We start from the raw sequence: 103,158 nt of genomic DNA, 5'->3' as shown, positions 1-103,158 counted from the left end.
GATACTAGGCCACTCTTGTGTAGGGTTCTCGTGAACCCCTAGCTTGCGGAACTGAGAATCCCAAACACAAGGATCCCACCCAAGATCATGCACATGATTGACTAAATGCGAAGTAGATGAATACAACTATAAATCGAGTGCGAGAAATAAAGCAAACATAAAAACCAGACCTCAACAACACACGATTTATGTGGTTTATCTCGTAGGGCTACGTCCACAGCCTCGGCAACTAGAAATCCAAAATCACAATGAAAATTACAGTTTTAGGTTACAAGAAATAATACCTATCTCTAAACATTGGTAGAAGACCATCACTGATCTTCCCTTCTAAACCCGCTCTCCAGATCAAGCCACACCGTCGATCAGTATCTTCTTTCCTACCTCAATATCATACCGCTACCTGAAAGATAACCTCGAGAGCAACCGAGAGGCTTTCTCTATCTAAAAGTGAAAGTTAATCAACCCAAAACTCATGGGAATGCCGCCTCTCTTTCGGAGGCCATGTCTCTCTTTTGGAGAGCCATCTCCATGCATATGCACCTTCGAAAACGTTCACACAAAAAACGCAACAGGTTGGAACAGGAAAAATTCAACGATTTAGTTTTTGTGCATTGCAATCGAGCCATGAATCATTATAGGGATGGAAAATGTAAACCTAATGTTTACGATGAAATCGATGTGAGTTCAGAGTGGCCGACTTCTTTTTTCCTCGTGCATGATTCTTGGTTAGACAATTTGCCTTTTGGGTAGTCCATCAACTTATGAATAATTTACAGCCAAAGAATATCTATCTGTGCTTGAGGAAGATATGTACGATATAGAAATTTTGAGAGTTGATAATTTTATCATTTGAAGCTTCGTAGTGTACCAATTTTGGGTTACTGCATCCGGTCTTGTCTAGTGGACCCTTGTTTGTGCTTATGTTTTTTGATGGACGAAGTTGCCAGTTCGATTTAGAAACATATACCACCATGTCCAAAATGGAACAAACATGGTATTTTATCGTTAAGTGGACTCCACACCATATGGATTTTTCCCAACCCAAGGGTATACCACTATTTTGTATGTAACAAGTCATCCCACCTCTCCAGTCTCATAGGTTGATGGTGGAGATGAGAAGTTTCTCCTCTTGAGCCAGTAATGGCTGCGGAAGCGTCATCTCCACTGTTTGTCACTGAGAATAGATGGAGTGGTCACACAAGTAATATAGCAATCGCATACACATATACCAGCATATGCATGTTTAAGAGTTTTTTCCAATTCATCGATCGAGAAAAAAAGGAGAGTTCTTTTCAATTTTTTGCCTACACCTTTTTCACATTTAGGAGTTCTTAACTTGCAAACTGGAAAAGAAGAAAAGGAAGAAGATTTCTTTCCCCGTAGACTTAGAAAGCCATGATTAACCTGTGCTTCAGGTCGACATGCACTTTGGGCGACCTGCCCAAGAGCAACTCTGTTGTGGTTTAACCTCAATATACCCCAACGAACGCATTTAGGGTCATATGCGCCACCCTTGCAAAATGAAATTTGCTCTAGCAGTACTTTTTTGAAGAAATTGTAAGTTGGAACCCTAGTTTTAGGGGGAGAGAGAAAAAGCGGACGTCCAAGAGAGAGAAAGGTTTTAGAGAAAAGAGGGTTTTCAGAGAGAGAGTTTCAAGTAACTTTCCATTACTTCCCCTTTCAACCTGTGGGCTTAGGACGTGTGAATGAAGGTGCTAAAATCCAAGGTGCTCTTATATTTAGTTTAATGTTCGTGGGTTTGAGGCCTGCCTTCTGTGACAAATGCCAAGATGTAAGGCCTCGTACAAATTTCATTTCCCTCAATAACATGACACCAGTCCTTCGCATCATAAGCCAAGCCTGCTATCAGCTTCTTCGTTAAACCGTCTACCAAAAATTCAAAATTCGCCTACGCTTGTAGTAAATACTATCATTTCAGCCCCGTTGCCCATGTGCCCTAACCTCTGAATGTGCCCTAACCTCTAAATTACATCAAGAGGCCCAATACCTAAATATCAAAGAAAGAAATCTTCCAAAATGAAGCCTCAATTTTCCTCTCACCTCAAAACCTATCAGCCGTATGAATTGATTCCTCTCTCTCTCTCTCTCTCTCTCTCTCTCTCTCTCTCTCACAAAAACACATTTATACCCCGTAGCTTGGATCACATCTCTTAAGACAGGCCTGCCTTTGATACAATAAATGTACATATAAAAGAAAAAAGTACCATCAAGAATCATGATTCAATCTTGCTCAGCCGATGTTATAATAATGAGTAGAAATTAGCAAGCTGATGGCCCCAACTATGAGTAAGACAATGCCTAATGGGTGGTGTGAAGTTTCCATGGTGCACAAACAGCATCATCTGTCACCACCTCCAAACATACTGCTCAAGTTCAAGTCTTTTGAGTTGCCCATTCAATTTTTTTAGATTGCAACTGATGTAGAGTAAAAATGCGCAAGTCGATGGGCAACCAATGCCCAATCGGTTGTGTGAAGTTTCCATGGTCCACAGACTGCATCATCTGTCACCACCTCCAAACATGCTGCTCAAGTCTTTTGAGCCGCCCATCTGCTTCATTAAATTTTGAAGGCCACCCATTCCCCCAATTTGCTTCAACATCTGGGGAGGAAGGACTTTACTCATGTGCTGTGCATTCATGTTTCGTGAAAGAGCACTCATCTCCCCCTTCTTCGGAATCTTGAGGCCCTTCATCTTGCTCCATAACTTGGCAAGCCGCTTGTATTCCTCCACCATCTCCATCACTTCCCCGACGCTTCGGCCAGAGCCCCGGGCTATCCTCATGATTCGAGACTCATTAAAGAGCTTTGGATTTGAACTATCAAGCTCTGGACCAGGAGACCAATTGGATGCAAAATTAGGTCAATGCTTGTCAAATTTACTAATTCAATCAAAGCACAGTGGTTCAATTTCCACCAAGATACAAGTGCAGAAGCATGAAGATTATGATTTCTGGGTTTTAAGTGCAATAACTGCAATAAATAAACTACTACAATGAGATTGTGAAGAGAATAATATATCATGCAATATAGAGAAAACCATGATCTTTTGTAATGCCAAAATAGGGGATATTCAAGTCATTAATGCATATGCTTTTTTATCGGCACCCTACAGAACTGTTGGTTGTTCAATGTAGAGCAACTTGAAATATTCTGTATTGGCCCACGAGACCTTCAAGAACATATCGAGGTATTTTGAAAGGTCTGTTCTAGAACATGCAAAACTTGGGGATCTCTTGAATCAAAAAGTCTCAATTGCTATAGAGCGCATAACAACTTCAACAGTAAAGAGGCACACAGAGAAAAACAGCATGCACATATGCACATGTCAAAAAGATATAGATAATTAAATCTGATGCATGAGCTTAGATTAGCAAGGAGAAAATATATGACCTTGAAGCACAATAGATCTCTGCATGAAATACAAGTAATAAAAGGAGAATGGAAAACAAGAATCTGGTTAAATGCAAGTAAGATTGTGTAATTGGCACAATTGGAATCAATAACCATAGACTGTCAACAACTACACGTAAGAGACTTACCTTACGAGAAGAAATGCAGCTCTTCTAACCACATATGGTCGTGCTAGATCTATATTACACAATGAGCCTCAACAAAAAGAACATAGAGGATTGCAAATATAATGCATGACCAAGAAAGAAGCATAAATACAATGAAACAAAATGGAATCCTTAATGTTATAATCCATGGGAAACCTAGTTCATCAGTGAAAATTTGTAGCGGCATGAACACTGTCTTCAGGGTCTTTTGTCTAGCAATAAACAGAGTGATTTCACTAGAAACCAAAAGAACAGACAAAATTTCACTAGAAACCAAAAGAACAGACAAAAACTCCCTATATTTTAAAAATATGCTTGAATGAAAACCAATGGCAATTACTCATTTTCATTATCTATTTAAATTTCATTGTATGTAAAAGATGTGAATATGCAAGGGCATTACTACCCATAAATCAATTAACTTCTCACTCCATACAATTTCAGAAGCAGCATTAGTGGTAGAATTAGCCCTTAAAAACTAAAATTCACAGAGAATGCGAACATAAGTAGGTGAGGGAGCAGAAGAGCATTTTTTTTTTTAATTTATAATTTGCTAGGAATGACCAAGAGAACATGAATTCTTTATGGGAAACCACTATCTATAGACAAGTCCCTGGAAAAAGAAATGGGAAACGAACTTGCCAATCAAAAGAGACTGCTCAAGAAAGTTTTGGAGAAGTAAGATACTAATTGCTTTGTATAGACATATCAGAAGGAAACAAAACATGCTGCTCCAAGACCTAAACTACAGAAACCTCAGTGGGAACTGGTGTGGAAGATGCACTTACGCATGCATGCACACACAGACCAAAGTTTAGCAAGAGAAGAAGACTTACAAGTGCATATGCATAAATCCATACGCAGGATCATTACAAAAATGCAAAATTATATTATGCTTTATATTTATCATGCATGTTTACTTATATGTATCAAAATATTTTATTTTATTGCATATATTATCATGCACTGTGGTCTCAAGCTTGAGTCCATGTGTTTGCAATTGTGTTTGTGTTCATGTGGGGATCCATGCCTGTTTGAGTGTCTGTGCACAAGTATCGAGCATGCATGTGGAGACACAATGTGCATCTGTCTTCATGAGAAGGCATGCATGTTGGATATCATGTGTGTGGGTGTGCAAGCATGTGCACTTTGTACTTGTGCCTCGGCTGCATGTCTAGTTTTGCTCACATGTGAGTGTACTCGTGTTTAAAGGGAAAGACAGCGACAATTATTTTTGAAATGGAAAGACAGTGACATATAATTGTACACATTTTTTTTATATACTGTTAACATTGCATTGAAAGTTAGAAAAGTTACATAGTCCTCCAAGGAGAAAATCGCTGCAGTAGACATTTTAAACGATTCTTTCATTTGATGGTAAACGAGCAAAGCACTGCAAAAATACTGAAATAAAAACCAAAATATCCTACTGACCTTCATTAGTCATGGAATCCATCATGGTCATAAATCGTTTGATCCGTGCTTGGCTTTCCTTCTCATGGCCTTTTGGCATGAACTCTGCATTAAATCCAGGCATCATAGAGAAAACCTGGCAAGTTTCTAAAGGTTTAGTTCTCTTTAACAAAAAGGTATTATAGACGCAAGTAATGAAACACCAAACAGGCACTTACAGAGTTAAAGGTTCCAAAAGGAAAACAACACAGTGGAATTAGCGACAGCCTTGGAAAGTTTACATTTAAATGTATCATTTTTCCTTAGTCGCTTCTAGATTTCATTCCATGCAGATGGTTACATATGTCCTGCATGATGCAAACAAAATGCATGAAACAGTGTGCCCACTTAAGGTGTTCTAAAATGGTGCTGAACCCAAAAATCCTTTTAGAATACCTCATCATTGATTAAAAGAAAAACCAAAAAATAAAATAACTCACAATAAAGTAATATAATTAAAATAAAAAACTGAATGTCAGTTCTCTAAAACCTGGATGGGGTGTTAACTGTTGGGGCTGGTCTTTTGTGGCACTTCTACGGTGCATATTAAAACCACTTTGGGGGGCTTGAGTGCTAGGACGAGTAGGGCTTTCCAAAAATTTTGGGTCCAAAGGCTCCACCAAGCTAGGTTTTGATCTAAGTAGGACACTATAAAGGTCCTTTCCAGGTGGACCAAATCACTCTCTCTCTCTCTCTCTCTCTCTCTCTCTCTCTATATATATATATATATATATATATATATATATATATATATATATATATATATATATATATATATATATATACACATATATATATGTGTGTGTGTGTGGGGGGGGGGGGGGGGGGGGGGGAGATCTTGTTAGCCCAATAGCTAATGGAATAGTGTACGCCCAACAACCCAGATTGGATTTAGGCCGATCTGATGGTCACGATTGCATTTCGCATTTGAATTTAAATCTTTTTTCTACAAATCTAAATCACTTGAAATTTGAAGCGTCCACTCTTCTAATCAAGGCACACCTAATAAAAGTATTTTAAAAAATTATTAGCAAAATAATTTGACCAAAATAGCCTCGTAATTTTCAGGGGGATTTTGAGTTGAAATTAAAGTAGAAAAGAAAACAGTTTGGTAGGATCTAGAGAGATGAAGAAGAAGGAGAGAGAGGACGTGTGAGAGATAGAGAGCGCAAGTGAGTGGCATAGGGGTCACTTGTGACCTCTACCCCTCTTATAACATTAAGTAATAACCCTAATTACAACCTATGGGCAATACTGTTCTTATTTAGAGGCATAAGACAAATAAGGACTAAAACACAAGGTAAGTGACGTGAAGATATCTGCAAGTTGATCTTTAGACTTCACATGAGGAGTCTGAATGATCTTGATAGAAGCCTTCTCTCTGATAAAGTGATAATCTACTTCAATGTGTTTAGTGTCCTTTCATGAAAAACAAGATTTTCCATGATATGAATTGCTGCTTCATTGTCACAATATAGTTATTGGAAGCTTAACTCTAACACCACCTTACTTCGCACGTACCATGGGTAACCACGCTAACTGCATAAGAAATGTCTAGTCGAGTGATTGTAAGATATATAAGTTTGCCCACTATTCGTTGAAACTGATTAGAATCTTTGAGTAGCTCTCCCCTTTCTCCATGAAGTTTATCATTGACTTCTATAGGAGTATCTACAGGTCTAGATCCCAGCATCCCCATTTGTTGTATCAAGTCCAATACATATTTTCTCTAAGAGATGACTATCCCTTTCTTTGATCTCACCACATCAATTCCCAAAAAATACTTAAGGGATCATAAATCTTTGATATCAAACACATTGCTTAAATAAGATTTAAGATCCTCAATGCCCTTCACATTATCCCCTGTACAACAATATCACCAACATACACAATAAGGGCAGTAATTCCAACCATCTTCACAAAGAGTATATAATCAGCTTGACACCTTTTGAACCCAGATTTCATCGGTGCCTCTTTGAATTTTTAAACCATGCTCAAGGAGACTGTTTCAGTCCATATATTGCCTTCTTTAACTTGCAAACCTTTCTCTGTCTTTCCCTTAATCTGAAAACTAGGTGGCATGGCCATAAACCTTTCTCTGTCTCATGGCCATATAGATTTCTTCTTGGATGTTTCCATGTAAGAATGGATTCTTAACATCTCACTGATGGAGTGGCCACAATTTATTCGGAGCTAGTGAAAGAATGATCCTAACAATGTTCAACTTGGCCACAGGCGTGAAAGTGTCTTGGTAGTCTATACCAATCTGAGTGAAAACTTTTGCAACCAATCTTCCTTTGTATCTTTCAATGGTACCATCAACTTTGTATTTTATAGGGAATATCCATTGACATCCCACAACCTTTTTCCATACAGGAAGGTTAGTTATCTCCCATGTTTTATTCCGCTCAAGTGCTCACATCTCGTCACCCATGGCAGCTTGTCATTGAGGTTGTGAAAGTGTTTCTATTGGATTTATGGACTTTCAAGGCCTTAAGCTAAGATTCTCTCGCTCAGTAAGAGTGAGTCAGAATGAATGTGGGTGCTTGGCGCATTGAGGCCCAGATTCATATGCCTTGAGTACATGAGGCAATGAATGTTTTACAATTTAAGCGAGAGAAATCTCTCAGAAAGTGTGAGGATCACCTCCGAGTCAGGGTTATGTTGATGAGTATACCTCATGGTTGGAGCAATTAGCAAGGGCTAAGAGAACCAAAAGAGTACAAAAGAACCCGAGTATTTTTTGAGTATCGGCCCTGTGCGGGGTGTTCGTGACCTATGGGACATGAGTCCATACCTTGACACGAGACCACCCTATGGCATGTGCACTTACAGTCGCATGGGAGGCCACTCTTCTGATGTATGATCCGACTAAGAAGAGGCAGTGCACATGTGTGTTGAGAGGACTCTTGTGCGAGAGCACTTTTGTGTATCATATGGGTGCACCAGTAATCCATTGAGAATCCGATGATGGAAAGCTTGATTGGGGTGACTATGATGAGGCCGGATTATGTGTCCCTACCATAGACTTTCGAGCATAGGCTTGTTGGGTCATCTCGAAATAAAGTAGACCACTCCCATGCCTAGATCTAAGCCTAAACATCTCATTGACCAATTGTCCCATTTTATTATGATGAGAAAATGTATATTTATGGCGGAAAATCATTCATTCCCTTGGAAGGAGCTAGCTTCACTTGGTCAAACCATCCCCCCAACCCCACTTTATCCAAACTCGATCGCTTCCTGATCTACCCTTCCTGGGATTTTATTTTCCTAGGAGCCCACTCCTCTGTCTTACCCAAGCCCACCTCAGATCACAAACCCGTTCTCCTCGACACCAAAGCTATCTTTTGAGGCCCCAAGCCTTTTTGCTTCAAACTCACGTGGTTGGAAGAAGTTGAGCTGCATGGATTGCTTTCTCTATGGTGGGCATTCTACGCCCCCTCAGCCATCGGTTGGGCTGGCTTTAAGCTGCAACGCAAATTTCAATTGCTGTGCTGTTCCCTCAAAAAATGGAGCCAAAACCTTGCTGGAAATATTTTGTCCCAAACGTCTAATTCTCTCCAAGCAATCAAGGAATGGGACCCTCTTGGAAGTATCCAGAAATCCTTCCCCCTTTGAGGTCACCGAGAGAACTAATCTCAAGATTCTTTATTAATCCATCCTCAACAAGGAACCAATCTATTGGTTTCAACGCTCTAGGGTCAAATGATTGAAACTTGGGGACCAAAACACAGCCTTTTTTCCACAGAATTGCAAATTGTAGAAGAAGAGATAATGCCATATCTCAAATCAAATCAGGTACCCACACCTTTGTGGAATCTCTCCAAGTTAAAGCCTCTGTCATCGAGTATTTCAAAAACCTTTTTCAAGTCAGCAATGTTCCCAAACCTAGAATGTTGGACCTCTCCTTCAACATCATTCCCAATGAAAAAGCTGCTTAGTAAGAACGACCTTTCTCTGAAGAGGAAATTGTGAGGGCCATCTCACAGCTAGGCCTAGCCAAAGCCCCGGGCCCCGACGGCTTCCCAATAGCCTTGTTTAAACATTTCTGGGTAACTCTTCACCTTGATCTCATTGCTTTCTTCCGCGAATTTCGTGAACGGGGCATTGTCCACAAAGCAATGAATGCAAGTCTTATTGCACTCAAACCCAAAGTCGAAGGTGCCAATGAAATGAAAGATTTCAGGCCTAGCTCTTACAAGATTCCATCCAAGGTGCTAGCCTCGCGGTTAAAGGAGGTGATGGGTTGTGTTATTTCTCAAAACCAAGGTGCTTTTGTTAACGAGCGGCAAATTCTAGATGTGGCTCTTATCGGCCACAAATGCATTCACTCCCGCCATGTGGCAAGATTGCCGAGTCTCATTGACAAAGCTTACGATCATGTGGATTGGGACAAGTTGGAGGAAACTCGTAGGAGAATGGGTTTTGGCCAAAAATGGAGGTGTTGGATAAGGAGCTGTATTTCCAATGTCCATTTCTCAATTGATCAACAGGTCCCCAAAAGGTTTTTTCCCATCCTCTAGAGATCTTTGGTAAAGAGATCCCCTTTCACCCTTCCTCTTTGCCATATCTGCCGAAGTATTCAATGAATCTTTGGCAAGAATGTACAGCCAAAGTCTTTTGGATGGCTTCAAAGTAGGTAGTGGAGGCCCCATTAGCTCCCACCTGCAATACACCGAAGACACCCTTGTGTTTTGTGAAGCATCCGAGCATCAAGACCACTCCCTTCTCCTTTTTCTTAAAGCCTTTCAGTTAGTGAATTTGAGCAAAACAAAAATGATGGACGTGGCCTTAGATGCCCATCTCATTGCCTTGGGGTTGAGGGGTAGCTTCCTTGCCCACCTCACATCTTAGCCTACCTCTATGCCTGGGGAAACCTAAAAAGAACCTATGGGGTCACATTATAGATAAGTTTGATCGCAAATTCACAAGTTGGAAGGGCCATTATCTCTCCTCAGCCGGGGAGGGTAACACTTGTCAAGGCAACCCTCTTGAATGTCCCCATATGCCAAATGTTTCTGCTCATATCCTGACATCGATTGCAGCTCGCCTAGAACAGCTTATGAGGAATTTTTTGTGGTCAGAAGATGGTACATCCAATAAATGTCATCTTGTCACTTGGGACAAGGTGTGTAGGCCGAAAGGATCAGGTGGTTTGGGCATCTGAACTTTAAGAGACACAAATACTGCTCTCCTTTCCCAATGGTGGTAGCGTCTTGTCACCCAAGGGGGACACTTGCGGCAAGAGGTTCTTCACAACAAATATCGCATTAATTATTCCCGATGGCTGCCCCAATGCCTGGCCCACAGCGTATCCTCTGGCTTCTGGCGCTCTATTCTGCGATGCTATGACCACTTCAAATCTCACTCTAGAATCCTCCCAAGAAGTGGCATCAGTAATTCTTTTTGACTGACATTTGGGTCGGTCACTCTCCCTTGAGGGTCTCTTTTCCTGAACTATTCTTACCTGCTATTGATAGAGATGCTTCAATCCTTGATGACTTTCCCCTATCCATTTTCCGTCGATCATGGACACCCACTCTTAGACACCTTGCGTGACCAAGAAGTGGGCTCTTTGCTGCAACTTCAGGCCTTAATGCATTCCATCTACCTCCCTCTCTCAGGTGCAGACAGACTTATTTGGTCCCCCAATTCCTTCGGAACTTTCACAGTTTCCTCGTGTTACTTGAGAACGGCTTCTTTTCGCACTTCCCCTCAGGCCTTCCCATCTTCGGCCAAAGCCTGGTTAGCTTTTATTCCTCCAAAACTTCAAATTTTCAATTGGTTGTCTTTTTACCAAAGGGTGCTCACTGTGGATCAGATACAAAAGCGAGGAATTCCCCTACCAAACTGTTGCCCTATGTGCCATAATGCCGAAGAGACAAATGCTCACTTGTGTCTCCATTGTCCGATTGGATTGGTTTGGGTTATCCCTCAGTCTGTCCCTGCCCTTTTCAACCTTTCACAATCCCTCCCTTGGCCTAAATCAGGAGCCATCTTTGGAAGGCCACGGTCGCTGCCATTTTGTGGTCCATTTGGATCGAAAGAAACCACAGAATTTTCAGAGGCGAAAGTACTTCAGCAGCAAGGCTCAAAGGGGAAAGTTTTATCCTTAGTCATTTGGATCGACAGCCCTGCTTTTTCTTTCTAGAGATCACTGTCCACTGGTCTCGTCTCTTCGGAAGAGGTTGAGCCAGCTTCTGAAGTTTGGGCTCCCAAATCTGCTTCAGCCCAGCCGCCAAGACGAAGTAAGGGGATGGAGGAGAAGAGATGGACCAGGACAGAAACACCTGTAAGCTCCCCAATCTTCTGACCATCTAGAGAGCAAAAGTAAGGCACCCCGAAAGTGAGGAGGGGAGGAATTTAGAGCACTAAGAGCACCATCGACTGAGGGGAAAGAGAACAATGTTGATCCGTCCAAGAGTTTTCTGTAGAGCAAGGAAGGCTCAGCCCAGACTGCTTTGCCCCATTTTTCTATTCCACGGAAGTTGTCTCATTGAGGAGAGAAAACCCAACGAGAGAGGCCCTAAACTTGTCTGCAAGAAGAAGAGAGGGCTCTTGGGCTATGGAAATCAGCCTCGAAGCCGAGGAAAGGAAGGGGAAGGAGGGTTCAGGGGATGGAAGAGAACTGAGGATGGTAGCCATTACGTCTCGGTCTTGGATTGGTCAAGATTCTGTATTCCGCCTCAGGCCCTTTTGGCGAGCCAAAAAGGGCTTTTAGTAGTTTTCCCCCCTTGAAAAGGGGGGAAATAGGTTATAGGGGGTATTTTTGCCCCTCAAACCCTAGTGAGAAAGATTTTCCTCCCAAAAAATACATTTTTTCCCTTGAAATTTTTTTTAAAAATCGATTTCGAACTTCAAGTTTTCAATTTCTTGTGAAATCGAAAGGCATTCAACGCAGGCCTTTTTGGAAACTAAAGAGGTTGCAAAAGAGAGGTTTTGGCATCTTAATGTAAGCGATTGAAGCCTACTTCAATTGGGTTTGGAAAGGTTATCAGATTAAAATGTTTATTTTTAGGGTTTCATTTTTTTATGAGTATTGGATTATGTTATTTTTTTTAGGTAGTTTTAAGGTCATGAACATTTATTTCTGTGTAATGTCATCTTTGTATGTTGGAAATTTGGATTTTGGAACTCTACAATGAGTTGGAATTTTTTGGGTTAGTGGAATGTGTTGAAGTAGAACTTCTAAACTTTTAAGTTTGAAGTAATGTTTGAATTGCTTATGGATGTACATTTATGCTATGTGACTTTCTATTTGCACTTAAATAGCTAATGGATGTCAAATTTTGGGCAATTTTACAGTTTTATATTTTAAACATGTAATTTTAGTTTGTAAGTAATTAGATCCATAATTGAAAACATATTTTAAACATGTAATTTTGGTTTGTAAGTAATTAGATCCATTATTGAAAACATATTTTAAACGTGTAATTTTGGTTTGTAGGTAATTAGATCCATAATTGAAAACCCCACACCCCCACTTTTCTCACCCCACCTTCACACCCCCCCCCCTCCCAACCCACTTCCCACAGTCCCTACATGATGGCCGCCCAGGCAGTTGGGCACCCCAACCGTCTAAGCGATAGTTTCCCTCTTCTGGAACATAGGTCATACATGTGTGTGTGTCTCCAACATTTTATTATTATATTTTTTCCTCTTTTTTTAATGCCATGGTACTGAAAATTTTAGAACGCCATGTATATCACTGAGTACCTAAGGCAACACTTGATGCAGACCGCTTTCATAAGCATAACTTTTCACTTGAATATCCATTCACAATGATCCAGAGCTCTCTTCAAGATCTACGATCCTTATTTCTATTGGTTTTCCTTAATTCAGATATGATCCAAATCGTGGTCATAAGTCTGGTCACAAATTTAATGATGGATGTAGGTTTAATAGGGTCTTAATATTAGTTTGTAATTCTTTTCCATATATTAAGAAGGGATTCAATTGCCCATGTTTCTTTTTTGCAATCCGACTCTTAAATTTACCAATTTTTTGTTGATAGGAATTAGTTTTCTTTATATGAAACATTCAGGTTGGTCTTTAAATATAAAGATTATCTAATTTCCTAATCGTTGAAAGTTGGTTTTGGGCAAGTCTAGAATTGCTTGGAGTGCAAGCCAAGCTGGAGTAGAGGATCCAAGACTATTTTAAATAGAGGTGTAGGCCCAATGTTTTAAAATGTGGGATGCGGCCAAAAGCATTGGGGGGCCCGATGCAGCTTGATGTAGTCTGGATGAGGGTGCATCGCGGCGAAGTGGTCAATAAATATAAAAAAAAATTTAAAAAATCTAAAAAAATAGGTTAATGCATAAAAAAAAATATGGAGGTGATATATGTGATAGTAGATATTTAGATTAGCGTGTGGTTTCTATAAGGTTGCAACCTTAAACAATGCAATTAAGGCGCAGCCTAAAATTTTATTATAACATGTAATTTTGTTGTAAAAAATTCTTAGTATTATCTTAAAATCTATTTTCATACCTAATTATAAAATTTTAAATTCCAAAATTGGTTAAAATCAAGTAGATCTATAAATATATGAAAATCTTGAAAATGGACGGTCTAGATAATGTGTTGCAAGATGCACTATTTCTGAGATTCAAAAACTTTTTTTTTTCATATTTATAGATCTCAATGTCGAGATGGTTGATTAGAGGGCTGTTTCTACATTAAAACAACATTTTCGATAGATTTTTGAGGTGCATCTGTGATTCTACATTTTAAGGTTGCAACCTTATATAAACTTTTCCCTTTAGATTATTCATTAACTCCAAGAGTATTAGCTGTCGGAAATTCTGTATCCATTATCCCCTAATAGAAACTAGAAACTTGAAACTAGCTTTATAAAACATTCAACAATCAATAACCATAAGCACAAATCTACAACTAAAAACTTTAAAGTTAGAAATTTTATAGACTCTTTAATCTTGAAAAGGGTCCATGACGTTCTTCGACTTGATTTGTATATTTTTTATAAACTTTATAAATTTATAAAAATGTTGTAACTTTACGATATCAGAGCATGTTGAAGATCAATAAATTTTATAAACTCATTAATTTGTAACTTTATTGTATTAGTCCATGAAGATCTTTAGAGTTACAAATTTTATTTGAAAAGTACTGGGAAAAGTTCTTCGATTTGTAAGTTTTAATCTTCATGGACTTTTAGTTTGTAGTATCTTGTATTACAAATTGAAGAACTTCAACAAATAAAATTTCTGTGCAAATTTTTTTTTTTATTCAATCGATCTAATAAAAGCCACGGATGTGGCTGAAATATGTTGTTTGGGTGGTTTAATACCCCCCAAACCCTTTCCCCCAATTTCAACCGTCAAAATGACCTTATTGCCCCTGCCCAAGGAGTATAGTTTTGAAAAAAATGGCAGACAGATAATGAGGCCTGATGCGGTCGATGCAGCTCTGATGTGGGCGCAACTTTCTAAACCGCATATGTGAGAAGTGCGATGCGCTGGGTGGCGCATAGCACCTAATGCGACCGCATTTTAAAACACTGTGTAGGCCAACGGCCCAAACAAGTTATATTGGAGCAAAGTTTATTTATCTTTAGGAAAATTCATCAAATCACAACTAAGTGTTGAACTATTTAGCATCCCATCCATGTCTTTTAATCTATTTTCAAATAGCCTATCGTTCTTTTACAAATTTCAAATACCATATCAAATGTGTTTTGAAAGTTATCAAATCACACCTATGGTGCAATGTTAAATAGTTCAATTTTTTAGGTATATTAAATAATTTTTTCCCTTTTTTTAACCAGTGGCATCTTGAGAGGAGTGATTCATCCATTTCTAAAGGAATGCTTCTTTTATAGCAGTGAATACCATGGAACTTAACTTTGACATGGAGATATTCATCGTCAAAAGTTATGACCCCTGCCCCCTCTTGCACACCCTTGTCTCTCTCCTCCTCAACAACTTCAGCCAATTGCCATCCCCTTCAACCTAAGCTTCTAAACCTAGCCGTGTCATATTCCCATCCACCAACAACTACAAAATCAGCATCCCTATTCACTCCCATAAACCCTAATCATTCCAAATAGCCCATATTTGAACCCTGAAACCCTTATCATAACTTATGCTGCCCATCGAACCAAAATCATGTTCCCAAACCCTATCACTAGTTTCTTTTTTTTTGGGTAAGTAAAAGAAGTGGTAAGTCAGTGGGGATTTGGGCCTCTACCCTTTGGTGAGAATGGAGTTGGAGTTAGAGACCTGATCATGGGGCTGGGCAATAAACTAGCCCTAGTTATTCCCTCAACCATAGTTCACAACCTCATAATCTAAACCCATCAAACATTAATGCCACTTGTGTAGGATAAACCCCATTTGTCCTACATCAACACGTGAACACTTGCATGGTAATAAAGGCCACCCAAGATGCAACGGCTGATCAAAACTAACTAGTATTCATAGATGCCTCATGATTATTTCTCACTTTTTGCAATGTAATTTACTATAAGCAAGTTTTCTAGGGACTTGGGAAATGAATGCATATAAACAAACATCATTACAGTTCAAATCATTTACTTAAGAAATGCAACGCGTTTTTTCTTGATGCTGACAAAAGGAGAGAGCACCCATCAAGTTGTTCTGTAAGACTGTATCTATAGACAAACAATGATGCATTCAAAGAATGGTAAACAATTTGGGCTCAGATAACTGTCAATGTCTCTCTTTACCCTAGAGCGAGCCAAGGAACCAGCAAGACCATTAGTGCTCAAAGGATTGCAACCTAGATAATGGACTAAACTGACGAGCATGGGAAAACCCATCAAACAATAATCAGGGTAAGAATGAAGGAAAAGATAGAGCCCGCAAACAGACTGGACAAAGAGCTAGTCAGCCATCACCCTGGTAGCTCTATGTATGAGGCATGTTTAGGGAACTGGAACCACCTGTATTAGAGGTGACCTGTGACCTCTAGGGTCTGTATCTAAGACAGCCAAGCCAACTGAAGCATAACACCCACAGAGGAGGAGATGTCCCAGACCATGAGTTTTATCCAAGACAGCAAGCCAACTGAAGCATAGCACCCTCGGTGGAGAGCATGTCCCAGACCATGCAAGCAATTAGGGGGGGTGAAACAACACATTCGGGGGGAGAATTTCGGTGAAACCTTCAGGGAGATAAACAGTATTTCATCAAATCACATGGCATACATGTACTGATTTCCGACCCTTTTCATTATAGAAAATCAGTATGCAGATTGAAATGCGACGAAAAACAAAGATGAAATAATGAGATGTGGGGAAGTTGAAATAATTGGACGTGAAGAACCCAATACAAAGTATAATTTCCAATTTCCTAATAATTTTCATCTCCTTAAGTGCAAAATTTTATGAAGTATTTTACTTTCATTTTCTGCCTACTTCATTAGTACTTTTCATTTTCTACTTACCAGTAGTTTCCAGTTTTATCCATTTTTGTAGTTTGTATAAGATTTTTGGGAGGGTTTGTTCTCTAATTCCATTTTGTGCACCCAATGCTAACCATCCATTATCCTTCTCTCAAAGTAAACATCAAACTTCAAAACACTACTATATAATTTTCAATGCAAAAGATAATATAGCACAATAATATAGCATATGACAATCAGGAGAAGAAGCTCAAGCCAATCCATACAGAGATATCGGCATGGGAAAATGACTATAGGCATGCATTTCCAGAGCAAAATATGCTCATGGTAATGACGAATCAGAATACAGAAGGGGCGAGAATCTACAATGACTTTATCATTCCTTTAATGAACCGATAAGACCCTGATTCAATCAAATGTACAACTTCATCAAACGAGGCAAAAGCTGAAAGAAAGATTTCTCTTTAGGATTATAGTCGAGTATAGGGCTAGGCAGTGTTCAAAAAAGCAAACCGCCCAGCGCCTAGGCAGTCCAGAAGGCCTGGGCGCATTGCCCAGGCCTAGGCGGCCAAACTGGGCTGCAATCCCTGGGCGGTGTATTGATTTTTTTTTAAAACATAAAGGGTTTAAGGATGGGTTTTAGGTTCATTTGAAACTTAAACCCACAAGAACCCATTTTAGAGAGAAAGAAACCTCAAGAAAACTAAATTTTGTGACTTTTATTGGATCGAAGTATTTCTTAAAGTTACGGAAAACGGATCCAAACATCACGCAGGTAGATTTGATTTAGTTTTGGAGTTTTACAATACTATTAGAGGGCATTTAGCAGCAGAAAACATCTCAAAGGTAGGAGTTTGGAATTCGAGAAATCAAGGTAAGTACAAAAATTTAATTTTTAGATTGCTTATTTTATTTTAAGATGTCTTCTTTAGTATCTAGTCGAAGTGGAGATCTGGGTTGGAAATATGGATATAACCCGAATCCAAATGACAAAAATTAGATGCAATTTTTGTGAAAAAGATACGACATGGGGCATAAACCGGTTTAAGAAACATCTTGGTGGTATTAAGGGGGATGTTGTTCGTTGTAAAAATGTTCCAGAAGCTATCAGAGAGGAGATTAAGTAATATATGAGTTCTAGCAAACAAAAACAGGAACAAAATTCTTGTCATTTGAATAGGTCTACTTCTAGAAGAAGTGATCTGGGTTGGAAGTACGGTTATAACCCAAAACCAAACGATAAAAATTTTATAAGGTGTAATTTTTTTGAAAAAGATACTAATAGGGGTATTAACTGATTTAAGAAACATCTTGCCGGTATTAAAAGGAATGTTGCTTCTTGTAAAAAAGTTCATGAAGCTATTCGGGATGAGATTAGACAACTTCTAAATTTAAAAGAACCAGAAAATAATGAAAATGAGTTTTGTTCTATGGAAATATCTTCTCCAGGGTTCTTCTAGAAGTGGTGATCCGGGTTGGAAGTATGGTTATAACCTGAATCCGAATGACAAAAATTGTATTAAATGTAACTATTGTGGAAAGAATACTAATGAAGGCATTTACCGGTTTAAAAAAACAGATGTTGCCCAGTGTAAAAATATTCCTGAGGCTACCAAGGAGGAAATTATAAAATATTTAAGTTCAGGGAAGCACAAAAAGATAGAAAAATGTAGAGCAGCCAAGACGCCTAAGGCCTCATCTGCACATACTAGTAAGAGGGAGGTAGAAGAAGAGGCAGATTCAAAAGAAACAGAGGAGGATGAGTGTTATATTGAAGAGGGAGATGACTATGATGATGATGGCCTCGATTCTTATGCATACAATGAAGCTTACCCTATTCTTTCTGATGATGATGATTGAAGAGACTCTTGTTGTTGAGTGTTGACTGTTGTATTGACTATTGAGTGTTGACTATTATGTCCTAGATGACTATTGAGTGTTTTACTATTTTAGCATTGTATAAAAATATAGATTATGGTCTTATGGATTATCAAAATTCTCTTCTCGACTTCTATCTTTTTTTTTTAATAGGGCTTATGGTCTTATGGATTATCAAAATTCTTATGGATTATGGTCATATGGATTATCAAAATTCTTATAGATTAATCATTATCAATCATCACTCATCAGTTTTGTTTTTTTCAACCGGGCTGCCAAGGTTCTGGGCGCCCGCCTGGGAGCTGGGGGGTCTGGACCCCATGGCCGCCTGGGTGCCGCCTAGCACTTTTTGAAACACTGAGGCTAGGATGTTTCACCGCTTAATTCCCAGACGTGACTATAAAGCAACAATAAAGGAATCAGGAATATGCCAGGTTCAATTTCCACTTAAGGGGTGCAGCAAGCCAAGGAAATGGAAAGTCAAAATGGGGAAGGTTGCCATGACAAAGGGGGCAGTGACCAACTTTTAGAGCAGGGAGAACTCAATTCTTACAGATATTAAGCTATATCCTTTTATCGACTTCATTATCCGAAATGTGGAAGCAAATATCATTGAACCACATCAAATCCTATATGATTTCAATTTATGCTTGCACATGCATTCCCCGTTAACTCTACACGATTTCAGTTAATGCCTGTGCATGTATAAAACAACCCCACTAAACATCAGGCTTAAAAAATATTAGTGCAAAAAAATTACAGGTTTCAAAGTAATTGTATATTTATTTTGCTAGACACATAATAAAACAGTATCAAGTAAATGGGCAGTCACTATAAGCAAGTGGATGAATAAGAAGTGGAAATGAAGCGACTCTAACAGGCTTCTGAGAATCATGTCCATCCAAACTCATCCACTTCAACAGATTGCAATCCCTAGGCCAAGTCTATGGGGCAGCTTCCGGTTTACAACTTTTATTCAAATGTAAAGACAAATTACTAACCTGGCCAAGTGACCCCATATTTAGTATATTCTGAAACTGCTCATACATGATTCTTAAAGTGAAGGTCCCCTCAGAGAGCTTCTGTAAAAGTTCAGGTTGCTGATCCGTAGGCACAACTTCATGAATTTTCTCCATAAATCCTGACCAATCCCCCATGCCTGGCAGAAAGGAGATCAGATGTGAAATATAGCTGCAAATGTACTAAGTTTGCAAATTAAAAACAATTCTGGTGGAAAATAGAAATAAGCATATGAAAGCAGCAAAACTACAAAAATAATCATACCCAAAAGGCGACTAACAAAGGGTTTAACATCAAAAACTTCAAACTCATCCATGTGTTCACCAGTTCCGATGAATGTAATTGGACTCTTTGTGGCTGCCACTCTGTACAAAGAAATGCAATTAGCATTATGACTGAGAGCATCATCTGGGACAGCAAAATTCTCCACATGTTGAAAAACAAACTGACTAAACCAGAACAATTTGAATGATGATGCCCCAGTTGTGTGCACATCCACTGCATAAATCATGTATGCCAGAGAGAACAGGGAAGTATGAAAGTACCATCACACGACATCAAAATATAAAACGGAAGCATGAAATCTGTGTATCTGATTAGATCGTGTAGGACGAATGGAAATGCCAACTAAATGGGGCAATTACTGTTGATTCGAGATTTAACATCCCCCAAAAAAAAAAAGAATACTTCAAGTGAAAAAGAAAACATCTCTACACATAAAAAGAAGATCATAAAAATTTCTATGCAAAAGAAGTACCTGCAGTTATTTCTTTTGATGGCTAAGATGAATACAAAGAGCCCAACCCCAATGTGGTTCAGATGAAAAGAACTCGAAACACATATTACACGAATATAAATCGTAATCAAGAATCTGTATTGGCGTGTGCGTGCATGTGTGAACTTGTGTCAAACCAAAATGAATGACGAACCATTTCGCATAATGAATTTGACATGTAGCTCATCTGCATATGAGGAAGGAAGCCTTCATCCACAATGTCATAAAACTGGCTTAATAGAACATTACTAGAATTCAATTTAAGAACCAGGATTGAATTATCTAGAACAAGTTGCATCCTTCAATGTTATAAATTCATTCCTGCATGACATAGGTGATTGCACACAATGAACAATGGCCTGTACTAGGAAAGGAAAGGATGCAAGCACACTCTTTCTTGGTCCATGGAAATTTTCCATCTGAATCCAGTTTCGAAATAGCCTAATTCATTTTAAGACACAGTAGAAGTATTTAAACAGTGCATGATTTGATACTGAATTTTTCCATATCACAAAATGCAACTGGGAAGATGCAGCTGACTATAATCTTGTAAAAACTAGTACAAAAAGGCCAACTCTGATCAAAGACATATTATGATAAATTAAGCTGATATCCTGATTAGCATAAGAAAGGAAGCATAGAGGCACACAAAGGTCACAACACTTACGCACTAAGAGCTCCACCTCCTTTAGCATGACCATCCATTTTGGTAACAATTACAGCCCCAACTGGAACATTCTGCCTAAAGGCTTGGGCTTGATCAAATGCAGCTTGACCTATACTGCTGTCCATCACAAATATCACAAGATCTGGTTTCTGGCATGCCAAATGTAGTAGTTAAAAGGGACATATTAAAAATTATTCTGCAAACACACGTACAACTCATAAGACTCGAGAGAATAAAAGACATACCGTAGCTTCTGACACTTGGCGCATTTCTTCAAACAGCGCGGCTTCCTGCTTATGGCGTCCACTGGTGTCTATGATAAGAAGATCACAGTTCTCTTTCTTAAACGTGTCTACACCTTCTACTGCAATTTTTACAGGATCGGACTCCATATAGCTGTACAAAATCACACAATAATATCAGAATATGCAAGTGAAGAAAATAGAAAAACATAATGTAAGAATTTGATTTAACAAAATAGTTCAAACGACAAGCATTTTATACTCTAGACAATATCAGACTACTCATCAAAATTAGAATATCAGAGTACTACATGAGGCACCATCATGCTAATGAAGCCCAATAACAAAAGTACTGACTAATTCTTAGTCCTAATGCAAAGGGACCCCCAATGGCCTCCCTCTTTTGACTACCACAGACCAAAGGAACACCATATAGAGCTTTTTCTTCACACTTTGTGGCCATAAAGCTTATTGTTGACTTTCTTCCTTCATCGAAATAATATGTAAGAGGTTCTTGATATTTCAGATTTCATGACCTAAGGAATATTATGCAGCCTGCCAATTTTCAGATGCTCACTCCTTAATGGCAGTTATTATGTTAATCGAAGAAATTTTGGGAAACACCAAGACTCAGCCTATCTCGCTAGGAGAACTTACTACAATGAGACAAAATGCCAACAAATTGTTCTCTGATTTCGTCGATGTTTTAGAAACAACGCTTCACGGGTTACTGAGTGTTCTCTCTCTGATCCTGCGAAGATCAACATCATTCATGAAACCACTACCCCTATGTATAAACTATTTTTCAGCCGTGGTGGCGTGCCTGCTCTTTCAACTCTACACAAGCGAGGGACTCACTTTATGAAAGGGCAAAGGGGCATGCGGCTAGTTTTAGACATGTGGACAATCAAGTATTAGCCACACCCCCACAAAAATACAATAAAGGTGAAGCCTCACCCAAAATTGGAAAAAAAAAAAGGAAAAAAAAAAGAAAAACGAAGCCCAATATTCACAAATGCCTCTAACTTCCAAACGAAAAATTGAAATAGACTAACCTTTCAAAACCAAATCGAACATCACTCAAATCGGTAACCTTTAGATGCAAAAAACCTTGTTTGAAACCATGTCAAGTCACAAAAAATATCAGTTTCAATACTTTTCAATTGTGCAAGAGATAAAAAAGTTTGCAACATTTTTATCTTCAAAATCATCCCAAAAAAGCCAACTTTGGACCTTCAAGGTTTAACGTAAGATTACGAGTAAAAAAAAAAAATTTAATTGTGCTTCGAGGTCCAAAGTAAGGGCAATCTAAGAATAACTTTAAAAAAAAAAAAACGAAGAAGAAGAACGAAATAAATTGGTATGAATGTAAAATCAATCTTTTTTTTTGGGGGGGGGGGGGGGGGGGGGGGTGGGGAGGGAGGGGTATAGCGTAAAAGAGCTGTTTCAGCAACCATAGCTCACTGATTCGAGCCAACTTCAATTTTGGTTTAGGGTTTGTGATATGTTTCAATATTGGGTTTTGGATTTTCTTTTTCCTTTTTTTTTTATAATGGTTGGTTTTTTTTTTTTTGTAAGTTCAGGTTTGGATCTATTGCCTTTTTTCAAGATTGGGTTTAGGTTTTGTCATTGTCCTAATTTATTGCCCCTTTTCAATTTTGTGATCACTTCTTGGTGACTTTTTCCAATATTTTGGCTTTTTTGTCTTGCGAGTGTCATCTAGTTTTGGTGTTGTAAATTTTTCTGTATAAGTTCTAAATGGAGTCATTTTGGATAGATATTGCAATAAGGTAAAGAACTAAAATCCATCCATGTAATCTTTCTATTTACTTTTTCATTACGGATTAGTGATTTGAGCACTTGATTTATAATACTATGCATACATCACATAACATTACTAGTTTGTTAAGTAGATTGATATACTTTTTCTTGTTTTCATTAATGTAGCTTTATGGTGGGCCACACATGGGGGAAAAGCCAAGCACTTGCAGAATATGGTAACTCTCATATTATGGTTGCGAACGCAACTTTAGCTTGTTTGAGTCAGTAATTTTTTAACTCATTGTCCTATTACTCCTAAGTCCTTTGTGTCTTCCTATGCCCTATTGGGGCAGCCCATATTTTTTTCTAAATCATGCCTTCATGGAAAAACAAACTCGAGCATAGGTGACTGAACAGATCTTATTTACATTCAATACAATCAAAGGTTGCAAAATTGCTATCAGGAGGGCTGCAACATCGACCTCATTACTCTGAGACATGGTTGATTTCAATGAGTGGTTGGTCGATGCTACAGATGATGAAGTGTTCCTTGGAGAGAGTTCGCGCTGGGGCCCAGTTCGTGAGGCCACAAGAAGCTCATTAAGCCCTGTGTAGGCCACTAGATCTCAATTTCAAGGAGGAACAAGCAGCCAATAGGGAAGGAGGAGGAGGAAGAGGAAACTGTCTGAGAGGAACAGAGAAAGAAGAGCTATATCTCAAAGAGGGGGATGACTCTAACGATGATCGCTTGGCATCATCAAATTCAGATGTAGTTGGTGGGGATGATGGAGATGGTGGTGGACCAGGTGGTGATGATGACAATGAAACTCAGTTCAGAATTGTTCTATAGTTTTGCTGTTTTAAGTTTTGTGGCTTTTGTGACCATGGCATGTAATGTTACTGTTAAATAGATAACACCCATGCAGCCCATGGAAGTTATCCCTCTATGCATATTCACAATTTTCTATGACCAATGTGATTGTTTTAACTTTCAATCTTCTAAACTTTCAGTCATTCAAGTTGCAAATATCACACACGTTTTCACAACATAACCATGCACACAAAACATGTTATCATTCATTGTTTGATAAATAAGTATAATTACAGTATCCAACCCAATTCACCCTACCCTTCCCCCCAAACAATGTTTTGGGGCACCTGAATCATGAGGTGCCTGCCTAGTTAAGCACCTTCCACAGTTTTCTAGCATTTATGTGAACACACCTAATCTTTTAATAAGAGATACCAAGCTATTACGAAGCCTTGACGAGCGCATTTGGGACCCCCAAAGAAAGAAATGGATCCTTGCACTGCAGCAACCTCAATTGATTCTTCCAACTGTATGATTCCACAACACCTCATTGCGGTTCTCGATACACAGTGAGATACTAGAATAGCTTCGTAGCATAGAGCCCATCATGAAAGTATGTGAGTCCTAATAGCACCACTGTCAGATCGCCCTTATGAGAAAATTATAGCTCCCAAAGAAAGAAACATTTCCTAAAAAAACACTAACCTCCCTTCATTTTATCCACATTGGATCCCACGATGTCTTGTTCGACTTCTGATACAAATGGTTGTCTCTAATAGTTGCTTAGAAAAGAGACCTGCATGCAGTTGAGCGGAATCCCACAACCCAAACTTGTTAAGTTACCAACATTGGTCCAAGTCCCCATTATTGAGCACTTCCACAAGATGATTGTCTAGAGAACATCCCAAAATACTTTAGCACAGAAAATGTTCCTTGCATTCATTGGAGATGCATTACAGTACAAAAACTCTCATGCCATTTGCAACTAACAACCAAATGACCCAGTCAACCCATATGCTGCTGGAGAACAATCCTCCACCAAACCTCTTGCAAACAACTCAATAGCCAAGTAAGCCTCCAACCAAATTGTGCTAAGAACAGAGACAACGGATCCCCATATTGCAACCATAAAAATTCCACAAAATATAGTCCATGTGTGTCACTCATAAAGAGGTTTTGGAGCAAACAAAAAATCACAAATCCACAATCTCCACCTCTATGGAGAAAGGGAAATGTTCTCCACCTCTTTTGGAACCTCTATACTTCTCATCGTGTAGCCCAAGAGAACCTAATCATAATGACCATGAGACTTCCCCATATCCACCTCACGACAACTCTAATTGCTGCTCAAAACCTAATCATAATGACTACCAGACTTCTCCATGTCCCCCTTACAACTTTAGGTCTTGCACCCATATATCTAAACTCTTAACATTTCATGGGCCCCCATTGTAACATGTAAGTAGTGGTTGTGTAGAATTCAATAGTAAAAATTCAAAAAAAATTCTTATACTTTTTTTTTTGCCTCTATATATTAATTGCTGGAAAGTGTACTTACAATTGCCACAATACAGTGCAAAAATAAAACCTCCTACAATCAAGGATCTCTAAATCTTACTGCCAAGTAAAAACCTAAGAATACACTCAACTTGCAATCGTTGAGAAAACAAATAAGTGCCAAAACAGCAAAATAAAATACATAACTAAGGGAAGACTTTCCTAGGGTTACCCCCTAAGGACTTGGCCCACCCCACACCCGATCACTTAACCAATGGTGCACTTGATTCCTAGATCTGATAGAATCTACCAATCTGACTGGGAAGCCCTGTGGAACGCCTGAAATTTATGGGGCTGAGAGCATAGGACATAATTAAGGTTTCTAACCCTTTTTAAACCTTGGGGCATGCCACAAAGCAGCACCTCCCCTAGCCTAAGTCTAGGGCTGAGCATGCCCCCCACTCTCTCTCCTATTGAGAGGTGTGCCACCCCAAATCCTTATGAAAGATGGCATGCCACCTTGGGGAGAAAGAGAGAGAGTTAAAGAGAGAATGAGAGAGAAGAGAGAGAGAGGGTAGCATGGAGAGGAGAGAGGATATGATGTAGAGAATGTTTTTGTTTCCCCCCGGGGGTTGGGGGTTGGGGGTTGGGGGGGGGGGGGTGTTGTCCCCCTCTTATATAGGCTCAAGGGCCCTAGGGTGATCCAATCATACTAGGATTCAGCATTATCTAGAGGTTAGAGAGAAATAATCTATGAGGTGAGAGAAAAATAATCTAAGGCATCCATTTCTAAGATCAACCATGACAATTTAAAGAGGATATTAGGAATCTTATCCCCTGAGATTTGACCCATTCTCCACATCTAACTAAAATGGACTTTTGACCAGTCAAAAAATATCGCTAGATTTATTTCAAATTCCTTTTATCTCACTAAGGGATATTCGGGAACTTTAAATAAAACAAACTTTGGTCAAAATAATCTAGATCTCCTTTTATCTCACTAAGGGATATTTAGGAACTCTAAATAAAACAAACTTCAGTCAAAATAATCTAGATCTAATAATTATTTAACATAATAATTTTAAAGAAAATTATTTCAGGAAAATATATTCCAATTAATGGGATTAATTGGGTCGTCCCATTATGTGGAGACCATGTGGCCCAACGTCCCACCCTTGTTAGTCCAAGACGTACATGGGCTGGGCTCACAAAAAAAAAGAGTGGGTCCTACGCATATAAAAAAATTTCCTAAAACACCCCCCATGTTTGGAAAACATTATTTAAACAGTAACTGTCTCACAACTCATAAAATCATTTCGTGACTTATGAGATCAGTATTCCAACATTATCCGCACATCATATATTCCCAATGGACTTTTTGTCGACACATTCCTCATCTCAAACAAACTCTTTCAGTGCCATTTCAATTGTTTGTCTGGATATAGCCAGAAAAGTGGCAAAACTATTTATCTGCTTTCTGGCTATATGAATCGACCATGCGAAGCAGCAATAGAACATCTATAACACCACATGACGAGACTCCTCAAATTATTCAATGGGCTTATAAGTAAGGACCATTATAGAGTCAAGAAGCATTGTGAGAAAAGAAAAATAAAGAGCAATGCACATAGAATGGCTAATTAAACACCTTCCATAAAAGGGAATCTTAGCCTTAGTAGCATTCTGCTTCAATTGATCAAAGGCGCCAGCTCTAAATGTATCTGCGCAAACCAAAGCTGGTTTCCAACCCTTTTTCTGGTGATAGTAGGCATATTTTGTACAAGTGGTAGTTTTCCCTGAGCCTGCATATATTATCTCATATATTAAGAGATAAGAGAATAATTTTCTTGAAGAAGTCACATGATGTAACAATTAAACAAGAAGAGGACAGGAAAAAAAGCAATTCAAATTATACTTCAAAACAAAATAACTCAATCTTGTTCATGATAAAATGAGAGGTTGTGACAGATAATGGTCATAAAGGCATTTGCGTTTCGACTCAAGGGATGCCAAGATGAATCCAAGATAAATTCCACAAGATTAATAGTCAAAACATACCACATGAAATCCAAACGAAGTCCAAAACCATGTAAAAGAGCAATAGCAATGCCAACTTACCTTGCAAACCAACAAACATGACAACACTTGTTTTTCCTTTCTTTGGAGTATATGATGGCTTTCCAGGATCCAACATATTACACAGCTCATCAAAAATAGCCTGAAACACAACAATGTATGATGTCTACAAGAACAGAGATTAAATATCAAAAAAGGAGTCTTTAATCTCGACCAAAATGGACAACCATTAAGGGAATAAAAGTAGAAAGAGAAAAATATGGAAATAAGAGTCACCATCTTTATAATTATTGAGCAAGTATGCCTCATTCAAGTCAACAAGCTACTATTGAATACAAATATGTGTGTATCGCAAAAGGATTGGTGCACCCTAAAGCACCTCCACAACAGTGTACACCCTACATCATTTTTTAGCACCTTAGACACATATATTGGGGCCAACATTTTAAAAACAAACATTCTTTGATCTCACGAACAAGGTCTTGAAAAAGATTTCAAAGAAAAGGACTCAAGAAAATGGTTTTCTTCGAGGAGATAGAAAATACAGTGAACAGAACGTTGTTAGAATGAAGCGTTGGGGGGCTTTGTTTGACCTCAAATTTTGTAACCTCCCTCAATATCACCAGGAGAACAAAAAAATTTAATTTGAATTCTCGAAGACCTAAATTTAAATGTCCCAATAATAGGCAGTCTGTATTCACTAGTGGGGCAAGTTTAGGCACTTCTAGGGTGCGTTTTTCGCCCCTTTTTTGGGCTGAGGTGCTAGAATGAGCAGGGCTTATCCCCAAATCTCAAAGCCCAAAGGGGTTAACTTGATTTGATTTTAAGCTAGGGCAGACACTATAAGGGTAGGGTCCACCCTTGGGCAGACCAAATCCGTTTCCCCACATACATAGATCTATAGATGGATAGGTAGATAGATGATATAATATATATATATATATATATATGAAAAAAGCTGGGATTAGCCCACTAGCTCATATGAACATATGAACCCAACGGCCCAAATTGAATCTGGGCCAATCTGAAGATCGCGGATGTCCGGTAGTATTTGAATTTTAATTTTTTTTTCTACAAATCCAAATCACTTGAAATTTTAAGAGTGTGTTCATCAAAAATTGTTGAATCTCTGAAAAAATATCAAAAAAAATATTTTACATGAAATAAATTGACCAAAATAACCCCAAAACGTTTTGGGGGTATTTTGGTCTCTTTTTTATGAATAATCTTTTTTATATTTTTATTAGGTGCGCCTTGATGAGAAGAACGCACGCCTAAAATTTCAAGTGATTTCGATTTGTAGAAAAAAAAAATTAAAATTCAAACACGAAATGAGGTCATGACCGTCAGAACGGCCCAGATTCAATCTGGGCCGTCGGGCTCATATGCTCATATAAGCTAGTGGGCTAATCCCAGCTTTTTCCTCTATATATATATATATATATAACTATAGATAAAGAGAGAGAGAGAGAGAGAGAGAGAGAGAGAGAGAGAGAGAGAGAGAGAGAGAGAGAGAGAGAGAGAGATTTAAATGTATACTAAAGGTAGAAGAAACAATATCAGCCCAAATCTTATGGCACCTTCGCCACAACATAATTTGCTTATATGAATACAAGCCAATGTAGATAACAAAGGCTATAAGCATAAGTAAAACAGGGTGGCACAGATAGGCTTCATATACGTCCCAAGAAAGAACAGCAATGTGAACTAGGTGAGCAAAACAAAAAAAGAATTATAGTACAGAATGGTGCATCAATAAGTCAAGTATCATATGCGCTGCTTCAATCAATCGCACAAAATAGAATGGGAAACTCATTGAGAGGAAAAGTAGGAACAACTTTTTACAATCATAAAAAGTAGTTTTGCATGAGGAATTCCATGAATAAAATGTTGCTAGAAAAGAAAATGATGCAAAGAAAAATGAATACAATAGTTCTCAGCTAATTAGATGGAATGGCAAAGCGTTTTAGGTAACAGACTCGAAGAAGTATTTAACAGACTTCTTTTTTTTTGAGGAAAGTATTTAACAGACTTCTTGCCCCATATTTTTGTTGTTCCTCCAACTTCCTTACAAAGTCAAACAAATCTCTGCATTTCTATCAAGTTGGATTTTTGGGCATGATTTTACGTTATCATCACATGAATTGAAGTTTTTCTCCAGCAAACATTATTTTTCAAGCCCATTATCTATAATCTTTTGATCACAAGCATGATAGTGCTAACAATCCTCATCAAGTTTTTCCGGTTAATTGCCACATACATTCACATGAATTTTGCTCCTAACTAATCCACCCTTCCAGCCAGCATATCATTCAAAGTTTACAACTGACCATTCTAGCCAGCATTTGTGGCAAAAGATGAGGATCGTAACAATTAGAAATCATTAATTACAGTCAATATTTTCGTCAGTACATCCATTCACAATGTTTCTTCCCAGATATAGTGTCACAAGTTATCGAGGATGAGTGATTTAAATAAAACACATTTCCAGGAATAAATGACAACATAATATTCATTCCTATTTCTGTAATGCTGGATTTGATTTCACTATTAGTTACACACTAATTTTCCATATGAACAGGAAAGTGACAGCCAAGTAATGCTTTGGCTTGTGCATCATTCCAGTCCCACATCATCCCCAGTGATATCATAATACACAACATTAGGAATTCGGAATAATATTAAAAAATTAAGCATATGCCATCATCTTGAAGAAGTTCCGCTAGTTTTGCTTCTCCCAATATTATGCTATCAACTTGAACAAGTTCTGCTCATTTTGCTTCAAGGAGAGAACTCATGACTGGATTATGATTAGTATCCATAACACTGAAAAGATAATTTAGCGGTAGTAGAATCTACCACTTCATAATCAACTGAAACAGTATCATCATCATCATCAAAGCCTTTTCCCAATTAATTAGGGTCGGCTACATGAATCCTGGTCTGCCATTCTGCTCTACTGAGGGTATGGCCCTCAGTGAGGCCATAAGTCCGCATATCTTTCCTCAGTACTCTCAACCATGTCTTTTTGGGCCTTCTACTTGAACTAACTCGTACCTCCTAACAGGTGTTGTACTGGGTCTGTGCCACAGTGGTCAACCCACCTAAGTCTACTTTCTCTCATCTTATCGCCTATTGGTGCGACACACACCTAAATTCTCCTGAAGGTATTCATTTCGAATTCTATCCCTTCTTGTCTTGCCACTCATCCACCTCAACATCCTCATCTCAACTCCACTCATTCTATAGGTATGTTGTTTTTTGACCGCCCAACTTTACGCCCCATAAATTAAAGTTGGTCTCACAACAGCCCTATAGAACTTGCCCTTTAACTTTATTGGTATACGGCGATCACATAAAACTCTAGGTGCACATCTCCGCTTCACCCACTCAACTCTAATTCTATATGCGACATCTTCCTTAATCTCTCCATTTTTCTGGATTATCGACCCAAGATATCGAAAGTGTGTTTTGTGTTATGACAGTAAGCTTACAAAATTCCTAGTACACATAGAGGGAAACGAAATTCTTACTGCCATTGGATCAGTTTAAATTTTGGACCAGCAATTATGATAGGGCACCTTAGCTTAAGTTGGAAAATCCATAGCTGATGAGGGCCAAGGGGACTTGCCAATTGATGTTGATATCACATTAAACAACTAAACCCTATTCTGAGTCTATAGATCTTTAAACAGGTCTCGTTTTACCACTTTTCCCTCTAAATTATTATATGAGATTAGTTTATATAAGACAGAAACAATGTTTAGAAGAAAAGGATAGTATGACAAACGATAAAGTTCCTTAATTACTTTTACGAATCATTTCTCACTCGAGTAAATATAGTAAACAAAACAAGTACTGGCATTACTTTTAGTGCAATGTATTTTCTCACTCAAGTAAATATAATAAAGAAAACAAGTACTGGAATTACTTTTAGTGCAATGTATCAACCCACATTATTATAGAATCACATATATCTTTAGCATTAAGCACGAGCATCCCTCCCTCCCTCGCTCTCTCCCTCCAAGAGCTTGAACTATATGCGAGAAAGATTGAGTAACATGAATACCCAAATATGAAGAATGAATAAATGCACATAAAGGCAGTGTGGATCCTAATAGAGGCAGAATGAGTCATAACATGTGAAGTTAGGGAATATCGAGGTGGATAGGGACATGTAAGAAACCACATTGGCAAGGAAACTCTGAACTCCTATTCCTAGTAATGAGTATCTTTGCGTACAATACCATTAGTTGTTTCAATTGTTGTGAGGTATTTTTCAAAGTCTCACCTAAAATGACAATGGTTTAATAGCAATTAAGCAAAAAAGGCATGTTGAACCATTAGGAGAAGAGCTCCATGGAACCATCACCATGTCCTTAATAAAAGAACTTTAGAATTTGTTTGAAGTTTGAATCATATAAACAAAACTCCCATCTTTTGTTCTATAGAAAAAGCTACCAGCTTTTGATGTAATTGTTTCTCCTATGCATTTTCAAGCTTGATGACCTTTATTTTTTGGGTGAATACTCGATGAGCATGTTCAAAACAAGAAAATTGACACGAGGACAAGCTAAGTATACTAGCTACAAGTTACAGCTGTATGTTTAAACTCACTCTCTTTTTTCTTTTTCTTTTTTTCCTTAGCATTTCTTTTTGGGGCGGCAGGGAAGGGGGTTCAATTGCTTTTGTCTCGCAAATTCAGATCACTCACAATGAACTTCAATTCACTGATGCAGAATTTATTACAATTTAAGGTTCCATAGGCCTTCCCCATTGTTTAAGAATTTATCATATAAATCCTTGCAAATAATGTTCAATTTCTCAGTACAAATTATGTCTTATTTCTGTAAAATATTCCCGAGGCAAAAAAAAATCAGATTACATCGCAATTCAATCAAGATATCCCCAGACAAAAAGAAAATAAAAAAAAGTACAAGATATCCCTAGCTAATTTTTATGAGTAATTCAAAAAATAAGAAAGACAATAGCATAAAAAAAAAGAAGAAGAAAAATAAAATTGCTGTTGGGATTAGGTAAAAATAACCTTCTGAATTATACGACGCTTGTTGTGGCCAGCAGCTAGTTCATCGAAGCTGACAATACGCTTGATATTGAGCTGCATCTCCCTCACCATCTTGAACTGGACATCGGCCTGGAGGAGAGCCCTGGAGATCTCGTTCAGGCAATCACTAAGCACCTTCTCGTCAATAATCGTCGCATTGCTCATCTGTTGAAGAGCACGCGCGATGCTCCCCCCTAACTGTGCTAACACCATCTTTGTATCTTTTTTTAAATCCTAAACCCGTTTTCTTCTTCCTGTGATCTCTCTCTGCAATGGAGGGAAAAAAAAAAAAGCCTGTTCGCTCTTTGTAACTCAAAGAAAGGCTGATTTTGCCTGTTCGCTCTTTGTAAGTCGAAGAAAGGGTGCAGAAAACCCTCGCCCTCTTGCTTTGCTCATGGGACTCTGCGCATGTATTCTCTTTCCCTCGATTTTGCTTTGCTCTTGGGAATGCTACTTGACGACCCTGCGCGTGTATTATATGGGATTATAATAAGGAAAAAGTTTATATAAGGTTAGAACCTTATACTGTTGAAGTAAAGTGCATCCCAAAAATTCTATAATGGAGAGTATTCCACCATTGGATAACCCTCCAACTGATCATCTCGACTTTTAGATGAATGAATATAAATAAAACAAAAAATTTTAAAGTCTAAAAAATAGTACGTCTTGGAACAAGTTATTTATAAAGTCTACTTTTAAATATTTATTAATATGCTCTATATTATTTTTAAAATTTTAAATTTTATAATTGAGAGTAGAAAGAGATTTTAAAACATCATAAGGTTTTTAACGACAAAACGATCTCTCTAAATAAATTTTATAGGTCTGCCTTATACAAACCTCACTCTTTATAATAAGGGTCACAATTACCTACAACCATATGATGTGAAATCTACTGTTTGGGATTGTTACGAAGTTTGAAAAAATAATTTTTAATATTCGAACTTGATCAATAGGAAAAAATACAGCCATCTAAGATTAAATGGTCACATTTTATACTTTTTTGTCCTATTTTATGTGCATTTATTCATTGTTCCTATTTGGGTGTTCATGTTACACAATCTTTCTCGCATTTAGTTCAAGCTCTTGGAGGGAAAGAGTTAGGGAGGGATGCTTGTGCTTAATGCTAAAGATAAATGTGATTCCATAATAATGTGGGTTCATACATTGCACTAAAAGTAAATAAACAATATACTCAGACCAGAGCATGATTTTCAAAGTAATCTTTCTCCTACTTTTACCAAAACTAGCTAAGAAAACGTTAATTGCAATGAGAATCTTAAGTTCACCAAGAAACAACAAGAAATATAAAAGAAAGGCTGCATTCCATGATTGAATTAAAGATGAAAAGAAAATCCATACTCCAAATTATGTAAAGAAAAGAAAAAAATGACTGAAGTAGAAAACAAGATGAATAAAAAAAAAAAAAGAGTGATATTCATTAATCATAAATACAAAACAAACAAAAGTAAAACAGCATGGGTTTTAAAAATTGAATTGATCTTTAAAATTTTAGAGAATGGTATGATTCTAAAACAAGAAGTATAATGTAAGTCCGTAACTATAAAAAATAAAACAATTTTTTTTAAAAAAAAAGGGGTCCAATGAAAAGAAACTTAACAAACAAAGCAAAACTGAAACTGAAATTATGAGAAACTTATCAGCCTTTTAACTCTTGAATTTTATAGTATTAATAATAAAAAATAAAATCAAAATACTCATAACACATGAATTATTTAATATTTTACCCATTTGGAACAATTCCAAGTCATGATTATTTGTCTTTTGATGGGCGCATAGTGGGCCCCTACAAAGTATCAGGCAATAGAAGATTCGTTCGTCCTGATAAAGTCAACTTAAAAGTATCGACACCAAGTACATCGTAGTAGGTGTCATTCCCCATATAAAACCGCCGGTTACCAACCACGATCTCCTTCAACTCCGTGAATCCGTCATTAGTCCTCGAGACATGACGAGTGGAAGTTTATTAGACCCACCAATTCCTCAGGTCATGGTCGGAAACTATTGAATCTAGGACTATGCAAATCAAGTCCTTTTTTTTATTTTTTACTATTATTACTTCGAGCATTGTTGTTATTCTAGTTCTTATTTTTGTTTTTAAGCTTGGGACAATTAAACTTGATATGCACAACTTTCTTACAATAAAAAAAAACAAGTCTTTTTAGCCTAATTCTTTCGATTTTTAAAATTTGTTCTCTTTTTCTTATACCTATTATTGTTCTGATTATGGTAAAGTTTATTGGGAATCTGAGAAGACGAACTTTGGGGAAAGTGAAACTCATTTGATTTCTCCATCATTCTTCTCTCAGCTTCAATACCGAGGTGCATGTGAAGATTCAACATAGTTATCCCATATGTCGAGTGGTTCAACGCAATTATAACAATCTCCTAATATGGAAGGAGACTGTTAAGAATACTAGACACTTGCATACGGTCAAGGACAAGATTCTCAGCTGCAGCAAAGTCTTTTGCGAGCACTGTCATTTTATTGACATGTTTGGTCACTGAGTATGATTCTTTCATTCTGCAAGAATTATATTTTTCTAATAACAATTGCACATGGGTCTCAAAAGTAGTCTCATACTTTTCAGATAGGGCACCCATCATACTTTGAGCTGTGGTGTGATCCCCAAATACTCTAATTAAACTCAACATAATAGTCCTAGCTACTTTGTCATCTTCTAACCATTTTTCAAGTCGGCTACTGTCTTGTCCATTGGCATTAGGCTCTAACATTGGTGGTTCTGTATCTAGAACATAGTCCACCCTATCTTGGATTAGAATATATCCAATTTTTCTTTTCCACATAAAAAAATTAGTTCCATTGAGTTTTTCAAGTTTGGATAGTTCTGACATGACTAGCCTAAATGCCATTTTAAATTTTAGATAATGCCGAAAGATTCAAAAAATTCAATTGTGTTTAAGAATAGGGTTATCAGCTAATCAAATCAATAGGTTGTCGACTCTCAGTGGGCTGCAACCTCAAAGGATGTTTGCACTGCTATGATGCAGTAAACTAAAAAGTAAAGGGGTGTCTCAAATCTCACTAAATATTGTACTTCTGACCCTAAAAAATCTTCAAATTGATCATCTTAACCTTGAGTATTATGGATCTGAAAAAATGAGTATCTCAAACCCTAAAATATTGCATATTGTGACACTAGAACATTTATTTTCAAGTGTTCACATTATCTACGAAACGCAAACTATATTTTGAGATACAAATCTCATTATTAGTAATAGAAATATAGTTGACCCAGTGATTGAAAAATCGATGAATCGCATCGGATTCGCCTGAGTTGATATGGGAATCGGTCCCTTGTGTCGATTCTACTAAAACACGCTCAAACGGTCGATTCTACATAACAAATCGCCGTATGATGTCATGAATCTCCCGGTTCTTCGCTTCATGATGCCATGTGCATGCTGATTCTTCTACTGTGTATGGAGATTCTTCTACAGTATATTATGTGGGCATTTTTGTAAATTTCAAAGTAAAATAGGTCAAGGTACTAAATATCTGATGCTCAGACACCTCCCACGTGTCCCTAGTCGTTTCGCACGCATTACCAACATTGAGTACAAAGAAGCATTTATCCGCTTGGTTCTTCTTCCACCTTTTCGATGTATGATATTGTAAAAAGGTGATAGCTTGAAATGTTTATATATTATAGAATTTTAATTGCACTATTGAAATCACCATGTTGCATGTGGTATACCTGTTATCATGTCCATGCATTGTGTGGATGTTCTTGGTTCAAATCCTCATATAGATGTGGAGGTTGTTGATTCAAATCCTCATATGGATGGGGTTTTGGAAACGTTGTTTTTTTACCTTTTTTTTGCCAAAATTTATTTTTTATCAAAAATATAAATGTTTTTTTACCTTTTGTTTGTTTTTCTGTATCAAAAATATAAAAGGTTTCTTGTAAAAAATATAAATGTTTTTTTACTTTTTTTTTGTCAAATTTTTTTTTTATCAAAAATATAAAATATAAATGTTTTTTTACCTTTTTTTGTCAATTTTTTTTTTATCAAAAATATAAAAGGTGTCTTGTAAAAAATATAAATTTTTTTTTACCTTTTTTTTGTCAAATTTTTTTTTTATCAAAAATATAAAAGGCTTCTTGTAAAAAGTTGGAAAGGTTTCTTGTAAAAAGTTGGAAACGTTGTTTTTTTATCTTTTTTTTCAAATGTTTTTTTTTATCAAAAATATAAAAGGTTTCTTGTAAAAAGAAAAAATGAAACGTTCTTATCAATTTTGTTTTTTGTCAAAAAAGTTACGCCCGAATTCGAGGACTTTGAAAAGTATCTATCAACTTAAGAGAGGAAATGATTGAATCATTTATTCTTAGTATGGTAAAGAACATGATTTAGTGACTCGAAAGTTTTGTGTTGCAGTTGGTGAATGGTGGCTAACCTTGTCGATCAAAGTATGTTGGTGAAGGATAGATGCATGTTAGTGTTGAAAAACATAGCAAGCATGAAATTAGGGGATAGATTCAACATGAAATGACTTGTACGTGTAAATGTTTTTTTCTCGAAGATTAAGGGAAATTTATGAAATTTCATCCCAGGGATCAACTATTTAACATTTCATCCGACCCGTGATTTAATGAATGTGGATTTCATCCCAGGGATCAACTATGTGGATTTTGATAGGGGTATATAAAATTTGAATAACAGACTGGATGTTCACGGCCATGGTTACAGTTTAGGGTCAAGCCAAAATTGTCGATGTCAGTTGGCAAGGTCGGGTCTGAGACTTGGTTGGAGTTTGGGTTTAGGTAGTCTTTCAGTTGGCCGTCAAGATTGACCCAAAAACTTGCTTTTTGCTGGTAAAACCAGTTGACTTTACCTTTCAAATTAGTTAGATCCTAAACCTCTTTTTAAGAAAAAATATATGAAGAGACCATTTATTTTTAACGACCAACTTTTTTTAAAAAAAAGTATATAAAGACCATTTATTTTTAACCACCTAACTTTTAAATAGGTAGTTATAAGTGCATCATTGACTAAACTCAAAATTTAAAAATAAATAAATAAATAAAATCTCGAACTTCATAATATATCCAATTTGACATCTAATTGCTAGGAATGATTGTGATCTCCTTGTAACAATGGTAAATGGTCTCATTGTTTACAATCGGATGAGGTTTTATCAGTTGCCCACTTTATACAATATAAGTAAGGTGCACCTCTAAATTTTGTCAGAACATATAGTTCTAATATTAGGAACCATACGATAGCTTGAACATCATCTACCTTAATTATGAAATTTAAAATTTTAAAAAAAGGAGACTATTAAGCAAATTTATAAATACTTCGAAATCTTAAAAATAAACGGTCCCAATAATTTGTTACAAGATGAACTATTTTTAAAACTTGAAATTCTTTTTTTGCTTTATACCAAATATTTCAAGATCAAGATGATTAATTGGAAAGTTTTCCAACCATTCTTTTCTACTAGATCTTTGAGATGCACCTTACTTCTACAATATAAAGTTGCAACTTCATGTAAACTTTTTTCTTCTTTATAACTCAATTTTCAACTGTGGTTAGATAAAAGAGATGGATTGCATTAGATAGGCAACCCACATAAAACTTTACCTCATCTTGTCATCTTGTCATGAATCTTAATAAAGCTTAGATGATGATTCTCGTCTCGACCAAATTGTAAAATATCTAAGTAGGGAGTATTTAGTCCTTCACAAACAGCGAGCCCCTCTAGGTCTGATTATTGAAACAAAGGTTCAATCAAATTTTTGGTGAAGTTCAAGTTTTTTAGCGTTTTCATAACACTTTCTAAATTGAAGTATTAAGCTCGAGATCAACCTTATATTTTACTCTTAGAGGCGTAGGTTTCGCTCCACCTGCCTTCTCTCTATTTATAAGGGATTCCATTATAGTCATAATTAACTGCAATTAAGAAAAATTGAAAGTTTATCAATGATAAAGCATACATAGGCGATAGAGGTATTCCAAAAACAAGTTTTTGAAACATGGCAACCAATTTTTGATAAATCAGGTAAATCATATACAAAAAAGAAAATCACAATTAGTGCTACAAAATGCTTGCTTCCCAATCGCCTGCCCTCCTCTCGCCACCACCTCTAACACTCATCACTTCCTCGCTGCCAATGTCCGACCTCAGAGTAGCATAGACTACTTTGGCACATCTTCAACAAAAGCAAACATGTTCTGCCCCCTACGGCAAAATTTTGCCACATCTTGTATTACCACCAGTCATGTCTTCAAACTCATTTCATTATCAACCACCCTTTTGGCAAGCAGGCTCACACTACTATTCTTTAGTTGGGCGTCTCTCATTTCAGGTTAAATTGGGTCACTCTCTTTGCCCGCGTCACCCTCTCATTTAGGTGCTACTGGGTCTCTCTCTCTCTCTCTGACCAACATTTAACATTGCATCCCTTACATCCAAAACCCATTACCAGATGAATCTCACTCATTGTCATCATCACCATATGTTGAAAAATCAGGCTCTAATGGCTTCCACAACATTGGCATCTGCATGCTATCCCCTATGGGATCCTCTGCTTTAATCTTCTGATTCATCCCTCTCCTCGTATTTGCAGCAAACCTCGACGCCAATATCGTAGCACCAAGGTGTGGCCCATTTTGAAATCCATCTGTCACATACACTTCACCCACATTATAACTTGGAGACAAGCCCTCTTGCTTGGACTTATAAAAGAGGCTCTCTTGCCTCAATAACTCCTTTGCAAACTTCCTCTTCTTATACCTGAGCCATGCTGCCTGTATAAAGCAAGCAGACCATGTTCTCCATTGATGAGAGTAGAACCTGAATGTGTGTTGAAGCTTCTTGCTATGGAGTCTCTTAAACTGGTTGGCCACAAACTTGAGGTCTTCAGCCCTTAGAGCAAAGGCTTCAACCTCACCTAGGGCTCGAACCGTCCTGGTTGAGGAAGGGAGGTTCGTGCCTGGGCTTTGAAGTAAAGCCCATGTGAGAAGCTCTTCTCCACAAAAGTCTGCAGGACCTAGTGTTATGGAGTTAAAGAAACCACTCCTTCCGCCATTGGTTGTTGAGCTCTCAAGCCTACCTCGAATGACAAAGAGCATTTCGGTTACAGGATCACCCTCACGCACAATGTAGGTGTCTTGAGTGCTCAGGGATGAGACCAGGCGCTCACATATGGCGTCCAGAAGTTGGCCATCCATTTGGGAGAAGAAAGGGACCTGAGAGAGAGAGAGGTCCATTGTAAATAAGTAAGAGGCTGCTCAGCAGAGAATAGCCCGCTGTATATCAATAATAAACAGTTCGAGCCCAAGGTAAAAGAGCTCATTGACATACAGGAAAAGAAAGAAACAAAAAAGACAAATCATATATGTTCTCAGGGACTTAAGAGTTCCCTTTTTTTTCTTCTTAGGGTTATATTAGTCATTTTAATTATTTGTATAGAACTCAAGGGCAAAAATGGCAGTAATTAGGGCTTAGGTTTATAGGGAGTCAAGTTTGCTATCAGAGTTTATATATTTCTTTTGTAAGGAAGAGGAACCGAGTTTTTTGGGTCTTGCGTAAAGAACCCTTGGGGTAAATTCCCTTGCAAGCCTAGAAACAGTCAAATACTTGATTTCCTTGCAAAAGCTAGATAGAGGGTATATATTATCTTTAAATTTATGTTATTGTTTTAATTTGATCTCTCTACACTAAGTCAATAACGTGCAGATATACTGTTAAGAGCAATGTTGTTTAGACTGAACAGACTACAATACTGGACCAGTGAACCGGCACTAGACCGGTGGACCGACTGGTCTGAGAATATGATTTAAAAGACATAAATTGCGCCTTGGCCACCTTTTTTTTGTCCTTTATAGTGTTTTGGGGTTTTTTGCTCCTTTCCAAATTACAGAAAAGAAAGGTGCTGGGTTTAACATTATTTTTAGAGAGAGAGAGATCATTTGGGGATTTTTGCTCCCTAGCCAAAATCCACTGTCTCTAGGGCCTTTTCTGGGGACATTTTTTAAGATTGAATTCAGACATCAATCTGCATTTTTCTGAAGCCCACGTAAGTATATTCAACCATTTTTTATTGTTTGATTTCTTGTTGGAAAATAGTAAACTTCAAAAAATTTCTGGGTTTTTGCAAGAAATCATGCAACAGGTCTTGAAACTCTTGATTAGTGGTCATTAAGAAGACAATAAACAACATAAACAAAACAATGAAAGACATTCAAATACAGTGAAAGATATCATGAATCATAATTTAAGGGCGAGTTTTTTCACATGAAATTTTTTTTTTCATGTCAAAAAAAATTAAAATGTGGAGATTGATTCATTGTTTTCAGTATTTTTGGAAATTTTTCAGTATTTTCCGGTTTTTTAATTATTTTATGTAAAAAAACACCACATAACATAAACACCCATATCTAGGGCTTTCCATTAGGGTGATTTTCAAAGGTGAATCCAGCCACTAATCTGCCATTTTTTGAAGTCCAAGTATATTGAATTTCTGTTTTGTCTCTTCAATAGTTAATTGACGTGACTGTTCAAAAATGGTGCCCTCCTCTTCTCCTTTGTCTCCCCCTCCCTTGCTCCTCTTCGCCTCATCTCCATCCCTCCAGCACCTTCTTCCATTCTCGCTCAACAGTTTCGGTCCTCTCTTGTGGAGGAATTTCACCCTCAAAGAGATGACTCCTTCGGCATTGAAAGATGGGCAAAGAGTCGCTGGCAGGAACCTGGTTTGGTTTGCAGGAAACTTTCCTGTGGCTCTTATCTTTTCTCGTTCCCATCGGTAGAGAGCGCCTCTAGAACCCTCAAGTCTTCTTCCAACTTTTATTTCGGGCTTCTCTCCACCTCTCCAGATGGTCCAAGGACTTGGGTGCTTTTCGCTGCTAGAAAGTCTGGCTCACGGCCTCTACCATTCCCCTACGCTCTTGGTGCGCAGGCCATTGGTGACGCGTGCGGCACCTTTGTAGCCGTGCATTGGAAATCTCTGGAGAGTCTCCCCCTTGGGTCATTGCTCATGATCGTTGAGGTCTTGGACCCTCAATCTATCCCTGCTTTCATCTGGGTAGAGGTTTCAAGGGCTTCTACCAAGTGTTTCTCTCTTGGTCCATGGCATCTCCCCCTTCACCTCACTTCGTTCTTCCAGGTAGGTCTATTTCAGGTGGCCACCTAACCCCGGTTCCTCCTCCTGCTAGCGGTTCCAATCTTGACCCCGACCTTTCAAATCAGTGGACTTTGATCTCCCGAAAACATCGCAAACCCCCTCTCCAGCACCGTCGGCAGCCTCAGCCCTTCATTCCAACCCCCTGGCATGTCGAGCCCAACCACCTCCACCGCCTCCGTCACCTGCGCCGCCTCTAATCACAACTTCCCCCCACCTTTCTGGTTTGACCACGAGTCACGGCTCGTCGTCTTTGGAGATGCGTCCCCGTGTTCCTGTTGCTCATGATTGCACCCTCATTCGTCGATTGAGCTAGTTGCACCGCCCAATCAGCCCAATAAGGACTGTAGAGCGTGCACTCCTGCCCCGGTTTTACCCTCTCCAGTTGTCGGCATCATCCGGCCGCCTTCTTTTATTGCCCCTGCTGACGCTTCAAGCTTCGTATCCTCCTCGACAACAGCGCCGACTTCTTCACCTCGCTCAGAGGGCAGGCTCAAGGCATAAAAAAACGCTAGGCAGCCAGCCTGGCACCCAGCACCTAGGCGGGCGCCCAAATCCTCGAGCGCCCTGTAGTGGAAAATCATAGCATTTTTTAAAATATTTGCTATCCTAATGTACATATGCGTATATATTTGTGTCAAATTTTGTAATTTATTCCATTTCCCAACATATGTTTTACTTTGGGGGTTCAAAATAAACCCTATAACTTTTTTATACAAACTTGGGGGGCAAAATGACCCATTCTGCCCTTTTGGGCGAATTTAAAAAGCAATTTCCTCCTGACTTCACTAGGAGCCCGCCCAGGTAAAAACACCCGTTACGAGCGCCTTTTCATGAGGCGTGCGGTTTTTTGTTAAAAAACGCCTAGGCGGGCGCTTAGGGGCCGAGCGGACCTTTTTTTTAAACAATGGGGGTTGCTCGTTGTACTGACGCCCCGTTTCCCACCTACGTTCCTTTTGCCCCCCCTTTCTATGGATGTGTACCTTCCTCTTGCCCAGGTGTCTTCTCATCCCTCTGCTGGTCTTTTCTTTCTCAGGTCTCTTCCGTTTCCCTTCCTTCTTTCTCGGCCGGTGCTCCTACCCTCCCCCAATGGCCGGCGACGGCAACATCTCCCCCCCCACCCTCCCATCATCCTCAATTGCTGAGCTGCCGCCCTCACCTAACCCCTCTCCCTCGATCCTCCCTCTCAATGTCTCTCCTTCACCTTCGCTATTCTCGGTGGATGGCCTCCAGCCTCTTTCTAACCCTTCTCCTCCAACCTCTTGTCCAACCCACCAGGCTCCCTTACCTTTACCCCTCACCCCCCCTCCCTCGCCTATCATGTCTCCCCTCTCACCGACTGTGCTCTCTCACCTCTGCCTCTCATCGACTTGGATCCCCCTCTTCTCGGATCTCCGCCAGGGCCGTCTGTTTTTCCTCATCTTCCCTTTACTCCCCACCCCTCCCATGAACTTGATCCTGCCCCTCTCCCCACTCTCGACCCTGGCTCAAGCTTTATATTCTCGAGCCGTATCTCCTTGCCTGCTACCCCTCCCCCACCTTTTTCTACCGTTGCTGCTTCCCCTGATGGGGTTGAAGGGCCTTTTTCGCCTCGGCTTCAAGAATCTGGTCCAACGGTCTCTAATGACCCTTTCAACTTCGTTTCGGCCCTTTTACAGCCCTCTTCAACGGATGCCCTGCCTCCTGTGGCCTCACCGGCACAACCTTCTCTGGCGTCGTGTCCTTGACCACTCCAACGCCTCTTACATCTGACGTTACAGCCTCGTCGCCTGAAGATCAAGATTCATCGCTAGAGGTCAACTCCTTTGGCGACTCTCGTTCTCCTCCGTCTGTAACCTCTAGTTATGCAGACGGAGTTGTTGTCGGCCAAGGGAACATCCTCAACGTGATGAACGTCATGGGCTTCCCTCTTACTGGGCCCGATGGGCCTTTCGTTGAGTTTTTCAAAGCAAGTGCTTATCCTCGACCACGGGTCAACAAGCAGATCTGTTGCGAGGTCTCCAACCTTGCTAGTAGCTCCCTCTCTCCCCTACCTCTTCCTGCGACCTTTTATGGGACTCCTCTAAGACGGCCCCCCAGGCATCTCCTTCCCCCCAACTCTGTTTGATGTTGATCCTCTCTTAGAACATTCGGGGGCTAGGCTTGCCCCCAAAAAAAGCAAGCGGTAAAGGACTTTTGTTTTAAGTGGCGACCAAACTACCCTCACCGACTTTGGCTCAGATTAGACAAGTATGGGGTAGACGTCCTTGCCAATGGCTGGCTCTCCCTTCAGAGGGGGCCCCTGGTGGCATTTGGCTAATTTGGGATCCCACAACCCATTCTCTTTCCTCTTCCCCTGTGGCCAGGTCCTCTGTCTCCCTACTTCTCACCAGGATCCCCGATGGTTTGAACTGGAAATTTTTTGCTGTTTATGGACCCAACCAAGACATTCTTAGACCGTTGCTTTGGGAAGAGCTTAACCCTGTAGCTTCCCTACCTCACTCAATTTGGTGCATCGGGGGAGATTTCAACGTGACCAGATGGTCTTTTGAAAGAAACAACTGCAACAGAATTACTCTTGCTATGGAACTCTTCTCAGATTTCGTAGCCCTCAATAACCTGCTCGACTTACCTATACAGAGTACCCAGTTCACCTGATCCAACCACTCCTCCTCCCCCACCCTCTCCAAACTTGACCGTTTCCTCGTTAGCACAGAGTGGGATTCGTAATTTCCGAGAACCCATGTAGTTGCCCTTGCCAAACCGACGTCAAATCACTGTCCCATTTTGCTCAACACTAATCCTACAACAAGGGGAGCCAAACCTTTCAGTTGAGCTCGCATGGTTGGAAGAGTATGCTCTTTCAGACCCCCTTCCCGCTTGGTGGCAATCTTGGTCTGACTCTGTTCTGCGTTGCGCTGGCTTCAGAAGCCAACGGAAACTGCAGCTGTTAAAAAGTAATCTCAAAGCTTTGAGTCATCAACTACCTGGTTCTTTTGGACCACAAAAATTGTCTACGCTCCAGACCATCAAGTCCCTAGACACCCTTGAAGAATCGAGACTTCTTTCTGTCCCGAAAACCCTGTCTAGAGAGCAACTGAAATTCAACCACCATTCTATTCTCAAGAAAGAGGAGATTTTCTGGTACCAAAGGTCCATAACCAAGTCGTTGAAGGCAGGTGACTTGAACACTGGTTTTTTCCACAAATCAACTAATTGTAGGCGAAGAGAGCACCATCTCTCATCTTCTGGTGGAAGACAACTTCTAGATCAACCCCAAGACATAGAACATGATATCCTCTCCTATTTCAAAAATCGCTTCTTAGCCCTCGAGGTCCTAGGCAGGTTATGGGGACCTCTCTTTCCTTTCTCTCCCTAGTGATCAAGCGATTTGGCTGGAGAGACCTTTCGACGAGACAAAGATCCTCGAGGCCATCTCCCAACTGGACTCAGATAGGGCACCTGGCCCAGACGGGTACCCCATGGCCCCTTTTAAAGTCTTCTAGGAATCCTTTCGAGATGATTTCCTTTCTCTTTTTAAAGAATTACACTCTAGGGGAGTCATACACAGGGACATGAATGCCACCTTTATCACTCTTATTCCTAAGATTGAAAGTGTCAAAGAGCTTAAGGACTACTGACCCATTTAGTCTGGTTGATTCCTCTTACAAAATCTTATCCAAAGTGCTGGCAACCCGTCTCAAAGTTGTCCTACTTCTTGTTATATCCCCCAACCAAAGTGCTTTCATCACATACAGACAGATTCTCGATGGTGCTTTGGTTGCTCACGAAGTTGTCCACTCTAGACATCTCGCTAAAGCACCGGGCCTCATCGTCAAATTGGACTGGGAAAAAAGTCTACAACTATGTGGATTGGGATATTTTGGAAGAAAACCAGCTTCGAATGGGATTCGGGTCGAGGTGGAGAAGTAGGATGAAGGCTTGCTACTCCCAACCTTTCTTCTCCATCCTCATTAATGGAATCCCGAAAGGTTACTTTCCCTCCACCAAAGGGTTGAGATAAGATGATCACCTCTCCCCCTTCATTTTTTCCATATCCGCAAGAGGCGTTCAGCCAGTCCATCTCCGAGGTGTTTTCTGCCGGTCTTTTAAATGGCTTCTCTCTTGCCAACCAGAGCCCCACGGTCACCCACCTTCAATATGCTGACAACACCCTAGTTTTCTGCAATGCCATCGAAGAAGAGAGTGCAAATCTTTTCATGTTCCTTCGATGCTTTGAATTTGTCACTGGGTTCAAAGTTAACTTGGAAAAAACTAAAATGATGGGAGTGGCCATGGACTTTGAAAGTCTCAAAGTCTTTTGCAGACAATTGGGGTAGTGGGGCAGAGAAGCTCCCCTCCAAGTACCTCGGTCTAAGCCTCTGCATCGACAAACCTAAGAAGCGAGACTGGTCCCACATCATTGACAAGGTGGACAAGAAGCTCGCAGGTTGGAATGGTCGTTTCCTGTCTCCGGGAGGCAGACTTACTTTAATCAAGGCCACTTTGGCCAACATCCTTGTGTTTCAAATGTCCATCTTCCTCATGCATGCTACCATCCATTTCTCGCATCAAACAGTTGATGTGTAGGTTCTTTTAGTCAGGAAAGGTAGCGAATCATAAGTTTCACCTCATTTCTTGGGACATCCTTAGTCAACCGAAGAAATGGGGAGGCTTGGGTATTAGAAACCTGAGGCTGCACAACCTCCCCCTTTTAGGAAAGCGGTGTTGGAATCTAGCAACACTCAGCGGTCATCTCTCAATTGACATTCTGAGGCACAAATATCGTCTGCCATTGACCCCTTGGTTACTTAATAACTGTGCCACAAACTCCAGATCTTCAGGGATATGGAAATCCATATGCGCAGCTTTCTCTTTCTTTTTACAGTTCATCAAATAGCTTCCTAAGGAGGTACTTGCATTCTCTTTTGGAAAGATCTTTGGCTTGGTCTTTCTCTTATCTCAGAGATATTTCCGGCCCTGTTCTCTTTGGCTCGTTCACAAGATACTACTGTAGCCGACGAAATGACAGTCACCGGCTCGAGGCGCTCTTGGAACCCCAATTTCAGACGAGCCATAAACGACGATGAATTCAGCCTTTTTGCTGAGCTATCGGTGGAGCTTCAATCGTGCTTCTTGGCCACTCTTGGAGAGGACGGCATTATTTGGACCCCGGTAGCCTCTGGTATTTTCTCAATCAATTCTATGTATTAGAGATTGGCGCAATCCCCCACTTTCCCACTCCCTCCCACTTCGTTAATTGCACATGCCTGGTCATCGTTTGCTCCTCCTAAGATCAAGATTTTGATGTGGATTGCTCTCTCTCAAAGAGTTCTCACAGTGGACCAGCTCCAAAGAAGAGGTATTTCGTTACCTAACCGCTGTGTTATGTGCTTAGCAGACGCGGAATCCAACACTCATCTGTTTTTACACTGTCCCTACGCCTTCAATCTGTGGGGAGAGCTTCTACGCCTCTTTAATGCCCAGTGGGCGCTACCGTCCTCAGTACCTCATATTGTCAAGCTGTCCAACCTTTCCCTTGGGCAAAGACCGACATTCTGCTATGGAAGTCTACGGTAGCAGACACTTTGTGGGCCATTTGGATAGAACGAGACAATCGGATTTCCGGGGAGAGTACTCGTCGTGGTACAACATTCTCGTCAAACTTAAATCCAAAGTTGTTTTTTGGGAAACTAACCACAAGAGTTTAAAAGGTCTCTCTGCCACTGACTTTGCACAAAATTGGGAGGTTTCCCTCCATCACAACTGCAAGCGTCATTCGAGGGCAGCATTGTGGAGGCTTCCTGCCGAGGGAACTTTCAAGCTTAACTTCAATGGTTGCTCCCTGGGCAACCCAGGTCCTTCGGGAGCTGGTGCGCTCCTCAGAGACCACCTCAGTAGTACTATTACCTCTCTCTCTAAGCTTCTTGACCACACAGACTCTACTGAAGCAGAATCCACTGCCTTATTGGAAGGCCTGAAACTAATCCAGCCTCTTGGGTTAGACTCGCTTACGATAGAAGGTGACTCCAAGAATGTGATCTTATGGGTGTCCACCCCCACCCCTCCCCCATGGTATTTGGCCAACATCTTTGAGGAGATCGAACACCTATGTAGGGATAAGAGCATCTCCTGGTTGCACAGTTTTTTTTTTTTTGATAAAAATCTCCTGGTTGCACAGTTGGAGGGAGGCAATTAGGATACTGAGACCCTGGCTAAAGCAGCAGCAAGCATGGCTGGTTCTTAGATCCTTTTGGTGGTGTTGTCTTATTTTGGGTTGCTTGGTTGTAACCTCTTCTTAAGACGACTTGTTATTCGTTTTTATTTCTTCTTTGGAGCATCCGCCCTGTGGATTGCCCACCCCTCCTTTCATTAATTCAAGGTTAACTTTATCAAAAACAAAGGTTAATTGACTTATTTTATTGTTAATAGTATTTACTTATTGGTTGATGGGTTATTTCTGTTTATAATAATTTTTCTTTAGTAGCTTTCCCCATGCCCTAAGTAGCATCAGAGTAAGAAATGAGATGCTACCCATTCGTTTAAGATATTCGAAATGGACATGGAAAAATGTAAGTAGACAATCCAAAGGTCGAGCCCATCAATCCTAATAGATCATTTAAAACTAGTACATCCAGTAAACTCTTCTCAAAAAAAATAATTTTTCTTTAAATTTTCTATTTTCTGGAATTTTTCAGATTTTTCCACAATTTTCTATTCCAATCTTCCTTATTTTATCATATTTTTTTTAGTTTCTTAATTTATTAAACGAGTCTGATTGGTGAAGATGTCTGATTTAGAAGTCCAAATGAGTGCAATAGGAGCAAATCATATTAACCTAAGTCATAAATATGTAAAAATCCATAGTGGAAGAATGCTTCTATTTCTTACTCGCCGAACAAGATCCAAACAAAGATGGCTCTGAATATCACGACGGAGGTCCAAGGGCAAGGAGCGTAGAACGGATTCTTCATCAACTCCACGTGTAGCCATCCATTTATATTGAACAAACCGACGAACACGTTCTTGTAACTCTTGAGGCAATTGACGATGCCTCATCCACTCTTCTGTATCCCTTCGCTTAACTCTCCATTCTTCCAGTCTCATTGTCGTTGATTGCAGGAAAGTCTGATGCAAAAAAAGCACACAGTTTGTTACAACACTCAAAAGTAGCATTGCATACGAACCCATGGTAATTAGTTTTACTAGAAGAATGAACAATGTTAACTGACAAGAAGCATCAAGCTTAGCCATTGGAACAACACCAATACCTCTTACTGATATTTCATTTTAGATAGTGTAAACCAAAATTTGCAATTGAAAAAGAAAATAAATAAACACAAGTTAGAAAGCCAATTTGTACTTGAAAAATAAACTAAATAAATACAAGTTAGAAAGCAAATTTCTCCCTTCATGGCTTCATTCTGCTAGAGTCTCTCTCTCTCTCTCTCTCTCTCTCTCTCTCTCTCTCTCTCTCTCTCTCTCTCTCTCTCTCTCTCTCTCTCTCTCTCTCTCTCTCTCTCTCTCTCTCTCTCTCTCTCTCTCTCTCTCTCTCTCTCTCTCTCTCTCTCTCTCTCTCTCTCTCTCTCTCTCTCTCTCTCTCTCTCTCTCTCTCTCTCTCTCTCTCTCTCTCTCTCTCTCTCTCTCTCTCTCTCTCTGTAGGGACACAACACAACTAACTCTGTTTTCGCTCCTAGCTGGTCCTCTGCAGGGACACAAATAACTATGTTTTTCTTTTTCCCCATTCCTTTTGTTGGAGATTCGGAATTTCTAATTTTCAGTCTCTCCTGAAGCTCCTACACTCGCCCATTGCCTTTGGTTATTGCCTTTGTCAGAGGAGAGGGGCTGTAACCTCCATGACTCCCCTTCCAATTGATGTTTCAACACATGTTCTTTTCAATAGGGAAGGATGTGCCACATGTCCACCAAGTGCTGGTGCCCCAGGACATAGCACGCAAGTATTTGTTTATCTTTTAAGGAGTTCAATCTCACCACAGCCAAATAACCATCACCACAACAAATATCAAATGTTTGGCTCAAATGCCTCTTTGATGGTCTCTAAAAATTCTATTTTCTTGGAGTGCATTATCAGCTGCAGATCCTACTGATGGTTCTTTTTTGCTTCTAAAAAAGCCCTTTCTGATTTAGCCATGGCAGCCTTTGGCACGTTTAGCTCAAACTCTTCTGGCCGTCAATGTTAAAAAATGCGGAGGCGGTCGCCATGGGACCAGTGGTCCTGGCCACCTGGGCGGGGTACCTCATGAGCGAGATACACTAGATAAAGATCGGATGGGGGTGTGCAGAGACGACTATACCACCTCATTGCACTCTCTTCCTCTTGTCCCATTGTAACACATCAATGTATGCCCCCCCCCACCACCCAACCCCGCAGTTCTCTTATGCCACATGTCTCTTGTGACACAATCACCATACTATCAGCCCCTTTCTAGCATGCAAATCATGCTAAAGCAAGACTCCCTTCACCTTTATGGCTTGCAAATTATCGTACTCCCTTCCCCTATATCTCTTGTGACACACCATAATACCCCAGCTATTTTCTAGCTTGCAAATCACGATAAAGCAGTGCCCTTCTTATTTGTATTCTTCTTCTGCAGGCAGGGAAAGGCGCCTGCCTACATGGCTCCTAGACAATGCCTTGGCCTAGGAGGACACCTAGAGCCCCCTCCACCAGACGTGCCAGCCTTCCCCTAGTCCCCCCACATCCTAAGAACACTGGCAGTAGATTTTTATAACATTGCTTGGAGTTATTAATCCAGTTCGTTCTAAGGCCTTTTTTATTGCAATATTTTTACCCACTACTGCTTGTAGCATTTAAACCTCCCACATCAACCACACTTAAACTTTCTCTTTATCTGCTAATTCCTTTTCATTGCAGTAGAGGCCTATTGTTACAAACCAAGATCTCTATACATGGTTCCTAAGGTAAGATGCTTTCACTACCACCAAGGCTATTCACAGCCCTAGGTATAACAAATTTTATAGGCTTATCAAGTAATTATCTTTAATTGCACTTGAGTATTGTTATATGCACTAAAAGAAGATTTGGCCGCCTAGGTAGCGTACACCCACAAATAGGGCTTAGATGGGGCCCTTGCCCAGGATGCATCCGGGCTCCTACTTAGGCGGGGAGCCTAGGCGGGCCTCGATGCCCTTGACCACGGGCGGAAAAAGGCCCTTGTCAAGGGAAGGAGTCATTATTTTCCTCCCATGAAGGGGGAAAAAGGTTTTGGTGAACATTTTACCCCCCCAAAGCCCTTTCAGGCTCGATCTTGTAGAGATTTACACCCTAAGAAAACTAGATTTCCATTTTTGGAAGATTGAAAAGATTCTCAAACTTTTCAATTTCTTGGAAAATTGAAGAGTAATTCATTTGGTACTTCTTGAGGGTCGAAGTGGTTGCAAAAGCGGGCTTTCGAGAGCCAATTTTTCTACTTTATTGGTAACTTTTGTACATATTTGGGTAATTGCCCTTTGTTTTCTATAAAATATTAAATATTTTTCAAATTACTTTATTGTTTTCAGACTTTAGTTAGATTTTGACTTCAAGTTCGATTTGTTATTTTACTGTTCAGAGACTTGAGTTTGATTTGGTGCATCTCATACTACGTACTTGATTTTTGCCAATTACTGAATAAGTAAATACCAAAAAAAAATGCACTTTCGATATCTTGGGTCGATAATCTAGAAAAATGGAGAGATGGAGTAAGATGTCGCACATAGAATTAGAGCTGGGTGGGCACGGTGGATATCTGCAACCGGAGTTTTATGTGATTGCCGCATATCAATGAAGCTGAAGAGGAAGTTCTAAAGGGCAGCTATGAGACCAACTTTGCTTTATGGGATAGAATGTTGGGTGGTCAAGAACCAACATACCCATGGGATGAGTGTAGCTGAGAGGATGTTGAGATCAATGAGTAACAAAAAGGATAGAATTCGAAATGAATACATTCAGAAGAACTTAGGTGTGGCTCCAATAGGTGATAAGATGAGAGAAAGTAGACTTAGGTAAGTTGGCCATGTGCAGCCAGATCCAATACAACACTTGTTAGGAGATGCAGGTTAGTCCAAGTGGAAGGCTCAAAAACGGCAACAGATAAACCCAAAAGGACACGATTGGAAGTAGTGCGAAAAGATATGGCGACTTATGGCCTCACTAAGGGTATGGCCATTGATAGAGTATAATGGCGGACCAGAATTCGTGTAGCCGACCCTAATTAGCTGGGAAAAGGCTCTAATGATCATAACTAAACAAGTACGTACCAAATTCTTGAGTTGTTACACCAATGTTTTATATTTGTAAACTAATAAAGAGGTCTTGTTATAGGTAAAATTGGTTCGTGTTTGGTGCTTGTACTCAAAATTTTGGGTATTGAGGCTTTTGTCTTGTGAACTTTTCTAGCTTTCATTATGTATATCATAGAAGTTTTTCTAGCTTGGGTTATTAACATCAACCCAAGCTAGAAAACTTCAATAATTGAATTTGAATAACTTGCATCTTATAGTATCATCATCATCATCATTTGGGCCTCATCACAACTATTTGGGGTCATCTACACGAATCATATGCCACCATTATAATTGGTTCATTATTATCATTATAATTATAGTACAATTATTAAAACTTATAGTAGTTTGGAGCAATTTCCTAGTTTGAATGGTGATTTATAGAGTAGATGACCATGTGTTCATATAGTTTGAACAAACAGGTTGGAAACAAGGATACTATCCCGATCTGTATGACAAGAACAGCGTGGCATGAAATAATTACAAAAAGGGGCTCAATTTCAGCATAATACAATTAACACATTTGGCAGACATTAGAGGGATGTAGCCCAGTACACTCCAGTGCCCAATGATGTTAGAAAGGTGCCATTGGAGTGATGTGAATCACAAGAACAGAGTGGAGTGAAACAATTACAAAAAGGGGCTCAATTTCAGCATAAAACAATTAACAAATTTGGTGAACATTAGAGGGAATGTAGCCCAATGCATTCCAGTGCCCAATGATGTTAGAAAGGCGCCCTTGGAGCATTTACATGTGGGGTTAAAGAAGAAAAAAGTTGCAAAGAGAAAATATGAGCATGAAGAGACTGCCAAGTTATGTTGGAAGCAGTGGCGCAGCATGGTCCAGGGTACAACAATTTATTGAGCTCAAGAAGCCCTTATTGAGAAAAAAGGAGGAGCTCACAAATCAAAACATTCAAACACCCACAGGGATACATGGGGTGAGAGTGGAGTCACAATCATGACTCATGAGCCATGTATAGACCGATAAAAAGGACTAACAGTATAATGAACTTAATGGTGAATTGTCCGATGGGGACGATATTCTAGAGGTCCATAGACGAAAATAATGATAATCATGAGGCGAGGTCAATTTTTTACTTAGTAGATCAGTGTGTTGAGGAGGTGGAGAAGGAACATGTCGTCTAGGAAGCTACTAACATAGCGAAAGATAGCATAGTAGCTGCTAGTATGTTGCGCATAAGAGGCTCCACATTTTCCAAACATCATCCATGGCGCATTGTATGGACATCATGTTGAGGCAATTTGCAAGATGAAAGTAGAGGAGGGATCTCAAGAAAGTAAGAGCCATTGCAGTTTTCATATATAGCCACACACGTCTTGCCCATGATGAAGAAGTATACAGAAGATAAGAATTCAGTGAAGCCAAGGGTTACAAAGTTTGCGACTGCATTCTCACGTTCTTGTCATTGAGATTTATTTTGGACCATAAATAAGGGATAAGGACCATGTTTGTCTCTTCAGAATGGACTCAAAGCAAGTGAGACCAAGGATGCAAAGGGAAAATGTGTGTGTAACCTTGTTTGACAACCCCAATTTTGGAATGGGCTTCAGCATTGCCTTCATGCTTTCAAGTCTCATGAAAAACCATGAGACTCTCAGGGTCCCAAAGCAAGCCGACTCCAGCAAATCCCTAGTCTATGGCTAAATTTTTAAACATGCCTTTTTATCATACAAGAAGATAGCCAAGTACGAATCTACTAAGCACTTTATCTGATAAGCCTTATCTTGCAGAAGTAAATAATCGAACGCAGAAAAAAAACAGAGAGGTCACTTACTTGCATATTCCCAATCAGATGGGAAAACAGAACTAGACCAACGATGGATATGAGAATCGCAAATGATGTTTCCCATATATAAGTACTCGTTGTTAGATTCTGTCCATAGGAACTGAAACAAAAAGAAATCCAGGAAACATATACCATATGAGAATTTGCCTCATATTCACAAATATGAAAGCAAACATAGAGAACTTTTGTTTCGAAGTCCACAGAAACTGCAAAAAAAAACTGTATTAACATTGAAAGCCAATATCCATAGAGAAATCTTTGCAGTTCTTTGCATTTGTAAACAGCAATGGTTGTATCTGATAGCTATATGGTAGCACTTGCACTTCATCTATGGGATATGAGCCTCAGTCACCAAAAGAAAAGTCGTCAATATCAAGACAAAGATAGTATAATCTATGAATGGCAATAACAAGCCATCAAAAATATTAGATTGGATTACTATAGGATCTCAAATATTTAAAAAACATTATAAAGGTTGCAAAAGTTATCTGTAGTGATCCAAGAATAAAGGATAGATTATGCTGCTGTTGGATCTCCATATTCATTTGCAAATGCATCTCTTGTCCAAATAACAAGGACAAAGAACTCTAAATATCTTTAATAAGGATCACAAGTGCAACATTCGATCACCTTTTTGAAATCAAGAAAACTTTCTTTCACATTCATCCAAACCTTCAATAGACTACATTGCTGGATCCTTCAAATGATTGCAATTAGAAGCCTTCTCCCCACTCACTAAGCTCAGTAGGCTACAAAAAAACACAAAAAAGAAGAAAAGAAAGTGTTGGGAACATTCTGTAGAATGCAGAAGAGCCAATGTGTGTACATGTGGACACTAACACTTGTATATAATTTGGTAGAGAGTAGTTTGGAAAGTAGAATGCCTGGTTGAAGGTCCAGAGCAAAACAAGATGTCCTTGTTTTGGCTACTGAGCGAGAGAAAGGCGATGCACCTCGTTCTGCCATGTTTGTTGACCAATATAGATTCATCCAATTGAAAACACTACAAGGAGGAAGACACATGCCAAACGTCTAGGCACCTATGTAACTTCGACGCGCGTTTCCATATTTTTTAGCGCTTCATTAAACCAAAACATAGCATTCACGTCTGACGCTTCAAAAACGTGTCACTAGCTATTGTGTTTTCTTGCTAAATTGACAAAATGGAAGTACTTAATTTCAATTAAAATTGCACCTCCCAATACGATGTACAGCATATCGTATTGTTGTATATGAAAGGACAATGTTAGGCTTGATGTTTTTGACACTCATACATGTCTGAAATATGCCACCATATCTTCGTTTTTTTTTGAAACAGTTAACGTCAAAATGCCACAAGTAACCTGAAATATGCCACCATATCTTTGCAACATAGCTAGACATGTACATCCAAAACATGTTCCTTGTCTTTGTAACATATGTAGACATGCACATCCAAAACTTTGGACACAAGTCTAAATCATGGAAGAACAGGAACTTGGACATTATGCGCATCCAAAACTGTGGAACGTGTCTAAATCATGGATGAACAGAAAATTGGACATGATGCATATCCAAAACTTTGGACACATGTCTAAATCATGGAAGAACAGGATCTTGGACATCATGCACATCCAAAACTCTGGAAATGTCTAAATCATGGATGAACAGAAAATTGAACATGATGCATATCCAAAACTTTGGACACAAGTCTAAATCATGGACGAAGAGGATCATGGATGCGTCTATCATACATATGTTGACAATAAGATGCAAGCCTCACACTTTTAACATGAAGATCTCTAAACAAGCCCGGTGACGCTGCTCAAAAGTGTCCTCTGTGCGTCTGACGTGTCAACATGTGTGTTAAATACGGTATCTGTACCAACCACCAAGCATGTGTCATATACGATGACCATGAGGCCAAAAGTTTCTCCAAACCCAGTTCAAGCCCCTTCGTCTACACCCAAACTTCAACTATGAGATGGAAGCCATTTTGATTGACATGGTGGAAAATTAGCTGCTTCATTAACGGAAGGAATTAACAGTTCCCTTTTATGGAGGTGAAGTGATGAAGTCCCTCAAGAGCACAAAAACCACATGTCGTTCTAAGAACCCGAAAGTCAAGTGAGGTGCTACGAGATGCAAGCTATTTTGACTGACATGGTGAAAAAACACTAGCTGCTTCCTCAATGGAAGGAAGTACCAGTTCTCTTTTACAAAGGTGAAGTCTCACAAGAGAACAAAAACTGCTTGTTGTACTAAAAGACCCGAAACTTAAGTGAGGTGCTCATGAGTGACAAGGAGAGGATTTCAACCACATTGGGAAGCACGTAAAAGGTTTTCCCATAGTTGTTGGGAATTGGGAGAGGGATCAGAAGTGTAAGGATCAGAAGCAAGGGATCAGGAAAGGCTAGAAGATCCCTGTGGTCGGGAGCACCTTCTATATGCAATGCATATTCTAGGGTCTCTATCCCAACCTTGTAGGGATCTTGATTCCAAGCTTTTGGCGATCTCACTCCCAACCTTTTGATATCTGGCCAGAAGTTAAGACTACACTGGTTAATTTTACAGTGTCCACTGAGAACTCAAATTAAAACGATGTAATCTCAAGAAATACATATTCTAAGACAAAAAATTTTAGTATTTGTAAACATTAAAAAGTGTAATCTTTAAAAGGTTGGGAGTGCTCCCAACCTTTAAGGGATCTCAATAACTGACAGTGCAAATCAAGATCCAAAATTTGAAAATTGAGATCCCTTGGAAATCCATCTCCTGGAGCACCAGAGCTCCAAAGCGGAATCACAACCTGGGTTGAGCCATCCCAGTAACCATGGCTTTTCCAGTTCATTAAGCACCAACACAATGTGTACAGTCATCCTCTCCCTGGTCTAACTGCAAGACATTACGAGAAAAAGCTGGATGGCATCTTTATTTTGGCAAAAACAGCAAAAATGTCAGTTGAAGATGAGCCTGGCGATGATCAAAGAATCGCATTCACTTCCTCATTCTGTGTCGACGTACAGTAATGTTGTCTTGTCAGTATCATAGTTGTGGCATTTTAGGAGTGTGGCTTCTGGGAGAACGAATTCAATTAGCCTTTTCCACAAGTTTTGATATTTTCCGTCTTTGCATTGTGTTTAGAGCCCCATTCTTGACGGTTTATTTTCTCCTAATTTTCTCCTAGATGCAACACATCTTTCCTCGTTAGATAGATAGCATACAAGAATAGTTACTTGTCTATAAACATGAAGTGCACTTCTCTTTTTTGAACATAATTATATACAATGTAACTGAGACTTGACCCAGAAATCACCGGCTAACTAACCAAGTCTCGAGTCCACTAGGTGAGTTTTATCCAAGTTTTAATATTCTGTAATACATTTCAGAAATAATCTGAAACACTGAGAAAAATAATTGGAAAATAGAAAGTTCAGAAAGCTTAGGAAATAAAGGAATTTTATAGTTTCCACTGAGTTTGAGGGAAATATTCATTTATATACAAAAAATAAGAAGAAAAAAAAAAGGTAATTATTGTTTCAGAGAATGTTAACTAAAAAAAAAACGGTAAGTCTTTAACTCAATTTTAAACATCAGCGACCCGATCCGAAATCGGGCGATCTGGATCGGGAATCGTCGAGATCGTGCCGGATCCACCCATACAATGGGATCTGACCAATTCTCTACAAGAATTCGCCCTGCTAACATCACAAACCGGATCTGACGTCACAGAAAACGAATCTGACATCACTGAACCGGATTGAAACGTCATATTTTTGTTTTTTTTGAAACATGTTTTTTTAAATGCTAAAAAACTTTTTTATAGGCGGGCCCACTAACACCATCTAGCCCCTGATGCACGCCATGCATGCACGCTGCTTAAGAATGAGTAATCAGTTGCATGGGCCTAACGCCTTTAACGAGCTTCATTTTCACCAAAACTAACGACGTGGGACAATTCCCACTTGTTACTATCTGCAGGGGGCAAAGAGAGTGAGCGTTTAGGCTTTAAGGCAAGCAATTGCCTCCCATAGCATGCACCATTAAATTTGTTAGCATATGGTATGCTAATTAAATTTGTTACCATGTTATTGTTATTGTTATTATTATTATTTTAGTTGTTCTGCATGTAATTGAATTTGTTACCATATGCTATGCAAATTAATTAGACTAATATGGAAACTACATGGCAAGTTTTGTTACCATATATATATTTTTTTCTTTTTTCTTTTTTCTTTTTTTTTTTTTTTCTTTTTTTCTATTTTTCTTTTGCAGCTGCTGTGTGTGTTGCCAAGAGGCATTTTTTTTATTTTTCGAATTTTGATATCTTTATTTTTCATTTTTAAGGTAAAAATTTAAAAAAAATAAAATTTTAATGCCATAACAATAAAATTATTGGGGGTTTTATTTTTGTTTTTAATCATATATGGAAGCATTTTTTAATCACATTTATTATAAAATTATACTTAATAGTTATACATAGATATTAAATCTTATATTTTATTTATTTATTTACATTATAAGTTACGTAATGTATTATTTTTTCTTATAATTGTAACTAAGATTTTCTAAATTAGATGATATTATAAGACATTTTAGATTTGTTCTTATTTGTATAGTAAAATAATTATAAAATATAAACCAACAATTTTAATTTTAGTATATAATATTATAGTCAGCGTTTTAAAATGCGGGATGCGGCCCTGATGCGGTGGGGGGCCGATGCGGACTGGATGCGGGTGCATCGCGATGATGCGGTCAATAAATGTAAAAAAATTCTAAAAAATTTTAAAAAATAAGTTAATGCATAGGAAAAAAATATGAATGTGATATATGTTATAGTAGGTATTTTAGTTTAATGATTAACTTCAAAACTATTAGTTGTCGGAGATTTTGTATCCAGTTATCCACCCATATAAGTATTTCCACAGAGCAAGCATATCACACAATCTCTATCTTTGAGATTTTTTAGTTTAGCATATTTTCAAGCAGGATCCTTATTACTAGAAGATTGGGAATAAGACATTGCCCCAAAAATATGTATAATAGTAATATTTTACAAGAAAAAAAAAAAATTTACCAACTCTGTGAAGTACTGCTCGATTTCTTTACAACCTCTAAAACCCCCGATTTTTTATCACAAATTCACCCTAACATCTCCAAATCAACAATCAAAGACATCCAACGAACATCCAAGTATCAAACAACCGCCAAATTGAAGATTTCAATGGAAAAAAACTTCCGCCTAAATTTTTTTTTACCTCGATATGATGCAAAAAAAGCCACAAAAGTAGCTGAAAATCTTCGTTTAGGGCCCCTAATACTCCCCCAAACAGTTTCCCTAACATTTGGATGGTCAAAAAGACCATTTTACCCCTCCCCGAGGGGCAAAACAAAAAAAAAATTTGGCGGATACTATAGCAGTGGGATGCGGTGCGATGCGGCCTATGTGGGATGCGGCTACGATGCGGCCTGATGCGGCGCATATGCAGCCACATCTGTCAAAAGCGCATATGCGCCTGTTTCTGAAGCGGATGCGAGCGCATCCCGCATGATGCGGCCGCATATGCGGCGATGCGGCCGCATATGCGGCGATGCGGCCGCATTCTAAAACACTGATTATAGTTAGTTAGGTTGTGATAATTTTGAATTAGTAAAGCGAATTAATAAATGTTTGATACTTTGATGTGATACTAATTTGACTTTATATAGGAAATTATTATTTTTAACCTGATAATATGGAAGTGTTTTCTAATATTTTTAAATTATTTTGATGCAAGATTATAATACTATATTGTAATTAATAATTAGACAGACATTGAGACAGGATAACAGCGTCTCAATATTCACCTCTTTTTACTAAGTAATAAAAGTACCTAATGCATCACTCCTAATTTCTTTTAGAAACTAAACAAACAATATTTTTACAGATTTATAGTGATTTTTTGAAAAAAAATTGGGACAAAATTGCCGCTTCTCCAAACCGATCCACCGATCTTTAGGTCACCGATCTGTTTTTTAAAACATTTCTTTTATTATTCTTGGAATTTTATTATTTTGTAAAAAATTGCTAAATATTAAGCCAAAAAAGTGGATCTTGAAGAAAAATCATAGATCTAACAGGATTGTCACATATCATCTTAAAAATAAGAAACAAATTATATATGTTCTTTCTCTTTTGTTTTTACATTGAAATTGCCAAAAAAAAATAGAAAGGAAAGAAAAGGAAAGAAAGAAGCAAGTGGATCTAGAACGACGATTAAAAGTTGGACTTTGGTATAGAAACAGGCAGGGCTCAAGCCTCAACAAGAGTGAGCCTAGTCTCTGAAAAATAATGCAGTAACCTGGGATACAGTGAAACTTGGCCAAGGTTTTCCAATGGAACCCAGCACCCAGCCTGGTCAGAGAAAGTCCGAGCCCAAGTTGCCAAGTTTTCAATCACTGATCTGGTAAAAAACCTCAGATTCATCTAGATCTAATGGTGTTTAGGGAAGAAATAAAAATAAACAAGATTAAAAAAAAAAAAAAAAAATTAAAGAAACACATACCAAGTAACCCAATTCTGCAGACGATCAGGGATCTCCAAATCCAGCCACAAAAAAAAGTTCCCCTCCTCATTATCTGACGAGCAACCCTCAAATACTCACAGGAAACCCCACAAACATTTGGATTGATCCGACATTGTATTTGAGAAGTCGTGTGCTTGCAAATTCCTTTTTTCAAGAAGAAAACCCTCCTCAAAAAATTTCCAAATCTGTCGTTTTTTTTACAATTTTTGCCTTCCAAAGCATTTTCCAATGAGAGGGACATGAAAATAATGTTTAGCGTTCCCCCACCCCCTTAAAGGTTCAAATATACAGCTCTAAATCAATTTTTTGCTTTCCTTAGGTGGATTTTGCAGCCTGAAGAAAGTGTCAGACTTCGCAAGTCTTGAGAAACTCACTCAAGACTTGGAAAGTCACCCGAGTAAGTCGTGCAAAAACTCAGGCAATTCTTTTGAAAACTGCTAGATAGCAGGTTGAACTGCTTTAGACATTGGCAACTGCCCGAGCCGAGTTAACTCAGGCCAGTGCCAAGATTTAAAACCAAGTTTTAAAACATCGAGCATAGAACACAGTTGACTTGTATTCACATACAAAAAGTACACACATAGATTGCTCCATATAAATGAAATTTTGTGTATATCATATTGGGATTGTATACTATGAGACCATTTGTTTTTTGTACAAGGTCACAATTGGTACTAGCCACAGGATGTCAAATTGGATGGCTCGAGGTGTGTCACAAAGTTCGAGAAAATAATTTTGAGCTTGGAGTCTAGTAAATGATACCTCACAACCATCCGATTTGAAATCTGATGGACCAAAATGATTGTGACCTCCTTGTATTAAAAGTAAATGGTCTCTTTGTATACTTTCCCATATCATATTATGGTTATACAGTGTGTATGGTCTCTAATCTACAGTAGATTCCTTTGTAACCCTACAAAAGCTGGCGCTTCCCTACTTCTCCGCTGTCGTTTACGCATCATGCAACCAAATACTGAACTCCACATGTCATCAATGACTCTAATTCAAGACCCTCAAATACTAGAACATAAAAAGACCTTCAAAGAAAAAAAAACTTAGAGCTGAACAGCTTATATTCTTTATATTCTCATACTGCACATAAATGTGTCAATGTGATCTTTAATAACTATTCCAAATAAACAAGTATAAAACTAAAGGGATTGATGGAATTATTTACCAATGATTGTCCATTTTACTAAAAACCAGCAGGTGTTTCTGTATCCTAGTCAATAGTTTTAATATAGTGAGATTTCCAATAATGTGACAACTTGACTAAATTTTAGTAAACCATTTAGAAGGCAATATATTTGTTTGGAAAACATCCCTTTGTTGACACAGGTATATATATTGAGTAAGTCATTAGCACTTATCGAGCCTTGTTTCGCCTGTTTGGTCCAGATTATGAAGAAGAAAGTCACTAGCAGACAATCACCCAATTGTCCACTCACTCATCAGATTGCAATCTGGATGCAACTGCACAAGTAAAAATTGGAGGCAGCAATTACTCTGAAACTGCAAATTTGAATATATTCTATTATAAATATTATAGTCAATTTTATCAAAAACCTTGAAGCTCATGATAAGAAAAATGAAAGTTGCTCTGAAACTCAGCAATCAGGATCCATATCTCTAATAAAGGACTTGCATATATGTAGGATAGGTACAATTTTGACAACCAGAAAAACTTCCTAAAGGCCACCTGTGGCCAAACAAGTTAGATACCATGAATTGTAAATATCAAATGTAAAACAATTCTCCATTGTCATTAATCTAGCTGATCGGTATGGAGAAAAACAAACTAGACTTGTACGATATATTACTTCTCTGATGACTAATATCAACAAAAAGCATACTAAATGCCAGCCCATGCCAACACATGCTAGGATGTTAACAACTAGGAAGCAGCGCTTTAAAATGCGGCCGCATCATGCGAGATGCGCTCGCATCCACATCAAAAACTAGCGCATATGCGCTTTTGACAGATGCGGCCAATATGCGCCTCATCAGGCCGCATCCCGCATAGGCCGCATCGCACCGCATCCCACTGCTACAGTGTCCGCTGAATTTTTCCTGCTTTGCCCCTCGGGGAGGGGCAAAATGGTCTTTTTGACCATCCAAATATTAAGGAAACTGTTTGGGGGGTTATTAGGGGCCCTAAATGAAGATTTTCAGCCACTTTTGTGGCTTTTTTTGCATCAAATTGAGGTAAAAAAAATTTAGGCGAAATTTGTTTTTCATCGAAATCTTCGATTTGGAGGTTGTTTGATACTTGGATGTTCATTGGATGCCTTTGATTGTTGATTTGGAGATGTTAGGATGAATTTGTGATAAAAAATCGGGGGTTTCAGAGGTCGTAAAGAAATCGAGCAGTACTTCACAGAGTCGGTAAATTTTTTTTCCTTCTTGTACAATATTACTATTATACATATTTTTGGCTCAATGTCTTCTTCCCAATCTTCTAGTAATAAGGATCCGGCTTGGAAATATGCTAAACTAAAAAATCCAAAAGATAGAAATTATGTGATATGCTTGCTCTGTGGAAATACTTATATAGGTGTATAACTGGATACAAAAGCTCCGACAACTAATAGTTTTGAAGTTAATCATTAAACTAAAATACCTACTATCACATATATCACCTTCATATTTTTTCTATGCATTAACTTATTTTTTAAAAAATTTTAGAATTTTTTTATATTTATTGACCGCACCATCGCAATGCACCCCCATCTGGGCCGCATCGCCGCATCGGCCCCCCACCACATCAGGGCCGCATCCCGCATTTTAAAACACTGCTAGGAAGACAGAATTGCCTGATCCGAAGCCAGTTCCTGCTATGATTTATCAAAGTGTAGTTTCAAACTTTCAAAGAAGACCAATAAGCATTCAAGATTACGACAGACGACAACTAGTGATAAATACCCTTTAAATTAAGATTTACGACAAAACAGAAAACACCATTCTTGCATAATTACATCTGATTAAAATGAACAAAGATGAAAATTATCGACATTTACCATGTCATAGAAAGCTGGTCAAGAAATATCCAAGCGTCAGCAGAGAGTAGTACCTTAAATTCTTCAAACCCCACCAAAGGCAATAAAGATATTTCTCAAGGAACTTTGACTGCACCACTTCATTGATCAAAGCATCCGCATAGATTCCGAAGTTGAAAGTGCCAACACTATTAGCAGGATCACAGTTACTAATCACATGAGTTTTGTTCAGCCATGATTGGCGCTCCATATAATTTGAACTACCACAGTCCAAAAAATTAAAGTCACATTTTGGCATGTGTATAATAGTGCCATTTTCCTTTCTGCATTCCATTTTCCAACATGTGTGCATCCGTCCGATGGACAAGAGGTACCAAGAAGCTCCTAGTACCTACAAATTCAAAAACCGTTTGATGATAAGATGATCAATTTAATCACCACAGCATGATCTTTTATCAGTAATACCATGATGAATACATTCAATATTTTGGTCATCAGTGTGATATAAATGAAGGAATATTAAGAGCATATCTATAGAAGTAGAACATAAAAGGGACATTATCATACATACATGGCTGGCTAGCATATAGAGCAGTAAATTGTACGCAGCTCCTGCCCAAGCAGTTTTTGTAACAACCCCTGTGGTTTTGACAATCCTTGCATTCAGTGGAAAAATAAGAAACAATCTAGGAACATACTGGATAAGAACAATCAAAGCAAGGGTGTTATTTGTATGATCAGCCCCAGAATTCCTCACTGCTGGTATAATGAACCAAGTGACAATCTGTTAACAAAAAGCATTTAAAAAATGGTCAATCCAAATAAAAAAGTAATGAAGGTGCTAAAAGAAAACTTTGAATTAGAACTAGCTTCACATAAAAACAACTAATATATTGGTCATGCATCTTTATTTCTATGTTAGATGGTCCTCAACTGTCATCCAAAAGCCTTACAAAATGCTACCCATCTTCTCAAGTGTGGCCCTCCCATGCTTTCCCCAAATCTCCTTGATTCGACTTTTATCAAAATTATTCCCTTAAAATAAATATAAAATAAAAATTTAATTATAAATGGGAAGTCTACTAGAATTAAAAGTCTTTATTATTGCCTGTCCTGTACCTCTCCCTTCTTTTCTTTTTTTTCGTTTGTGTGTGTGTGACATCAAACCAGACAAAGTCCTCATGATAGTTCCTTAGTATTTTATCTAGAGGCTGTGAATCAAAAGTGCAGGCATGATTAATGGATATGTTTGGATTGATGCATAAAATACCACATTTAACAAAATAATGAACCAAAATATGAAACAAAACACCATAGTATAATTTGTCACATTTCATATAAGACCATGTGCATGCGTATGTGTGTGTATGGAAAAAGCCCATATCAGCCAATGGGCAAGCAAGACCATGACAAATACCAAGAGGGATCCTTTTTTTCCTTTTTTCTAAATAGCTAGGAAGGAATGGTTTGGGCTGAAATTTTTCCATAACATCAATGATTCCAAAAAAAAAAAACCCTCAAAAGATAAAAAATATTGATTTTGAGTTCTTGAAGGCCAAGATCCACCATCCCACAACTGGACAGCCTGCATTCACTAAAAATGGAAAACCCAGTCTCTCCTTTTTCTGTGAAATTCATTTTTTTTTTTTTATAGACGAGATATAGGGTCCAACAGAACCCTAATTTTCAAAGTGGCCTATGCTACACAGCTACAGTATATGCCAATTGGCTTATAGAATGTTTCTTAGACAATTGGCAAATATAATCTCTATACTCACACACGCATGCATGAATGCGTGCGAGAGTGCACACACACACACAGGAGTCCAACAGACCCCTACTTTTCAAAGTTGCCTGTGCTACACAGCTACAGTAGATGCCAATTGGCTTAGACAATTGGCAAACGTAATCTCCACACACACAGGTGTTTTGAAACTCGTCTAGGGTCAGGGACTGAAACTCGTCTTGGGTCAGGGACTGAAACTCATCTTGGATCAGGGATGTAGACTTGCCTGAGTTCTGCCCGAGCTAGAAAACACATAAAAAAGAATTAGGGGAGGTAAGATAAACAGCAAAAGAGAGTCAAGGTTAAGAGATATTACGTGGTCAAGAGAGGATGGGGCACGTGGCCAAAGAGAGGAAAAGATAGGGGCAGATGGCAAGAGAGTAAAATGGCAAGAGAGTAAAACGAAGCGCACACCTGTGATTCAATTGGTAAAGGTGAGACAGTATCTTTCTGCAAAAAATCACTTTTTTTTCCATGGCACAAAGAAAATATCTTGCGAATCAACGAGGGGCTTGTGGCCAATAGAGAGGAAAAGATAGGGGCAGATGGCAAGAGAAGAAAATGAAGCGCACGTGGCTGGAGAAAGGAGCGAGAGAGAAGGCACATCAGTCAGAGGGAGTCATCGGGGGACATGCCGAGAGAGGGAGAGAGGGGGGGTGCAGGCGAGAGATGAAGGGAAGAGAACAGAGACAGGGGAATAGAGAGAGAGCGGCTGAGAGAGAGGGAGGGAGAAAAACAGAGAGAGAAAGAGAGAGGGATGGATGCGAACAGAGAGCTTGGGGCTTCAACGGCCAAGGCCACCGCTTGATTGAGTTGCAGACGTAGAGAAGATATGATGCTCATGCCTAAGGTTTCACTCTCTGCACTTCCTATCATCATTTCCTCTTTCAAAGAAAGGTAGAAGCTTAAGAGTAAGATTTGTAGATAATGGAGGCATATGGTAGAGAAAGAGCACTGAAAGGGGGAAGATGGATCTCAGGACTCCTAGAGAGAGAAGGTTAGGACTGGATTTAGAGAGTTTCTTAGTAAGAGAGAATGTGCGCATACCATTTTCTTTCCAGGGAGTCGTACAATCTACTTGGGACATACTAACCTTGACTAAGTCTCATTACACTGATATGTGTGTGGAGAGAAAGATTAAACAAGCCAAGGAAGAAGAAAGAGAAGGAACAATTCTCCAACCAAGTAAATAAACAAATGAACCACAACATAAAGAACAAAGAGAATTTTTAAAGCAACTCATTTAAACCCTTAACAAAAGAAGAGAAAAAAAGAGCCAGAGCGGTAGAAAAATAGGAGTGGCGACAGCAACCCTACTTCCAAACTAAGAAAACAAAGAAATGAATCAAAACCCAAATACCAAATCTAACTTTCGAGCAATTCATACGAACAGTCATCAATGGAGAGATAGATAGAGGAACCCACAGCCAACACTAATGGAGAGACAGATAGAGGAGCCGACAGCCAACACTAACTCATAATAATGTAAACCCAATTCTCCAGATCAATCCAAAACAAAACACAAACAACATAGCCAATTCACCCAGACCAGAATGTTATTACACTGAACCAAGCAAACAAACAACACGAATCAAAGCCGAAATACCAAGCTCAATTCTAAAGAAATTCATTTGAACCACCATCAACAGCGACTAGAGAGAAAGAGAAGAGCATAAAGCCAAAAATAAATTTATTACAATACAGCTCCAATTCCATAAATCAATCCAAACTGAGACAAAAATAACAATGACAAACCAAGAGAAGAGAGCACAGAAAGCAAATCTAAATCTCCAAATCAATCCAAAACAAAAGAGAAACAGCAAAACCATTTAATTCTAAAGCAATTCAAGTGAGGGAAAACAACACTACATCAAATTAACTATAAAATGAAAAGAAAAAACATAGACATGCCTGAGGAAGAGGGAGAGTTGCGGCAAGATCCACTAAAAAATTTGACCTAAGATACCTCTCCGCTATCTGTCCCGGGTCTGTAACAAGCTCCCCCCTTCCAAAAACACGAGAGCTCGGAGCAACAAATGCAGTCCTAAACTTCAACAACATATGAGCCAAATAGAAGAGATCAGCCACCGTTCTAAAGAATGTGACCACAATTCCCAAGCTCACATCTGTTTGGACACAAAAAGAGGGACCAACAGAAGGGAGATAGAAATACAGGGGATCGAGGAATAGGGCAACAAGGCAAGACACCATGAAAACCCTATTCCACATCAATACTATGTCCCCTCCTGGATCGAGGATCCTCTTTTGCCATGGCTCTGGTCTTTTGAAAAGGCTGTGTCTTCTCCTGAATTTCTCGAGGGGTATTGAGGGAAAGGCTTGGAAATCCATGGCTCAGTTACAAGGAGTAGGGTTTCTGAGATGGCGGAAAACCTGACTAGGGATTGTGGGAAATGCGGTTTTTGCAGTAGGTCGATTTGAAGAAAGAGAAAGCGACATAGGGCTAATTGATTAATCGGAAGAGAGAGAGAGAGAGAGTTAGGGTTTCTTTGTGTTCAGGGGGGTTTGCGATGGTGGAGAGAGAGTAGGGACCTAGGGTTTCGGAGGGCGAGAGGAGCTGCAGAGAATGCGGAAGGTTTGAGGAGAGAGGCCATCATGGATTGATGGACGACGGGCGATGAACTTCACCACTTTTGCTGCTGCTGTTATAGACGTTAATGGGAGTCAATTTTGAGGTTACAGAGCTACTCCATTAGCATTTTCGTAAGTCGATATCATACTGGGGCGGGAGTATATAATTTTAAAGAAGGAGCGATTGCTGTCACATGCTTTCTTTTTTTCTTTTTTCTTTTTTCTTTTTGGAAGCGGTCACATGCTTTCTTTTTTCTTTTTTCTTTTTGGAAAAAGTTTATGAAAGAATGCAACCTTTTAATGTAGAACTATGCACCTCAAAAGTTCATCTCGACATAGAGAAATGGTCGTTTTAATGTTGAAAAACCATCATCGAAAAAAAAAATAATTAAGTCTCATAAATAGTGCATTTGGAAACATATTATCTACAATGTCTATTTTCACAATTTTCATATGTTTATAGATCCACTTGATTTTAAGTATTTTTTAAATTTAAAATTTTATAATTAGATATAAAAATTGATTTTGAAATAATCCTAAAAACATTTTACATTAGAATTATCTGCCAAGATAAAATTTGAAGGTGCACGTTACCTCTACAGCTAGGATGCATCTGTATGCAAACTACACCCTTTGTTTTTGGCTAGCCTTATGATATGTGTGCTCTCTCTTTTTGTATATGCGTGTGCGTGTTTTTTTAACATTAAACTCTCTCTCTCTTCCAAAAAATTGTTTGGTGTGGCAAGCTTGTACTTGTTACTATGCAGCTCGAAGTTCTACACCATCCACCAAAACTAGGTCCTTAACTATTAGTCCTTCAAAAAAAAAAAAAAAAGTAAAATCAGTGGTTCAAATATTGTTTTTAAAAAAATATCATTTCTTGTTTTTTAAATTTATTTATTTATTACATATTATTACTCTCTGTTTTAAAGATTATATATTCCCTAAAAATTAAGATCAAATTTTATTTCAAAAAAAAATTTATTAAGGGGGTCCGCATTTCTAAATGTGAGTATGTGGCCCACATGCTAAGCGTGTCCTTCTCTTTTTTAGTTACTCTCAGATTTCTTCTTAGTTCTAATTGTTTGTAAAGATTTTTAAAGTATACAAAAATATTTTAGGGGAAAAGAACATGTACCTATCCATAAATGATCGTAAATAATAGTTTTGTAGAAAGTATATGGATCCCTCAAATTTAGAAAGAAAAAACAAACGTTCAACTCTCAATTTATTTTTTTTATTGTCTAAATTATAATATTTACTCTTTTTTTAATAACCCTGTCATATAAATAAATTTTGAAATACCTCTTTTAATCTACTTGTGAGGTCCACGAGATGAGAGAGATGGAGAGAAAGAGAGAGGGAAAAAGAGTTTCACGAGGAGGGGGAAGAGAAAGCGGGGGAGCTTTTCTAGGGTTTAAAAGACTAGATAAATAGAAAAATAAAATTAATAAATATTATAATTTGCTCGATGGTAAAAGTGCAAAGGGTGTCAAGTATCTTTTTCTTTTAACTTGGAGAAGGTCTATGGGTTTATATAGATTTGATGTTTAATTGGGATTATAATTACCGGGGAGGGGCATGGAGGAGATGGTGTGGGTATATCTATTTATTTTCAAATAGAAGTTATTTATAGTTCATGGCATATTCAAGCACTCGCCTTAAACAATTCAAGCAAGGTGCACCTCCAAAATTTGCTGGGAAATGCAAAAAGCTCTTACCAAGGCCTGAATATATGTTTCTTCCTTTAATTATAAAATTCAAAGCTCTAACATGCAAATCAAGAAGATCTATAAACTTTTGAAAATCTTTAAAATAGATGATCTAAATAATATGTTATAAAATGCATGATTTATAATACATTAAATCTTTGTCTTATATCCATATATCCCAAGGTTAGGATGACGACTAAAACCGTATCAAAGAGTGTCTTTTGGGAGTCCGTATGAGGAAATTAACATTTTAAACTTAACCACCAATCTCCAAAACAAAAGGGAAATTATAGATACCCCTAGACCCAATTTTTTAGGCATGCCTACTCCCAATACTTAAAATCACGTAGCTAACCCAAATGCTACTTATATTTGCACTCATCCCCGAAGTAAAAAGGTAGTTTTTTAGGATGAAAAATGCACCCTATGATGCATGATTCTCTCAAGAAAAAAAATCAAACCGGTTCGGCACAATGTGTCGTATTGGCATCAATAAAGACTACAAGTAGGTATGGCACATTTGTGTAGGGACTAAATGTTTGTTCGACACACTATGTAGCAGGCGGGCTTCATTGTTTACAATGAAGTCAGTCCGATACAGTGAGCACCAAACGAGCTTCAATAGACTCTAGAAGCTAGTTTAGCACACTATGTACCAGACTGGCTTCATTTAAAAAAAAAAATTGGGTGTGAGAGAAATGTGGGTTATAGAGGGGTAGTTTTGTTCTAAAGAAATTATTTTTTTCATCTGGACAGATGGGTGCAAAAATAAATAGCATTAGTGATATGGTTTAAAAAGTATTGGGATGAACATGCATAGAAAGTTGGATCAGGTATATATATAAAGGTTTTGTTAGGCTACACCACTTGGTGGTGTATACCCTTAAAGTCTTCAACATTTTTTAACACTTAGATACCCTTCCTAAAGTCCTCAACATTTTTTAACACTTAGATACCCTTCCTATAGTGTAGTAATTTGTTGTCTAGTGGTATTTTAAGTAATTGATCAAAGGTAAAATAGAATTTTTTAATAGAAACAAAACATTTATTAACAATAGTGGACAATGACATCACATCAATATGCATTAATTATTTTTTAACTACTAATAGAATGCCACTATTTTCTTATAGACATATATATTTAACCCTTCTAAAGGATCAAAAATGCCTCTACTTGAAAATTTTTGTATTACAATTCAAGGGTATTTAAGTGTCTCAAAATGTTGAAGACTTTAATGATATACGTGGTGTAGCTTAACAAAACCCTATATATAATTCCAAAATGCAAAAAAAAGAAATCACCCGTCTTGTATATGCCTGAAAAAACTGGTATTCTAAAATTGAACAAAGACCATCTACTCATATGGCCATAACTAAATATTTACTAACTTAAAATTTGATTTTATTTCTCTAACAAATAATCATCTCGATTCTAAAGTAATTCTGAAATTTAAAATTGGAAAAGTCCTAGAATGGAAGGGGTTTGTTTCTATCTTATATTGGTAAATGATTACATAATGGAACGGCATTTAATAAGAAAAACAAAATATAAAGTTAACAAATGGAAAAGGGAGAAATACTAGAAAAAAAAAATATTACAGGAAAAAAAAATCACATAAACTATATTTGAAAACATTGACAAATGGAAAAGGGAGAAATACTAGAAAGATAAGTATTATGGAAAATAATAAATCACATAAAATATATTTGAAAACATTTTATTGTGTTTTATAAGAAAGCTTGTCTCCAAAATATATCTCATTGTTCATTTTCTCCTAAAATAATGAACGTATTTCTAATTTATAGTATCTATTTAGTTGCAAAATTTGAGAACTCAATGACTCGCCGTCAAACCATTCGATTTATAAAATCAACTTCTTAAAAGTGTTGGTAAGAATAGTAGCCGTGACCTTTAACTGGGGTTCTGTTTGTACGACCCCAACCCCATTCTCTACAGTGCATATAGTTGAGTTTGCATTAATTGAGCAGGTTCTACAATGCTTTAAACTTACATGTCAGCAGTGGACTCTTAGGATATGTTAAGGCACTGTAGGAGACTTAATACGTTCATTGAAAACTTTCCCTTGGAATAGATTGGCATTTATTTGAGAATCGAGATGGGATTTACTTTATCCCTAAAAAATAGTCTACCCTTCCCATAACCTAGATGCTTATGGTTATACTCAGTAACTCCTTTTGACATTGATTAAAAAGTTAAGATTTGTTGATATTTTAGATCTACTGTATACTATAAGAACGTTTACTTTTGATACAAGGAGGTTATAATTATCTATAATCATCCGATATGTAAACTAATGGGTTAGGAGTATCATAAAGTTCAAAAAATTTTCTTTTGAAATTTGTGTATGGCCAATATAATCATGCAGCCGCCTCACATCCAATGGCCAACTTTAATTGTGACCTCCGTACTTTCCTATTTTTAAACGAATATTATACTTACTTTATAATTTAAATGATTTTTATCAAAACTAACTTCATATTTTTGTTCAAATGACGAAACAATAACATTAAAGTAACATAAAATTATGTGATGGGCCCTATTGTAAAAACAAATCATGACACAAACCATGTTGAATATTACGGGCCATTGTAACACTACAACCTAAGTTTGATTTGTAATGCTGACTTGCCCAAAAAATAATGGAAAAAGTTTACATAAGGGTGAGGCCTTAAATAATCAGATTAAGGCGCACCTCAAAAATTCACTGAAAGTGCTTGGTTTGAATCTGAAAAACACTCAATTCGATCATCTCAACCTCAAGATGTGTGGGGATGAGAAAACATATATTTCAAAATTTGGAAAACAGTGCATCTTATGATGTACTATCTAGACCATCAATTTTCAATATTTCATATATCTACTCTTTTTACACTAGTTTTTAATTTTAAAAGTTTATAATTGAAAAAATTTTATATAGAGTTGAGGTTCTAAATAATCAAATTAGAACACACCTCAAGATTTTCACTAGAAGATGTTGTTTTGATGCCCAAATATCGTCAAATTGATCATCTAGACATCAAGATGCATGGACATGATAAAAAAATAGATTTCAAGTTTTGAAAATAGTGCATCTTATAATGTACTTTTTAGACCGTCAATTTTCAAGATTTTCAAGTTTTTATAGATCTGTTTGATCGACACTATTTTTTAAAATTTGAAATTTTATAATTAGATATTAAAATATATCTTAAAGCTATCACAAATATTTTCAGCTTTGAAACCACATTTCTTGGCATTATTTGAAGGTGCTTTTACTTTAATTGTTAGAGCCTCGGCTCTATACAAACCACACCCTTTACAATTAGAGATGAAAATAAATTTCTGCTTATTAAAAGGATTTCTATAACGAAACAATATATTTGAGCACTATTTAGGGGTAAACCTTACTTTGATTGGTTAGGGCCTCAACCTTATCTAAACTACACTAAAAAGGGAATATTATTAGTTTTTGGAATGATCCTATCTCTATTCACAAATGCCACAACATATGTCCCTTTTAAGGTGGATGAGGTTTCTATAAGGCCTGGGCTTTATGAAAACAAAATAAGACTCACCTCAAATCCTCGTCTTGAAAGCATTTTCGGCAAATCTCCATGATGCCTCTAAAATCAATTTCCAACACTAACATTGAAATTCGAAACTAAAAAAATAGTCAGATCTTACAATTCCATGAACACTTATTTTTAGTGCAAAATGGATGGTCTAGATAATTCGTTACAATATGCGCTATTAGAGCTTGAAATATATATATTTTTTTTCACAAGATGATCGATGTAAATGCTTTATTTGCAATTTTTAATGAGTTATGAGGAGAGGCTCTACTTATACTTGGTAGGGCTGCTGCCCTATGATGAAGTTTCTATAAGGCATAGGCTTTATGAAAACAAAATAAAGACTCGCTTCAAATTCTCGTTCAAAGAGCACTTTCGGCAATGGGAATCTCCATGATGCCTCTAAAATCAATTTCCAACACTAACATTGAAATTCGAAACTAAAAAAATAGTCAGATCTTACAATTCCATGAACACTTATTTTTAGTGCAAAATGGATGGTCTAGATAATTCGTTACAATATGCGCTATTAGAGCTTGAAATATATTTTTTTTTTCACAAGATGATCGATGTAAATGCTTTATTTGCAATTTTCAATGAGTTATGAGGAGAGGCTCTACTTATACTTGGTAGGGCTGCTGCCCTATGATGAAGTTTCTATAAGGCATAGGCTTTATGAAAACAAAATAAAGACTCGCTTCAAATTCTCGTTCAAAGAGCACTTTCGGCAATGGGAATCTCCATGATGCCTCTAAAATCAATTTCTTATGCCGACAATGAAATTCAAAACTCAAAAAATAGTACAGATCTTACAATTCTAGTAACACTTATTTTTAAGAATTAAAAAATTAGTGCAAACAAAACTTAAATAATGACCCTATAGTAAAGATTACCAAAAAAATTAAAAATGCTAACTACACTATGATAGGAAAAAACTATTGAAAACCATACATGCCTGATTACATACATGTCTGCAATTGTATGCCATAGTACATACCTTATGGTTAGGTTATGATACATCTTTGGCTATATCCAATAGTTCTATCTAGGTTTTGCAGATTATAAGTAATGGAAAATATCACGTCCTTTATATGGAAAATATCACGCCCTTTATATAAACCCAGTATTGGGTACTCATACTCAGGTAACTCAACATCTAGTTCTAATGGATATTATAACAATGGGTTAAGTTTTCTCACTTTTGGCCGGACTTTTTTTTATTCTTTTTGGGTTTTTATGATTTTGCCCAACATTGTCCATTTTACAACTTTGAAGTTGGTTTTATTAGTTGGGGGCAGAGGGTTGGCTAGGGTAAATAGACATGTTCTCATACTTTAGTGAGAACCAAATCAGCAATAGAAATTGTGGACAAAAAGCATTTAGGATGTGATTTTTCATTATTTAGAGAGCCTTATGCGTAAGGGTGGCAATGGGTCGGGTCCAATTGGACCCAGACTCAAATGTATTCGGGTCTAGGTTTTGGACCCAGACCCAGACCCGATCCGTCGGCTCCAAAAGTTGGACCCATACTCGTACTCATCGGGTCCTGGGTCTATCATGTTGGGTCCCGGATCTGGTCGGGTCTATTGCTACCCTCACTATGAGCTTCTTTTTTGATAGCCTACAATGGTGAGCAATAAAGAACTGATTTTTGAGGGGTGGGCGATTAGAGAGAGAGACAGAGAGAGATCTAGAGAGAGAGCTATGTCTCCAAGAAACTGAGAGAGGGAGAATTGCAGAGAGGGAGGATGACGATGGGGTTTAGCCGTTTGGGGAACCAAGGGAAGACGAAAAGTATTAAAACGATTTTAGGGTTGGGGCTTTGGCCTTTGGGTAAACTAAAAATTAGGGTTCGGGTAGCCGGGTTGGGTATAGCAAGACTTGGACCTGGGACCATCCGAGTATCATTAATTAGACCCGGACCCCATCCGCATGTCTAAAACTTGGACCCATACCCATATCCGTGTCGGGTATACCCGACGGATATGGGTCGGGTCCGGGTCCATTGCCACCCCTACTTATGCATGTCAAGTGCATTAACTATTATTTAAGCTGTATTTATATATATTTTTAAAATAATATATATATATATATATATATATATATATATATATATATATATGATAAATGTTTTCAAATTTTATTGCCAAACTAGGATACGGTTACATTACTCACTCATTACATCATTCAAAATAAAAACAGAATCCATAGAAACACCTCTTTTAGCCAGTCCATCAACAACACCATTCTATTCTCTAAAGATATGATTGCATGATAAAGATAAATCCCTTTCCAAATTAACCACTTGTACCCAGATCGACCACATCAGCCAAGGACTCTTTGTTCCTTGTTATACCACCTAATCACATTTTGGGAATCACCTTCGACCATTATACAGTAACCCAGATTCATGGTTTTAATAAAAGGTAATCATTTGAGCAAGGCTTTGAACTCAGCCATGTTAGCCGTGGAAATTTCAATAGGTCTGGCATAAGCAAGAATAATGGATCCAGTCCAATCTCATACCACACGTCCAATACCAGCACTACTCGGATTACCAAGGGAGCTACCATCAAAGTTTAGTTTTAAACAACCTTATACAAGGGGTATCCATCTACCAATCGGTCTTGTCCTACCCCTCTTAGAGAACACAAAATCGGCTATACTAAGCCGCACACCGATCTCGTAAAACCTTTCCCATCATTAGTGACCGACAACCAACTCCATATTGTATGAATAATACGTTGAATGAGACCTACATATGAAAGGCCAATTCCTTCAAAAGAACGTCTATTCTGTTCCTTCCATAATTCCCAGCACACAGCACCTCTTACAATTTGCCAAATCATTGCCCCCAATTTAAGTAAAGCCAAAAATACTAACTGAGAGATGATACCCAAAATACTTTGAGGTAGAGCCACACTGAAGCTTAGCGTACCAAAGCCTTGCTCAAGAAGCAAGTGTGATATCGACTCCCCATCATCTGTACACATCAAGCACGCATTTGGCAAAACCTTTCTTCTTTTTAATGAGATTATCAATGGTAAGAACCTTATTTTGCCCTGTCAAGCAAATAAAACGTTGAACTTTGTGAGGAATGGGCCACTTCCAAATTTGGGGCAAAGACCACTATGACGATCGTATAATAAGAGGGAATACATGGCTTTTACCGAAAAAAGATTATCCTTACTGTGCTCTCAAATCACCTCATCATCGATGTTGTTGGACAACACCACCTTCTGTAACTTTGATAACAAGCTCGAGAAGTGTGCCACAAAATAGTCATTAACACGATTATAAGAAAACTGGATATTCCACATCACATGTTCTTCAACAACCTAATAGGTTTCACATATCAAAGCATTAGGGAAAGAGGCCTTAGCAAATAAATCAGGGAAGGAAATCTTCAAAGGGCTATTACCTAGCCACTTATGGTGCCAAAACAGAACTAGAGTGCCATTCCCCACACACCACTTGATATCTCTATGTAGATAGGCTTTGAACAAAAAAATATATTTTTAGAAGACAGACCTTGATGCACTTCTTCTACCTCCTCTAATCAAAACTCTAAACCTATCAATACCGTATTTTGCAATAAGAACCTTACACCAAAGTTGATCTTTGAACAACAAAATACGCCGCCACCACTTTGTCAATAAAGCCTCATTCATCAAAGCCACTCTTCAAATACTAAGACTTTCTTTGCATTTAGGGGTACACACTCTATCTCATCCTAACAAATAATATTTCCTATTCTTCTCAAAAGACCCCCATAAAAAACTACGCATCATCTTCTTAATTTTATTGACTATACTTGTTGGCATTTTCAAAAGAGACATCTGATAAATGGGTAAGTTTGCCAAGCATGACTTAACCAAAGTCACACATCCCCCAAGCAACAGATACTTAAGCTTTCATAAATCCAATTTTGTTTGAGCACGTTGAATTACTCTATCCCATATAGAAATAGGATATCTAGAATCAGAAATAGGAAACCCCAGATAAATAATGTAAAAATTTTCCACTCTACATCCAAGAGTCATAGTCAGTTCCTCAGCCAGCCCTCCGCTGTAATTAACACCCACCAAAGAAGTTTTTACAATATTTACTTTTAACCCTACCGTCATCTCACAACACCTCATAAATCTGCCAATATATTCAATATACTCCTTCTTGGCCTCTGTAAAGATCAGAGTGTCATCTGCATACTGTAGTTAATAAATAATAGGACCGTTCTACGCCACCTGAAATCGCACAAAATTGCGCCTATTGACCACATTAGATATCATCAAGTTGAAACACTCAGCATAGATGGTGAATAAAAAAGGTAATAATGGGTCACCTTGACAAAGCCCTCTAAAGGAATTAAAGAAACCTTTAGGACACCATCAATAAAAACATAGGAATGAGCCAAGGAGATGCACCCATAAATCCAATTTCGCCATTTATCACAGAACCCCATCCACTTTAAAATTTCAAACAAAATGCTCCATTCCACTCCGTCATATGCTTTTTCCATATCCAGCTTGATAACTACCCCTAGTTCCTTACTTTCAATTCTGGAATGGATGCGCTCTTGTGCCATTAAGACACTATCAGTTATGACCCTATTCTGAATAAAAGCAGTTTGTAGTCCTGAAATGACATTACTCAGCACCTTGTTCAAATGCATTGCCAACACCTTAGCAACAATTTGTACAAGCTGGTCAATAATGAAATAGGTCTGATATCTGAGAGATCCTTTATAACTATTTTTTTAGGAATGAGCACAATGAAAGTAGAGTTAACCCTTCTAAATAATTCACCCCTCTCTAAAAAACTTTTCACCATAGCTAATAGTTCCATCGAAAGCATAGACCAGAATCTATGGACGAAACACATAGAAAAGCCATCAGGTCTTGGAGCCTTATCCCTTGCTAGAGAGAAAACTGCCGCTTTTAGCTCCTCCATAGATACCTCAACTTCTAACTAAGCTACAATATCCTCTAGAAGAGTTTTAAAGGGGACGCGATTCATGCAAAGGGTTGCACAAACTTCTGAGGTGAATGCCTTACGGAATGTTCAATAATCGCCAAAGTGCATCCATCCACATCATCCTGCATTGTCCCTTGGATAGTAAGCCCTGAGATATCAGTCTGCTTCCTTTGTGCACAGGCTATAGAGTGAAAAACTTAGTGTTCAGATCACTCTCCTTAAGCCATTTGACCCGAGACCTTTATCTCCAATAAATTTCATCAGAATGTTGGTGTTCATTTAAAGTATTAATTTTCCATTTCTCTCACTAGCAAGTATCTCAGAATACACCCCTCTGCTTTGCATAATTGATCGAACCCCTGAATATCCTCCAAGAGATTGTCAATCTTTGCTCTCAATTGATACTTATTTTCTTTCTTCCATTCTATCAGCTTATGTTTAACAACAAACAATTTTTTGTGTAACTGGAAGTCTAAGGACCCAAAGGTAATAGCATTTTCCCAAGTCATCCTAATAAGGCCCATCACACCCGCTTCATCCAACCATCCAATCTCAAGTCTAAAAGGCTTAGGCCCTCGTAGAAGAGAACTAGAACAAAGTAGAAGGGGTGTATGGTCCGAAGACAGCTTAGGCAAGGCTTTCACAGAAGCTAATGGAAACCACTCAAAAAAGTCACTTGAGACCAGGAATCTATCAATTTTAGTCATAATAAGATTCCCATGGCAATTATTAGTCAAAGTAAAGAAGCACCTAACAAAGACAAATCCACAAAATAATAGTTTTGGATAAAAGCATTAAACATCCTCATGGAAGAGTTAATCCGACCCTCTGAGGAAGACTCAGGCCATTGAATTAAATTGAAATCACCCCCCACACAAAAGAGAACATTCAGATCAGATAAAACCCCCGATAAATCATTAAGAAAGCCAGCTTTGAGAGCAACATTTTTTGGACCATACACATTTATATATTTATATGCTAAGCGTAGATATTGGGCCATTCACTTTTTAAATAGAGATTGTATACAATGAGACCATCGACCTTTAGTACTGAGTGGTCACAAATACTTATAAGTTATAACCATTTGAAGTGAAATTTGATAGTTTGGGTGTGTCATAAAGTTTGAGAAATTTTATTTTGACCTTTGAGATTGATCAATGAAATAAATGCAGCCAACCAATTTCACATCCAATGGTCAATATTAATTGTGACCACTTTGTATCAAAGGTAAATGATCTCGTTATATACTTTCTCATTTTTAACAATGCACCTAATAACATGGGATGTAAAAATACTGAAGTTTTACCACGTTTTTAAGGTGCGACCCGTAATTTAAAAATCGATGGGTTGACTCTTGATCGGGGTTCTAGCAATCATGGAGGGAAAATGAGTAATTCTCAAAAGTCTAGTGTTTTGCTGCTATTTTTGTTTTTTTTCAAAAGTTGGCTCAGGGTGGCAATGGGTCAAGTAGCCTGGTCCAGACCTAAAAAATTAGGCCAGCCTTGTTCTACCTAGCCCAAGCCTACTAAGGCCAAGGCTGCTTTAGCCCAGCCTAGGATAGGCAGGGCCTAGGTCAGCTCTCTGGGGACTAGGCCAGGCTAGGCCCAAGCCTTCCTTTGACTCCACCTTTAATTTAACAACAATTGGGGCCATCCAACTTTCTCAATTCACTTAATCTAAGCACTCACATAGAATCATTGTCTGTTTTCCACTTGGCTTAGTCCTGCTCGTCTATTATATGCACACATTGCCATGTAAGATTCTGATTATTATTTTTCTATTGTTTGCTTTACACTTTATTGATTCCTCCTGTCGAAAGTGACAAGAAAAGGTCCAAGGTAAATATGTATAATGTAATAAAAAGCATCATTATGCAATTCATAGGGGGAGGAGAACACTGTATTTTAAAACTTGGGAATGGTGAAGGTTCTCGCATGGAGCAAATACGGAGAATCTACAAGACAACCAACTGTGAAATATAAAGTTCCAAAAACAATATAGATTAAAAAGATATATAAGTACATAAACAACTTGAAAAATGATGGTCTAGATAATGTGTCTAAAATGTAATATTTTTAAGACTTGAAAATCTCTGTTTCATGTAAAAAATAATTTAGCTTAAGTAGATATATAAACACTTAAAAAACTTGAAAATTGATGGCTAGATAATGTATCGATGTAATATTTTTGGGACTTGAAAATCTCTTTTTCATATTCATATGTCTCAAGGCCGAGATGATCATTTTGAAGGTTTTTCGACCTTAGAACAACAATTTTTAATGGGCTAAAGAAGTGCACCTTATTTTTATAATATAAAACTGATGCCTTGTATACACTTTTTGCTTTAAGATTTAAAACATATATCATGTTATTTTAGATGCATTTACGTTTAGCTTGAAAACTAGTACGGATTACATTGAGAAGAATGAAAATGAATATCGAGTAAATTTTAAGGTTCAACATCTCATTGTTTTCTTGTTTAACATCCCATTGTTTTCTAGATTTATGATCATGGTGGTTGAGATAATTTGCCCTAAATTTATTTTACGATCCAAAATTCATCTTTTGACATAAATTTTGAATTTTGAACGAGACTACATAAGGAATGCCAACAGATTTTGTGCTCTCGTGGAAGCATATTGTCCATTTATTCCCTCATGTAAAACCCAATCTAGGAGTGTATTGCTCAGACCCCAAATTTTTTGCATGAACAGATGAACCTCTTCAACGTAGCAACTAATCTCAAATTCTTTTTTTTTTTGCCCTTTTTTTTTTCTTTTTTTTTTCTCCAAATCCATATGTGCTAAAGAAAATAAAGTCCAAGACCGAATGAACATGCAATTTTAAGAGGGCTAAAATTAAATATTTAAAAAGCTCAATCTAATTTTTTCAAAATAATCATCTAATTTGATTGGATCTAAAACTTAAAGATTGAAAGGAATCCTTCCAAACATAAATTAGTGCACAATATGCTCTAGCAAGCAATGTTATTAGATTAGTATCGGAGTCTTATTCGGTTTGGTAAGAAAAATGAAATAATTCGGTGCTTCGGACGATTCGAGGGAAGACTTAGATTTTTTTTTTAATTTAATATAAATAAATTAGATATTTATATATATAATATATTACAAATAATAGAAAAAAAATAAAAATCTTTTACGTCTATTTCTTTGATGGCCAAAGAATACCCGAATCATATCCGAGCATACCCAAATCTGACCGAAATAACCCAAAACAGGCCAAATCTAATCAAAACAATAGCAACCGGCTTTGCTTCTCTTCGATTTATATGTAAAATCCAAAAGCTTTGGCCTCTTCACCGAAGCGAAACGAATTCGATAACATTACTAGCAACAAGAAGACGTAAATCATTACACAAGTTCGTATGATTACGAGTAAGTAGGTTTTGGAAATTTTTGACTTTGCGCTCGATGTCTGACATTATTGGCAGGGGGTCGGAAGGGCATCTTCCCGAAATAGCGTTCAACCCATGCCTGATTGTTAAATAAGTTTCTCTCTACAATCCCCAAAAGGCTTTTCTTCTGGTTAATGCTGAGTTCAAATTTGAATTGGACACAGTATATTCCTTAAATACCCCCTTGTAGTTATCCTTCGAATTTTGTCGAAATAGAGGGAGCTCAACTTTCAAAAATTAAGAATTGGTTCATCTCATCCCCTAATTCATAGTCAAGGTATTTAAAATGTACAATTTCACAAATACTAGAAATACCTCAATTTTAAGTACACCTAAATCGTGAATACACAAGTTCACATTGTGTAGTTCTCAAAAAAATGCCAAAAGATATTATACTCCTGCAGGATTATATTGTGTATTTACTCCGTCTAGTATTTTTTTTTTGGGTGAGTCAATGGGGAGAGGGCTTCTACCTTGGTAGGAGTTGAGCCTAGGACATAGGGTTGCAAATTGTCAAGCGCTAACCAATTAAGCCCAGGCTTTTTTTATAAAAAGTTAAGTCTTTATAAATGATCAACAATATGTTCGTCTAGTAAATACCCCATATAGGATTAACTATAGGACTTTAAGTTTTTGGGATGTAACCTCTTCAACCTGTATATCAACCTCAATTAAAAAAAAAAAAAAAAAAAATCCTAATTGCACTTGTTATGCACTTAAAAAAAAAAGCTATCAAGAGTGACCAATTTTTAGAGAGTAAGATCTAAATGTTAGAAAAAAATTTCTAATCATTTAATGATATTTAGGTGGTTACTAAACTTTCAGATTGAAAAAATCCTCCAAAGTAGGTCTTTTGATCGAGTGAGTAGATGTCCATATGATAAATGTACAATATGCTCCCATAGGAGTATACTATACGCGCTAATGAAAAATGCAAGTCACAAAAATTATATTGCACTCCCATTTATCAAGCTACCTAAGGGAGTGTTTGATAACATAAAATTAGAATTCAAAACGTCCATTGGATGTGCTGTTGTCATTCACTATTGATATGTGAAATAATTATAAAAGAAAATATGTTTAATTCTTTTATATGGTTCAACAGGAAAGGGGTCCCCTATCCATCCTAGTACTGGAACCTACCACCCTGGCCACTTAGCCTTGAGCCCATTTTGACCACCGTCTTTTTAAGAAGAGAAAATTACCCAAAAAAAAAAAAAAACTTTCTAAGCATTATTCCTCCTGGGATATTTTTGTTATTATACTATTAGCCTCGACATTATTTTTCTTTGCAATTACCCCTGAATTAAAAAAGTTATTATTGTTTGGACAAAAACTACTACTAGTTTAACCAATGTTTCGAAAACATGAGGTCCACAATCTATAAGACAAGCACACCTCATAAAAATGTAATGGAGCGGCATAAGTTGAATATAGAGCTAGTTTAACGCAAACATAATGTTGAATCAACTCTATACAAGATGTTTTGGTCCGGCACAAAAAAGCGTCAGAACTGGCACAAGTTGAATTTAGTGCGCGGCTCAGTACAAGTTGTGATGGTTGTGCCAAACCGGAGAGTGGGAAATGTGGTAAAAAGCAGAGGGCGTTTTGGCCTTAAATAAATAAACTTTTGTGCTTAAAAAGGTTGCAAAAAAATAGCATTAGGGTTGTCATGGTGATATAAAAAGTGTTGGGAGGCGTGCTAAAAATCGAGGAAACCTATACTTTTGCCTAAAAATAACCGGCCATCTCTATCCATATGTAAGCGTGAGAATCTAAACTTGGGTATTTACCTTATTTACAAATAACGCATGCCCAAAGTTCGTAAGATAAACAAATACCTAAAGGTCCCTAGTCTTTGTTCTAAATGGCCAAAATATCCCAATTCAATGTTTTCGGTTAATTGGTTATACCACCCATTGATTTTCAAATAATGACAAATGTGCCGCAACTATTTTTTTCCTTTACCGACGACAATGGTCTCAAGTATGAACTACAACTTTAAGTCAGAGAAACTATGCAATTAGCAACTACATGAAACACAATATGGAGTATGTATATATGTATATACAATTACTTACAATCATACGATGTGAATTTTTTTTTTTTTTTTAACTTTGAGTTTGGTCAATGAAATAAAAGCAACCACCCAATTTCACATTTAATAGTCAAGATTAATTGTGACCACCCAAAAGTAAATGGTCTCATTATATACTTCATCTCTCTCTCTCTCTATATATATATATATATATATATATATATTGAATGTATATAGTAAAAGCTCCATATTGAATTTCTAAAGCTAATTTAAGATGATTTTGTTCTTTCCATTTAGAGCTTTCGCCATTCGAGTATTGCATTGGGCTCAAAATTAGCTTTCATCCCAATTATAATCTTGCCACAAAAAACAACATATTGCATGAATGAGCTCGATACTGCGTGCCGCTTTTTGTGGCTTTTTTTTTACTATAGAATGTTCCGAAAATTAATTCTTGCGCAGAGAACTAACAAATGGAATATAATCATGTGTTTATATGTGGTAATGTATGTTTCGAAATTCCGTTTTGCTCAAAATAGCACTTTATTCTAAATAAATTATAACTCAAATGCATACATAATAAGACATGTTTTTACAATCAGAATATGGTTAGTCTTGTTAAAACATGGCCAAAATTTTCAACCAAGAACATGGGAGCAAAAAACATTCTCCTATAGGTTCCTTATGGTATTTCAAAACAAGTCAGGGTATTACAATCATTTTAAGAGCACATTATTAAAGTGAGGGCCCAAATTTTTTTTGGTAACTAGTTAGGAGCAGTTATTATTAATTGCCCACATTAGAATGCCCTTTTGACTTGAGGGCATGTTTTTCTCTATTCTTTGAAAGAGACAAGGATATCCTATAAATAGACAGAGATTTGCTTCTTTGAATGAGACAAGGATATCCTATAAATAGACAAAGATTTGCTTATAAATTGTAGTGGCTGACCCATAATCATATACATCAAAGTAAGTTTTGTGTATTTTTTTTAGTTTTAATCTGAGACAGTCCACTGGTCCATCTTGTGATTGTGAGGTTTAGAGATAAAGACAGTTTTTTAGTCGAGAAAAAGATGACTAAAGAGAAGGTTGGTGTTTCTAGTGAGGAGAAAGGAAGCCATTCTTCTTGGTTCAAGGAAGTGGAAGCTGATGGAAATAAAACTACCTCTCAATGTGTCTCTTCAATCATTCCAGGATGGTTCTCTGAAATCAACTCTATGTGGCCTGGTTAGTTATCTTATCTCTCTCTGTAGAATTTAAGTTGAACTAGTTTTTTCAATGAGTGGGTTGTGCACTTTTGTTCAGAAGCAGAACATGTTACTAACCGTCTTTTGATGTGTTGGGTTCTGCTCTTTTTTTAAGTTGCTGCTAACTTTAACCGTTTTTCAAAACTTCGGTTGTGCTATTTTGTTCTGAAATAGTCTTTGTTGCTCATTTCAATTGTTTTTCACCGTGTTGTTTGTGCTCTTTTTGTGCAAACTGGGTGTTTTGGCTCTTGATGTTTCATTTCTTAGGGTTTTGACTAATGGAGCTTTCCATTTGTTTCTTCGTTCTGTTAATCTTTTGTAGTTTGACCTTTTTTAGTGGTCTCTATGAGGGTTTTGGGGGTTTAAACCATATGAGTTTCTGTATTTTTTTGCTTCAAAATATGAAACCTTTAAAATTGTTCCAATGTATTTTTCTTCACTCCTTACTAATTTTTTTTCACAAATACATTTTCTCTTATGGTGGTAGCGTGGTTTTCTAAATACCATTTTGTAAATTGAAGAAACTGTATTTGATCTGCAATGTTATTGTTTTCTTTGCTTTTTCTATTTCTATTATGTAGTTATGTAAATATGAGTTGTATGGAGTTTTGATTTCTTTGCTTTTCGTATTTCTATGATGTAGTTATGTAAATATGAGTTGTATGGAGTTTTGATTTCTTTGCTTTTCGTATTTCTATTATGTAGTTATGTAAATATGAGTTGTATGAAGTTTTGTCTATTTTTAGCTTCAATCATGTCTTTGCTTTTTTAAACTGATTTAGATGTAAGTTGTGCGGGTAATTTTTTTTTTTCCAGTGATCCTATATTTCCCTTTTGAGGGCCATAACTTGCAAACATTGTGTTTATTTACTATGGTTTTTATTTGTTTCCCTTCACCATGGTAAACAATGCATGGTTTTTTTTTTTTGGTAGAACAGAGGGGAAGGGGTCCCCCACCCTTGATAGGAATGGAGCTTAAGACGTCGTGACATGGTGTCCATCACCTTAACCACCTATGCATCGAGTTCATTTCTAACAACGCATGGCTTTGTTATGTAGTAATTGAGGTTTTCTGGCTTTTGTTCCTGTCTCTTTAAGTTGCGATATAGTGTTTTTGTTTCAAAAACATATTTTTTCATCCCTAGTCATGTGCACTTTTATCAATTTATGAGCGATAAAATTTGTATGTTCTACATAAATCTTGAAAACTTGTTCCATTGCATCTCTTTACTCATGAGTAGTAGTTGTTGAGCTTAGCAGAAGAAACAAAATAGTGCTTACTTTTTTATTATTCATTTAAGGGAATTAGGATATCTACAATTGGAAAACTGGGCCATAATACCTGATTTTATTATTTGTAGGAGAGGCACATTCTTTGAAGATAGAGCAAATCATATTTCAGGGCAAGTCCCTTTACCAAGATATCATGGTATTCCAGGTATGTTATGCTTCAATGATAATTCATTGTGTAGCGAACTTTGTTTTGATTGTCTAATAATTTTTCATTGACAGTATAAATTATTTATGCTTCCTATTTCTTTTAGTCGTCTACATATGGCAAGGTTCTTGTGTTGGATGGGGTGATTCAATGTACCGAAAGGGACGAATTTGCATACCAAGAAATGATCACTCACCTCCCTCTGTGTTCAATCCCCAACCCAAAGAAGGTATTTTCTTTCTATGTTGCAATGCCATTTTCTTATTCATCTGAGCAGTTCACAGTCTTTTTCAACAGAACTACTGAAATTTATGAAGCATCCTTATAAATTCCTTATCAAAATTTTAATGAATTTTCCAATCTCCGTGCTGGTTTCTTAAGCCATGTTGAATGGGTTTCTCTATTCAGGTGTTGGTCATTGGGGGAGGTGATGGTGGGGTTCTTCGAGAAGTGTCTCGCCATGCTTCTGTAGAGCAGATTGACATCTGTGAAATTGACGCCATGGTTGTTGATGTAAGACTGGTGACCCAACTCATCAAGTTCTATTCATATTATTTATCTGAAAAAAAAGGTTATTTTCCTAACATTGGAGGGATCTGACACTTTGTATTTATCCAGGTTTCCAAGCAATTTTTTCCTGATATGGCTGTAGGCTACGAGGATCCCCGTGTTACACTCCACATTGGTGATGGTAATATTTAATCTTTTCAACAAAATGAAGAAAACTATTCTTCTTTCTGAAACAATTTTTGTTAATTTTTTGAGGAAATAATATAATTGGTATTGTTCCATCTTTTCCTTATGTTGGTCACTGGTGTTTTTTTATGTCACAATTATCGTAGCGTTTTGTCAATTAATTGGGGTTGCTATATGAATCTTGGTCCGATATTCTTTTCTATTAAAGGTCATATCCTCAGTGAGGTCATAAGTCTCTATATCTTTTTAGACTACTTCCAACCATATTCTTTAAGTTTGTCCCTTGCCATTTTTCTTATCTACGTTTTTTTATCTGTATATGCCAAATGGCGGTCTATGTACTTTGTACTCTTATATGACCCTAAGTAGTAAAACATTGGCATTGATGATAATGAAGATATATATAGAACATGTTTTTGACATCCAAACAAGAAGTCTCCAAAAGGGAAATAAAGTACTCACATATCCAAGTTCACATGTGCGAGCGGGCACACACTTGGAGAGAGAGAGAGAGAGTAGCGCACTAAATAAATCTAATTTTACCTGATGGTTCATTGAAGGTTCTTATGGGTGTGTCTTCTCTATAGGAATTGCCTTTCTCAAAGCTGTTCCTCCAGGAACTTATGATGCGATTATCGTGGATTCTTCTGATCCTATCGGTGCAGTTTTCTCCTTAACCATCCATCATATTTTTTTCTATCCATTACTCTTGGGTTTCTCATACATTTTGAACAGGCCCAGCCCAAGAGCTATTTGAGAAGCCATTTTTCGAGTTGGTTGCTAACGCCCTCCAACCTGGTGGAGTGGTTTGCACCCAGGCTGAAAGCATATGGCTGCATATGCATATTATTGAAGATATTGTTAATGTATGCCGGCAAGTATTCAAAGGCTCTGTAAGCTACGCATGGACTACAGTACCCACTTACCCAAGGTAGGTTTCTTAGATTAATAGTTAGTCCAATTAATCCAGTTTTTTCGGTCTTCTCTCTCTCTCTCTCTCGATATATGCATAAGAGCAGAGTCCTTTAAGCGTTTTTATCCTATGATTTCCATAGTGGGATGATTGGTTTCATGCTCTGCTCAACTGAGGGCCCGGTAGTTGATTTCAAGAATCCAGTGAATGCCATTGATGTCAATGATGAAGCTCACAGTGTTACAAAACGCCCCTTGAAATTTTACAACTCAGAGGTGAGGTACTTTTGCTGGCGAATAACTTAAGGAGTTATCCAATTGTTTCAAACAATTATGTAAAGCTGCCTTAAGGAAAAAGAATTCATCTCTCTTTCTCTATCTTGAACTTATTTGACCTTGTTTTGTACGTAACAGATTCATTCAGCTGCATTTTGCTTGCCATCTTTCACGAAAAGGGTAATCACCAACAAATCTGAGGTTAACAACACCAACTAAACCGTAGAATTTGGAGCTACCAGAATAAAGCAAGGCAGTTTTTTTTATCGGCCTTGTGCTTGCGCTTGCGCTTGCGCTTGGGACTAGTAGTAGCTGAGGAAAATTGGTCTCTACATTTTTAGCATACTTGAATAAGTTGTTCCATTTGGAATAATAATAAATAATATTTTGTGCTAATAAGTGCCTTGCCATTTTGAAATGTCTGTACTTTGTTTTTTGTGCAATTTTTTTTGTGGTGATTCTGGAATGTTTCTATTCCCCCCCCCCTTTCTTCCTAACGAACACCTGCAGGGAGACACACACAAGAGAAATAACAATAACAACAACAACCGCAAGGACCAAGGCAAAATTGGCTTTACAGCCACCAACAGGTTAGCCTATCCTTTTTGTTTCTCTGTCTCCCTTTGAGGGATTGGAATATTTTATGAAAGAAAGAAAGAAATCATCTCTCTCCCTCTCTCTCTCAACCATATTTTATGAAAGAAAGAAAGAAATCATCTCTCTCCCTCTCTCTCTCAACCAGAGAGAGAGAGAGCTGTAATTAAGTACACACTTTAGCACCCAACCTTGGGAATTCATTGGAACGTAGCCTTTCCATCGACACATTCTCAACATGCAGAAGAATGTCTAAGGGTGAATCTCTACGAAAAGACCATTTATATTTTGTACGTGGAGGTCATAATTATTCATATTCATTAGATATCAAATTCGATGGCAAGGAAAGAGTTATGCACTCCGATAAATCTTGTTTTGGAACTTTGTGCGTATTCAATGATACTCTTACAACTACCCATTTTGAAATTTAAGGGACAAGATTGATTGTGACCACAAAGATAAATGGTCTTTTTTGTAGACATTCCCTTAAAATAGTGTCACCAAAATCGTCATTGCTTTCTTGGTTCAATAATTGGGCAGCATTGAAGCACTTTTGGTGAACACATGCACATTATACTTGGTAAACATCGCTTCACAAAGGATTGACTTATGAACCATCAATTGTAGGAAAACCGTTTTATCATTTGAATTACTATCCAAGAAATTACAAAATTTCAATGGGAAACTTATCTTAATACATCTATTCCAACTCATGATGATATGTATTTTGTTGGTTTTATTAAATAAATAAAAAGAAAATAATCTCTAATATAGTTTTATTTTAGTAAAAAAAAAAAAATCCCAACTTTTCAAAACCTTGTCAACACCATTTCTCACAAATTTCAGTTTTTTTTTATCAAAATGACATTTACGGTAGCCTTTTTACTGTGATACATTTTAAGCGTTATGGTAATTAAAACACCGTAAAAAATTCAAAGAGTATTATCGTAATTTAAATACGGTAATAGTTTGAATTATTATTACGGTGTGTGGGAAAGCCTTTACGGTATTCTTATTATCGTAATACTTTCCGGATCTATTCCGAACCCCTATTGGTTGAAAAGCTTCAAACCAAAGCTAATATCAGGGTTACCCCTTTTCTCCGTAGTCTTATTCGGAGCTGTATTTAAAAAAAAAATCATGTTCCCATGAGAGCACGATGTGGATCTACTCCCTCTTTCAAAAACACCTATTAAGAATGTTTCGTTCTAAAATTTTAAGAACTATATGAAAATTGCTAAGTTATTTTTGAAAGAATTGAATTGTAAGTTCTGTGACACTTAAATCTAGCTCTTTGAAAATTGGATAGTTTCTATTCAATCTTGAAGTGTTAGGTTTTTCTAATATACAAAGAATTTACTTGGAAAATTTGTTTTACTGAAATTATTCTATAAGTAGTAGAGATTATATTCTAAATATTTGATATTTGAAAATACAGTTAGCATAGATTTTTGTCGGGGGAGTAAATAGATTGTAGACTCTCGAGAGAGTAGAAAATCGTTTGTGTTCTTTTAATGAGGCGTGGGCAATATTATGGTAATAAAATTACCGTACTACTACTTTAAGGTATTACTGTATTTTAATTATCGTAATACTCATTCAACTTATTACGGTATTTAAATTACCGTAATACTACTTTAAGGTATTACGGTATTTTAATTACTGTAATACTCCTTCAACTTATTATGGTATTTAAATTACCGTAATGTTCGTTACGGTAATAAAGATTACTGTGAAGGTTATTTTGATCCAAAAACGCCAAAAATTGTGAGAAAGGGTGTAGGTGAGGTTTTGAAAAATTGAAGTTTTTTTTTCGATTATAGTAAAATATAGATATATTAGCGATAATTTCCCTAAATGAAATGGGTAAAGTGTTCAAAGCTGCATTTTGGTAAATTTCTCATTTGCAATTAACATGTAATAATTTCATTTGCAGTCTTTTTTTCTTATTAGATGGGTCATGACTACGTTTTGCAACATGAAGTTCTAAAATTTTCTTTTGAATTATGGGCTTATTACAGCTGCCCAATTTCACATCTTATGGTCAAGATTAATAGTGACCTCCACACTTTTCCATTTTTAAAAGAATATTATAGTTACTTTATAATTAAAATGCTTCTTATCAAAATTAACGTTCAAATGACCACCATCTCATCTTCAAAACAATAACATTAAATTGGCATAAAATTATGTGATGGGCTCTAATGTAAAAAGAAATCATGACATAATCCATGTTGAATCTTACGGCCCATTGCAACACAAAAACCTAAGTTTGATTCGTAATGCTGACTTCCCCCTAAAAAAAAAAAAAAAAAGAAATTAGGTTTTTTGAACGACCCTATCTCTATTCACAAATGCCACAATAAGTGTCATTTTTAAGAAAGGGTGAGGTTTGTATAAGGTCTCAACCTTAAACAATCACGGTAAAGTGCACCTCACAATCTTATTAAAGGATATATTTTCGGTACCGAAACTCTCATCATGATTTAAGAATCTATTTTTGACCTTTATTATCAAATTGAAAGCTCCAAAAATGGTGCAGATCTAGCAAATCCATAAACACTTGAAAAACTTAAAAATTGACAGGCCAGATAATGTATTACAAGATGTACTATTTCGAAGACTTAAAATTCATTTTTTCTTTCATATATATATATATATATATATATTGAGAACAAGATGATCAATTGAAATATTTTCTAGTGACGAAACAATATTTTTCGATGAGTTTTTAAGGTGCACCGTACTTCTACACTTTATATAAACTTTTTCCTGTAAGAAATGAGAAGACTTTGTGTAATGATAAAACTCAAATAGAATGGGAAGGACCCTCGAGTAAAGATTACCAAAACAGACTAACTACACTAAGATATAACTATTAAAAACCATACATGCCTTCGATTGGATGTGAGTAAATATCTTGTATTCATGAGAGAATAGGTCAAGATACATATTTGGCTATATCCAACGATTCTTCCTAGGTTTTACAGACCATCATAAATGGAAAATATCATGTCCTTTGTACGGGTGTTCGCAAAGTTGGCTAGTCAAACTCAAAACTGGTCGGTCAAATTAGAACGAGACATTGGCCGATCCAGTTTAGGTGGTCATTTTATTTTAAAAAAATTTAATATATATGGAACCTTGAAAAAAAATTAAAATTCAATTACGAAATACATTTGTCATCATTGGATTAGCTCAGATTCAATTTGGGCCGTCGGGTTTATACTATTCCATTAGCCCATGGGCTGACATGAGCTTTTATATATATATATATATATATATAGCAAAAGCTGGGGTAGTGGTGGGGTAGGCCCACTAGCCTACAGCTATATATAAGCCCAACGGGTCAGATTGAATCTAGGCCAATCTAATAATCACGATTGCTCATATTTTAATTTTAATTTTATTTTATAAATCTAAATCATTTGAAATTTTGAGCGTGTATTCTTTAATAATATTATAATTTAATAAAAATATAAAAAAATAATTTGCAAAAACTATATTGACCAAAATACCACCGAAACTTTTCAATGGTATTTTGGTTAATTTATATTTTATAAATCATTTTTTTAATATTTTTATTAGATGCGCCTTATTGAGAAAAATAAATGCTTGGAATTTCATGTAGTTTGGACTTGTAGAAAAAATATTAAAATTAAAATATAAAATGAGGCTATGATTGTCAAATCGGCCTAGATTCAATCTGGGCTATTGTGCTCATATGTAGTTGTAGGCTAGTAGGCCTATGCCGACTTTTTCCTCTCTCTCTCTCTCTCTTTATATATATATATATATATATATATATATATATATATATATATATGTATATAATCCCCCCAAAAAAAAGGCACTTGTTTGTAATATATTTTTGAATGTGTTTTATTATTTTGACAAATATTGGAAAGTGTTTTGGCCATGAATATTTTATTTTTACATTTTTTTTCTTTTCTGAAATATTTTTAGAATACCCCTAAGCACATATAAATTTTTTAAAATCCATTTTTTTCACTACTTTTCAACTTCATTTGGATGTTTATTGTTTAATTATCCTTTAGATATGCTTTTCGCATTTTTTGGATTTATTTATTTATTTTAAGAAAGAAAACATAACAATTTGGGACCGGTCGGAGGCTGCCCGATTAAGCAGGGTGAATGGGCCGGTTTACCCGCTACTTGGACCCGGGCCTTGGCCGTTTTATGAGTCATGTTCAATTTGTCAAACACTGCTTTGTTGTGTATAAACAACAGTATTGGGTACTCATATCCAACATCTAGTTCTACTTATCCATAGATATTAGAACAATGGGAATAAGTTGCCTTCCATTTTTGGCCACTCTTTTTCTTCTTTTTTTTTTTTTCTTTATTTATTTATTTATTTAGTATTATGGTTTTTTCCCAACATTGTCCATTTTACAACTTTCCAAAGTTGGAATACCCCAAATAGTGTGGGATGTGAAAATACTAAACTTCCACCACGGTTTAAGGTGTAGCCCGTGATACAAAAATCGGTGGGCTGACTTTGGATCGGGTTGTAGCAAATATGGAGGGAAAATGAGCTTTCCTACTATTTTTCTCAAAAGTTGGCTAGGGGTGGCAATGGGCCGGTGGTGTGGTCCAGACCTAAGACATTAGGCCGGCCTGGTTTTGCCCAACCAAGCTTAATAAGGCCAGGGTCGCTTTGGCCCAGTCTAGGCTAGGCCAGTCCTCTGGGGACTGGGCCAAGATAGGCCCAAGGTTAGCCCGGCTTGTTGCCAACCTACTCTGAGCAATTAGGGCCCATGCAACTGTCTCAAATCACTTAAATCTAAGCACTCAAATAGAATCACTATCGGTTTTCTACTTTGCGTAGTCCTACACTCCTACTCATCTATTATATGCGAACATTGCCATATAACATTCTGATTATTATTTTTCTATTGTTTACTTTACGCTTCGTTGATTCCACCTGTGGAAAGTGAAAAGAAAAGGGCCATGGTGTATGTGTATTGTGTAAAAATTAATATCATTCAGCAAATCATAGGGGGAGGCGAACGCTGTTTTAAAAATTGGGAATGGTGAAGGTTCCCTTTTTAACGGCAATGTTAAGTTCAATTATTTGAATGAGGCCCCTTTCAAAAATCTATTCAAAGATGGATTTAAGATTAGGTTGTTTTAAATCATTTTTGAATAAGTGTATAGTCTCTATAGTTAGCAAGTCGGGACTATCAATAAATTGGCTTACAATAGAATTAGGAAAAAATTATTTTTATTTAAAAAAAATCGGATAAAAAAAATGGATTAGCAAAAATACTTTATGTAAAGATATCGCCAATGTATCGGATAAAGCTCAAAAAATCGGATAAGTTAAAATGTTGGAAATTTTGAAATTCTAAAAAATAAAAATTATGTCAAAGCCATCAACAACTAATCCATCCATAAAAACTTCACTAGACTAATATTATTAAGTCAATTAATTTAGAATATATAAGTCTACACACATTAGGGGTTCATGCTCTTTATAAAAAATAAAAATAATAAGTTCATGATAAATACACTATATGAATTTCTTCATTAAATGTTTTAACAAACATCACACCTACTTAGTACATACCAAAAAAAAAAATACAACATATAAATTTTCACATTAAATACTTCAAAAAATATCATACCTACTTAAATACATACAAAAAAAAAATAGAGCATATAAACTTTCACATTAAATACTTTAACAAATATCAAACCTACTTGAATACAAATCACCTACGATTTTTTTTATCACTAAAAATCACACCTACTTAACGAATTTTTCACTTTTTTTTTAGCAAATATCACACCTACTTTAACTATGGTTAATGGTTAACTATGGTAATGCCACTTTATAGTTTAGACTTTAGAGCAATGATCTAATGCAACGGTTGTATTGCAGTATAATGCAACGGCACTTCTAGAAAACCATGGTTGTGGAATTTGTATGACCCCAAATTTTACACACACACTCTCTTCATCTCAATAATCAATCTAAAAAAAAAAAAAAATTTAATTTGAACCCTAGATATGGTCAAAATGAGTTACCTCCAAAAACGAATCTAAACCGTTTATTTTGCGAATTTCAAGATCTTAGTCTTTATATACTCAAAACTATTTTTTTATTTTTTAATATTATTCATCTAATGATAATAAATCCATCTAAAAAATTTGAAAATGAAAAAAATCCTTCTAATGCCTAGATCTAAACATCTTACCAAAATGAACGGCCTATGTTAATTCGGCTAAAAAAATACTTTCTAAGTTGTGTTTTTAAATTTTATTTTTTTATAATTGTTCATTTGAATGAAAATAATATATATTTCAAAATTCGGATCAAACAAATGACTATAAGATAGTTTTTTAAAATTATTGCATCATATTACTATAGAATGGTGTAAATTTACATCGACCGTTGGGTACCCTGTTTCTCTCTCTTTGAGATCCACAGAGGAGGTCCGATTGTGGGCACTAGAGAGATGCCGATTATGTGGGCACCATAGAGGGCGACCATCTCGACAATGGAGAAGCCCTTAGACGGGAAAATGTTGGGCATATGGGAGATAGACATGATGGGAAGGGGAAGGGGTTAGAAGGGCTTGTTAAAGGGGATTACAGGGGATTCCTGAACAACATCACATAAATCTGAGTTTTGCATTTATATGATTTTTTTTTATTATGTATCTATATGATTTTTTTTACACAATGATTTACATGCAAACAATATTTTTTTTGCATAATAACTATTGAAACTTGCATCATGTTGAAGTTAAAAAGAAAAAAAAAAAAAAAATCATACATTCAATATGTAAATGCAGCTGTGAAGAAGAAGACGAACATAGCATAAACCTTAAGTTAATAAACCCTAAATCCTAATAATACATAAATCTATTGGATAAAAACTTCCATTTTCGGATTTTTTTTTTATAGAAATAATATGTTGTTTTAGAAATTACACATATTAGGAAAAAAATTGTTTCTCTTTTCTAAAAAAATTACAAGTTAAAAAAAAAAAAAAAAACTTTTTTCTGGTCCCGTTTTTTTCATTCCTCATAAAAATGTGTTTTTAACGGTATTATGAAAAAAACGCGTTTTTGTGACGAACTTTTCAAAAAAATGAAAACGTTATCCAAAAAAACTCCAATTTTTTGAAAAATTCGTCGATTAGTAGCCGATTTGCTAACTATGATAGTCTTTTAGACTCGGTACGCTTAAGAGCGCAACGAATGAACTACCAACTGGCTTTGTGAGCTCCGAATCGCATTAGATTACCAGAAAAAATTTATTTCCATTGACATCTATTTTGAGAAAAGTATTTCCTATGAAATAGATTTCAGCCGTTTTGGATGCTACATGGATGCATAATATTAAACTTTTTATTGTATTATTTATTATAATATCTTCCTTTTTTTATTAAATTTGAGATAGTTTTCCTCCTTAATATTTCAAATAATTTATCTCTAAAAAATTTCAAGTAGTTTCTCTTTCTAAAATTTGATATAGTTTCTCTTTCTAAAATTTTAGGATATTTTCTCTCCCTAAAATTTAAAACTTGATATAGTTTCTCTCTCTAATTTTTTTATGATAGTTTCTCTCACTAAAAATGTTTAAGTATTTTCTCTCTCTAAAGCTTAAAATTTGGAATAGTTTCTCTCTCTAAAAAGTTTAAGTACTTTCTTTCTCCCTAAAACTTGAAATTTGGAATAGTTTATCTCTATAAAATTTCAAGTATTTTCTCTCTCTAAAATTTGATATAATTTGTGTCTCTAACATTTTAAAATACTTTTCTTTCTAAAACTTAAAATATGAGATAGTTTCTCTCTCTAAATTTTTTAAGATATTCTCTCTATAAAATTTAAAAGTTGATACATTTTATCTCTAAAAATTAAAGACGGTTTCACTCTCTAATTTTTTTAAAATATTTTATCTCTCTAAAACTTAAAATTTGAGATAGTTTTTTTCTTTAAATTTTTTGATGTAGTCTCTCTCTCTAAAATTTTTCAAGTATTTGATCTCTCTAAAACTTAAAATTTGAGATATTTTCTCTCGTGCTCTTTCTCTCTAAAATTTGATATAGCTTATTTTTCAAAAATTAGATATAGCTTATTTTTCTAAAATATTTTAGATAGTTTATCTTTCTAAAATTTTTCAGTTTTTTCTCTCTCTAGAATCTAAAATTTGAGTCAGGTTCTCTCTCTAAGAATTTTTAATTACTTTTTCTTTATAAAACTTAAAATTTGATATAGCTTCTCTCTCTAAAAAAATTGATATAGTTTCTCTCTCTAAAAGTTTCAAGTACTTTGTCTCTCTAAAACTTCAAATTTGAGATAATTTTTCTCTCTAAAATTTTTTAAATAGTTTGTCTCCCTTAAACCTTTTTAGATACTTCTCTCTTTAAAATTTGATATAATTTTCTCTATTAAAATTTTGAGATATTTTTTCTCTCTAAAAAATTTCTATAGTTTTCTTTTTTAAAATTCGAAATAGTTTATCTCTCTAAAATTTTAATATACCTTCTCTCTCTCAAACTTAAATTTGAGATAATTTCTCTATTTAATTCATGCAGGTGTTTTTTTGTAGAATTAATTATATTTTATAAAGTGGATGTCTCTATAACGGGGAAATCTAGCTGGAAACCAATTTTGAAGAGTAAAGACAATGATACATATTTCTTTTTTTTTTGGCTTGAAACAAAGAAAACAATTATGGGCTGAAATACATTTCAATCCCACAATTTCGATCCAAATGTCAGAAATGTGTCATTTTCTCTGAAATCCATTTATGGAAATGCATTTCCAAGTATCCAAACGCTCTTTTAGAAATCTTGAAAATTAACGGTCTAAATAATGTGTCATAAGATCGAGTATTTTTAGCACTTGAAAATCTATTTTTCATATTTATACGTCTCGAGGCTGAGATGAACAATTTTAGGGTTCTTCAAAGTTAGAACAACTCTATTTAATGGGTTTCTGAGGTGCATCTTATTTTATAGTACAAAGCTTATAGCATGTATAAACTTTTTGCTCAAAGATTTAAAACGTATGTCATGTTTTTTTAGATGCACATACGTTTAGCTTGAAAACTAGTACAGATTACATGTGAATAAGGAAAATAAGTGGGAAGGAAATTTGAAATAAAACGACCCATTTTAAGGTTCAACATCTCATTGTTTTCTAGATTTATTAACATGTGGTGGTTGAGATAATTTTCCCATAAAATTTTGAGAAATTATCTGTTATACTTTTTGTTATTACGAAAATGCTTAAACTTTTTGTTATTACACAGATGTTCGTTTTTCAACTTCACAACCACTTTTTTTTAAAAAAATACGAAATTGCCCATTTTCGGTTTTTTGAAAAACCAATTTTTTTTTTTTTAATTTTCAGTTTTTCGAAAACCAAAATGTTTTAAAAAAAATCGGTTTTTGAACAACCAAATTTCAAAAACCGAATTTTTTAAATACTAATATTATGAATGCGCAAATATTTAAACTTGGGGTTGAATTGGCTTTTTGGTTATCATGCATGCCTCTACACTTTCACTTCAAGGATTCGAGTCCCCCCATATGCAATCTAAGATTTTTAATAAAAAATGGATATTTTTTATTTTATTAAAAAACTAAAAAAAAAAGCCCCTTCATGGAATGGGTGTGGCTTTTCGGTTATCGTGCATGCTTCTACACTTTCACGTTAAGGGCTCAAGTTATTGTTCGCAAAATCGCCTGATCTAGGCGCTAACCGCTTAGTTAGCCAGTTCCGATTTTTGACGGTTAGGGTGATCAACGGGTATTTAAAAAATAATAATAAAAAAAATATATAAATTCTCAAAAATAAGGAATTTGATTTGTAATATATTTTTAAATATTCTTTATATTATGGTAAAGATTGAAAATTGTTTTGGTCATTAATACTCACTTTTATATTTTTTCTATATTTTTTTAAAAGTTTAAAATAGCTATTGGAAAATATAAAACGGGTTAAAATCCATTTATTTCATTAATTTTCATCTTCATTTGAATGTGTTTTGTTTTAATCATTGTTTATATGCTTTTCATATTTTAGCAAATTTTTTGTATTTTTTTATTTTTTTTTAGCACTTTTTTGACCTCTCGGGACTTGCCCAGTTAAAGCGGTTGAATCGGCCGGTTTACTGGTTAAACCGCTTTCAGGCCCAGGTCTGGGTTCCATTTTGTGAACATTGGTTCAAGTCCCTCTATATGAAATTTAATTGTTTTCAATAAAAATGGATGTTTTTTATTTTGTTAAAAAGCAAAAAAAAAAAAAAAAAACCATCGTGGAATGGGTCTTATTTGATAGCAAAACCTCTTGAGAAAAATCTATGATTTGATACCAAAACCTCTTGAAGAAAATCACCGACCTTTACCAATACACTAGTTGAGTAATAATAATAAAAGTAGGTATCATATTATATATATACTTTATTTTTAATTTTTTTTTAACATGCCTAGTTACAAGCAATAAAATTCGGTTTTTTCAAAAATCGAAATTTTTTTAAAATTTGTTTTCCAAAAATCAATTTTTTTTAAATTTCAGTTTTTGAAAAATTTAAATTTTTTTTTTTAACAAAAAGTATTTCAAAAACTGAAAATGAGCAGTTTCGTCTTTTTTAAAAAAAAATGTGTTATGAAGTTGAAAAAACAGACATCAGAGTAATAAAAACAGAAAGTGTCAGGTATTTTTATGATAACAAAAAATATAACAGATATTTATATAATTTTTTCTAAAATTTATTTTATGATCCCAAATCCATCTTTCACATAAGGAAAAGGTTTATATAAGGAGGGAACCTTATAATGTGGAACTACGGATGCTTCATATAAATTTTGAACTTTGAACGAGACTACATAAGCGTTACCAAAAGATTTTGTGCTCTCATGGGAACATATCGTTCATTTACTCCCTCATGTAAAACCCAATCTAGGAGAATTGCTCGGACCACATTTTTTTGATGAACCTCTTCAGCCTAGCAACTAATATCAAATTCTTTCTTTCCTTTTTTTTTCCAAATCTACATGTGCTAATAAAAATAAGAAGAACTATACAATAAAACCATTTAGCTTAATTTTGACCATTGGATATGAAATTGGGTGATTGCGTTTATTATATTAACAACAAGCTCAAACTTCGGAAAGGATTTTCTCATACTTTGTGACACACTCAAGCTATCAGAAATGTTCATAAGTAATTGTAACCACCTTGTAGCAAAGATAAATGGTCTATACACTCCCTAAAAATAAAGTCCAGGATCGAACGATAAACATGCAACTTTTGGAAAGTGAGATTTAAGTATTAAAGAACTCAAATCTAATTTTTTCAAAATAATCATCTAATTTGACTGGATCTAAAACTTAAGTATTGAAAGAAATCCTCCCAAGCACATAATTAGTACACAATATGCTCTAGTAACAACATGACATGAATCATTACTCACTTTTGCATGAATATGAATACCTAGGGTTTGAAATTATTTATTAAGAAAATATCTCCATATTCTCTATTTTTAAGTTTTATTTCTTGATAAACCCAAGGTTTCAAAAATATCTTCTAACTGATCACTTTAAACCTATTTTTTAACCTAAACAAATGTGAGAAAAACATGATCTTTTTAAACCCAATCATTTCTCTCTCTTTACTTATATTTTAAAGTTCTCTCTTTCTCTTTCTTCCTACATCTCTATCTGTCTCCTTCCGTATTTCTCCAAACACCGTTCTTTCTCTTTCTAGTAATCTCTCACATCCATGAAGCCTTTCTCTTTCACTCTAGAAATTTGAGAGGACGGTTTTTTAGAAAATGCATTGTCTTTTTAGATTTGTTTGGCTTAAAAAAACATGTTGAAATTAGTTCAGGGAGTTAGAAAAAATAAAATCTACAATTTTTATGGCCCAATATATCTTTTAAAACATTAAGTCTATTATGAAATGAAACTTAAAAATAAAAGATATGGAGATATTTTTCTTTTTTTATTTTACACAGGTCTTGCATTATAGTTGGGGTACTGGAAGGGCATCTTCCCGAAATAGCCTTCATGCCCATGCTTGATTGTTAAACAAGTCTCTCTCTACCATCCCCAAAATGCCCTTCTCCTTCTTGTTAAAGCTCGTTCAAATTTGAATGGTACACATTATATACCATAAATACCCTATTATACTTATCTTTTGAATTTTGTGGAAATAGAACGTGGTGAACATTAAAAAATAGGAAAATTTCTTTATATCCCCATTTTTAAGTTTTATATCTCAATTAATCTAGGTTTCAAAACATATCTTAAATCATAAAAATTCGAAATATTATATCTTTTAACTCTCTAAGCTAATTTTATCGATCTATTTTTTTGCCTCAAACAAATATATAAAAAACATGTCTTTTTTAAACACTATCATTTATCTTTTTTCAGGTGATTTTCCCTTAAATCTCTCTCTTTACCTATTTTCCCACTCTCTCCCCTGTGTGTCCCACTCTCTCTCTCTCCCGTTACAGAGACAAAAAGGGGGAATGTTAGAGAGAGAAATTTGGAGGGAATATATCATGTAAAGAAATGAAGGGTTTAGAATGAGCATGTCTTTTTTATATTTGTTAGGGCTAAAAAAATAGTTAAAAGTGAGTAAAATTATTCAGGGAGTTAGAAGATATATTTTGAATATTTGAGTTTATTGAGATATGAAAACCAAAATTAGATGGTACGAGGATATTTCCCCTTAAAAAATTAATTGTCTTATAAGAATTGGCTTCATCTCATCCCCTAACTTTCAAGGTATTTTACGGGGAGAATTTCAAAAATACTATAAATACTTCAAATTTAAGTACACCTAAATCGTAAATACACAAGTCTGGTTCATAGTATATTCTTGCAAGAGTATATTGTTCATTTACTCCATCTAGTTAATACCCATATAGGATTAACTATAGGACCTCAATTTTTTGGTATGTAACATCTTCAATCTATATATGACAACCTCAATTTAAAAACCTTCGCAATTGCACCCTCTATACACTTAAAAAAAAAGTCTCAAGATTGAATAGAGGGCATCCAATTTTTAGAGAGTAAAATTTAAATGCTAGGAAAAAAATTTCTAATCATTTAAAAATCTTTAGGTAGTACTTAAATTTCATATTGAAAAAATCCTCCTAAGTAGTCTTTTGACTGTGGGAGTATATGTATATATTAATGGTGTACACTATGCTCCTATGGGAGTCTACAACACACCCTAATAAAAAAACAAGTCGCACAAATTAAAATACACTCCCATTTATCAAACTGATTAAGGTTATGTTTGATAATATGAAATTAGAATTCAAAATTTCCATTGTATGGGTTGTAGTCCTTTACTATTGTAAAAGAAAATATTTTGGAAAAAGCTTATAGAAAAGTTGCAACCTTAAAATGTAGAATTAAAGATGCACATAAAAAATCCATCGGAAAATGTTGTTTTAATGTTGAAAACGCCCCTAATTGATCATCTCGACATCGACATGTTTGAGTATGAAAAAAAAAAGAAATTCGAATCCCATAAATGGTGCATCTTGCAACACATTATCTAGACCATCTATTTTCAAGATTTTCATGTGTTTATAGATCTACTTGATTTTCACCATTTTTGAAAATTAAGATTTTATAAATAGATATGAAAATGAATTTTCAGATAACCTAATAATATTTTACACCAAAATTACATGTTATGATAAAATTTGAAGGTGCGCCTTTATTGGATTGTTTAAGGTTGCAACCTAATAGAAACCACACCCAAATATTTTTAATTTTTTTAGATGGTTCAATAGGAAAGGGGTCCCCTACCCATCATGGGACTGGAACCCCACCACCCTGACCACTTCGTCTTGAGCCTATTCCTAAATCACTTAGGTTTCTTTCTATAGTCATTTTAAGAAGGGAAAATTATAATTACCCTTGCCCCCTCACCCAAAAAACAAAAAAGAGAGACCAAAATTTTTTGCTTTCTAGGCATTATCTTGCCCTTAACACTTTTAATACCACACTATTAACTCCAATGCTATTTGTTTTTGCAACTACCATCTCAATTAAAAAAAGGTATTATTTTTACCAAAAATATCCACTATTTTAACCCATGTTTCTAAAACATGACCCACAACATGTATCGGACTGGGGCACAACAAAAAAGTGTGACTGGACCAGCACAAGTTAAATACAGAGCTAGTTTGACACAAAAAATGTGTTTGATCGACTATGTGAAAGTTATATTGGTCAGGCACAAAAATATGTGAAACCAACACAAGTTGAATTTAGTGTTGGTCCATAACAAAAAATTTGTTGGATCAGCTCTATAGAAGTTGTGACAGTTGTGCCGAATTGGCTTAGAAAAGAGTGGGAAATGTGGCATAAAAGAGAGCATTTTGGTGTCGACTCTTATATCAGGGGTGGTTAAAAAAAAAAAGTACTATAGTTATTAATGTGGTTTCAAAAGTATTGAGAGGCATACTAAAATTTGGGGGTACATGTAATTTTTCCTAAAAAAAATCAGTAAGTCTCTATCCCATATGGAAGCTCGAGAATCTAAAGTTGGAAATTTACTTTATTAACAAATAACGCATGCTTAACCTAAACAAATACTTAAAGGCAAACTATAAATTGGGGGTGCATGTAATTTTTCCTAAAAATAATCAGCTGTCTCCATCCATATGGCACGAGAATCTAAAGTTGGAAATTTACTTTATTAACAAATAACGCATGCTTAACCTGAACAGATACGTAAAGGCAAACTAAAAATTGGGGTTGCATGTAATTTTTCCTAAAAATAACCAGTTATCTCTATCCATATGAAAGCGTGAGAATCTAAAGCGCTAGAAATTTACTTTATTGACAAATAACGCATGCCCCCATCG

General features: G+C 36.6%; 3 protein-coding genes across 8 annotated transcripts; 1 reads left to right on the top strand and 2 right to left on the bottom strand.

The window, feature by feature from the left end:
* Positions 1 to 2,187: 2,187 nt before the first annotated feature.
* On the bottom strand, positions 2,188 to 32,682 carry LOC18434100 (signal recognition particle subunit SRP54 2). Of its 3 annotated transcripts, XM_006844175.4 has the most exons (9): positions 32,197 to 32,682; positions 27,192 to 27,291; positions 26,722 to 26,875; positions 21,008 to 21,158; positions 20,763 to 20,911; positions 19,585 to 19,685; positions 19,302 to 19,459; positions 5,014 to 5,128; positions 2,188 to 2,848 (listed from the first exon to the last, which is right to left on the bottom strand). In XM_006844175.4, exons 1-9 carry the CDS (start codon positions 32,425 to 32,427, stop codon positions 2,520 to 2,522), a joined length of 1,488 nt encoding a protein of 495 aa, XP_006844238.1. In that variant the 5' UTR covers positions 32,428 to 32,682; the 3' UTR covers positions 2,188 to 2,519. The 3 variants fall into 3 exon arrangements, with proteins under 3 accessions (XP_006844238.1, XP_088705682.1, XP_088705681.1); XM_088849556.1 differs by lacking the exon at positions 26,722 to 26,875; XM_088849555.1 differs by lacking the exons at positions 2,188 to 2,848; positions 5,014 to 5,128 and adding an exon at positions 5,288 to 5,339.
* Positions 32,683 to 38,227: 5,545 nt separating this feature from the next.
* LOC18434103 (putative cyclic nucleotide-gated ion channel 14) lies at positions 38,228 to 67,424 on the bottom strand. 3 transcript variants are annotated; one of them, XM_011624993.3, is made up of 6 exons: positions 66,721 to 67,424; positions 63,595 to 63,807; positions 63,098 to 63,414; positions 53,468 to 53,579; positions 48,255 to 48,491; positions 38,228 to 39,453 (listed from the first exon to the last, which is right to left on the bottom strand). In XM_011624993.3, exons 1-6 carry the CDS (start codon positions 67,156 to 67,158, stop codon positions 38,698 to 38,700), a joined length of 2,073 nt encoding a protein of 690 aa, XP_011623295.2. In that variant the 5' UTR covers positions 67,159 to 67,424; the 3' UTR covers positions 38,228 to 38,697. The 3 variants fall into 3 exon arrangements, with proteins under 3 accessions (XP_011623295.2, XP_088705679.1, XP_088705680.1); XM_088849553.1 differs by lacking the exons at positions 38,228 to 39,453; positions 48,255 to 48,491; positions 53,468 to 53,579 and adding an exon at positions 54,025 to 54,228; XM_088849554.1 differs by lacking the exons at positions 38,228 to 39,453; positions 48,255 to 48,491; positions 53,468 to 53,579 and adding an exon at positions 59,506 to 61,500.
* A 16,649-nt stretch (positions 67,425 to 84,073) lies between these two features.
* LOC18434105 (spermidine synthase 1) lies at positions 84,074 to 88,077 on the top strand. Of its 2 annotated transcripts, none has more exons than XM_011625035.3 (9): positions 84,074 to 84,339; positions 85,721 to 85,797; positions 85,904 to 86,026; positions 86,206 to 86,310; positions 86,416 to 86,488; positions 87,081 to 87,152; positions 87,229 to 87,424; positions 87,549 to 87,681; positions 87,820 to 88,077. In XM_011625035.3, the coding sequence occupies exons 1-9, from the start codon at positions 84,186 to 84,188 to the stop codon at positions 87,898 to 87,900; spliced, it is 1,014 nt and encodes a 337-aa protein (XP_011623337.1). In that variant the 5' UTR covers positions 84,074 to 84,185; the 3' UTR covers positions 87,901 to 88,077. The 2 variants fall into 2 exon arrangements, with proteins under 2 accessions (XP_011623337.1, XP_088705527.1); XM_088849401.1 differs by having other exon boundaries at positions 87,549 to 87,686.
* Positions 88,078 to 103,158: the final 15,081 nt, after the last annotated feature.

The sequence above is a fragment of the Amborella trichopoda genome, chromosome 10, assembly GCF_054954075.1.
Source record: "Amborella trichopoda isolate Santa Cruz 75 chromosome 10, AtrichopodaSantaCruz75HAP2 v2.0, whole genome shotgun sequence".
Classification (NCBI taxonomy): domain Eukaryota; kingdom Viridiplantae; phylum Streptophyta; class Magnoliopsida; order Amborellales; family Amborellaceae; genus Amborella; species Amborella trichopoda.
The sequence above is the reverse complement of the archived record's forward strand: the minus strand, read 5'-3'. Positions and strand labels throughout refer to the sequence as shown.

Bases quoted from the DNA above. Each gene is read 5' to 3' on its own strand.
- LOC18434100 (XM_006844175.4), bottom strand. From the start codon at position 32,427: ATGGTGTTAGCACAGTTAGGGGGGAGCATCGCGCGTGCTCTTCAACAG. The intron at 19,686-20,762 runs GTAAGTGTTGTG...TTCTTTGTACAG, and splicing joins GGAGGTGGAGCTCTTAGTGC to AGTGGCAGCCACAAAGAGTC. The intron at 2,849-5,013 runs GTCAGTAGGATA...CTCCTGGTCCAG, and splicing joins GGATTCCATGACTAATGAAG to AGCTTGATAGTTCAAATCCA.
- LOC18434103 (XM_011624993.3), bottom strand. From the start codon at position 67,158: ATGGATTTCCAAGCCTTTCCCTCAATACCCCTCGAGAAATTCAGGAGA. The intron at 63,808-66,720 runs GCATGTCTATGT...TTTTGTTAACAG, and splicing joins CAACTCTCCCTCTTCCTCAG to ATTGTCACTTGGTTCATTAT. The intron at 39,454-48,254 runs GTAAGAAATAGA...TCTCTCTCTCAG, and splicing joins GTTTGGATCTTGTTCGGCGA to GTCCCTTTCTTCTCCCAAAT.
- LOC18434105 (XM_011625035.3), top strand. From the start codon at position 84,186: ATGACTAAAGAGAAGGTTGGTGTTTCTAGTGAGGAGAAAGGAAGCCAT. The intron at 86,311-86,415 runs GTAAGACTGGTG...GTATTTATCCAG, and splicing joins TTGACGCCATGGTTGTTGAT to GTTTCCAAGCAATTTTTTCC. The intron at 87,153-87,228 runs GTGCAGTTTTCT...CATTTTGAACAG, and splicing joins GGATTCTTCTGATCCTATCG to GCCCAGCCCAAGAGCTATTT.